This window comes from Dromiciops gliroides, chromosome 1, assembly GCF_019393635.1.
Source record: "Dromiciops gliroides isolate mDroGli1 chromosome 1, mDroGli1.pri, whole genome shotgun sequence".
Classification (NCBI taxonomy): Eukaryota; Metazoa; Chordata; class Mammalia; order Microbiotheria; family Microbiotheriidae; genus Dromiciops; species Dromiciops gliroides.
The window spans coordinates 52,893,987-53,038,165 of record NC_057861.1 but is presented as its reverse complement, the minus strand read 5'-3'; the positions used below and the strand labels follow the sequence as shown (position 1 = coordinate 53,038,165).

The window sequence follows — 144,179 nt, the reverse complement described above, 5'->3', positions numbered from 1 at the left end:
TCTGTGCCTTCTCCCCACAGGTGAGCGGCCTTTTCCCTGCACGTGGTTAGGCTGCGTTAAGAAGTTTGCGCGTTCTGATGAGCTGGCTCGGCACTACCGGACACACACCGGCGAGAAGCGTTTCTCCTGCCCCATCTGCACCAAGCGATTCATGCGGAGCGACCACCTGACCAAGCATGCCCGCCGTCATCCTACCTTCCACCCCAGCATGATCAAGCGCCAGGGGGCCCGCAGTGTCTCCCCCAGCGACTCGCTGGCTTCTGCCCCCTGCAGCCTGGCAGGCAGCCCCAGCCCCAGTCCAGCACCCAGCCCTGCTGCCTTCCTCTAGGGGGAAGGGCCTAGGAAGCTGTTGCCGCTGCCCCTCCTTCTTCCACCATCTCCCCTCACCCCACCTTGGGCCTCCCTGAAGAGCCATCTCCCCCTGGACCTTCTGCCTCTCCTGCAGCTGGCTGCCTCACCAGATGGAGGGGGCCCTTCCTGTCCCTCTTTCAGGGCACAGGCTGGGACACCAAGGACTTTCCTTCCCCCAGGGCCACATGATTTTATATTTTTAACCATCGTGCTGTTGGGAGGGTGGGAGGGTGGGTGTATTGGACCACTGGGGGCTGGGGACAGAGAATAGCACCAGCATTTGCCTGGGAGGGGGGGAAGCTGGGGCCGCTCCCAGCAACCACCCCCTCCAGGGTCTCTGCCATCCGTCTGGGCCACCTTTGCCCCAGGGATTCCCTGAGGGGTGAGGTCATGTGGCTGGTTGGGTGAAGGGGAACAGCAAAGCTAGGACCCCGTTCGTCAGCTGGTTTTTCTGCATCCTTAAAAGAAGGATTTTTCTCCTCCCTTCCCTTTGGAGGGAAAGGGCTCTGGGATTGAAGTTTTAGGGTCAGAATACTTGGGCCTCTGTGGATATTCTTGTTTTTTTTCCTTTTGAAACCTGTGGAGGCTTCACGGACTCTTCCCCAAGGCGAGCCCCCAAGCAGAGCACACATCCCAGGTTGGGGGGGGCAGAGGGGCACCCCCTCCATGCCCGGGCCTTGAAGGCAGCTGGCAACATTGGAGACAGAAAATAATGCTTTCTATTTCTGTACATAGTGATGATAATGATGATTATTGATAATATTTTTTTTTATATTGATTAAATGTGGAATCCAGGTTTGATGAGAGGCGGGCACACAAGGCCATTTCTTGACTCTCCCTGCCCTTCCTCCAGTGCCTCTCTGCTGCCAGGGTGTCTTGGCTGGCTCAGCGTGGAGGCCCGAGGTCTGGGCAGGAGGTGTGGACTGGCTTAGCCCAGAAGGTTGAAGTCTGTGAGTGTGTGTATGTAACATTGCATAGAGCACAGAACCTTTGTGTGGTCCAGCCTTCCAGGCTCAACCCTCCGCCCCCAAGAAGTCTTGTCAGTGATGGAGCCTCTTGGGACAAGTCTAGCCAGGAATGTGGCCCGCAGGCTCAGAGCGGAGCTTGGAGAGCCATGATGTCATAGTGTCTTCCCAAGCTGGGAAATGGGAGAGTTTGGACTACCAGACCTCAGGGTTTTGCTGAGGTGGAGGGCTTTTCCCAAGCCTTGCCGTGCCTAGGAAGAGGTCATTTGGACCGAGGATCTGGGAACCTGACCCACTTTGGGTCACCTCTCTTATCTGTCTGTTGGGGATAGAACAGTGGCTCAGGGTTGAATTTGGGGGTGTGCAGGGAGGCCATTGCTGCTTGTGGAGCCATCCTCACCCCACCTCCTTGTCCTTGGAGGAGAGCCCTTGCCAGCTTCTGGCTTTACCCTACTGGCATGGATTCAGTGCCGGGAAGGGGTCTCGATGCCCTCCTTTGACATCTCGGGGAGCTAAGGCTCAGAGGGGTAGAGTGATTTGGTCAAACAGCTAGTCATTTGAATGGCCTGGGATGGTTGTCCCTGCCCATACTCCCCAGAGCTAGCTCAGTGCAGGCCCCTTGGTGTGAGCTAGCTCAGCAATGATGCAGAGAACACCCACCAGGCCTGTAGGGGATGAAGCTGGTAAAATGACTTGGGGAGGGGCTGGGCTTCTGGGCAGCATCTGTTGCCAGACCCTTCCTCGACCTCCTTAGCCTGGGGCTGGCTGGGGTAGGTCAAATCCCCAAGGGAAGCCATTGGAGATGTTCAGGGAAATGGGGGTTTGGGAGGGGGGGAGGGCAGCCCCCCACCCCCAGGCAATCTCAGGTGTCTGTAGGTTTTGTTTAACAGTGGGGCTGCAGCAGCTCTCTCCTCTTCCCCCAAAAGGGGGTCGATGGGTTTATTTCTGAAGCTGTCTGCATCTCTTGGGGAGGGGGGGGGGCGGGTTCTATGGAGAGGATGTTGACTCGGGCTAAGACTTTGGCTTCTTCCAAAGAACTAACCATTCAAAGTCAGGCCTGGGTTGGAGGGCTCTTATTAAATGGGAAGCCATGCCCTTTGCCAAAGGCACTTCCCCGGGCTTGGCTGAGGGAGACACAGCTGGGTTTTTTCTTCCTTTTTCTACCTGTCTCAGGCAGTGTGCTGGTAGGGCAGGAGCCTAAGGCTGCCCTTGTCTTCAGTCTTTCCAGGGACCTCCCTGTTCTTGGTGGGCATGGGGGAGGGGTTAACCTTGATGGGGCGGGGATCGTGCCCTGACTTCCACCCTGCCCCTTCAACATGGCTCCTCTAGCCTTCCTTCCTTCCTACTCAGTCTTGCGACAGCCAATCATGTCTGGAAGCTGCACCTTTGCTTCAAAGCCAGTTCTCTCTCTCTCTCTCTCTCTCTCTCTCTCTCTCTCTCTCTCTCTCTCTCTCTCTCTCTCTCTCTCTCTCTCTCTCCCTCCCTCCCCCTCTCTCTCTCCCTCTCTCTCTTCCTCTCTCTCTCCCCCCCCCTCCCCCTCTCTCCCTCTTTCTCTCTCTCCCCTCTCCTCCTCGCCTTCTCCCCTTCCCTCCCTCTCCTCCTATCTTGCCCAGGTCACTCCTTTCCCTTCCCCAAATAGTAAATTCCCCTCCCACCTCTTTAGGGGTAGGCTGGGGGATCTCCTTGTTAGCTATGTTAAGGTTTTATGGTATTGTCCAATAAAAATCCCTGCAATGGTGGAGAAAGATGACTGGGTCCGGGAGCATCTTACTAATTTCCTAGGATCAGATCTAGAACTGAAAGTCACCGTCTTCAACCAGGCCCCTGAGAATCCTAGGATTTTAGAGCTAGAACCCTTAGGGACCCTTGGAAAAAAGTATTGAGTTCAGCCTCTCATCTTGCAGAGGAAGAAGGCGCAGAGAGGTTGGGTGACTTGCCTGAGATCACAAAGTTCCTAAGTGTCAGAGGTGGATTCAAATCTGAGCCTCTACACTCCAAATCCAGTGTTCTTTCCACTAGGTAGAACTGCCTACAATGAAAGAATGCTCCCAATACAAGTGGACTCTAGAGACTACTGAGCCCCAGTGCCTTCATTTTATAGATTGGGGGAGGGACTGAGGCCCGGAGAGGTGAAGGGACTTGACTTACCCAAGGTAACACAGTCTCCTGACTCAAGGCAGGTCTTCTCCCACCCCAGTAGCCCCCCCTTTTCCTGTGCCCCCCATCCTTCTTAGCTGCTCTAGGATACCCCCGGATCACCCCTTGCCTTTCCTCTTCTCTTCCACCCAGTTCTCCACCGTCTGCTTCCAAGCTGCTTGGCTTTGTGGCCTTCTTTCAGACAGTGTGGCTGCTGGGGTCGATGAAAAGGCCTTGATCTCATGGAGAGTTTAGTTGCTACAGGTTGAGGCAGGACAACACTGACTTTTTCAATATTCCAGAAGAGCCTGGGGGTTTTGGACAGAATAGATTATTTTGTAAATGTGGACTTTTTTTTGCCCCCCTTCCTCTGCTCCCCCCCAAGTCCTTGGGCCGGCTGGTGCCCTGCTGTCTTCAGGGGGAGGGGAAGGAGTGGGGGGAAGGGGTGTGTGTGTGTGTGTGTGTGTGTGTGTGTGTGTGTGTGTGTGTGTGCGTGCTTTATAACTGTGGTTCTGTGAGGTAACTTATTGTTTTCTGTCCCCCTACCCACCCACCCACTTTCTCTGGGGATTTGACATAAGCTTTGGGAAGAGCAGACTGTGCTGGGCCTTCAGATCCAGAGATTCGTGAGCACCCTGGGGCGTCGAAGGAGGGCTTGAAGGCAGGGGCAGGACCTTGCCTGGGAGTGGGAAAGGGTTTATTTAGCCTTTCCAGGTGACCCACCTTGAGGGTGGGACACTGGGGTTGTCGAAAGACAGGAGATTCCACACTTCCTTCCCCACTCTGGCCCCCCATCTTCTCCCTGCCTTCCCTAGTGAACCTCTGTCTTCCACAAGGTGGGGGTTGGAGAGTGAGTGTGTGTGTGTGTATGTATATATGTCCTTTCATTCCCCCCCCTCCCCCCCACAACTCAAGCCATGGTCAGGGATGAGGTGGAGTGTCTGACATCCTTTAATATTGTAAACCCCCCCCCTTCCCATAGGGTAAGGTCTCTGCTGTTCCCCTGCCTTGCCACTCCTAGGTGAGCATTTCAAACCCTGCCTCCCTCATATGATGACCACAGATAACTGAAAGCCCCTAGTACTCAGAGAGGTCAGGAGACAGAGGTCAGGGGGCAGAAGCTGGATTCTAAGCCAGTTCTTCCAACTTAAGGTTTTAATGTCTTTTCTACTCTATACCATGCTGCCTGCCCACTGAGGGCAAAGAGAGGATATTGGTGAATGCTCTCTCCTTCTCCTACCGCTCTCCTACTCCCCATTAGTCAGTACCTATGTGGTTTCAGCTCAGCCAGAATTCTTTCCTGAAGTTGGCTAAACTCTCATGGGAGATTGAGGGGGGGGTGAGGAGTGGCCCCTTTGGGTGTGAACTGAATTCTTTTTCAGTCACTGGGAATTTACTAGTTTCTGGGTGATCATAGGCCTATAGATTGAGAATTGGTAGTGTTCTTAGAAATCATTGTCTAACCTCATTTTTCAGAAACTGAGGTCAAATGACTTGCCTGGGGTCACAACTAGTAAGTGTCTGAGGAAGGATTCGAACCCAGGTGTTCTGACTCTCAAGTCCAGCATTGTCTATACCACTACTAGTCAAAGTCTTGGTTGTGGGATAAATGAGGATGTTGGGGGGGGGGGGCGATATTTTTCAGTGTCCCTGAATTTCAGCTTGGTTGGAATAAGTGTGGCCTGTGGGCTATAAAGTGAGGGGTAAAATCCCCGCCCCCAGTCCAGCCTGACCTAGATATTCCACAAACCCTCTGTCCTCCTGTACTTTTAGAATAGCCTTAGGGGGTGAATTCCAAGACTCAGGATAAGATTCAAGAGCAGGCCTTCGGTTAGAATCTGGAACGGGCTGGTAGGTGGGGGTGGGGGTGGGGAGGATCAAGGGGATGAGGGGAGAAGCCTGGTTTGGGGCTGTGGTCTGGAAAGAGGAACTAACTGAAAAGAAAGTTGGAGGGAGGCCACGGATGCCTGAGCAATGGCTGGTTGGGGTGTGGGGGGGTGCTACCCAGCACTGAAACCAGGCTGGCCCTCAGAATGATAGCTTGTCCTTGGAAACGGACCTTCGAGAGTCCTAGTTTGGGGAGGAGAAAGCTAAGGCTCAGGGTCCCAGACTGGGACCTAGGACTGAATGAGTCTTGGCTCCCCAAATCCAGCTGCAGTGGGCCCAGTCTGGTGACAGGGATATCTAGGAAGTGGGGCCAAAGCCTGCCTTGCCCCGGCAAAAGGCCTTTTTTTCAGCAAGAATCACTCGGGAACAGGATTTTCTTTTTCCTTTGCAACTGTGGGTGGGTGTGCTTGTGTGGGTGTCTCTTGAGTGTGTGTAAATTGCTCATCCTTCAGGGCCTCCCTGTTGGAGGAGGGGGGGGGGTGGGGGGTGGGAGGGACAGACTGAAGGGGGGGTGGGAGGGGAGCATGGTATCATTGATGTATTTAAATAAAATTTTTTTAAAATCCCATATCTGACTGGCCTGGTGTTTGTGAGTGAGGCTCTGAGAGGCCCTGTATCAGCCTACCTTATCTCTTCTTGCTGTTATCCACACATCAAAATGTCAGCTGGAAGGGACCTTACTTAACCTTTGGTTTCCTTTGAAATACTATGCATTTTATGCATCTGCAAACATGATTCTGAAAAGGGGCTCCTGACATAAAAGAGATGAGAAGCCCCCCAGTTTAGTCCAAGCCTCTCATTTCCCAGAGAGATGAAAAGATTTGGCTGGGGTCCCACGGCTGATAGTGGCAGGGAATCTAGAATCTGTGGCCCAGAGAGCCTCCAGCTTGAAGGGAGGTCAGTAAGTCCCAAGGTTTCATACACTAATTGCTTCCTGTGCTTAGTGGGGTGGGAAGAGATGGACAAGGCTTCTGCTCTCTGGGAGCCAGCTCCCCACTCTGGTTATGAGGGGATAGGAGGCAAGGGTTTCTCCCCTGTTGCTACCTCCCGGTGAAGGAGTGTGAAGAAGGCCAATGGAGGGTGCTCAGTGTCCAGGGGAGGGGGTGATCTCTCCCTCATCTGTGACATGAAGCCATTAGGTGAGATAGCTGTAGGGTCTCTTACCAGCTCAGAAGCATGGCATGGGGTACGTTTTTCCCAACAGAGGTAGCCATCAAGCTGTCTGATTGGTGGGGGTCAGGGGAAACCTCGTTCTGAGTAGATGGCGCCTCCTGCATATATTTACCAAGTCAGTAGCATTGGCCCTGGGGGGGCAGGTAGGGGTGGCCAATGTAGACTTGGATTGTTGGAGCTGAATGGAACTTTCTTCCAGTTGAACGTTCATTTTTTAGAGATGGGGGAGTGGAGTCTCAGGGAGCAGAGGGACTTAGCCAAGATCCCACCACCACCCTCACATAACCTGCCTCCCTTGGCCCCTGGTCCTTTGTTATCTGTCATGCTTCCTCCTGTTCAGGCAGTGCCAGGGGCTGTGTGAGGTGGGCCAGCTGTGGCCAGCTGGGAAGGGAAGGGGGAGGGTGGCCGCCTGTAGGAAGCTGTTCTCCGCTGGCTTCCTCTAAGTGTCACCCACGCCTCTATTCAGAGCCTCTCCCCAGCTCCCCTCCCATCTGGGGCTTCCCTCCATGTTGCCTGGCAACGCCTGGGGCTGCTCACTCCCGCCCAGCTTGCTCCCCTCCAGCTGTTTCTCCCAGAAGGGAGGGGGCAGGGCCATGGCTCTTGGTTGGAATCTTGGACCCTCGACCTGGCCTCTCCTCCCCCATCTGGGGAATGGGCCGAGCTGGACTATGTCTCACTTTTAACCACAGTCCAATACATGCCTTCTCCCCGCAGTGGGTGCCCCAGTCCTGGCCCCTGGAAATAAGCCCACACTATTTGTAGGTGGGAGAAGCACAGTAGTGTCACAAACAGAAAGCCCTGGATTGGGAAGTCAGAGAACTTGGGATGAGGCACTCCATTTCCTCTTTTCCCTGTGAATCTCACTTTCCCCATCCATAAAGTGATTGGGTTGAACTAAGTAAGAGCTGTGGCATTAGGCACCTCACAAAGCCCTCCCTGCATGCTCAATCTCTCCAGCCCCCTGCGAGAAGAAACCCCAGGGCATCTAGGCCAACCCTATCTAAACAGAATCCCTTCCAAGGCATATCATCATGCCATCTTTAGATGACTGATTCTTAGGAAGTCTTTCCTGATCTTGAGCTGAATCTGACTCCCACCACCTCCCACTCCTGGACCTAATTTTGCCCCCAGAACCAATCAGTCAGTCATCAGTAATACCAACCATGTGCTAGCCACTGGGCCAAACAGGAACAAGTGTACTTCCGGGGCCGAAATCCTCCCCCCACCCCCCCACCCCCGCTTAAGATACCTTTAATGTGTCTCTCTTGGGGACCCAAAGGGCTGTTGGAAGAAGAGAGAAGGAAGAAGGCAAGAAAGTCATGGGAGGCAAGAAAAGAAGCACAGTTGGTGGTCCTCAATAAGTGGTCCGATTTGGCTGGAACAGGGCTCTCCCCCTCTTTAGATTGCCTTCTGTGTTATTTGCCTAGGTAAATGTCATATCCCCTCATGAAGAATATAAGCTCTCTGAGGGCAAGGACCCTTTGGTCTTGCTTTTGTTTCATTTTGCTTTGATTTTTTTATCCCTGGTGCCTGGCATCTAACAGGGGCTTAAGAAATATTTGTCGAATTAAATTTAATGAGACTTGAGATGATCTCAAATAAGATGATATATGTTAAGTGCTCTGCATATCTTAAAGTATCACATAAATGTTAGCCATTACTTAAGTGGGCCAAAGAAAGATCAGACAGAATGTTCTAGGAATATGTGAGGAGAAAGAGAACAGTTGGGAGGTAGGGGGCAGGGGGCAGGGAGAAACTCGGGGAAGGCTATTCAGAGCAGGTGTCACCTGGAAGGAAGAAGAGGAATCCCAAAGACGGAGATGAAGAAAGACTACATTCCAGGCAGAGGGGAACCATATTTTATTTTGTTGGGTTTTGTGTGTGTGTGTGTGTGTGTGTGTGTGTGTGTGTGTAAGGGACATGAGGGTTAAGTGACTTGCCCAGGGTCACACAGCTAGTTAGTGTCAAGTGTTTGAGGTCAGATTTGAACTCAGGTCTTCCTGAATCCAGGGCTGGTGCTTTATCCACAGCGCCTCCTAGCTGCACCAAGGGAACCATATTTTAGGAAAATTATTTTTATTATCAGCTCAATAAGACATCTCAACAAACAGCAACCATTAAAGCAGACAAACAGAATAAAAGATGCAATCCCCACTAAAGTAAATAAATTCTAAACTATAAATTATCCCCCCAACAATGAACAACTGTGTAATTTAAAATTCTAAATGTGGGTTCTAATGCATCCCCCCCCAAGTTTTGGGGGGAAACTGACTAAAATCACTAATAAACGAGTTTAGAATTTTTAAGGGTTTATTTAAAGATAATTTTAAAAAAGGTAAAGACTGAGAAGAGATTTCTTATAACCTGGCAATCCTAGCCTTCCTAATCTCCCACTTCTGAAGTTCCCTGCCACCATGCTGATGTCTCCCAGCCAAAGATGAAGCCCAGTCCCACCAGCATCTGCTTCCTCCTTCGTGTCCTCCTCCCAGAAATGGGAGGCTCCTCAATTTGATTGGCTGGTAACCTTGATAGACAGTACCCATAAGCAAACATCACTTCCTGACGCCAAGGACCTTGACCACATGGCTTGCCCTCAGAGGCCTTCTCCTTGTGGCGGAGCTTTTCTAAAGTAAGTCTCCAGCAGATGGCATCATTCCAGCTGTTACACAAGCATCTATTTTCTCTCTCCCTTCTACCTACTCACCCCAATGGAAAAAGGAAAAAGAAAGCCACAACCCTTGTGACAAATATGCATAGTCGAATGAAACAAATTCCCTCATTGGCCATATTCAAATGTATTCTTAGAGTAACTAGGTGGTGCAATGAATAGAGCACCTACCCTGGATTCAGGAGGACCTAAGTGAAAATCTGCACTTGACACTTGCTAGCTATGTGACCCTGGGTAAGTCAATTAACTCATTGTCCCCCCCCCAAAATAAATAAAATGAAAAAATAAAACAAATGTATTATCTTATTCTGCACCCTGAATCTCAAGAGGTGAACAGCATGTTTCATGGTCAGGGCTCTGGAATGGTGGTTGGTCAATGCATTAATCAGAAAGCTTAAGGCTTTCAGAAATTGTTTTTTTACAATGTTGTTGCAATTATAGACATTGTTCTTCAGGTTCTTCTCACTTTCACTCTGTATCAGTTCATACAAAACTTCTCCAGTTTCTCTGAAACCATTCCTTTTGTTATATTGCACAATAGTATTCTATCACATTCAGCAAATGAGACATTTTGACTTGAAACAAATAATCCTGCTTCAGATACTAGTTTTGTGACCCTTGGTAAGTCACTTAATCTTCCTGCCTCAGTTTCCTTATCTGCAAATATGGAGGTGTGAACTGGATGTTCTCTAAAGTCCCTTCTAGTTCCAGATATATGAACCAGTGATCTCACCTCTATCTCTCAAAATCCTTAGTTTTCTTTTTAAATACTTATTGGGGGGGCAGCTAGGTGGCGCAGTGGATAAAGCACTGGTCCTGGATTCAGGAGTACCTGAGTTCAAATCCGGCCTCAGACACTTGATGCTTACAAGCTGTGTGACCCTGGGCAAGTCACTTAACCCCCATTGCCCTGCAAAAAAAAAAAAAACAAACAACAACAACTTATTTAACGGGGCAGCTAGATGGCGCAGTGGTTAAAGTACTGGCCCTGGATTTAGGAGTACCTGAGTTCAAATCCGACCTCAGACACTTGGCACTTACTAGTTATGTGACCCTGGGCAAGTCACTTAACCCCCATTGCCTGCAAAAAAAAGAAAAAAGAAAGAAAGAATTAAAAAAAAAAAACTTATTGAAGCTATCGAAGGCTGTTAGTTTCTGATAAGTCCTACCAAGCAGGAAAGGCTTGGAACAACATGTTGTGTGTCTGTCATCCAAGGACTAATGAAGCTAAGAATAGAGAAGGGGTCATCAGCAAACAGGTCACCTAACAGGGGATGGATTCTGGGGGGAAGGTAATAGCTACCCAGGGTTAAGGGGTATTTATTTTTTAAATACTTTTTGTTGTTCAGTCATTTCAGTCCTGCCCAAATCTTTCTGGCCCCATTTGGGTTTTTCTTTTTTGTTTTGTTTTGGGTTTTTGCAGGGCAATGAGGGTCAAGTGACTTGCCCAGGATCACACAGCTAGTATGTGTCAAGTGTCTGAGGCTGGATTTGAACTCAGGTCCCCCTAAATCCAAGGCCAGTGCTTTATCCACTGCACCACCTAGCTGCCCATTTGGGTTTTTCTTGGCAAGGATACTAGAGAGGTTTGCCATTTCCTTCTCAGGCTAATTTTACAGAGGAGGAAACTGAGGTAAGCAGGGTGAAGTAACTTGCACAGAGTCACACAGCCAGTAAGTGTCTAAGGCCAGTTTCCTGCCTCTGGACCTGGTATTCTGTCCACTGCAGCACCTGGCTGCCCTTAAATTCCTTAGTTTACTTGTTTTTATCATTTTATTTGTAGTGCCCAGCACATAGTAGGTACATAATGAATGCTTGTTGAGTGATGGGTTGCTGAATCAGTGAGAGGACTTCCTTAATACCAAATAAAAATAAGACGTCTAAACCAAGACAAAACCAAACCAAACCAAACCCAACAACCAAATGGTAACAGTAACTATTTGGTCTAGATCCCTTGTGTTCTCTTTTTGTTCTTGTTTCAAAGTTTTATTACTGTTGTTTGATATCATTGTTGGCAAAGCATGTGCCATTTTAAAAAATCTGCATTAATTTATTTGACTTCTCACGTCTCCCTTCAGACTGGAGAAGAGATCTCAGAGATCCTGTGGTTTAGTACCCTCATGTTACAGAGGGGGAAACTGATGCCCAGAGAGGGAGGGGGTATTGCCCAAGGCCAAACAGTGAGTGGCAACGCCAGAGATTCAAAAGCAGAGGCTCCTACTTCTCCATTGGAGGAGCTGTGTGAAAGCATCCAAGGGAATAAAATGGAGATGGGGGATGAGCGTCTGTGCCAAGCAGGAACAGGCTGAAGACAAGGATCTGGGACTTGTTTTGTCTGTCCCCAGAGGGGAAAACTGGAAGTTATTGAAAGGAGAAATTGGGGCAGCTAGGTGGCACAGTGGATAAAGCACTGGCCCTGGATTCAGGAGGACCTGAGTTCAAATCTGGATTCAGACACTTGATACTTACTAGCTGTGTGACCCTGGGCAAGTCACTTAACCCTCATTGCCCCCCCCACCCCAAAAGGACTAATTTAGTCTTGATGTCTGGAAAAACTTCCTAACAATTAGAACTATCAAGAAATGGGATAATCACAACAACCAAAAAAGAAGGGAAGGGAAGGAATGAGATAAACTCCCACCCCCACCCCAGCCCATGCAAGTCTTCAAGTGGAGACTGGATGACCACTAGCCTGACTTGTTGTAATGGAGCAGTGGAGAGAGGACATGGGGTCACAGTGAATAGAACATGGGACCTAGAATCATGGAGACCTGAGTTCAAATGCAGCCATAGACAATTACTACTAGTTTTGTGACCCTGGGCAAGTCACTTGTACTCTGTCTGCCTCGGTTTCCCCAATGGTAAAATGGGGATAATAATAGCATCTACCTCCCAGGGTTGTTCTGAGGATCAAATGAGATAATATTGGGAAAGTGCTTTGTAAACCTCAAAGCACTGTATAAACACGAGCTGTTATTTATCGGGGGTTTTGTTCAAGTATGACTTAGAGTCTAGCCTTAGAGCTCCTTTGGAGTTCTTAAATTCTATGATTCAGGTGTAGCAGATAAAGCACTGGACTCGAAATCAGGAAAAAAGCTAGATTCAAATCTTCAGACTTTTACTCACAATGTAACCCTGGACAAGGCAGTTTCCTCATCTGTAAAATGGGGGTGATAAAGGGTATCTCAAAAATCTTAGTAGTTTTAATAGCTTAAAGGTACCCTAAGACTTTTGGGACACCCCATAATAATAACTCCTTGCAGGGTTGTTATAAGGATCAAATAGCATAAGGGAAGCCTTATTGTTTTAAAACAATCACTCAGGGGCAGCTAGGTGGCGCAGTGGATAAAGCACCAGCCCTGAATTCAGAAGGACTTGAGTTCAAATCCAACTTCAGGCACTTGACACCTACTAGCTGTGTGACCCTGGGCAAGTCACTTAACCCTCATTGCACCACAAAAAGAAAAGCATCACTCAACAAGCATTTTAAATGCACAGGTTGGTTTAAAGCAAACCTTAATACTATAGAAATGTCAACTTTTATTCATTGGTTGGGGGCGGGGGGTGTTGTTTGTTTGTTTTGACAGCTCCTTGGTGTTCCATTTTTCTGCTGACATGCTGCTCCCATGCTTTACCCTAGCATCACAGGTTTAGAGCCGGGAGGAACCTTGGAAGTCATCTGACCCCAAACCTTTTTATGGAAGAGAAAACCCAAGTCCAGAGGATGATTTGCCCATGGTCGCACAGGTGATAAATAACACAGGTAGGGTTGATGTTGTTGTTTTGTTGTTGTTATTGTCAGCCTAGGTCCTCTAACTCCAAACCTGAGCGTCCAAGCACTACATAACATTGCCTTCCTTCAATTCACATCGGTGACTGATACTGGGCTGCTGAAGGCTGTGTCACTTTCGGACAAGCCTTACCAAGTTGGAAAAGCTTGGAGCAAGTGATTGGGTATCTTTCATCCAAGGACTAATCAAGCTAAGGTTAGAGAAGAGGCAACCAGGTTGCCAAATGGAATGGATTTAGGGGTGTGGAGGAGAGGTAAAGTCTGCTAGGCTTTTTAACTTTGGTCTAAATTTGGTATTTATTTTTCTGTCTACATGTTTTTTCCCCCAAATAGAATTGTTTGCCCTTTGTTCTTTTTTGTTTGTTTGTTTGTTTTGCAGGGCAATGAGGGTTAAGTGACTTGCCCATGGTCACACAGCTAGTGTCAAGTGTCTGAGGTTGGATTTGAACTCAGGTCCCCCTGAATCCAGGGCCAGTGCTTTATCCACTGTGCCACCTAGCTGCCCCTTGCCCTTCATTCTTGAACAAGGCCAATGACACCATGAGGTTGATGTCTTGGGTTGCCAGTCAATAGATTTAAATGAAGCAAAGCTGGGCAAAGTCATCAGCCTCACTCCTCTCCTTCAGAGTCATCAGACTCCAGTGGCAGGACAAAAGTCAAGATGACTCTGTGATGGTCCAAGGTATAGTAGGTGACCTTAGCCTTTCTCAATTAAGGTCTTTACTAGGTCTCAGTTTGTCTGAGACAATACCTCATTCAGTGACTAAGGGCTGTGAGCTCCTTCAAGGTGAGAACACAGGTTGCAGCTAATTGCAGCTAGGTGGTGCAGTGTATGGAGTGCCGGGCCTGGAGTTCAAATGTGACCTTAGATACTAGCTGTGTTACTCAGGGCAAGTCACTTAACCCTGTTTGCCTCAGTTTCCTCATTTGTAAAGTTGGAGAAGGAAACAGCAAACCACTCTAGAATCTTTGCCAAGAAAACCCTATATGGGGTCACAGAGACTCAGACACGACTGAAAATGACTCAAGAACAATCCTTAGCACAGTAGCATGTCATGTCCTCTTTTCTCAAAATTTCCTAGAAAACTTTGTCTACTCTCCTATAGTATTAGAGCTGGAACTTACCCCAGAGGGCTTCTAGTCTGGCCAGCACATATCTGAACAAACATTCCCTCTACAATGTATCTGACAAATTTCCTTTTAATCCACCAATCGCACTACCAGGCCTATATCCTCAAGAGATCAAAGAAAGGGGGAGAAAGACCCATATGTACAAAAAGATTTGTAACTGTTCTTTTTTGTGATGGCAATAAACTGGAAATTAAAAAGAATGGCTGGGGGCAGCTAGGTGGTGCAGTGGATAGAGCACCAGCCCTGGAGTCAGGAGTACCTGAGTTCGAATCCGGCCTCAGACACTTAACACACACTTACTAGCTGTGTGACCCTGGGCAAGTCACTTAACCCCAATTGCCTCACTAAAAATGAAAAAAAAAAAACGCTAAAAAAAAAAAAAAGAATGGCTGAACAAATTATGGCATATAAATGTAATAGAATATCATGGTGCTGTAAGAAATAATGAAAGGTGGGCTGCTAGATGGCACAGTGGATAAAGCACCAGCCCTGGATTCAGGAGGACCTGGGTTCAAATCAATCCAGCCTCAGACACTCGACACTAGCTGTGTGAACCTGGGTAAATCGCTTAGCCCTCATTGCCCCAACACCCCCCCCCCAAAAAAAGAAAAGAAATAATAAAAGGCAGACTACCTAAAAATTATTTTATAGAGCTAGAAAAAATAATTACAAAATTGATCTGGAAGAACAAAAGGTCAAGAATATCAAGAGAACTAATGGAAAAAAATGGACAGGTGGGCTAGCCGTACCAAATCTGGAGCTATACTATAAAGCATTTTATTTTATTTTATTTGTTGTTGTTATTGTTGTTGTTTTTGCAGGCAATGGGGGTTAAGTGACTTGCCCAGGGTCACACAGCTAGTAAGTGTCAAATGTCTGAGGCCAGATTTGAACTCAGATACTCCTGAATCCAGGGCTGGTGCTTTAACCACTGCGCCATTTAGCTGCCCCTATAAAGCATTTTAAATGCACGTGGTGGTTTAAAGCAAACCTTAAGACTAGAAATGTCAACTTTTATTCATTGGTTGGGGGTAACAGTCATCAAAACTATTTGGTAGGGGGCAGCTAGGTGGCGCAGTGGATAAAGCGCTGGCCCTGGATTCAGGAGTACCTGAATTCAAATCTGGCCTCAGATACTTGACACTTACTAGCTGTGTGACCCTGGGCAAGTCACTTAACCCCCATTGCCCCGCACAAAAAAACAAAAAACTATTTGGTATCGGCTAAGAAATAGAGTGGTGGATCAATGGAATAGGTCCTAGGAGACATAGTAGTAAATGATTATAGTAATCTACTGTTTGATAAACCCAAAGATTCCAGTTTCTGAGATAAGAACTCACTATTTAACAAAAAACTTCTGGGAAAACTAGAAGATGGTATGGCAGAAACTAGGTGTAAACCAACATCTTACACTGTATACCAAAATAAGGTCAAAATGAGTAAATGATTTAGACATAAAGGGTGATACCATAGGTAAATTAAGAGACAAAGGAATAGTTTACCTCTCAGATCTATGGAGAAGAGAAGAATTTATAGCCAAACAAGAGATAGAGAATATTATGAAGTGCAGAATCGATTATTTTCATTATATTAAATTAAGAAGGTTCTGTGCAAACAGAAGCAATGCAACCAAAATTAGAAGGAAAGCAAAAAGCTGGGAAACAAATTTTGTTGTTGTTGTTTTTGTGGGGCAATGAGGGTTAAGTGACTTGCCCAGGGTCACACAGCTAGTAAGTGTCAAGTGTCTGTGGCCGGATTTGAACTCAGGTACTCCTGAATCCAGGGCTGGTGCTTTATCCACTGCGCCATCTAGCTGCCCCCTGGGAAACAATTTTTATAGCCAGTGTTTCTGATAAAGGTCTCATTTCTGAAATATATAGGGAACTAAATCAAATTTATAAGAATGCAAGTCATTCCCCAATTGAGAAATGGTCAAAGGATATGAACAGGCAGTTTTCAGATAAGGAAATCAAAGCTATCTATTGTTGCCTTATGAAAAAATGCTCTAAATCACTGTTGATTAGAGAAATGCAAATTAAAACAACTCTGAAGTATCACCTCACCCCTATCAGATTGGTTAATATGATAAAAAAGGAAATTAATAAATGTTGGAGAAGCTGTGGGAAAATTGGGACACTAATGCATTGTTAGTGGAGCTGTGAACTGATCCAACTATTCTGGAACTATGCCACTACTAGGTCTGTATCCCAAAGAGATAATTAAAAAAAAGGAAAAGGACCCACACGTACAAAAATATTTACAGCAGCTGTCTTTGTGGTGGCAAAGAATTGGAAATTGAGGGTATATCCATTAATTGGGGAATGACTGAACAAGTTGTGATATAAGAATGTAATGGAATACTATTGTGCTATAACAAATGACGAGCAGACAGATTTCAGAAAGACCTGGAAAGACTTAAGTGAACTGATGGTGAGTGATGCAAGCAGAACCAGGAGAACATTGTACACAGTAACAGCAACATTGTGCAATGATCAACTGTGATAGACTTGGCTCTTCTCAGCAGTGCAATGATTCAAGACAATTCCAAAGAACTCATGATGGAAAATGCTCTCCACATCCAGAAAAAAAGAACTGTGGAATCTGAATGCAGATTGAACCATAGTGTTTCTACTTTTTGTTGATTTTTTTCCCAAGGTTTTTCCCTTTTGTTTTGATTCTTCTTTCACAACATGACTAACAGAAATATGTTTAATGTGATTGTACATATATAACCCATATCGGATTGCTTTCTGTCTTGGGGAGGGGGGGAAGGGAGGAAGGAAGAAAAATTTGGAACTAGAAATATTATAAAAACAAATGTAGAAAACCATCCTTACATGTAACTGGAAAATAATAAAATACTTTTGAGACTGAAAAATAAATTAAAAAGAAATAATGAAAGGGAGGGCAGCTAGGTGGTGCAGTGGATAAAGCAGGACCTGAGTTCAAATCTGGCCTCAGACACTTGACACTTACTAGCTGTGTGACTCTGCATAACTCACTCTTAACCCCAATTGCCTCAAAAAAAAAAAAAAAGAAAGAAAGAAAGAGAAAAAGAAAAGAAAAAGAAAAAAAAGAAATAAGGAATAATGAAGGGGACAATTTCAGAGAAACCTAGGAAGGTTTGTATGAACTGATATAGAGTGAAATAAATGGAATGAGAACAATTTATTCAATAATATCAACATTGTGAAGACAAAACTTGGAAAGACTTAAGAACTCTGATGAACACAATAATCAGCCACAATATCAGAGAACCAGTGATGAAGCATGATACCCACCTCCTGAGAGAAATATGATGGGTTGGTTCACAGTGCAAAATGAGAGAAAGTGAGAATTTGCTTTGCTTAGCTATTAATATTTATTACACAGGTTTTGTTTTTCCCTGTTTTTTCCACCAACGAGAGAAAAGATAGAAGGGAGAGAAAATAAATTTTTATTCATAAAAAATAATTAAAATAATATTTGATACTGGATGTTAGAGGGGATGTGGGAAAACTGGGACACTAATACAGTGTTGGTGGAGTTGTGAACTGATCCAACCATTTTGGAGGAACTATGCCCAAAGGACTATAAAACTATGCATACCCTTTGATCCAGCAATACCACTGCAAAGTTTATATCCCAAAGACATCCCCAAAAAGAAAAAGAAAAAAAAGACCTATTTGTAACAAAAAATATTTAGGGGCAACTAGGTGGCGTAGTGGATAAAGCACTGGCCCTGGATTCAGGAGGACCTGAGTTCAAATTCGGCCTCAGATACTTGATACTTACTAGCTGTGTGACCCTGGGCAAGTTACTTAACCCTCATTGCCCAGCAAAAGCAAAAAACAAACAAACCATATTGTACTTGTTTGTAAGCTGCTTCTATTTCTGCCCATGCCCCTCCCTTGCTCAAGATTCTTCAGTGATTCCCCATTGCCTTTGGGATAAAATGCAATCTCCTTTGGCTTTTGCCTTTTTTGGTACCCTGGGTACTTAGCAAAGGGCCTGGCACATTTTGTTGCTGTTCAATGATGTTCTTAAACCCCCATGGACCTCAGTAAAGATACTGGAATGGCCATTTCCTTCTCCAGTGCATTAAGACAAACAAAGGTTAAGTGACTTGCCCAGGGTCACACAGCTAGTAAGTGTCTGAGGCTGGATTTGAACTTAGTTCTTAAACTCTATCTACTGAGCCATCTAACTGCCTCCTCAGCAAACAGTGCCTGGCACATAGTAGGCACTTAATAAATACTTGTTGACTTGACTTGACAATCTGGTCCCAGTTTATCTTTCCAGACTGATTACACATTATTCTTCCCCACATACATTTCTGTCAAACTCACCTACTTGCTGTCCCCCTACACAAAATCCAAGGGCAGCTAGGTGGCGCCATAGTGCATAGAACGCTGGGCCTGGAGTCAGGTAGGCTCATCTTCCTGAGTTCAAATCCAGCCTCAGATACTTACCAGTTGTGTGACTCTGAGCAAGTCACTTCACCCTGGTTGCCTCAGTTTCCTCATCTGTAAAATGAGACGGAGAAGGAAATGGCAAACCCCTACAGTATCTCTTTCAAGAAAACTCCAAATGGGGTCAGGAAGAGTCAGACTTGACTAAAACAAGAGCAACAACTCAAGGAGCTTACCTTCAGGGAAACATAGGGCAACACCTAGATATATACAAATTAAGTTAATGGTATGCTGGGAGATGTTTAACAGCAGCCTGTCTGAAGAAAAGCATGACATTCTTTAAAACTTCATTTGCATTATTAACATAGTCTCTGTCACTTTCTTAAGTCTAAACAAGCAACAAAACAATAAAATCAAGCCCTGGGTTGTGGTTTGCTGACTATAAATGCTCACTCGGAAAATTTAACAGTCAGCACACCCCTGAATTAAGTACAAGTTAGGAAAGGGCACTAGCAACTCTTGGAAGCCCCATAGCTTCCTTCAAGGCTCAGCTCAAGTGCCATCATCCTCAAGAGGCCTTTCCCAATCCTCCATCTTTTTTTGGGGGAGGGGGCAGGGCAAAGAAGGTTAAGTGACTTGTCAAGGTCACACAGCTGGTAAGTGTCAAATGTCTGAGGCAGAATTTGAATTCAGGTCCTTCTGAATCCAGGGCCAGTGCTTTATCCACTACACCACCTAGCTGCTCCCCAATCTTCCATTTTGAACGCTGTCCCTCCCCTATCACTGTGTATTTATTTGCTAATCTGTGAAGACAGGATACTAGGTCTAGAGCTGGAAGGGATCTGAGGGACCATCTAGCCTAACTCCTCAGATGATAAAACCGAGGACCTGGGGTGCTGTCATTTGTCCTTTGTCTTGGAAGAGGACCAATGACGTCAAGGGGTGATGGCTTGACTTCTGGGTGAATTGGATTTCAGGAAGGCAGAGCTAGGAAGTTATCAGCCTCACTCTCTCTTCCAGAGCCACTGGAGTCCAGTGGCGAGACCAAAGTCAGGACAACTGGCGATGGCCGGGCATACGGTGGATGGCCCTGGCATCTTCCATGTTTGACCATGCTCTAAGCGCTCCAGCCCTGGTTTTAGCAATCATTGCACAGTATGTAACATCTCACTCTATCTATCCGTGCATGTAAAATGATATAAATAAGGGTTTCATATAATTACATGCACATTCTGTATGGTATGAAATCATATGAGTTTTTTTTTTCTTTAAGAAAGAAGGACAGGGGCAGCTAGGTGGTGCAGTGGATAGAGACTGGCCCTGGATTCAGGAGGACCTGAGTTCAAATCTGACCTCAGTCACTTGACAAGTTCTAGCTGTGTGACCCTGGGCTAGTCACTTAACCCTCATTGTCCCACAAAAAAGAAAGAAAGAAAGAAAGAAAGAAAGAAAGAAAGAAAGAAAGAAAGAAAGAAAGAAAGAAAGAAAGAAAAGAAAAGAATAGAAAGGACAAACAACCACTTTTGTGTATTAGTAGCTGCTCCCCCTGGGGACCCAACTAGCCAGTTCCAGTTGGGCAATACTCCTTTCCTCCTTCCTCTTCCTCCTCCTTCTCCTCTTCTTTTTTCTCTTCCCCTTGCCCTCTCCTCTTTTCTTACCCTTCTGTCTGAGTGAAAAGTCATATCTTTACATGTGGTTTTGATTGCTTATACTTCACAAAATATCTTGGGGCTTGGGGACTAGATTTTTCTTCTCTATTTATTCTAGTATTTTTTTAACTGGGACAATTAACTTTTTTGTCTCATGTAGTTTCATTCCTGATTTCTTTCTTTCTTTTTTTTTTTTGGTAAGGCAATGGGGGTCAAGTGACTTGCCCAGGGTCACATAGCTAGTAAGTGTCAAGTGTCTGAGGCTGGATTTGAACTCAGGTCCTCCTGAATCCAGGGCTGGTGCTTTATCCACTGCACCACCTAACTACCCCCATTCCTGATTTCTTGAAATACAGCTTTGGTAAACCAGACTTTGGTAAAGGCCATTGGGATTCAAATGGAGCTACTTCATTCAAATCATTCTGTCTCTTACTGATTGGCCCAGTAAGATTGGTTCTAGCCCAAGTCTCACTTGCTCAGTGTTTGGGTTTTGGTGGCTCTGAGTGAGTGTAAATATTAATTGTTTCTGTTCTGGCCAGAAACTCTGAGGGTCTTCCCCTCCCTGATTGATTCTATTGGGAAGTCAAATTGGGACATTTTTTGCCTCAATCCTTACCCACCCTTTAATGATTCAATGGGTGTTGCCTCAGACAAATTGAGACCTGGGAAAAAGGTCTCCCACTGCATCCTGGACCATCACCAATTGTCCTGACTTATGTCTTGCCACTGGACTCCAATGATTCTGGAGGAGAGAGTGAGGCTGATGACTTTGCACATCCCTGCCTTACTTAAATCCAATTCACTTGCAAGTCAAGACATCACCCTCCGGGGGCAGCTAGGTGGCGCAGTGGATAAAGCACCAGCCCTGGAGTCGGGAGGACCTGAGTTCAAATCCGACCTCAGACACTTAACACTTACTAGCTGTGTGACCCTGGGCAAGTCACTTAACCCCAATTGCCTCACAAAAATAAATAAATAAAATAAAACAAAAATAAATGCTAGTTAGTGTTATAGTTAATCATTATTAATAATCCTTCTTCATAGTTATACATGAAGTATAGCAGTCCCCTCCCCCCAAATTAAACATTCATGGGTTGTCAGTTCTGAAGAAAATATCACTGGACTAGGGGGTATCTAAGTGTCAAGTGCTCAAGTGTGCATCGTGGAATTTGAACCCAGATCCTCTGACTCCAGATAGAGCCGGGGATCTTTCCCACAGGCTGTTTCTCCCTAGTAGAATGTCAACTCTTTGAAGCCAGGGACTCTCAGTTTTGCATTTGTGCCCCCAGCTCCTAATACTAGGCTTGGCGTGTTGCCGGCTTGCTGACTGAGCACAGCTCAGAACACTGGGCTCTGTACACATCAGGCCCTTACAATGTTTATTGAATAAATTGGAAGGCATTGACGAGGCGCATCTTGGGGCTACAAGACACACTTAGCCCCTTCATTTTTCCTTTCCTTCCAATGGCCAAGCCACAGAAAAGGTGACAGTGGCGACACCTTGTGGCCCTCTCTGGAAAATGCTCATGTTCTCTGTGTCTGGTTTGGGGGACAGGCTGCTAGGGTGGGAGGATCAGGATCCTGGCTTTAGAGCTGGTGGTAATGGCGACACTTTGTGGCCCTCTCTGGAATATGCTCATGTTCTCTGTGTCTGGTTTGAGGGACAGGCTGCAAGGGTGGGAGGATCACAGAGTCCTGGATTTAGAGCTGGTGGTAGTGGCGACACCTTGTGGCCCTCTGTGGAATATGTTCATTCTCTCTGTGTCTGGTTTAGGGGACAGGCTGCAAGGATGGGAGGATCACAGAGTCCTGGATTTAGAGCTGGTGGTAGTGGCGACACCTTGTGGCCTTTCCTGGAATATGCCCATATTGTCTGACCATTGGGTCATGGGTTTAGAATTGGCAGGGGGCCTTGGAAGTCTTCTAGTACATTCCCTTCATTTTACAAATGAGAAAATCAAGGCCCAGTGAGGTTAAGTGACTTGCTCAAAGTTGCACAAGAAATAAGAGACAAACTCAAGCATTAAACCTAGGTCCTCTGACTCCAAATGCAGTACTATTTATGCTAAACCAAGGTGCCTCTTAATAACTCCTGAAACATTAAGATGAACTAGCCAACATCACCTTATACACATAAGCTAGGTGGTGCAGTGGATAGAGTACTGACCCTGGGTTCATATCTTACCTCAGACACTTATTTAATTGTGTGACCCTGGTAAAGTCACTTAACCCCCACTGCCTCCCCCTCCTCCCAAAAGAAATTATTTTGTCCACAGCATTCCTCCACTTGAAGATGAGGAAACTGAGGCTCAGAGAGATTAAATGACTTATTTATGGTCACATAGCTAGTAAGTGCCAGAAGTAGTATTTAAACCTCAGGAATTCCCAATTTATGATTTGACTGATCATCTAATGCTAAAAAGAAAGGTCTCTTAACATTTTTTGTGATAGCAAAAAGCTGGAGTGTTGTTGTTTCTGTCCCTATGTCTCCAATACTTACCACAGCACCTGGCACATCGTATTCATTTAACAAATATATGTTTGTTGAATTAAATTGAATGGATGCATTACCATGGGAATGGCTGAATGAACTGTCTGTTTTTGTTTTTGTTTTTGTTTTTGCAGGCAATGGGGGTTAAGTGACTTGCCCAGGGTCACACAGCTAGTAAGTGTCAAGTGTCTGAAGCCAGATTTGAACTCAGGTCCTCCTGAATCCAGGGCTGGTGCTTTAACCACTGCGCCATCTAGCTGCCCCTGAATGAACTGTCTGTAGAGGTAATGGAACATCACTGCCTTGTAAGGAGCCCCGAGTGAAGAATTCAATGCCTGGGAAGATGTGAGGCCAGCCAAGCTCCCAGCGGGCTGTTATGGTAGTCCAGAAGTGAAGCAAGGAGGGTTTGTCTGCACCAGAGGTGTGGTGGTGTCACAAAAGGTGAAACTGATAGGCTCTGGCAACAGCCTGAGTATGGTGGCCAAGAGACATTGAGGAGTCAGGGATGACTCCTAGGTTGGGAGCCTGAGGAGCCGAGAGGTTGATGTTGCCCTCGACAGTAATAATGGAGCTAGGAAGAGGGGAGGGGTTCGTGGGAAAAGATAATGAGTTTAGTTTTGAGATGTCTACTGAATGTCTAGCTCATTTAGATTTGGATTTGGTTTGGAGGCAAGCAAAGCAAAGAGCAGTCAGATGAGCACTCCCATCAGTCCTCTATAAAAGTACCTGCCTGGGGGCAGCATAGTGGATAAAGCACTGGCCCTGGATTCAAGAGTACCTGAGTTCAAATCCGGCCTCAGACACTTGATTCTTACTAGCTGTGTGACCCTGGGCAAGTCACTTAACCCCCATAGCCCCGCCCAAAAAAATGTAAAAAAAAAAAAGTACTTACCTGTCTTCTGCTCGAGGAGATAGCTATCTCAGAGCCCTGCTCTGTGCCATTGCCTTTTCCCCATGAGGAAAAAGTCCAAGGATTTCTCTCTTGGTTTCCCTTCCCCAGCCCCTAAATAAATTATTATCTTATTCTATTGGGTTTGTGTGCAAGAGGGTATAATTCTTTAAAGAGGAATTCCTAAGGACCCCTATTCCAAATCTCCACCTATTCTCCCCACAACAAGTAGTGTTGGACTCAAGAAAACCTGGGTTCAAAGCCTGCCTAAAATACTTACTGACTGTACAACCCTGGGTGAGTTAGTCACTTAATGTCTCTGTACCTTACCTCAGGGCATCTAGGTGACACAGTGGATAGACTACCAGGCCTGGGATCAGGAAGACCTGAATTCAAATCCAGCCTTAGACACTTCCTAGTTGTGTGACCCTGGGGAAGTCACTTAACCTTGTTTTCCTCAGTTTCTTCATCTGTAAAATGAGCTGGAGAAGGAAATGGCAAAGTACTCTAGTACCTCGGCCAAGAAAACCCCAAATGGGGTCATGAAGAGTCAGACATGACTAGCTCCATTTATCATCCATAAAATGAGAGGGTTAGACTCAGTGGCCTTCAAGGTCCCTTCTAGCTAGAACTCTATAATCCTATGAAATTGGGGGCCAGTTTGCATCATCACTGATCAACTGAGCTAAGTCCTAAGGTAGGAATCTAATAAATAGTTACTAAATTGAACTGAATTGAGCAGGGATCTCCAGCACAGAGAAAGGTGAAGGAATTCTTCTGAACCAATCCTTACTCTAGGCACCGCAAGATCTGGGCTAGCTTATTGGCTTTGCAAGAGGGTTGCTGTGTGACATTGGGTAAATGCCTTGCCCTCTCTGGGCCTTCGTTCGCTCATCTTTTAAAATAAGGTCATTGGATTGGATTGCCTGTAAGGTTCCTTCTAGCTCGGAGTTTCTAATGGAAGAGTGTGGGGTGGGGGTGGGGGGAGGCGGGACTTTACAATCCCCATTTTACAGAGAAGGCTATGGAGGACCAGCTAGCACTAGAACCCAGATGTCTTGGCTCCCAGCCCATAGCTCTTTCCTCGCAATCTCCAGGTCCCAAAATTCACGCTCCTCTTTTATTACGAAGCACAGTCTCCCCCTAACTTCACCCTGTGGGGCCTGGCGGCCTTAAATCTGGGGACTGCGATTGCGGCCCGGCCCCTGAAGTCTCTGAATTTCCCGGGCTCTATTATCACCATAAAGCAGAGGGAGGTGTCCGGAAAGATATTCAAATATATGCTAATTAATGCAAATAGAGCGAGCGGGATCTTGGGGAGAGGGCTCGAGGTGGGTTCAGCGGTAGAAGCCCCGCCCCGCCCCGCCTCGCCCCGCCCCCAGGAGCTCCGGATGCCTGATTTTCTGCTCAGGCGCGCTTCGGGGCAGCCCCGCTGCGTCCTGCGTCCTCTAGGGGTCCTTCGCAGAGGGCGGGGACTGGGGGGGCGGGCCTCGCGCGGCAAGATGGTAGCCGCGGCTGAGGAGGCTGAGGCGGCAGCACGGCCTGCGGGGCTCCGGAACCCCAAGAGGGAGCTGTAAGAGGGGCCGGCGGCGCCAGGCCCCGGCCCGGGCTGTGAGGACGGCGGTGGCGGTTGCGGCGGGGCCCCGGGACGATGCTGCGCTCCACCGGCTTTTTCCGGGCCATCGACTGTCCCTACTGGGCCGGGGCCGGCGCGGGGGCGTCCTGCTGCCGGAGGCCCTACTGCCACTTCCGGCACCGCGGCTCTGAGCGCGGCCCGGCCCGGGGTGAGGCGTCCGCAGCAGCCGCTAACGGCCCCGGTCCTGGCTGCGGGGGCGCGGCCCGGAGTGCGGGAGGTAAGGTCTGGCCTTGGCCCCGGTCCGGTCCGACCTCGGGTCAACCTCCTCCCTCTGCTTTCTCCCCCCCTCCCCTTTCTCTCCCTGTGTCATAGACCCTCCCCTTCCCCCGTTCTCCGTGTTGTCTCCCCTTCTCCATCTCTGTGACAGGTTCTCCCCTCCTTTTCTATCCCACCCTTGAGTCAAGTCCCCTCCCTCTTTGCCCTCCTTCCATCCCTGTGACAGCTCCTCATTCCTGTGTCGGGTCCCTCCATGTGACATTCCTCCCACCCCTGGATCAGGCTCTTTCTCCTCCCGCCCTCCTTGTGACAATCCCCCTCCCCCAGTCAGGCCCCTTCCCTCTTTCCCCTCCCTCCATTCTTGTGACACCCCCCCCTCCATCTCTGTGTCATCTCTCCCCTTCTTCCCTGTGTCAGGCCCCTCCCCTTCTCTCTCTCCGGTAATCCATATTTCAGGCCTCTTCCATCCATGTACTAGATTCCTTTTTCTATTTCCTGGTAGCTCTTTATCTCTTATCTATCTTTTTGCGGGGTTTCTTTCCCGCCCCTCTCCTCTGCTTCTTTACAGTCAGGTCTCTTTCTTCACTACCATCACTGGGAGAAGGCCCTATGTCTTTAACATATTTATTTGCAATTATTTATTGTTCTTCCTCCTCCAGTGCTAGGGGGATGCTAGGCTTAGGGAAGGAGACCACTCACAGCTTGAAGAAAGACAATGAACATCTGTTACTTAATTAATCCAGCACTTCCACTAAAGTAAAGATAGACTGCAGAGAAGGGGAGAAGCAGCAGACCTGAAGTAATTAGGGGAAGTTTCATGGAGAATTTGAACCAGGCCTTGGGGTGGATTTGTTTTGCTAGAGAGCAAGTTGCTTGAGGGGGTTTTCTTTTTTTGCGGGGCAGTGAGGGTTAAGTGACTTGTCCAGGGTCACAGTAAGTGTCAAGTGTTTGAGGTTGGATTTGAACTCAGGTCCTCCTGAATCCAAGGCCAGTGCTTTATCCACTTCGCCACTTAGCTGCCCTATTGAGGGGGTTTTCTTGAGGAGGTAAAGTGAAGACCTCCCAGAATGGGAAAGAACATAAACAAAAGCCCTAGACATGGTAGGATCATAGGGACCAGAAGTCACTTATACCATAAAACTTATTTACAGATGGGGAAACTGAAGTATGGAGAGGTTATATTACTTGGTCAAGGTCACACAAATAAATAAATGACAGAGGCAAGATTTGAACCCAGGTCCTTTGACTAAATCCAGCACGTATCACAAGGGACAAAAATGTCTTAAGGGACCATTTCATCATCTCCTGAGTGACACAATCACCTTCCTCGAACCCCAGTCAATAACAGCTGCATCCAATCATTCAAGGCCCTCATTTGCAAAAGACCTTTTCCCATTTTAGCCTCTTTTCTTTCTACTTCATGAATCCTCACATCTACAGAAAAGAAATACCTTCTGGCCTATATTGAAAAGCTAATCCAACTTCACTTTTGTTTTTAAAGAATACCTATTTCCCTTTGCTCCCTGTCACTGCCTTCCGTGACAGTTTTTAGTTCTCTGATGAGTTAGCTCTTACTACTTTGGTACCAGTTCCTTGTAATTCTTGTAATTCTTGGTGTTCCCCTTCACCACAACAAAGGACTGCCTTTCTTTGTTTCTAGTCGTCCAAGGGAATGAGTGTTACCTCTCCACCAGAGGGCCTTCTGGCTTGTATGTGGCAAGGCCAACTACTCCCCTCCATTTATCCCCAGCCTTTTCATCAGCTCCCTAATTTCCTATGCTTCTAGAAGTAAATAGTCTCCATTCATGATTGTGACTTTTTTTTTTTTACAGTAGCTCTGGAGTGAGTTGGAGATGGAAATGGAAAATGATCTCTCTTTATACATGACTTTATTAATTCTGTAACTTGTACAGTAGTACTTAAAAGCTAGCTCATTTACCTAAGTCAGTTTTGGGAAATATGGGGTTTTTTATACAGAGGGAGAATAGGATTTAACTCTTTAGCTCCAGAGGACAGAAGTAGGAGCAACGGATGGAAATTAATAAGGAGATTTTAGCTCAACATAAGGAAACCCAACATAAGGAAATGAGTTATTGGGTAGTAAATTTCTCCTTTCCCAGGTCTTTGAGCTTTAGCTGGATAATCACTTATTGAAGATTATGTAGAAAGGATTCATATTTTAGGTAGGAGTTGGAGGAGTTACACTCAAATCCCTTTAAGTGCTACAGATAAATCCTAGAAGCCTGAAATTTAACCTATGCAGAACCCACTGATAGAGAATATTTTGTTTAGGTGCCACTGTATGGTTTGCCATATGAATGTTTAACCCCCTGGCATATGGTCAGTTAATCCTGTTGACAAAGATAACTTGGTATTAGAGCAACTGGAAATAGGTGTATTTGTACCAGTTAACTCGAGTTACTTCATAAAATTTTTCTCAAAGTTTAATGAGAAAATGCTGATATTCTGTGGGATAGCTTCCTGGAATAGTCAGGACTTCTGATTTCTCAGTGTTTCTTCCTTGGTGTCCTTAGGAATAGACATAGGGGTGACTAGCCCCAGGGCCAGTTGAGCAAAAGCAGTGATAATTTAGTGTGCAGTCCATATTTAAATGTCATCCCTTGTCATGCAAGCTACAAGCCAGAATCAGACATTCCTCCTGTGCTTGCTGTTTTTCTTGTCTTTGTGCAAGTTGTCAGGCCAGTGATTCATTCGGTCAAGTTCTTGGCCTCCTGGTTGTCCATTTGTGATTCTGTGGTGTTACAGGCTTTTAGGATTTCCATTCACTCTTTTTTTTTTTTTAAAGTGAGGCAATTGGGGTTAAGTGACTTGCCTAGGGTCACACAGCTAGTAAATGTTAAGTGTCTGAGGCTGGATTTGAACTTAGGTCCTCCTGAATCCAGGGCCGGTGCTCTATCCACTGCGCCACCTAGCTGCCCCCATCCACTCTTAATTATGAACAGCTAAAGCCCTATCCCTGAACTACAAGGTAGGTTTTACATGAAGATCTCTGAATCACAGGAATATTACCAATACCAGTCACTTGGGTAGTAACATTCCGAGAAGTCAAGATGTTCTGTTGAAAGCAGTGTTTCCATGGTTTTTTTTGCATCTCTTTTCCCCTGTGTGAAGATTTGGTATGTACATTTAAAGGTTCGGCCATGTATATGCAACCTTTAAGACAGCACTGATTGAGATTAAGTAGTGCTTTGTTCTTTTATGTTATAGTTCTTTGAATATGTGTCTTCCCTTTCCAAAGCTACGGCTCCCTAAAGGCAGAAAACAAGTCTTAAATATTTATCCCTGCCCTGCCTTTCTCTCTCCTATCTCCCTCCCCTCCCCCGAAAACAAACTAGTTACTTAATAAATGTTCATTTAAATCAGTTGTCATTTTAAAAAGTATCTGGGGTGTAGAACTGATAGATCCTGATTTCTGAAAGGCTTTGAGGGTAAGAGCACAACTACTGCTATTTTTTTACCAAGTCAGAGGCTTAGGATATGGCCCAGTAATAGATGGTGTATCTATTGCCTACCTGTAGGGAAGCTCATCACCAGAATGGGACCCAGCTACCCTAGGGCGGAGGGGAGGAGAGTTCATGGTGGACCAGGTGCCTTTGATAGTCTATGCCATGTGGCTAGAATGGGTGCCTGGTGCTCTAAAGATTCACACACTTTCCTCACCACAGCCTGGTGAAGGAGGGACTACAAATAGTGTTCTCATTTTGTAGAAGGAAAATGAGACTCAGGTAAATTGACCTGTTCAGGGTCACAAGTCAGATATGCTAACCACCTCGTAAGCGTCCACAGGCAGTATGTATCATTGCATGGGGTCTTTGACATAAAATCTGACAGTAGATGTGGGTAAATGAGTCAACAGGCATTTATTAAGAGTTCCAAGCACTGTGCTCGCTTTGGGATTACTAAGACAAATGTGAAGCAGCCCCTGCTCTTGAGGAATTTACAATCTAGCCACAGGATCCATGTGCACATGGAGTTATATATACAAAGTAGTTTTTTGGAGAAAAATACTGGGTAGAATCAGTAAAGCTTTTATGTGAAAAGGTGGTACTTGAGTGAGCTAAGCCTTGAAAGAAGCTAGGGATTCTCAGATGAGGAGGGAGTACCTTCCAGGCATGAGGGACAGCCTGGGTAAAGGCATGGAGGTGGGAGGCAAGGCTGTGTGTAAAGAATGGCAAGAAGGCCAGTTTAACTGGTTCAGGGTGTGGAAAGGGGAGTAACTTAGAATGAAGCTGAAAAAGTAGCCTGGAGCTGGAAAAGGTTTTTAATGCCCAGTAGAGAGCAGTTTGTATTTGATTGCAGAATCCATAGGGAACCAGTGGAATTTGCAGAGGGGAATGACACGAATCTGCGCTTTAGGAAAATCACTGGTAGCTGTGGAGAGGGTGGCATGGAGTGAGGAAAGACTTGAGGCAGGAAGACTAATTAGGAGGCTACCTGGGCTCGTGGCTGTGAGAGAGGAAAGAGGCTGAAGTGGACAGATGATAGAATTCGACTAGCTATATTACAAAGGTAACTCAGTCTTCCTTGGTGAAATGTGGCTCACAGTGAATGAGCTCTGCCTTGCTAGATGCACGACAGCAATATGTGGGTTCAGTTATAAACAAATACCTCCTGTTTTCTCCTGGCCTTCTGGCTGCATGATGAGGATCACTGTGGGGCAGCATCATCCATGTGGTAGAAAGACCAGTCCCTTTGGAGTCAGAAAACCTGGGTTTGAATTTTGATTTTGCTCCTACTGCTGGTCTTCGTGTCCTTGGACAGCTTACAACCTCAGGCATCAGTTTCCTCATCTTTAAATGACCTTTAGGATTCCTTCTAGCTCTAAATTATAATCATGTTACTTCTCTTGGCCTCTGTTTCCCCCTCTTTAAAATGACAGTATTGAACGACAGAAACTCAAAAGACCTCTAACTCCTTCTGAGGGTCTGAAAGAAGCACTGCCACTTCTAACATGTTAACATTTTATCCTTTATTGTTCCACAGTTTGAGAGAGCCTACTGTTATAAAGTCTGAAGCTTCATGTTCTTGTTTTCTTGGAAATTAGAGAGCTAATTTCAAAGCAGAGGTTTCTAATTTCAAAGATGAAGAATTCTGGGACATTTGGCCCGTATTTGACATTATAAATCCTGAAAAATACATCATTTTGTGGGCTGTTGGACAGATTGTTTGTGTATGGATAAACCACTTTTGTTGTAAATTAGAATGATCTTAGAAGACAGATGTTTTGATGTAAATTTAAAAATTGAGCCTATGAAGAAGGGAATGAATGTCTTAGTCATAGATATGTTTATGTACTTCATGCAAGGCCCTTTACTCAGTGCTGTGAGGGTTCTGAAGAAATTCCACATGTCTTGGGTTTGCTACTGTAATGATTGGAATGACGCCACCTACTGGAGACTTGCTGTGGGAAAGCTCCACCATGAGGAGCCATTTTCCTCATGGTGGAGCTTTCCCACAGCAAGTCTCCAGTAGGTGGCGTCATTCCAATCATTACACTCTCAAGGATCTCACCGTTTAGTTGGGGAGACAGGAGAGATTTCAGTTTAACAAAAGGAAGAACTTAATAATTAGCCCTGTGCAGTAGTGGAGTGCCTCTATACAACTAGATGTGTTCATGTGAGGCTCTGTGGCTATTTGAGGACTGATTGTTGAGGGTCATGCTTCAGGTAAGGATTTGGCTAGACTCCTTCCTGGGTCTCAGGTACTTCTGTTTAAAAAAAAAATGGGGACTAGACTAAATGATTTTTAAGGTTTAGCTCTGACATTCTGTGGAATTCATTGACTTCTTTTTGGCATCACTACCCTGGAATCCTTCTGTCCAGGAAAGTGAAGGAGGGTGAGTATCCAACCAGTGGAAAATAGCTTTTTTTCTCTTAAGATACTTTTCAGAATTGCTCTGAGACTGGGGGCAGGGTATGGGGAACAGAACCTCCGAGGTTCTACATTTAGCAGAAAATAGCTGGCTGCCTGTCAGTGATGTGACTCGTTTAAGAACACATTGCTTTACTGAATTTGTGGCATATAGTTAGGGGGTTTTCACTGGGGGTAGTATGATTTCTTCTCAAAATTGTGTTAGGGTTTTTTCAGAGACCAACAAAAACAGTTTACTGAGATTTAATACTTTCTAATTGAAGATGAATTGTGAGTCTTCTCAAAGTGATTAGACTAGTATCAGTAAAGGGTTAAAAACCAAAAAAAACCCCAAAGCCCAAAGGAAACATGCCAACGACTGGAACTTAGGACATTTGAAGATTTTAGAAATGGGTGACTTTATACTTTGAGTAATGGTTTAAGTTGGGAATCTTTATCTGATTTCTGATGCTACCTGTATTCCATTTCCCAGTGTGCTGGGGGTGGGGGTGGGGTCAGGAAGTCAGGAAGAGCCAAGAGACTAGGACCAGGCTGTGGTTGCTTCTAGTAGTAGCAGGAAGTGATTGAGGGGACTCTCTAGGAAACAGAGGAGCCTTAACCATAGCTTGTAAACATACCTCCCCCAAATCTGCATAGCCAAGTTAATCCTTTGTAGAAACTGACATATTATTTGTCCTTCTCTAGCACATGCAGGATGCCCTTGGCTGCTTCAACCATGCCATTCGGAAAGGCTTGGGAATTCTTACACTGAAGATCAGTAAAATAAAAAAATCAATTTCACATGTAATGCTGCTGAGAGATGACCTTCAGGTGAACGGTTCTTCACTCTCTGATGTGTCTTCTGGTCACCACAGATTTGTTTGCTAATAGGAGTTGAAATTCTCAAGAGCTGATTCTCTAAGAGGCCCTGACTCTGCATCAGTATGTACAACCATCATTCACCTTACAACTCACAGAAACAATATCTCATTTAATTTCAGTGTCACACATTTTGAATTTGCTTTTCCAGAAAGTCAAGAAATACATATATTTCAGTTGAATTGGCTATTAAAATGTCCTTCAGTTAGAGGCAGAGAACACTGGACTAGAAATCGGGAAATGTGGCTTCTAGTCCTGGCTTTGCCATATAATAGCTGTATGTCAGGGGACAAGTAGCTTTTCCTACTCTGGGCTTCACTTCTTAATCTGTCAGCTCTAATATCTAAGATATGTTCCAGCTCTAATAGTCTATGGTTCTAGGTAGCCTTTTGCCTTGGATGGTTTTATTTTAGGCCATTATGGAGTTAATAAGCTGGACTTAGATATTTGAAATAATGAGAGTTCTACATGTGGAAGGGCTAGCCTGGTTTAAAACCCCCCACTTAATTTGGAGTCAGATGATCTGTGTTTGAATCACAGTTATTACGTGCTACCTGTATAATCTAGAGGAAGTTATTTCTCTTTAGGCTTCAGTTTCCACATCTCTAAAATGAGGGGGTTGGACTAGATGAATTCTTAGGTCCCTCCTAGTTATGAGACTATAACCATAGATGCAGTCTAATCCAATCATTACTCAGAATGTGAATAATTTTACAAAGCCTCCCTCACAGGTGGCTCTCTAGCTTCCGAGTTAGCACCTCTCAACCACTCCACTGCTGGACAGCTCTGAGAGTTAGACATTTCCTAAATTGAACTGAAATCTGGCTTCCTGTAATTGCCCCCTGTGGTTTTAGTTATTCCTTCGGGAGCCAGGCAAAAGAAAATATAATTAATCCCTTTTCCATGTGATAATGCTTTAGATTTTTGAACTGACTAGCAAACATGTTCCTGTTAGTTCTTCTCTGATAGAGATTGTTTATATCTTCATACTGCTTCACATATTTCAGAATGCTTTTCTGTACATCAAATTATTTGAAAATCATTACATACTTGAAACTAAAAACTGCTGGGTTAGCATATATTTCATTCAGTAAACCCATATTGAGCAATACCTGTGTGCTAGGGAAGGCCCTAACCCATAGAATGTCAGAGCTGGAAGGGACCTTAGAGATTACTCTAAATCGCCTTATATTTTGGAAAACTAATGTTCAGTGAGGGGATCTTGTCCCAGGTCATATGATGATGAGTGGCCAAGCTGGAACTGTGCCTAGGCCTCCAGACTCCCAGTCAAGTGTCCTTTCCTTTTACACTGCACTGCCTTCTGATGCTATTCTAGGGAGGAGAGATTGTGTGAAGTCATAGTTGATCCATTGTTTTATCTGCTTGCTCTTACTTCTGGCAAGTGACATTTTATCGTAACTTATCAACATTTTGGACCTAAAAACGAGTTCCTTAAGAAGCCTGATTTGCTTGGTCCCAAGTACTCTCTTTGTATAAGTATTTCCTTTTTCCATAGATAGGAAGCATTTATAATCATAGACTCACAGAGCTGGAGGGCCCTTAGAAGTCATCTAGTCCAACCCCTTGCCTGATGGATGAGTCCCCTCTACAGCATCTCTCTGCTCTGCTTACGGCCATCCACTTTCTGCTTGAACACTTCCACCAGTGAAAGGCTTTTGTCACAGCACCCAGCACATGATGTTAAGTAATAAAAATCAATGATTTCGATCTTGGCTTCTGGGCTTTTTTTTAGGGGAGTGGGGAAGCATTAACAAATCAGAACCATGCATCTGAACATGATGCTGCCTGTTCTTTTTAAACTATTGGCTGACTAGGTTCAAGGCAGGACCACCTACAGTCCTGAGGAGGGGTAGAAAAGGGGATGCCAAAGTTGGCTGCAAAAAGATCTGACCCTGAGCTTGGCTGAGTGATCCTGGAAAAGTGCTTCCCTTCTCTAAGCCTCAGTGTCTTCTGTAAAAAAGGGGATAACCCAGATGACTGTGTGGTGCATTGAATTTGGAGTCAGGAGAGAGCTAGGTTGGAATCTCATACTGATCTGATACATGACCCTGAGGAAGCCATTCACCTCACCTTTCTGAGTCTCAGTTCCTTCATCTGTATAAATCACTGCTGGCATTGAGCAGTAGCTGTCTCAAAGGGTTGTAAGGAAAGCACTTTGCAAACTTTGAAGTGTCTTCTAAATGCCTGTTTTTAGGAAGAAGGATGTGAACTCTGAGAGCAGCACAGAACACTGGACTTGCCTTAGGTGTTCAAGTTTCTGTCCCATTTTGGTACTGGGGGGAAGGGTAGAGGGGCAACTCATTTTTATCTTTTGAGCCTTGTCCTTTTCGGTAATATGGAGCTAGTAGTATTTGCCAGTGTGCATCCCAGGGAAGGAAGAAAAGAGCTTTAAAAGTGGTTAAGTCTCTCTCTGATTCAAATCATAGGTTCTGGAGAACTTTGTGTACCTGTGAAAAAGACCCTTTTCCCTGTTATTTCTATGGAAAAGCTGCTTCTCTTAGTATTTTATAAATGTGAAGTCATAACCATGTAGGCATTGGCCCCTAGAAAGAGAAAAGGGCACCCTTGTTACCAAGAGGTTTACTGCTTACTCAAATAAGTGGAAAAAGTAGAAGAAAGTAGGGTTAATACCATAAGATTTTTTTGTTTTTTTGTTTTTTTGTTTTTTGCGGGGCAATGGGGGTTAAGTGACTTGCCCAGGGTCACACAGCTAGTAAGTGTCAAGTGTCTGAGGCCGGATTTGAACTCAGGTACTCCTGAATCCAGGGCCAGTGCTTTATCCACTGCGCCACCTAGCTGCTCCCCCTACCATAAGATTTGACAGTGATTTATAGTTTCTAAAGCCTTTTTTTTAACCTAAGATGATTGGATCAGGTGACTTAAAGAGATGATAGAAATTTCTAATTCAGCACCCTGATTTTATACAGGGATAACTCCAGTCTTAAAGTCTTCTTACCTCCAGAGGTCAAGTCACTTGCCAGTAGTCACATGGCTAATAAGTGGCAGAGCGAGCCAAATCTAGTGTTCTTTTCACTTTCCCATAGTGCCTCATGAACTCTCATTTGAGCCTCTTCACACCCCTGAAAGGGTCAGCCCAAGGCCCTTGTGATAACATCGAGCATTTTATATAGTGCTTTAGATTTAGAGGTAGGTGCTATTGTTATCCCCATTTTACAGTTGAAACTGAGGCAGACAAGTTAAGTGACTTACCCAGAGTCATAGCTAGAAAGTGAAGTCAGATCTGAACTTAAGTCTTCCTCACTCCAGGCCCAGAGCTCTAGGTATTGCACAACCATAACTGCCTCTATATGATCATAGTACCTGGTGCTTTCTGTTTAAAAGAAAAACTAAAGTGTTTTTCTCTTTTCCACCTTTTATCAGAAAGGATAGGAATAGGAGGTAAGAACTGGGCAGGTGACCTAAGAAATGGATTTTCATATTTGAAACTGAAAATGCATTTAAATCCCCAAACCTTGAATTTTCTTGAGCTTTTGGAGCCTTTGAACACTGTTGAACTTGTGTAGTTGGAGTGTAAGCTCTGTGGGGGCCTGGGGGGAAGGAAAGGGGGTGGGTGGGTCCATGTTTGATGTCTCTTTGGATCTTTCTAAGTAGTCCCAATAGGGTCTTGCACAGATTGGGGAACTAAATGTAGGTATTTGTCTATTATATCATCAGACTAAGGTCTATGAAGGCAGAGACTTATCTAAACTTGTTTTATCTTCCCCCATTATAGTGCTAGTTGATTAGTTGAAATACCTCTGTGGAACTAGCAGAGCAGGGATGATTATCTCCAGTTTTTAGATGTTGAAACAGGCCCAGTAGGAAATTGACTTACTTAAGGTCACACAATAAGTGGTGGTGACAATACTGGTAGATCACAGCTTTTCTCACTACATCTTTAGTTATCTTCTCACTGAACCACACATTATGGGTAGTATCCTTGACTAGGAGCCTGTGGACAATAGTTCTAGCCCCACTAAGTCCATGTGTTTTTGAATACAGCCTTCCTGGCCCTCAGTTTCCTTATCTGTAAGATGGGCCTAATAATAGCTATTTCTATTGTAAAGGATGTTAAGGCGATGAAATACCCTGATGGTGGTAATTTTATAAATGGAATACATTGTCACATGGCATTGTTGTGCTCAACAGGGACAGCCACTTAATAGGTACTTATTAAATATTTGTTAAATCTGTAAATTAGTATTTAAAGATGCTGGAGTTTTTTTTTTTTTTTAAACTCTAGGGGGTAACAATTTAAATAAAACTACAGAGTGTTAGAACTAGAACATTGACTGTCAGGCTAGAAGGGTCATTTGACAAATAAGGATATTGCCCAGAGAGGGAGAGGAGGCCCAAAGTCACTTGGCTATTTGTTGGCAGGTTTAGGACTAAGAGGCTAAGTCTTTTAACTCTCACAACACCAGTCACTTGTGTACTATAAACCACACTTCCTACTCTGTGACCAGTTCCTTATTACTAACAACACATCTTTAATAATACCTAAAAACTGGTAAACATTATTAAGCGTGACACATGCACTTTGCTGCATATGACACAGATGAAATCCTGGACATTAACAACACTGGCCCAAGGGGCACATCTGAAAATAGGCTGATGGATCCTAAAAACAAGGCTTTGGCCTGCCAACTTCCTCTTGCCTCCTTTTGTTTGTAAGTAGTTTTATTATTTCGAGTGACTAACTTGTGGAGTACTAGCTTGCATTCTGTGACTGTTTTAGGATATAGATTATTTCGCTTTATCAGAGAGCTGAACTAGGACCATTGGGTAGAAGTTACAGGAAACAGATTTCAGCTAATTATAAGGAAAACCTTAACAATTCACATCAACAATGTAATGAGCTATCACTGGAGACCTTTAAACAAGGGTCAGATGAGCATTTCTCAGAAATATTGTAGAATGGATTCCCAAGTTGGAGTTGCTGCCCTCCAAAGTACCTTCTTGCTCTAGGTTGCTTTGCTTTGTACCAAGAAGATGGTAAGCATCTTCAAGATTGGGACTGATTTTCATCTTTGTATCCCCCTATTAACAGTGCCCTTATAGATTCATGTTTGCTGAGTGGAATTCATACTACATTTTAAATTAAATGGACTTTTGTGAGCTGACCTGACAGCCTAACTGCCATTTACAAAACTTTATTCTATGAGAAAAAGTGTTCCATTATAAGATTACTGATTTATACTATTGAGACATAGCCTGTTGCTAAGCTAAGGACTGCCTGTAATAATGATGGATTTGCAGTGATGGCCAGTTTCCCTGGTGGCCAAAGTCTGAGGTCAGAGTTCATTACTTGGGACTGATTTTTGGGAAACAAAGAAGCATGCTTACCTCAAGATGCCATCTTAGTCTTACTTTCAAGCCAGCTGGCCCAGGTACAAGTATTGTTTGGCAATAATTCATCTGTTAAAGATTGAGAAAGGTAAAGGTTGATTTTTTTCTTTGTGTTGGCTGGACGGGACCTTAGTTGCCATCTAGTCTCCTCTCATTTTACAGACAATGCAGTTGAGTCCCATAGCTGAGTCCCATGTGACTTACTTAAGGTCATATAGTGGTAAACACAGGTTTTTCGATTCCTTGCCTTTTGACTCCTTTCCATTGTATTCATTTAAAGCATCATGAATACTATTGAGTTTTCTAGGTCCCTTCTGTCTAGGAAATTCTGATTCTATCACAGTACAAAATCATATTAACCAGTTATTGGTTTTGATATCTCTTATTGAACGATAGTGGAAAGAGCTCTGGGCTTGAGTAAAGGAGACCTGGCTTTTAATTTTGGGTTTGCCACTTTCTAGTGGTGTGACCCTGGGCAAATCAAATTCACCTCTCTTAGCCAGAATTTACACGTTTGTAAACTAGATAACTGTGAAGAAAGCATTTTGTAAACCTTAAAACACCATAGAACTAAATGTGCCATTATCTAGAGGTGGCTGCTTCCGGGTAATAGAATAAATTAAGCACCTACTATGCTTAAGGCACCAGGGAAAACCACAAACAAAACAGTTCTTGCCCTCAATGATACAAATGAATATAGAGCATTTTAATGTTTACAGCATTTTATATATACTGTCTGACTTATTTATGGTCATAAAGCTGCTAAGTGTTGGAGGCAGGATTAGAACCTCCAGAGTATATGTCTAGCATTCTTTTCACTGTGCCCCATTGCCTCTCCTAAAGGAGCTTCCATTCTGTTGGGGAAAATATGGCATGTACAAGGTAGCAAGCAAAAGGAGGGAGGGTCACAGAGGAATCAGCTTCAGAGTGGAGCTTTCAGCTACCGGCAAGGTGAAATTCAAGGTCAAGGAGTGCATCCAGACATGTGGGATGGTTTGTGTGGATGCACAAAGGTGTCCAGAGAACAGTTAAACAGGTAGCCTGAATTGGCAGGATCGTAAAGGCAATATGAAATCAAGCTGAAAAAATGGTTTGGAGTCAGATTTGGGAGAGCCTTAGATTTCAAGCTGAGGATTTTGCATTGTGCCATAAAAGTAATGGGAATCACTGCAAAGAAGTGACATATATGGTCAGAACTGTGCTTTACAAAGATGATTTTCAGTGTTGTGAAGATTAGTCTGGAGAGGGAAGAAAATAGATAAAACAGGAGGCTATTACGTTGGGTCCAGATGAAAGCAAATGAGAGTCTAAACTAGGTGATAGTTGTGAATGGAGAGGAAAGGACAGATTTGAGAGATGGAGATGAATCTACAGGACATAGCCATTGCTGGGATGTTGGGGAAGAGGGAAGAGCCAAAATGACATTAAGCTTATAAATTTGGGTGACTGGGAATGTAGTGGTAGCCTAAGCAGAAACAGGAGAGAAGGGCAGGTTTAAGGAAATCATTATTTCTATTTCAAAATGTTGAGTTTGACGTTATGGGACATTTTTGCCCCGTAGACAATTGTATATGTGGTGATGGGATTCATGAGAGAATAGAGATAGATATAGTTTGGGGAGTCATCTGCTTAGGGGTGATGATTGAACAACAAAAAACTGTAGGAAATCATTAAAACATACTGATTGAGTCTACTACAAATTTGTCTATTCTCAATGGGGCCTTTCCTGAGCAAGGCAATTCTTTTACAGATCCCTGAGTCACTATCCTACTTTCCACAGTGGCTTTTCCAAACATTTTTTCATGCTCAGACTTTGAATGGTTCCCCCTCCCCCTTCTCTCTCAGCTGAGATCCTTGACTCATATTTCACTGAAAAAATTGAGGCCATTCATTGAGAGCTCCCTTGTCTTTGTATTTCATTTTTACATCATTTGGATCTGCCACTGCCTCCTTCTTTGCCTGTCTTCCATGACAGGCTGATACTTTTACATGCACATCCTATTTTCCCCAGCAGATTTCCCCCTTTATCTTTCTCCTCCCCCCTTTCCCCCATCTTCAGTCTCTCCTTGTCTTGTGGCTGCTCACCTGCTACCTACAAACATGCCTTCCCCAATCCTCAAGAAACTCTCATTTGATCCAGCCATCCCCATTAACTATCTTTCCATATCTTTTCTCCCTCTTTTGGCTAAACTCATGGAGAAGACTGACTATAATTGGTGCCTTCACTTCTCTTACTCTCTTAACTTTCAGCAGTCTGTCTTTTGACTTCCATCATTCCACTGAAACTGCTCTCTACAAAGATACCAGTCATCTGTTAATTGCCAATCCTAGGTAAACAGGAAAAAAAATTGAGTGATGTTAAAAGGTTAAACTGCTTATATTTTTCTATGGAAAGATGATACATCTAACTCATAAGAAATTTCTCAGTATTAGGATAGACGATAGAAATAAATTTAGACAGAGGGCACAGGTGGGAATTGATTATGAAGGGATGATATCTGTAAAGCATTTATTATCTTTTTTTTGCGTGTGTGTGGGATGGTTGGAGTTGGGTGACATGCCTGGGGACGAGCAGTGGGTGAGTGTCTAGTGACTGGGGCCAATTTGGGCTCTGGTCCTCCTGGGTCCAGGGTGAGTGCTTTGTCTACTGTGTCACCTAGCTGCCCCATGATGACATCTTTAGGATAAAATTGAGGGGTGAGAGTACTGCACTGGGGGAGGGGGAAGGGGAGAGGTAGAATGGGGTAAAATCCCACATGAAAGGAACAGGAAAGGGTTTGTGTAGTAAGGGGAGAGATGGGGGAGGATGGGGCAGTGAATGAACCTCACATCAGAACTGGCTCAAAGACCTTAACATACACATCCAATTGGGTGGAGTAATCTATCTTTTTTTTTTTTTAGGGAGGCAATTGGGGTTAAGTGACTTGCCCAGGGTCACACAGCTAGTAAGTGTTAAGTGTCTGAGGCCAGATTTGAACTCAGGTACTCCTGACTCCAGGGCCGGTGCTCTATCCACTGGGCCACCTAGCTGCCCCGGAGTAATCTATCTTAAACCAGAAGGAAAGTAGGAGGGGTAGGGGATAAGGAAGGAGGGGTGAAAGAAGGGAGGGCAGAGTGGGGGAGGGGGCAGTCAGAAGCAAATCCCTTTTGAGGAGGGATAGGATGAAAGAAGATGAGGAAGGGAATAGGATGGAGGAAAACAGGTGTTTTTGCTTTCTTTTTTTTTTTTTTGGTGAGGCAGTTGGGGCTAAGTGACTTGCCCAGGGTCACACAGCTAGTAAGTGTTAAGTGTCTGAGGCCAGATTTGAACTCAGGTACTCCTGAATCTAGGGCTGGTGCTCTATCCACTGCGCCAACTAGCTGTCCCAAAACCAGTTAACAATAGCAACTGTGAAAAAGAGAAAAGGAAAAAAAATTGTATAAAAAACATTTATGGCAACTCTTTGTGGTGGCTAAGAATGGGAGATCAAGGGAATGTCCATCAGTTGGGGAATGACTGAAAAAGTTGTGATATGTGATTGTGGTAGAATATTTTTGTGCTGTGGGAAATGGCGAGCAGGATGTTTTTGGAAAAACCTGGAAAGATGTATATGAACTGATGTATAGTGAAGTGAGCAGAAGCAGGAGGACATTGTGCACAGTGACAGCATTAGTGTTCTGTGAGCAATACAGTGATCCAGGATAATCCCAAAGGATTAATGATAAAGCATACTATCCACCTCCAGAGAAAGATGAACACAGACTGAAGCATGTTACTTTGCATTTCCTTTTTTTTTTAACTTGTCTTTTTATATAAAATGACTAATATGGTAATGTTTTACATAATTGAACCTATATCTGATTGCTCACCACCGCTGGGAGGGGGGCGGGAATGAGAGAGGGATAGAATTTGGAACTCAAAAGTTTAAATAAATAAATAAACAAATGTTGGGAGAGCGGAAAAAAATTGTCAATCCTAATGGCCTTTTCTCAATTCTTATCCCTCTAGAGCACTCTGTAGCCTTTCATGTTGATCAGCCTTTTTTCCTTGATATTCTCTTCCCTCTAAGTTTTCATGACCCTGCTCTTCCCTGGTTCTCCTCCTACCAGTCTGCGCTCCTCAATTTCCTTTTGCCAGATCTTCATCCAGGCCACAGTTATTAACTGTGGGTTTCCCCCAGCTTTCCATTTACTGTTGTACATGTCACCTGAGAGAAGGCTGCATGGGTCTGGCCCAGTCTTCTATCTGCCCCAGAACAACTTTCCCCTAAACTAAGATTCTTAAGATTTCCTGCTGTATCTTCTGATTTCCAGCTTCAGACCTTCAGTCTCTTGCTGTGCTTGATCTTTGAGGTAAAAGGAAAGGCAGCAAGCCGGGAGTGGGACTTCCTTCTCTTGCTGTGCAGGTTCAACTTCTATCTCCTGGACTGTTAGGAAATGGTCCAGATCTCCAGCCTTCAGAGAAAAGAGTAGTGAAATTGGGCCTCCCATCTGGCCATTTCACTCTGTGCTTCCATCTCAGGCTTCATTTTCTCCAACTTGATCTCCAACCTCCTCTGGGAAAAGGAGTGGTGCCTTCCACCCAGTGCTGAATAGTCTCACATTTGGTCATACCCTATATATCCCAGTGATTCTGAACCCTTGTAGGTCATTATCCAGACTCCCATTTCCCCACCATTTGATTCTTTATTCCTAAACTTCTCCACCCTTCTTTTCCCCCAACCCACAGGTCCCAGCCAAAACCCACCCTCTCCTTCCACTGTGCCCTCTGGAATTCTTGTTCCATAGGCATCAAACTTTATTTCATCTAAATCGTTTCCTTTCTCACTCCTTTCATCTTCTGGCTGCTACTGACACCTGGCTCCACCCAGTGACACAGACTCCCTGGCCACCCTTTCTGGTACTGGCTGTACGTTCCCTCATTCCCTTCAGTTTATTGAGATCAGAGAGTTGGAATACTCTTTTCCTCATTCTACTCTTCCACTCTCTGTCACCCATACACAAAGATGGTCATTCCCTTGATCATGTTATTGGCCCTGAAGGTATCACCTCTGTGTTTAAGAATTCCAGCCTAACTGTAATTTTGACTTTCTACCTCTCCAATCCCCTGACATTTCAATTCTTTCCCAGGCCATCTCCCCTACATTTTCACTCTTCCTTCATTTTGATCCCTTGGTGAACCAATTCAGCTCTATACTGTCCTTTTCTCTTGAGTCCCAGACCATTTTATTGAATGCATCCTGCCAAGTCTCAGTCTTGATTTGCTCCCATCAGCCTTGAATCACTCCTGTTATCCTATCTTTGCTCCTATACATGTATTACTGAACAAAGATGGAGAAAATGACACAACCATCCTGCCTGGGAGTACTATAAATTTATGTTACACAACCTCAAATGAGCCATCATTGCTGCTAGACAATCCTACTATACCTCCTTCATCAACTACCTATCCCATTCTCCAGAGTATCTCTTCCAAACATTTTCATCCCTCTTCAAGCCTCTCATGGCTCCCCATCTTCTCATCTGAGAACCTTGACTCATATTTTACAGAAAAAATTGAGGCCATCGAACTCCCTCTTCTCTCTTCCTCATCTCTCACTCAGATGCTTTCTGCCATTCTCTCCTCCACGCCTGTCTCACATATGGTGGCCTTACTCCTTACTAAGGTTAATAACCCTTCTACCTGCTGAAGGGATCCCATTATAGACTGTCTCCTCCATCAGACTGCCCCACTACCATTCTTACTTTATTCCTTTTTCAATCTCTTCATGTCTACTGTCCCTACCACCTACAAACATGTTCACGTCATGTCTCCTCTTCACACCTCCCCTCCCTCCCCCGCCCCCCAGGAATCCTCACTTGGTTCTTTAATTCATAACTGTCTTCTGTAAATTCCTTGAAAAGGCTTTCTCCAATAGGTGCCTCTGCTTTCTCTCCTCTCACTCTTCTTGCCTCCTTGTAATTGGGTTTCCAACCTCATAATTTCACCAAAACTGCTCTCCAAAGTTACTAAGTTGCCAAATCCATTGGCCTTTTCTCAGTTCTCATCCCCCTTGACCTCTCTATAGCCTTTGACATTGTTGATGACCCTCTCCTTGATATTCTTTTCTCTAGGTTTTCAGGACACCAATTTCTCCTGGTTCTCCTATAAGAATACTCCTTCTTAGTCTCCTTCGTGGAATCTTTATCCATATCTTGCCCCCTATAAGTGTCCTACAAGGTTCTGTCATGGGCTCTCTTCTTTAAACTATTTCACTTGGTGATCTCTTCAGTTCCCATAGATTTAATTACCAGTTCTATGCTGATGATTCTCAAATCTATGTATCCTGCCCTAACCTCTCTGTTGACTGTCCAGGCTCACATCTTCAACTACCTTTTAGACATCTCAAATTGGGTGTTCAGTAGAAATCTTAAAACTCTCCCCATTCTAATCATTCAGCCACCAAAGTGATTTTCCTAAAGTGCAGATCCGATTGTGTCACCCTCCCTGCTCAGTAAAACTCTAGTGACTCTGTTGCCTTCAGGATCAAGTACAGAATTGTCCAGTGTTCAAAGTTCTTCATAACCTACCTCCCTCGTACCTTTCCAGTCTTCTTACATCTTATGCTCATGCAGGTACTCTTTGATTTAGTGACACTGGCCTCATTATTCTATCAATAATAATTCCATGCCTCAGCTCTGGGCATTCTCTCTGGCTTCTATGCCTGAAACACTCCCTTCTCCACTCCAACTACTGACCTCCCTGGATTTCTTTAAGTCTTAACTAAAATCCCACCTTGTACAGGAAGCCTTTCCCAACCCCTCTTAATTCTAGTGCCTTTTCTCTTATTTATTTCCTATTTCTTCTGTATATAGCGTGTTTGTATATATTTGTTTGCTTGTCTCCTCCACTAAATTGTGAGTTCCTTGTGGGCAATATCGACAGTACTGTCACATAGTAGGAATTTAATAAATGTTTTTTAACTGCCTGCTCACCATTCAAGTTCTTTTTCTGTCTCCACTGTTTTTCTTGGTGATCTCATTGGCTTCTATGGATTCAGTTTTCCCTATGCTGATGATTCTCAGATTTACTTACCCAGCCCTGATCTCTATTCTCAAATTTCCAGCTCCCTATTGGAAATCTTGAGTTTCATGTACTTTTATTATTTTTTTTGGTGGGGCAATGAGGGTTAAGTGACTTGCCCAGGGTCACATAGCTAGTGTCAAGTGTCTAAGTCTGGATTTGAACTCAGGTCCTCCTGAATTCTGGGCCAGTGCTTTATCCACTGCACCACCTAGCTGCCCCCGAGTTTCATGTACTTTAGACCAAAGTTTCTTAAACTGTGGATTGAGACCCCATATGCAGTGGTGTAACTGAATGTGGAGGTGGTGAAAAGTTTGGCAACAGTAAAAGGTTATGTATACCTATTTTAAATCCGTAATAGATATTATATATCTATTTGTGTAAAAATTTCTCAGGCAAAAAGGGGTCGAGAGTGGAAAAAGTTTAAGAAGCCCTGTTCTAAGACACCTTAAGCTCAATGTGCCCAAAATGGAGCTCATCTCTTTCCTCCACCCCCAAGTCTCCCCCTTCCTGATTTTCCTTTTACTGTCAAAAGGACTGCCGCTTCCTGATTTGCAAAGTGACTTTCTCATAAAAACCCTGAGAGGTCAGAGAATCACAGATGTAGATCTTCAAGGGACCCCAGAGGCCAGATGGAAGGAAGTCCAAGACCCTCATTTTGAGGAAATTTGAGTCCCAGAGAAACTGTGACTCGTCCAAGGTAAAGGATACAATGTAGAAAGAACTGATTTAGGAATTTCAGGCTTGCCAAGTGCTTTCTGTTCATTGTCTCTAATGATCGAATGGATTGATTCTTGGTTACTTACTGCCTGAAAGGTCTTGGGCAGGTCACTTATTTTCTTGGACCTTAGTTTTAAAATGAGAAAGTTGGACTAGAGGACCTCTAGGACCCATCTGGATCTTTCCCCATCTTTTTTTTACAAATAAAGAAAAAGACGCAGAAGGGGAAGTGACTTGCCAGAGCTGCTATTAAGCCTGGCTGCAGATTCAAGGTGCTCTGACTCCAAAAATAGTGTGCTCTTTTTTCCTTCACCCTACCCTTGCTCTTGTTCTGTCCAGAGAATTAGTCCAATTAAACTTGTTTTCCTAAAGTACTACATGGTGAAAATCCCCAGATGAATCTCTTTACTTACCCCAGTAGCTTGTCCTCCCCACTACAGTAATTCTCAGATCGTTAGGAGAGAATCTCTTCGGTTTCTATTTTTTAGAAGCTTAAAGCACTTCCCTATCTCCATTCGCGCAAAACTCCCTAGTGTAGCAGGTGTGCATGTGAAGGCCACTCCTTCCTAAAGGGAACAAAGCTGTATGCTATGCAAAGCATTTCTTTTTCTGAAGGGTCTTCTTTCCTAACTCTGCCCTGCCCTAGCTAGGAGCCAGCCTACTGGCTGATACTTGCTCTCCAGGTACTGAATGTGTTGAAAGAGTTAATGACATGGGTGGAGGGGTGCCTGTGACTGACTCTGTAGCCTCTTCTTCCTTGTAATTATCTTAACTGCTCAGGAACTGTTGAATGAATACTGGAGACCCATAAGCCAGCTGCTCCTAGGCTATGTGTGTGCCTTTGTGTGGTGTGTGGTTCTCTGGGTGAGGCAGGACCCAAGTTACTAAACTGGAAGCCATCTATGAACAAATACCTCCATCACTTGTTGACCGAAGAAGTGTCAGGTAATTCTTTAAATAACAATTCAGGTCTTTGCTTTCAAACTGTAGGAGCCCCTGCGCTCTTGGTGAATTGGCAGTTTTGTTTTAATATCCTTTGGCTTTATTCTTTGAGGCTCCAAGTCTTCCGCCCCCCCCCCCCCCCTTTTCCAGAGACCCAGCCCTAGACGCCATCCCGGTTGTGGGGCTGGTCTTTAGAAGCTTTGAGAGCTGTAAGACTTTGCTAATTACTACCTCCTTCCACATCAGCTTCGGCTGGGAGTTGTGTTGTTTTTTCAATGTAGTTATTGCTTAACTATGCTAAGTGAGCTCTATTTCCAGCTCCTGAACTTGTTTATTGCCTTAGATACATCATAGGGTTTTAGAATGGAAGGGACCTTGGAGATCACCTGTAATAATTCCCTTGCAAGAGCTGGAGTGACTTGCCCCAGAGGGTAGTTCCTGCAGTCGTTGGCAGAGCTGGGTCTCAAATCCATGTCTTCAGATGAAATCTCTCCTGGGGCTTCCTTCCTTAGAGGCACCCCAGTGTATTTTAAACAACACTGAACTTGGCATTGGAAGATCTGGCATGGGCTCTGAATGCTGGCAGCAACTCTTGCTACCTGTGACCAGATAGGTCACTTAATAGCTCCAAGCTTCGTTTACAATGAGTTTTTTTAAAATGAGGATGATCATTTCTGCAACTTTACCCTTTCTGGTCTAAAAACCTTTTTTGAGTTAGAAAAATGCCATGTGAATATTTGCCTTCTCTCTGCAAAATTGCCTGGGATTCCTGTTACTTGAGGCCAATTTCCTGCATTTTAGGCAAAATTTCCAGTTGTAGTAGATGCTGATTAGGTGAGGATGACTTAACTCTTCTGGGGTATTTGTGTTTCAAAAGGGCCCTTAGGTACTGGTGGGCTTAAACTCACCTGGCTATTTGCAATTCAAAAGAGATGTACTTGAACTTATTTTAGTTTTTCTGTATCCTTTTTGAGGCCAACTCAGTTGCAGATAATTTCTGTGACCATATTTTATGAACTAAGAGTTGGGATAAAAGATCTTTTGGAACCCAAAACTAAAACTAAAAATGTTTATTACATTAAAAAAATATATCTTTAAAGGTCTTTTTTTTTTTTTAGATGGAATTGCTCAGGAAAATACTTAACTGGATTCCAGAGGACTTTTAAATTATAAATAGCAATAATAGTTCATTTATATAGAGTTCTTAAGATTTGCAAAATGCTTTCTTTTGAAAAGAAAACCAGTGACTCTTAGAGTTTTTCTGTTTGCTTAAGATTCCCCTAACCTTAAGAAGCTCTGGGTTTCATAAAGCACAGAACTGGATTGAGACTTGGTTTCTCTAGTTTGTGTGACCAGAAATAGACAAGTCACAACTCTTCTCTGTGCCTCATTTCCCCATCTGTAAAGTAAGGGTTTGGGTTGCATGATCTCTTAAGATTTCTCTTGGCTCTGATACTCTTCATGTTCTTTTTTTTTTTAAAATTCAGTTTTTATTTTAAATTCCAAATTCTCTTCCTCCCTCTACTTCTTCCCCAATCCCCATTGAGAAGGCAAAAAATATAATACCCATTATACCTATACAGTCATGCAAAACATTTGTTAGCCATTTTCTTTGTATTTTTTTGTTTTTTTTTGCCGGGCATTGAGGGTTAAGTGACTTGCCCAGGGTCACACAGCTAGTAAGTGTCAAGTGTCTGAGGCCTGCTTTGATCTCAGGTCCACCTGAATCCACTGTGCCACCTAGCTGCCTTTTCTATGTGTTTTTTGTTTGTTTGATTGGTTTTTGGAGACAGTTGGTGTCAAGTGACTTGCCCAGGATCACACAGCTAGTAAGTGTCTGAGAGTGGATTTGAACAGATCCTCCTGGCTCTAGGGTTGGTGCTCTATCCACTTAGCCACCTAATTGCCCTCATTTTATATATTCTAAGGTGTTTCCCAGCTCTGATATTCTGTGATAATTCTTTGAGCCAATTCTAAGTTGCTTCTACACTCAACTAGATAACTGGGAGGACCAGACTGAAGAAAAAATGTTATCCTTTCTTTTTCTACAATGGGAAACTGCACTTCTGTCCCTCTTCTTTTGATAGATGAATAATAGCCAGGGGCTGGTGGTGGGTGGTGGGATGAGAGTCTTTGGTTAGTCTGTGCTGAAGAACTGAAACTTTCTTGATGTTATTAAAAGTACTCTGCTTCTGAATGAAATATACTTTCAGAAAACTCAGAGCTGTGGGCTGAGAAAGATCTAGATGAGCCAGTTTCATTTAGATGGTTTTTTTTTATTGAGTACTAATTTCTTTTTAAACAGAATCTGAAATCTTGATACCTGGTTTAAAGAACTTTGGCTTGGGATATACTCAAGTTATCAATTATTTTCTAAGCATCTGCTGTCTTTCTTTAGCCGATCACCCACTTTATCTTTCCCCCAGTCACTAATCTTCTATTACTCCTTGTCTTCTGGCTGCTCACCTGCTAACTAGAGATATGCCCATGTCTCCCTCTATCCTCAGGAAACCCTCACTTGATTCAGCCATCTCCATTAGCTATCTTCTTATATTTTTTCTCCTTTTTCTTGGCTAAACTCATGGAGAAGACTGTATGTACTTGGTGCCTCCACTTCCTATCTTCTTACTCTCTTAACTCTCAGCAGTCTGTCTTCTATCTGCATCATTCCACTGAAACAGCACTCTCCAAGGATTTCAGTGACCTCATAATAGCCAATTCTGATGGCTTTTTCTCAGTTCTCAGGTCCTTTTAGAGCAACCTGTATGATCATTCTCTGACCATGTTACTTTTCCCTTCCACCCTCAATTCTGTAAATTCCAGTGACTCCCTATTAACTCCAAGACCAAATCTAAAATCCTTTGTTTTTAAAGTCCTTCATAGTCTTACTCTCCCAGTGCTGTTACCCCTTAATCCCCCTCCTTGTACTTTGCTATCTACTAGCTTCCTTGCTGTTCCTCTAACAAGACACTCCATCTTCTAATTCCAGACATTTTCTCTGGCTGCCCTCCCATGCTGGAATTCTCTCTCCCTCTTCATTTCTGTCTTATGGCTATCCTGACTTCCTTCAAGTCTCAGCTAAGGTCTCACCTTCTGCAAGAAGCCCATTCTGATACTCCTTAATTCTGGTGCCTTCCCTCTGTTGATTACCTCCAATTTATCTTGTATGTTTCTTGTTTGGACCTAGTTGTTTGTATGTTGTCTTCCCCATTAGACTGAGCTCTTGGAGAGCAGCAGTAGTTTTTTGCATTTCTTTGGATCCACAGCTCTTCACACCTTGCTGGTACATAATAGGTGCTTATTAAATATTTTTTAATTTAAAAATATTATTATTATTTTAATAAAAACTTTTTTTTGTTTATTTTGCGTTGTTGTTATTTTGCAGAGCAATGGGGGTTAAGTGACTTGCCCGAGGTCACACAGCTAGTGAGTGTCAAGTGTCTGAGGATGGATTTGAACTCAGATCCTCCTGAATCCAGGGCCGGTGCTTTATTCACTGCGCCACCTAGCTGTCCCCTTATTAAATGTTTTTTCACCGACCTGTCTGGGTTAAGAGTTAGTAGGCCTTCTGGGGCAGCTAGGTGGCATAGTGGATAGAGCACCAGCCCTGGATTCAGGAGGACCTGAGTTCAAACCCTGCCTGAGAAACTTAACACTTATTAGCTGTGTGACCCTGGGCAAGTCACTTAAACCCAATTGCCTCACACCAAAAAAAACCCCCAAAACAAAAAACAAAGAGTTAGTAGGCCTTGACTGTAATCAGGAAACCTGGGTTCAAATCCAGGCTACAGAGCTGGTAAAGGCGCTTCTCCTGTGCATATTTCTTCATCTGTAAAAAAGACAATGACCTTACTTGCCCATCTCACCAGGCTGCTTTAAAGAAAGGGCTATAGAAACATGAATTGCTAACATCCTGGAAAGATAAGGGATGCCAAATCATTCCCCAGAATGCCCTTAGGGAGCTTAGAGGTTTCACTCTGATTCAGGTATGAGGTGGCACTATTCTTTTTTTTTTTTTTTTTTTTTTTGGTGAGGCAGTTGGGGTTAAGCGACTTGCCCAGGGTCACACAGCTAGTAAGTGTCAAGTGTCTGAGGTTGGATTTGAACTCAGGTCCTCCTGACTCCAGGGCCGGTGCTCTATCCACTGCGCCACCTAGCTGCCTGGGCACTATTCTTTAATAAAAATTCCTCTGGAAAATGGGGAGGGTCTTGTGGAGGTGAGAAGAGGAAAAGAGTTGTACAAAACAATTAAAAATAAAGGAAGGCTATAACGACAGTATTACTTTTGTGTCCACTAGATAGCAAATTTTGAGGGGAAAGATGGTCCAGTCAGAGAATTTAGAGCTGGAATGAGCTCCCATTTCTATAGTATTCTCTGTTAAGATGAGAAAACTGAGTCTTTGAGACTCAGTTTACATGCCGACTCTCACTACCCTGTGGGCGTGGACATTTTGTCTCTTTGGACCTTAGTTTCCTCTTCTGTGAAATGCTCCAATGTTCCGTTCAGCCTGAAATTTATTGTTCTGTGATTATAAGTGTCAGAGCCAGGATTTGAACCTGGACTGACTGACTCCATCCAAATTTATCACTTTTACCACTGTTACCACACCTTGTCCTGGGACCTTATTTTACAGATGAGGAAACTGACCAAGAGTTGTTAACTTTTTCTCCTCCACTTTCACCTTCTCCCTCAACCTGGTCTTTTGTTGTTGATTTATTTTTCCCTATAAGGATTTACTATGAAACTTAGAGAATGATGGGTTGAAATGTGTGAAACGGTGTGGGAGGAATGAATTCATTGAGCTGCAGAGTTCTGGGTTTCCCTGAGGAAGTGCAACTTGGCCTGGACTTTGAAGAATTTGGATAAAGTGAAACTTTTTGAGAAGGAAAGAGTGATGAGCATTCTGTTCACCAGGAATGAGATGGACGATGAGGAAGGCTAGGGCTGGAATGTTTGGTGGGTATTAGGGAACAGGGACAGATTTGAATGTTTTTGGAAAGATGGTAAGATGAACCAGATTGTGGAAGGCTTTGAAATTATGTAAGCCAGTCATGTGATGCTTTAGTACCTAATGTTTAGAAGTGGAAACAACCTTAAAGTTTATTGATTCTAACCCATTCATGTTACAAATGGGGTAATCAAGTTTGAGAAGAGAGAGCAAATAAATAGTCCCAGATCTTAATAGCAAGTTAGTGGCAGAAGGCAGAGATTCCTTTTCCAGTTGCAGGGTCACTAAATGGGCAATAGAATAAAATGTTAGCACTAGACTAGGGGTTGTTAACCTTTTTTGTGTCCTAGACCCCTTTGGTAGTGAGAAAATCACATTGAAATAGTCGCCTTCTTTAATTGATTCTATTCTGTATCACCACCAATGTTTTGCATATTGCCAGAGTCACATTTCTTTGTGTCTGAGTTAAGTTCAGAAGTTTAGCTTTCTTCTCTAAATTAAGTTTAGAAGTTCAGTTTTCCTAGTAATTATTGCTCTATTCTTGTGTCAAGGAAATCTGTTCTTGAAGAGTGCAAGTGGATGGCAGAGAGTCTGGTCTGTTATCTCTGCAACATTGGCTGTCCTTCAAGAAAATCTGGTGTGTTATCCCTGCGACACTAACTAACCATGCAGGTGGACACAACTGATGAGCTTTCCATAGTGACAAGGTGGAAGGAGGGGTTGTTGCTAGCCCACATTTCTGATTTCTAGCCAATCATATTGTTCCCTATGCCTGTGATGCTTCAGACTTTGTAACCAATAATATTGTTTTCTCCATTTGTGATGCTGCCTTCTAGTTTTTGGGTGCCCCTTTTGTTTGTAAAAATTATCTGCCCTCAGGGGCAGCTAGGTGGCACAGTGGATAAAGAACTGGCCCTGGATTCAGGAGTACCTGAGTTCAAATGTGACCTTAGACACTTAACACTTACTAGCTTTGTGACCCTGGGCAAGTCACTTAACCCCAATTGCCTCACTAAAAAAAAACCAAAACAAAACAAAATTATCTGCCCTCATTTTTTTTTTGTTTGCTAAGAAGCTGAGAGAGCCCTTTTATTAGTAACTGTTAGTTTTACCAATAAATTAAATGTGCTCAGAGCTTTGTGCCTCAGTTTACCTTGATTTGGATCATAACAGGAATCTAGTGAAGCCTATAAACACCTGCCCCTTTGCAGAATAATGTTTTGGTTTTTTTTTGCAACAAACATTTATTTTATTTTTTCCAGATACATGTAAGGGTAGTTTTCAACATTCATTTTTATAAGATTTAGAGTTCCAAATTTTTCTCCCTCCCTCCTTTTTCTCTCCCTCCCTCCTTTTTCTCTCCCTTCCACAAGACAGCAATCAATCTGATATAGGTTATATATGTACAATCCACACACAAGTGCTCTTTTCATCAGTTCTTTCTATGGCAGTGGATAGTATGCTTCATCATTAGTCCCTTGGGATTGCCTTGGATCATTGTATTGCTGAGAGTAGTTAAGTCATTCACAATTGCTCATAGAACAATACTGCTGTCACTGTGTACAATGTCCTTCCAATTCTGCTCACTTCACTATACATCAGTTCATATGAGTTTTTCTGGGATCATCCTGTTTGTCATTTCCTATAGCACAATACCATTCCACTAAAATCATATACCACAGCTTCTTCAGTCATTCCCTTGATTCCCAATTCTTAGCCCCCACAAAGAGTTGCTATAAATATTTTTTTGTACAATTTTTCCCCCTTTTCTCTTTTTCATGATTACTATTGTTAACTGTTTCCCTCCATCCTATTCCCTTCCCCATGATATTGACTCTATTATCTATCTTCTTTCACCCTATCCCTCTTCAAAAAGGATTTGCTTCTGTCTGTCCCCTCCCCCAATCTGCTCTCCCTTCTTTTGCCCCTCTCTCTTTATCCCCGTCCCCTTCTATTTTCCTGCAGGGTCAGATAGATTACTCCACCCAATTGAGTGTATATATTATTCCCTCTTCCCAATTCTGATGAGTGTTAGGCTCATTTACTGCCCAGATTAAATAGATGACTCCACTCAATTGGGTGTGTATTAATCCCTCCTTGAGCCAAGTGATGAGATTAAGGTCTTTGAGCCTATTCTGATGAGTGTAAAGTTCATTTACTGACCTGCTCCTTCCCCATCTCTTCCCCCACTCCATAAGCCCTTTCCTGTTTCTTTCACATGGGATTTCACCCCATGCTACCTCTGCCCTTCCCCTTCCCCTAGTGCATTCCCCTCACCCCTCAATTTTACCCTAATGATGTCATCATGGGGCAGCTAGCTGACACAGTGGACAAAGCATCTACCCTGGACCTAGGTGGACCCCAGCCAAAACCCAGCCGCAGACACAAGACAGTCACCCACTGCTTGACCCCAGGTATATCCCCCAACTCCAATTTTTTATGGTTCTCTAGGGTCTTGTATTTCAAAGTCAGATTTTCCATTCAGTTCATGTCTTTTCATCATGAATACCTGTAAGTCCTCTTTTTCATTGAAGTCCCATTTTTTTCCTCTGAAAGATTATACACAGTTTTGCTGGGTAGGTTATTCTTGGTTTTAATCCCAATTCCTTTGCCCTCTGGAATATCATATTCCATGCCCTCTGGTTCTTTAATGTAGAAGCTGCTAGATCTTGTGCTATCCTGACTGGGGCTCCACAGTACTTGAATTCTTTCTTTTTGGCAGCTTGCAATATTTTCTCCTTGACCTGGGAGCTCTGGAATTTCTTGGAAGCTTTAGATATAGGGGCCCTGATGTTGCTCTCTTCCTCTGAGGGTGCACCTTGATCTTCCTTACCTTTCTCTGTCTGCTCATCTTGCCTTTCTTTTACTTGACTTTTAGCTCCTTAAAGTGGGGCACTGTTTCCAGGCTGCACTATCCCAAGCTTCAGGAGGTCCCAGGTGGTATGATTTAAGGAGGATCAGGTTCTTCACTCACCTGGCCTGTTCCCTGGTCTATAGATGACCCCAGACCAACTTGCTAATCAGCCAGCTTTGTGTGTTGTGGTTGTCACCTCTGACTAGCCTGTGTCCCTCCTCCACCTGGGCCACTGCTACTCAAGCCTATCTCCTGGTTCCCAGCAGGGGTGAAAAACCCAAGTTCCATCTCAGCACCAGCAGAGACCCCTGTAGTTTCCCCCCTGCCAAGGACCCAGCCCTCTCACCAGACTGTGAGCTTAGTTCCAGATGACACTGGCATTGTAGCTGATTCAGAGGCTCTGAGGGATCTCTTTCTCTGGGGTGGCCTTCCTGGGGCTGGATCTGTGTCAGTGTGACTGTGGGGTTGGGCTCCACTCCTGTATCAGCACAGCAGCTCCCTCCTGCTGACCTTCCAAGCCGTCCTTCCAGAATAATATTTTTAAGTTCATAAAATAATGCATGGGATTGAAGAAGAAACTGGTTAGACCGAAATAGTTATTAAATGTTTTTTTTTTATTCACAGACTCCAACAACTAAAGAACCCTGTAACTAGAAGAATATACTAATGTCCTCTTAAACTACTAATAATAAATAACTCAAATTTAAGGTTTAGGAAATGCTTTCCTCTCAGTAATTCTATAAGTTAGCGCAAATGCAGTTATTCCCATTTTACAGATGAGCAAACTGAGGATCAGGTTGGTGAAGGACTTGCCAGGTTAATCTTGCAGTAAGTACTCAAATTGGGACAATATTTTTCTTTCCATTATTATTTATTATTATTTTTATTTTTAAAAAAATTATTTTATTTTATTTTTTAGTGAGGCAATTGGGGTTAAGTGACTTGCCCAGGGTCACACAGCTAGTAAGTGTTAAGTGTCTGAGGCCACATTTGAACTCAGGTACTCCTGAATCCAGGGCTGGTGCTCTATCCACTGCATCACCTAGCTGCCCCCTTTCCATTATTAATATAGATGGTCCAGTTGATTGAAAGAAATGAGGGATAGGGATTTGGAAAGAGCCTCAGACTCCACTTCACTTTTGCTTGTTTCTCAATCCCTTGAAATTTCTGGCTTCTGACCCTATCACTTTATTGCAGTTGCTCTCACCAAGGTGATGGAATCATTTAACTTATGAAGTCAATGACATTTTCTCAGTCCTGATCTTATTTGACTTCCCGGAAGCTTGTAACATTGTTAATCACCTGCTCCTGCTGAGTACTTCTCTCTTCCTTTGGCTTCTGGGACACCGGTTCTCTTCCTTCTCAGTAAATTTCCTGTGCAATGACATTACCCATCTCTTACCTTTTCTCTTATGTGTAACCTTTGTCCTAAGGTATTAAAAACCTTGAAATATATGAATCATAAATTAACAAGTATTTCTTGATTCTAGTTTTTTGGGGAGAAGAGAGTAAAGTTTAAAAAGGAAGAGTAAAGCTGAATTTTGAACTTGTATTTCAAAGGGTGCAGAACTGGAAATCAGGAAACCTGGGTTCTAGGCCTTGTTATGCCATTGTGTGACCTTGGACAAATTACTGTCTCACTTTGAGCCTTGGTTTCCTTTCTAAAATAAGGGCGGTGGACTAGATGATCTCTAAGGCTCTTTTCAGGTCTAACATTCCATGGTGTTTTCATAAGGCCATCAGATAAATTTTCTTTTTATTTCTTTTATTATTTTTTTGAAATAATGAACATTTTTATTTATAGTTTTTAGTTCCAAATTTTATCCCTCCTCTACTCCCTCTCTTCCCCCCTCCCTGATGGGAGAAGTAATCATATATAGGTTATACATGTACAGTTATATAAAACATTACCATATTAGTCATTTCGTAGAAGAAAACTTGAATAAAGAAAACCAATGAAAGAAAGTGAAAAGTAGCATGCTTCAGTCTGTGTTTAGTCAATATCAGTTCTTTCTTTGGAGGTAGATAGTTTGCTTCATCATTAGTCCTTTGGGATTGTTGTGGATCATCCTATTGCTGAAAATAGTTAAGTCATTCACAGTTCTTCATCAAGCAGTATTGCTGTCTCTGTGCAAAATGTTCTCTTGGTTCTGCTCACTTCACTATACATCAGTTCATACAAGTCTTTTCAGGCCTTTCTGATATCATCCTGCTTTCCATTTCTTTCTTTCATTTTTCTTTTCTTTTCTTTCTTTCTTTTTTTTTTTTTGCTGGGCAAATAAAGGTTAAGTGACTTGCTCAGGTCACACAGCCAGTAGGTGTCAAGTGTCTGAGACCAGATTAGAACTCAGGTCCTCCTGAATCCAGAGCTGGTGCTTTATCCACTGCACCACCTGGCTGCCTGCCCCCTGCTTTTCATTCCTTATAGAACAATAATATTCCATCACAATTGCATACCACAGTTTATTTAGCCATTTCCTAATTGTAAATTCCCTTTGTAAATTTTCTTTTTAGTTGCTTAAAACTTTAGTTATGTAGGCTAACTGGTACATGTCTAGAAGATGGTGAGGAGATTCAATTCTGATGGACAAAGAAAGACTGAAAGAATCAGGAAAGTTGATTGTGGAGAAGATGTTTATGGGGGTCAGAGTAACTGTCTTCAAATAACTTAAGGGCTGTTAGTAGGAAGAGGGAGCACATTTGTTCTTTATGGTCCCAGAGACTATATGGGGTGGTATAGTAGAAAGACCACTGTTCATTTTTTTTTTTTTGGTGGGGCAAACTTCTGGGAAGTCAAATAAGATGAGGACTGAGAAAATGTCATTGACTTTAGGAGTTAAATGATTCAGTCACCTTGTTGAGAGCAACTGCAATCAAGTGATAGGGTCAGAAGCCAGAAGGGATTGAGAAATGAGCAAAAGTGAAGCTTTTTTTTTTTTCTTCTTTTTATGTGGGGCAGTGAGGGTTAAGTGACTTGCCCAGTGTCACACACCTAGCAAGTGTCAAGTGTCTGAGGCTGCATTTGAACTCTGGTCTTCCTGAATCCAGGGCTGGTGCTTTATCCACTTTGCCACCTAGCTGTCCCTATTCAGTTGTTCAGTAATGTCTGACTCTTCATGAGCTTGTGCACCATATCATGCCAATACTGCCTATGGGCTTTTTTTGACAAGGATACTGCAGTGGTTAGCCATTTCCTTTTCCAGTGGCAAATGGATGGTAAATGACTTGGCCAGGGTCACACAGCTAGTAAGTATCTGGGGCCCAGATTTAGACTCAGGTCTTCCTGACTCCAGGCCCAATGCTGTATCAGATACATTGAGCCATCTAGCTTCCTCAAGATTTAAGAATACTCTTTTACTTCTGACACTTATTAGTGAGGCAACCTTGGGCAAATTGTTTAACCTCTTTGAGCCCCAGTTTCTTTACCTGTAAAATGGAGATAGTAATCCCTGTAGAACTTGTTTTATAGGGTTGTCTTGAGGCTCAAAGGAGATAACTTAGGTATATATAACTCTTTCCAATCCTTAATGCTCACTATAAATGTCATTTTTGTTCTTCTTGTTGTTATTATCTGCTTCCTTAGAATGTTCCCTCATTGTTCCTATTTAATAATAATGAAGTTCTTTTTAAAAAAAAATTATTTTATTTTATTTTATTTTTTTGTGGGGCAATGAGGGTTAAGTGACTTGCCCAGGGCCACACAGCTAGTAGATGTCAAGTGTCTGAGGCAGGATTTGAACTTAGGTCTTCCCGAATCCAGGACCAGTGCTTTATCCACTGTGCCACCTAGCTTCCCCCTAATGAAGTTCTAAGGATACAGATTTTTATTCTAAGAAGCTAGAGGGACTCACTTCAATTCAGCATACACTTATTAATTGTACAACACTTAGCACAGAATGTTTGGGACATAAGTGCCATATAAATGTTAGTAATTATTATTACTATCATCACAAGGCACTGTGGTGGGTAGTAGGGATAGGAAGACAATGAAACGGCCCCTTCTCTTTAATTTTTATTGGGAAGATATAATGTTCATAGACAAGTATATCCAAAGTAACTTTTAGGAGGATGAGAGAACACTGATAACTGCTGGAATCAGGAAGAGTTAGAGGTTATAACGATTGGAATGATGCCACCTGCTAGAGACTTATGGTAGAAAAGCTCCGCCATGAGGTGAAGGTCTCTGAGGGCAAGACCATGTTTCTTTTCTTTGGCCTCAGGAAGTGATGTTTGCTTGTGGGAGGAAGAAGGGGGAGCCTGGTGCTCTGACTCACTCTCTTTCCTGTGGACTCTGGTGGCGAGCGGAGCTAGGAATGCTCTCTCCCTTTAATAGATAGAGGAATCTAGGCTTTTCTCTCTCTCTTTACCAAATTCTTATTCTCCTTAATAAATGCTTAAAAGTCTAACTCTTGCTAAAGCTTATAATTTATTGGTGACCACTCATTAGATATTTTAGACAGACTAGCTAGAATTTTAGCCCTTTACAAGGTTCTGTAAAGAGGTATCCTCACATCTAAGAACTTATGAGGTAGCAGTCAGGATTAAGAGTTGATGCATATAGATGGCACAGTGGATAGAGCACTGGCCTTGGAGTCAGGAGTACCTGAGTTCAAATCCGGCCTCAGACACTTAACACTTACTAGCTGTGTGACCCTGGGCAAGTCACTTAACCCCAATTGCCTCACTTAAAAAAAAAATAAATAAGAGTTGATGCATAGGGGGCAGCTAGGTGGCGTAGTGGATAAAACACGGGCCCTGGATTCAGGAGGACCTGAGTTCAAATCCAGCCTCAGACCCTTGACACTCACTAACTGTGTGACCCTGGGCAAGTCACTTAACCCTCATTGCCCCATTAAAAAAAAAAAAGAGTTGATGCATACCCCATAAATGAAGGTATTCAAGCAGGTAAACTGAGATAACAAAGTTCTGAGCATGTTTCAATTTATTGGTAACAAAAAAGGTGTCTTTAGCTCCTCAGCAAGCCAAAAGACCCTGAGGTGGGGTTTATAAAACTTCCTATAGTTTAGGGAAAGTGGATAAAAAGAGAACAGCACATAGATAGGATGTAGACTTTTCATCTGGTTTCTATTGGTGGAAGGAAAGAGATTTTCTTCCTTGTTGCTAGGGAAAGCTGATTGGTTGTGTCCACCTGTATCCTTGCAAGGACAGTTAATGGTACAGAGATAACAGATCTTCTTGACATATAGAACAGTGATTACAAGAAGACTAAACTTCTGAACTTAATGGACTTTTGAACTTAACTCAGACACAAAGAAACATGACTTAACCAGTTTTTTCTTTTGTTTTTTTTGTTTTTTTTGCAGGGCAGTGAGGGTTAAGTGACTTGTCCAGGGTCACACAGCTAGTAAATGTCAAGTGTCTGAGGCTGCATTTGAACGCAGGTCCTCCTGAATCTAGGGCTTGTGCTTTATCTACTGTACCATCTAGCTGCCCAGTGATTTAAGCAGTTATATAAAATGTCAGTGGTTAGTATAGGGTACCACAATAAGAGTATAATCAATTACAAAGTAGAATCCATTTGATTTTGTCAGTTCCCTACTTTGATCTATGGGAGACATGTCTCCCATGGATCACTTATCTTTAAGCTAATTCTGTGAGATTGGGTTTTTTTTGGGGGGGTGATTTTTAATATAGTAAATATCAGCAGTGTGTATTACCATAAGCTTTTCTGGGGCTAGTCTAGAACAGGCTTTAACACAGCAATTAAGGCAAAACCTGAAAAGAATACTAAGACAGGGCAGTAAGAGCCCATTTACCAAGAATGGCCAGCAGGCCATTTCCCTACAGCCCGTGAACCAGGAAGAGTTCCACCATGGGTTATCTGGGGGAAGTAGATGTGTTTCTGCTATAATGCATTGAGTCTTATATAGGTTTGTCACACTTGCTCCTGACTGGTTAATGTAAGAACAACAAGACTGACTATTCATAACACAAGCTCTTTCCCGAATTTCAGTAAGAATATTTAAAAACCATGAGATTTTTAGAGGCACTTAAGCTATACAACCTACCTCAATTTACAGGGAGAAGTTGGAATCACTTGTGGCCTAAGCCAGCTTCTCAGTTTCAAGTGAGAGATGCAAACTACTTGGAGACCTCACTGAGGACAAATTTGAGAGAGATTTGTATGTCACTAGGGTAACCAAGAAAACTCAGCAAACATAAACATGAAAGAAAAAGCCAAAGTAATATAGTAATGATCATCAATATTCACTAACATTAAATCTCTTTGCATACTAATAACCCACTCCCAATGTCTACTTACTCAGCACATTTCATCTTGGATCCCAGATCTCCCTCGAAACATCTTCTCTTGGACATTCTGGAATAGGCTTTGTTCTCAGGGTAGCTCTGAGGGGGCTTCTTTTAAATAGATTTGCTTCTCTTGTTCAGTTATTTGCAGAGAATCCTAGGTAATTTTGTTAAAATCTGCCAGTAACAAGATCCAGAACAATATAGTACAACCTCCTAAATTTGCTTTTCCAATAACTAGTTCATGTGGTGAAAACCAGTTCAAGCCTTATGGTTCTGATCTTATTGACAATAGAAATATAAGAAGAACATCAAACTAAGAACCTATAATTCAAAGAATTTCACTTTTTATATACTATTTGCTCTCTTTACTTAAACCCTGTTTTCAATATGGAAACTTATCAACAGGCTAAAGGAAGAATTTAAAAAAGAATTTATGAACTCCTTACTTGTAAAATGGGCCCTTCTGTCTTTTTAAAAAAATTAAATTAAATTAATTTTTTAATTTTTTTTACTATTCCATCTCTTTCCAAATTATCAAATAGATACTTCAAATAGGAAAGTAATTTCACTCTTTTTACAATTATTAATGCAATTTACCTGTAGAATCCTTAATCTGATTTTTAAAATGGATTATCCCATTAAAAACATTTGGAAGCCAAATATGTACATTTATATATTTTCTAGTTCTTAGAGAAAACAGTCTGATCCTGTTGTTTTCTCAAAGTTTACTACTCCATTTAAATAGAAAACTTTTACATCTTTGTCTTATTAGAAAATTTTTCCATCTTTGTCTTAATTTCCCCCTTAGGAGAATGTTATCTCCATATCATAACTTCTAGCAAGGGGGTGGCAAACCTAAGAACTCATTTATTTAGTTTCTTAGTATATGAAATTACAGACCAATTTAGATTGAAAACAGATCTTTCATGCTTACATCTTATTATAGTAGTTCAGAGGTGTTGGTAGTATTGCAGCAACAACATGATATTTTTTAAAATTACAACTAAGGTTTTTCTGAGCTACGATCATCTTAATGCCAAATAGTAACATTTTTTTCCCTCCAAGGTAAGACTCCTGACAGCCTGAAGAGTGATGGTTAGAGAGATTTGCTAAGAAAGGAAGAAGCAGGGACATAGTTGTAACAGCATTAACACTGTCCTTCCAGGCCTAAGCCTTAGGGCGTAGAATTTATAATTGTATAAAACATTTTTATTTCTCTTTGATTTTAGGTAAGTGCCATAGTTATTATTTGGAACAACCAGCCATACAGCAAAGTTCAACTTTATTCACAGGGTATCATAGCCAGGCTCAAGATTAATCAGGAAACTGTCCAAAAGAGAAATAAACATAATGGGGAAACTGAGCCAAGAGGATCCTACCTTCAGGCTACGCCAAGGTTGCCTCCTCAGTTTTTCCCAGAAATAGACATCCACCTGTAGTATTTATTGGATCTCATTGCCTTTGAGCAGCTTGTGTTGTTTCCCTTAAATGGTGGATTTTTGACAATGATCATTCAGACATACCAGAATTCAGAACTCATAACATTATCACATTATAGTTCCCAAGAGATTACTATGTCAAGTAGCAAGTTTCACTAATCATATCTTAGGGCCATCCAGTTATATTATTTCTCTCATATTGTTGCAATAGCAGATAACAATAAAAAGTTTACCAGGCCTTTAACAAGAATCATTCAACATCCCTTCTTCTTAAAACTCAAGCTAGTGTAAAAATCAGTCATTAGAAATTGAGAAAATGATCACATCCTGGAATTCTACGTAGATAGTGAATTTATGATAGGTGACTCAAAAAATCCCCACAAAAACACTAACAGACTAACAGATATCCATCTCTTAAGGTATTGTTTATTAACCTCTTATGGTAAAAATAAATCTTTAAGAGTGGAGTCTGTTAAGACTAATTTCGTTCAAGATATAGCTTCAATATATAATATTACAGGTATAACCTCATAATTTTCATAATCACAAATCATCACATATATCACTTCTGTAACTATAAACAAACTTGTATGTTTTTTCCCCTCCAACCCTCTCATATAAATAGTATTTGTAGTGGAAGAGGGTATCCTATTTTTTCAGTAAACCAATTTATTATTTTAGAATTTTACAACATTTAGAAAATTCTTTCATAGGTCTGATGAAATTTTATGATCTTACCCAAGCAGATGATCCCAAGAACTTGGCAAGTTTACAAATAAGGAGATTTTACAAGATCTTCTTTTTCTCTCCCCCCACTTCCCACAAAGTAATGACTATTTTTCCATATATATGCGTGTGTGTGTATACATATATATGTGTATATATATACACACACATATATAATCAAATATGTCATGTTTCACCATTATAAAAATAGCTTCTAATAATAATTTTACAGCATCCATATCAAAAGGAGCTAAATTTTCCAGTGATACAATTGCATCGTTCTTTTAATATTATTTCTTTTACAGTGGTTTCCCAAAATTCACAATATAAGAAAATTTAGAAACACAATAATAACAAACAATTATATATTTAAAACATGAAACAAAACTTGACAGTTGAATGACATCAGTTCAGTTAAGTGCCTTGCCAAATTATCTTACATAGAAAGTCATTCATTTAATCTTCTTTAGCATTTTATACTAACCACATTTAAAAAACCATATAGTTACCCAGTATGGAATAATCATATTGAATTAAAGAAATAATAATAGCAATTAACACTTACATAGTGCTTACCACATACCAGGCACAGTGTTAAATATTTCACAATCATATCATTATTCCCCTTACAGAGCAGGGAACTGAGGTAAACAGAGGTAAGATAACTTATTTATAGTCACAAAGCTAACAAATTTCTCAAACTGGATTTTGACTAAGGTTTTTCTGAGCCATGATCATCTTAATGCCAAATAGTAAATTTTTTTCTTCAAGGGAGACTTGGCTTAGGCTGAAGATCAAAAGATCAAAAGATCAAAAGACATGCATTAGTAGTGCCCCTTTAGGGAAGTCAGTTATTGCCAAATAGTTAAAGGAAATGCAAACAGAACACTAAGACAAAGTTGCAACTTCCCTAACTTGGATGGATTTGAGATCAAGGAGGAGTCCAACCTCTGGGGCAGCCTCTCACCAAGAAATCCCTTGGTGAAAATACCACCAGAGCTTTCAGGGATTTCGACAGAGATCACCCACAGGGCTGGCATTCTCTCTCAACACTTGCCTGGCTTGCCAATTATAACAATTGAAATGAAGGTAAACTGAGACAACAAAGTTCTGAGCACATTCAGTTTATTGGTAAGGCTAGCACTTAACAATAAAAAGAGTCTTTAGTTCCTCAGAAGCCAGAAGACCCTGAGGTGGGGTTTATGACTTCTTATAGTTTAGGGAAAATGGATAAAAATAGAACAGCACATAGGCAGAGGATGTAAGATTGTCATCTGATTTCTTTGGTTGGAAGGGAAGAGATTTTCTTCCTTGTTGCTAGGGAAAGCTGATTGGTTGTGTCCACCTGTATCCTTGCAAGGATAACTGGAGGTACAGAAATAACAGGTCTCCTTAACATAAAGATAGAACAGTGATTTACAAAAAGACTGAACTTAAGGACTTTTTAACTTAACTCAGAGACACAGAAACATGACTTAAGCAGTTATATAAAATGTCAGTAGTTAGTACGGAATAGGATCAATTGCAAAATGGAATCAATTTGATTTTCTCATGGGTCGGTTAATTTATTGTCAGGGACGCCAGAGTTCAATGCTCTTTCCTTCCTTCTGTTGTGGCTGCTGTTGAGGCTATAATCGCACTGCAGCCATGGCTATCTGCTACCCCATGGCCGTGGGTCTCAACAAGGGCCACAAAGTTACCAAGAATGTTTTGAAACCTTGACACTGCTGCCACCGTGGGTACCTGACCAAACAAACCAAGTTTGAGAGAGATATGATCCAGGAGGTGTGTGGGTTTGCCCCTTATAAGAGTGGGCCATGGAATTGTTAAAGGTCTCCAAGGATAAGTGAGCCCTAAAGTTCATCCAAAAAAAGGGTGGAAACTCATATCCAAACTAAGATGGAGAGAGAGGAGCTCAGCAACGTCCTGGCTGCCATGAGGAAGGCTGCTGCCAAGAAGGACCAAACTGGACCCTGCCTGCCTTTCCCCAATTACCCAATAGAGATTTGACAAACAGAAAAAAAAAAATTATTGTCAGGGACACTGCAGAAGTGATTCTTGCATTAGGTAGGAGGTTGGATTCTGTTAATAATAATAAAAGCTTTCCTTTATAAAACACTTTAAAATTTATAAAAGTCCTTTCCTCACACTCTGTGAGTCAGGTAATGCAAGTATTATGTGAATTCTATTTTGCAGATAAGAAAACTGAGACTCAGATAACTTGCCTAAGCTTCCATAGATCTTATATAGTGCCCAGCCCATAGAATATCAAATTGGAAAGGACTTGAAAAAAGCTGGTTTACTACTTCCCTAAAACAGGAATCTCTTTTTAAAACTCTTCAACGTGTGTTTGTTGTTGTTGTTGTTGTTATTGTTATTGTTGTTGTTGTTTGGTTTGTTTGGTTTTTACCTCCCAACTATCTTTTGCTATTTTTGTGGCCTTCCAAGAAGAACTTCAGTGATTAACTCAGTACTTACTATTGCATTCTGTTCTACCAAATTCTGCCTGGATTGCAGATCCTTCAAAAATCTGGCCCCACTCTACCTATCCAAACTAATTTCCCCTTGCTCTCCAAAACACATCTTCCAACTCTGGGCCAACCAGAATCTCAGACATGGAGGGAAGCTGGGAGGACAATATACCTGACAAGTAGTAATCTAGCCTTTGTTTCAGTCAGTCAGTATCATTCCTTTAGGAAGGAGTACATTCCAAGCAGGATGGGCAACCAGAGCAAAGACACAGGGACAGGAGATGGAATCTCATATGTGAAGAACAGTAACTGGTCCAGTTTGGTTGGACCCTCATGTTTGAAGGGGAGCAATCTATACTAAGCTTGGTGTGGTTGGTTATGAAGGACTTTAAATGTTAAACAGAATATGAATTTATATTTAGTTAGTAGGGAACTACTGGAGTTTATTGAGCTAGGGAGTGACATGGTCAGACTTGTGCCTTAGAGAGGGATCTTCCTTTGGCAGCTGTGCAGATGGATGGGTTGGTGTGGATAGAGACTTGAGCCAAGGAAAAAAATGAACATGTTGTTGCAATAGTCCAGGCAAGAGAGTATGAAGAACTTTACTGGTGTGGTGGGTCGTTGAATGGCATGAGGAGATAGATTTGAGAAATGTGGAGGTGGAATCGACAAGATTTCGAAACTGATTGGATAATTAGAGTGAAGGCAGAATGAGGATTTGAGGATGATTCTAGGTGACTAGAAGGATGATGGAACCCTTGAAGTAACTCTGGAAGGGACTTCAGAAGTGAGGCATTATGTACATAAGAAACTGAGGCTGAGGGAGGTTAAGTGATAGAAGGTAGAAGACAAGACGTCTTTATCCCATAGGTAGGAGTTGAATCCAGGTCTTGTGATTGCAGAGTTAGTACACTTTCTGTTATACCATGATAATGAATTCTGTTTTGGAAACATTTTATTTGAAATCCCTTTGGGCAATTGGTGATGTGAGACTGGCTCTTGAGAGTATCCAGGTTGGATATATGAGATCTGGGAGTACATAGGTGGCAATTGAGCCCATGGAACTTGAGGAGAGATAGCTGAGGTAGGGGTGATTTGGACATGTTTGTAGGCAACAGGGAAGGAGCCAAATATGGAGAAATTGAAGATTGAGGGGGGTGGTGATTGGGGGCAACTTTCCAGAAAAGGCAGGAGGGAATGGAATCAAGGGTACATTTATTAGGGCTGGCCTTGTTGGGTAAAAGGGCCAACCTTTTTTTTTTTCCCCACAGAGACTGGAGTATGAGAAGGGAATGGGGGATGATAACAAGGGGTTTTGAGGTATAGACTAGAGGACAAGATGTCATTGAAATCCTCTGCTGAGAATCTGGGGTCAGGGGCTGATGTGAGAGGCTTGAGGAGAGAAAGAGGTGTTCAGAACCACCACAACCACAGTGGGGAGTGGGATAGAGAATCATTAATACAAAGATTGTTTTGCTGTAGGGAGGCCATTGCTGATAATAGATAACATCTATCAGGTAAGATAATAATAGCTAACATTTACATTAGCACGTCAAAATTTTCAATGTACTTTGCAAATGTCTCATTTAATCCTCACAGCAACCTTGGGAGATAGGTTCTATTATCATCCTCATTTTATGTGGCACAGTAGATAAAGCGCTGGCCCTGGATTCAGGAGGACCTGAGTTCAAATTTGGCCTCAGACACTTGACATTTACAAGCTGCGTGACCCTGGACAAGTTACTTAACTCTCATTGCTCTGCAAAAAAAATTTTTTTAATTAAATAAATTTTTAAAAAGATAAATAAAAAGAGGTAGAGGGAGGTGAAGTTACTTGCTCAGGTAGGTTCTAGCTTGCAAGTGTCTGAGGCTGACTTTGAATTCAGGTCTTCCAGACTCCAGGTCCAGTGTTCTATCTACTACTCTAGCCACTATATAAATACGAATTATTTATAACATAAATATAGAAACCTAGCCAGCACAACTGAGTGACTTTATTCAGCAGTTATAAAATAGTACATGAGTAGGAGTAGAGGAGGCTCTTGGTATGAGTAATCCTGAGTTAAGAGTTTGGCAAGGTTAGGACAAAGGCGGAGGGATTGAAGAATTGGTAACCCTAAGGGTCAGTGTTGGGAAATGAGGAAAAGTGAGAGGAAACCTTTCCTTCAGTGAGAGGAAACCCATTATTTCTTTAGCTGGTCTATTACATTATTGAATAGCTCTAATTGTCAGGAGATTTTCCCTTATTTGAAACTTGAATTTTTCCCCCCCGGTTTCTTCCTCTTTTCCATAGTTGTGCTGTATGGAATCAGACAGGATAAACTTAACTCTTATTCCATGGGACAGCCCTTCAAATGCTTGAAGATAGTTAATATGTTCCCCTAAGTCTTCTCCAAGCTAATCATTTTGAATTCTTTTAAATTCTCTACATCAAGGGTCAACAAACTTAGGTTGTTCCCCTACCTCCTTTTTGTACATTGAGCTAAGAATGGTTTTATGTTTTTAAACAGTTTTATTGTATTTAAAATTTTGTTGTTTTTTTGTTTGTTTTTTTGTGGGGCAATGAGGGTTAAGTGACTTGCCCTGGGTCACACAGCTAGTAAGTGTCAAGTGTCTGAGGTCAGATTTGAACTCAGGTCCTCCTGAATCCAGGGCCAGTGCTTTATCCACTGCGCCACCTAGCTGCCCCCGTATTTAAAATTTAAAAAAAAAATTCTTATCCTGGCTGGATAAAAACAAATGTTGAGCATTTCTAAGTTTGCTGACTAATCCTATGTGCTACACTTTAATGTCCACCATCCTAATTTAGGCCAACATTACCTTTCTCCTGGACTATTTCAATAGTTTCCTAATTATCTCCTTTCATCCAGTCTCTTTCCTCTCAAAATTGTCCTGTGTATATACAGCTGCTGATTTACATGCCTTAAAAAAAAGTTTTACTGATATCTTTTACATAATCTATATTTCACAATATATTCTTCCCTCCCAGAGAGCCAACCCTTATTATAGAGTATGAAGAAAAGAAGAAAGAAGTCCCACAAAACTAAACAGCATATTAGAAAAGCAACAGTCTATACAGTGTCCCATTCTTTAGTCTTCATCCCCTCCCTTCTTTAGCAAAGTGGGGAGTCATTTCATATCTCTTTTTGGGGATCAAAGCTTGGTCATTATAATTTCACAGTATTTAGTTTTGATTCTTTTATTCTTTCTATTATCATGGTCATCATCCATACCACAGTGTCACTGGTATTGTTTTCTTGGTTCTGTTTACTTAACTTTTCATCAGTTCATACAGCTTCATTTCTATGCTTTGTATTAATCAGATTCATTGTTTCTTTCTTTCTTTCTTTTTTTTTAGTGAGGCAATTGGGGTTAAGTGACTTGCCCAGGGTCACACAGCTAGTAAGTGTTAAGTGTCTGAGGTCGGATTTGAACTCAGGTACTCCTGACTCCAGGGCCGGTGCTCTATCCACTGCGCCATCTAGCTGCCCCCATTGTTTCTTATAACACTGTAGTGTTACCTTCATGTACCACAGTTTATTTAGGAGTTCTTTTTCTTTTTTTTTTTGTTTTTTGTTTTTGGGTGAGGCAATTGGGGTTAAGTGACTTGCCCAAGGTCACACAGCTAGTAAGTGTCAAGTGTCTGAGGCCAGATTTGAACTCAGGTCCTCCTGACTCCAGGGCCGGTGCTCTATCCACTGTGCCACCTAGCTGCCCCAGGAGTTCTTTAATTAATGAGCATCTACTTTTTCTCCAGTTCTTTGCAACTACAAAAAAGTACTGCTTTAAATATTTTGGTGAGTGTGATGCCTTTCTTTTTGTTATTGACTTCTTTGGGTGTCTATTTTATAGCAGAGGAATCTTTGGGTCAGTGAGTATAGACATTTAGTCATTTTCTTTCCATAAGTTCAAATTGCTTTCCAGAATGGTTGCACTGATTCACAGCTTCACCAAACAACATGGTTTAGTGTGCCTGCTTTTCCACAACTTCTCCAATACTGACTAGTCCCATCTCTGATCATCTTTTTCAAATGAATAACTGTCAGTCACAGTTCTTCATCAAACAATATTGCTGACTCTGTGTACAATGTTCTCTTGGTTCTGCTCTCTTCACTATACATCAGTTCATACAAGTCTTTCCAGGCTTTTCTGAAATCATCCTGCTTGTCATTTCTTATACCACAATACCAGTACCATCATATACCACAGCTTGTTTAGCCATTCCCCAATTGATGGGCATTCCTTTGATTTCCAATTCTTAGCCACCACAAAAAAAGTTGCTATAAATATTTTTGTACAAATAGGTCTTTTTCTCTTTTGGGGGATTCCTTTGAGTTATATATAAACTTAGCAGTGGTGTTGCTGGGTCAAAGGGTATGCACAGTTCTATAGCCCTTTGGGCATAGTCCCAAATTGCGCTCTGGAATGTTTGGTTCTTTTCACAACTCTATAAGGTGTAGTTTTTTTGTTTTGTTTTGTTTTTGCAGGGCAGTGATGGTTAAGTGACTTACCCAGGGTCACACAGCTACTAAGTGTCAAGTGTCTGAGGCCAAATTTGAACTCAGGTCCTCCTGAATCCAGGGCCGGTGCTTTATCCACTCTGCCACCTAGCTTTCCAAGGTGTAGTTTTAAAACTAATTTCTTTCATACTGATTTCTAGTTTTCCCTACAATTCTTGCTCTAAAAGCAAGTCTAACTTTGTTACTCTCCTGCTCAAGAAACTTTAGTAACTCCTTATTTCCTCTAGGGGCAAATATAGATTCTTCCATTTGGTATAAAAATGCCATTTGACATTTAAAGCCTTTATGTTCCTAATACTTCTTGACCTCTCTGCAGTATTTGACACTTTTGATCAGCTTCTCCTGTCTAGTCTCTCTTCTCTAGGTTTTCATGATACTGTTTTCTCCTGGTTCTCTTTCTAATAATAGTAATAATAATAGCATACCATAACTGTGGGTGTGCCCCAAGGCTCTATCCTGGGCCCTGTTCTCTTTTCCCTCATTTCATCAGCTTCCAGGGAGTCAATTATCTCTATGTTGATGTTTCTCAAATCTATTATCCAGCTCTAACTTCTGAGTCGACTTCCAACGCACAGCCTATTGGGCATGTTGTCCAAAACTGAACTCATTATCTTTCTCTCCAAACCCTTCTTCTTCAGAACTTCCCTATTACTGTTGAGGATACCACCATCCTTCGTGGTGCACAGGCTTGCAGCCTAGGTGTCATCCTCATCTCCTCATTCTTTCTCACCACCCATATCTGATCTGTTGCCAAGAACTGTCAGTTTTGCTTTCAGAACATCTCTGGTACATTCTTTTCTCTTACCTTGCCAACACTTTGATCTAGGCCCTCATCACCCCACACCTGAACTCCTGGAACAGCCTGCTGGTTGTTCTGCCTAGGACAAGTCTCTCCCACTCTAGTCCATTGTCCACACAGTTGCCAAGTGATCTTTCTTTCTGACCATGTAACTCTCCTACTCAATAAACTCTAGTGGAGCCCTATCACCTTTAGTATAAAATAAAATCCTTTCTTTGACATTCAGAGCCTTTTATAACTTGCCCCACCTCCCACCTTTCCAGTCTTGTAATAACTTATTCCTCTTTCCACTCCCAGCAACATACTCTGAGATCCAGTGACACTGACCTTACTGTTCCTTGTAAAAGATGTTCTATTTCCCAACTCTGGGTATTTTCTCTGACTGTTCCCCATGCCCGGAATGCTTTCCCTCCTCATCTCTGTCTCCTGCCTTCAATTCCCAGCTAAAATCCCACCTTCTATAGGAAGCCTTTCTCAATCCCCCTTAATGCAAGTGTCTTCCCTCTACTGGGTATTTCCAATTTATCCTGCTTTTTCTTTTTTGTCCATAGTTGTTTGCATGTTGTTTCCCCATTAGACTGTAAGCTCCTTGGGAGCAGGGACTGTCTCCTTTCTTTGTATCCCCAATGCTTAGTATGGTGCCTGGAACACTGGTAAATGCTTATTGACTTTTGGCTATGATTCTGGACTGATTATACATTATTCTCACCCATATACTCTGGGCTCTAGTTAAATGATCATACTTGCCATTTCCCATTCATTATAGTCCATCTCTGCCTTTATACAGGCTGCACCCCAAGTATTGAATTCTCTCCTTTTCTACTTTGACTTCTTGGACCTCCCTAGCTCCCTTCCAGGCTCAACTCAAGTGCCATCTTGTACCTTCTCCCCCATGTTGTTATTTCTCTTTCCCTACCCCCAGATTACTTTGTGTTTATTTTTATTTTCTTAACTGTGTACATATTTTCCCCTGGTAGACTATAAGCTTCTTGAGGGCAGAGATTCTTCTTTGTTTCCTCAGTGCTTAGCACAGTGCCCAGTATGTCTTAAAATTTTTTTTTGATATTAAGAATTGAATATAGTAGTATAGTTGTGGCCTCTCTGGGGAGAGTATATTAGGTCTCTCACCTCCTTTATTCTGGACACTAAGCTTCTATAGTCAGATTATGAGAGTTGTTTAGGTTGCTATAACATTTTATTGATTCATTGAACTTAGAGTCCACTAAAACCAGCAGTTCTTCTTTTTCAGATGAACTGCTGTCTAACTATGTCTCCCTCATCTTGTATTTGTGAAGTTGACTTTTTGAACCCAAATGCAAGAATTTACATTTATCCCTATTTATTTCCATCTTCAAAGAATCTCAGAGTTGGAATCTCCTCCCAACTGTTCACCACTTCACCAGAACACTTAAAGAAGGAAATAAAACTCTCACAACAAACTTGTATAGTTCAGCAAAATAAATGACCATATTGCCATGTTCAAAAAATGCACTCATTCTGGATTTTAAGTACATCACCTCTCCGGTACAAGGTGGGTGGAATGCTTCATCTTCTGTTCTCTGGACTTGTTGGTTTGTCATTGCATTAATCAGAAAGCTATTTAGTCCAATATGTACTTGAAAAAAAAACAATAATCCCTTTCAGTACCCAACAAGTGGTTATTGAGGCCTTGCTTGAAGACTTCCAGGAAGGGAATTGTTCATGGTATAACAATCTCTTGTCTACATCTTGACAGTCATTTCCTCTCATTTTATGCTCTGCTTTTATCCTTCTCCTCTCACCCTTCCCTACTCCACCTCCCCCCACATATTCAATTCATGGAGAAGCACCCCTGAAGAGCAGTGGATTTAGAGAAGTGAATCTAGCCTCAAATTCCACTTGTGCTAGTGGGTGACCTTAGACAAATAATTCAGTGGCTCTGGTCTTCAGGCACCTTATCTTAAAATGAGAGAGTCAGAATAATTGATCTCTAATGTCTATTCTTGTCTTGCTAGATTTGTCCCAACATTCTAGGCTATCAGAACTTCTTTGGATTCTGATTTTGTTATCTGTGTGTTAGCTATTCATTCCTCCTAGCTTTGTATCTATCTATGCCCAGTAGCATAGAGTCAAGCACAGACTTATTAGAGACTTTTCCCAAATTGACATTGAACTATTAATGATTAGTCTTTGGATCTGGCTTTTCAGATAGTTATGATTCTACCTATGGTCTAGCCCATCATCTCTCCATCTTTTTTACAAGAAGACCATGAGGTACTTTGTCAGATGTTTTGCTAAAATGTAGGTCAACTCTATCTTCAGAGTATTCCCTTGAACCAGTCTAGTAATACTGTCAAAAAACCAAATTAGGTTAGTCTGGCATGATGGGTTCTTGATGAATCAATCTACACTGGTTGGTCCTTTGTGGTCATTGCTACTTTTTCTAGATGTTTACAAATCGTCCTTTTAATAACAGTATCTGAAATTTTGCCAGTAATTGAAGTCAAGCTTAATGGCTTCTAGTTTGCATTTCCCTTTCACTTACTTTTTTGAAAATTGGGACATTATTTGTTCTTCTCCATTCTTAAGATACTTCCCCAGTTTTCCATGATCTTGCAGAATCCCTGACAGTGGCTCAATAATCATATCTACCAGATCTTTTCACATCTTGTAATGTAATCAATGTGGCCTTGGTATCTTGGACTTAGCAGCAATGGCCAGGTGCTCTCTCAGTGCCTTAATTTTCATGTGAACTTATTAGCAGTTCTTGTTCTGTCCTTTCTAGCCCAATATCCTTTTCCTTTGCAGAGAAAATGTAAAAAACAAGAGTTCAACAGCTCTGCCTTCTCTTGTCATTGCTTCAGTTATCCTAAGCAGTAATTCTATGCCTTCTTTGATCCTCTACTTTTTCTCAGTTTAGCTGAAAATACAGAGACAAACACAGCCTATGATCTAGAGAAACTAAAAAGTACTTAATGTGAAATATTAGGCATCCTATTTTAGTAGCAGTAAAACTTAAGAGAGTCAGCTTTGTGTAATGAATGGATGGAGAGCCAGCCTCGCAGGCATATTCAAAACTTCCTTTGATACACTCTGGGCTTTAGTGGAGGATTGCATGAAAATCACAGAGAACATCCTGTGCTTTCTTAATTTGCTTTATCTTGAATGAGATGAAAAAGCGTTCAAACACAGACCAAAAACCAGTGGATGGAAATTGTTCATTATCTGTTGAAATTATTGCCCCTTTACCATTTTGCTATTTCTTTTCTCTTTTCCACTGTGAACTCAGCCTCACAGAGGAGCAAGCTTCCTGTTTTCTTTTTTCCCCTCTAGAATGCTTTCAATACAAATTCTAGAATCAGAACACAAGTCTTGACCAAGGGGCTCCTAGTCCAGTCTGTCTGTCTCTATGCCTTCTTCTTGTACTGACTGACAGTAGCAAAAAATTCTTTGTGTTCTACGCAGTTAAGTGGATTAAAGTAGGCAGGGAAGATGTGCTCAGCTCTCTGCACTGAGAAAACTTTGATTTGGATCCCAGTTATGATTTGAATCTCTGTGGGGGCACTTCAGTTATTAGATAGCATCAGAGAAGGCAATGTTCCACTAAAGTGAAGATTTCAGATAACCAAAGCTTACCTCTTCTAAGGACTGACCTGCCCACTTCAGTGCCTTCTCATATGGAAGACATAAATGTGACGTAACTTTGGCAGCTTCGTGGAGTCATGGAAAGAGCACTGGATTTGAGTCATGGGGCCTAGGTGCATATCTTAATTGTGCCACCTCTCTTGGCCTCCTCCAAAATGGTGGGGTTGCACTAGCTGGACCTGAGGGCCTGTCTTGTTCAGAATCTGTGAACCTTTGAGTCTTTTCTTAGAAATACTGAGTTATCCTTTTGAACATCATGTTAATGTGTTCAGCTTTAATACTATCCTCTTAATAGCATCTGAAACATGCATGGGGGTTATTTATCTCTGCATTCAAAGACTGTTAAGGTGCTTGTATTCAGGAGTTCTACTTATTGTCATCTGTTATTTCTTTTTAGTGTATCAGCTTCTAGCACTGTATCATAACTTCCCTACTCCTACCCCCCCTTTGAAATGAACTACTGATTTTCTGTGGACTGAGAGAGCAGATAACCAAGCATGTTTGAATTGTGTAGAAAACAATTTACTGGGCCCCAAGTGAGGGCATGTCTATTAGTAAGCTTTGTGGATTTTATGAAATCCATTTTTGTTCCTCAGAGGCCTTTGTTGCTTCTTTCTGGATCTTTGAACTTTTTAATCAGAGGTTGCTGGTAAAGTGACTACTGGATACAGGAAATGTTACTCTTTTGAACACATTTGGTAAAATCTAAATGTCATTTGCTTAATTGATCTACAGTCTATTAGATTGGGATTTTTAAAAAAGTGTACATTTTAGTTTATTGGTAATATTTTATTTTCATCTTGGTACACATCAATAAAATCATTCAAATACACAGGGCAAAAAAAATCCTGTAAAAAAATCATAAACTACAAATTATTTACAATTTCTTAAATGCGTATGTTAACCTGAACAAAAAGAGTAGCAAACCCTCCTGTTTATTTTCCCTTCTGATTTTCTTCTTTGTACTTTTATTTTGATATTTTAATTTTAGTTATAGCATATATGTTCTTATTTTTATTTCCTCACTGTTATTTTATGTAAGTCTTTTCCATATTTATTCATATTCTTTATATTTGCCATTTCTTATGGTGCATTATATTGATATGTTATAATTTAATCTCTTTATTTTCTATTGCAAGTAAAGCTGCTGTGAATACCTTTATACATTTAGGTCTTCTATTCCTTAAAAATTATTTTGAATTATTTTAAATTATTTTCTCTCCTCACTGCCCCCCCCCATTAAAAAACAAAGAAACAAACACCAAAACAACCACCAAAAAATAAAACTCTAATAACAGGCTTGGCATAATATAGAAAAGTAAATTTCCATATTGCCAAATCGAAAAATACATGTATCTTTCTGAAATTTAAGTCCATTACCTCTTTGGCAGGAGGTGACTGGCATGCTTCATCTTTAGTCCTTTGGACTGGTAGTTGATCATTGCTTTAGTCAAAATTCTAAAGTCTTTCAAACTTGGTTTTTCTGTCATGTTGTTGTCATGCAAATTGTTCTAGTTCTGTTCACTTTGAATCAGTTCTAAATTTTCTCTTAAAACTATTCATGCCATTATTTCTTATGGTTTTCTTTTAATAGTTCTCATAATTTTAATAGCAATGGAATAAAAAATGTACAATTTTTATAGTCTGTAAAGAGATGGGTATTTATTATTTTCCCCCCTTCCCCTTTCATTTCAGAGCTTGGCTATGACCCATATAACCCTGACCTTCCGAAGCCTTCAGTTGGGATTGAACATGGCTCCCTGGGGGATGTCACAGAACCCAGCTCTGGCATCTTGGAGCTGGAGTTAGTCAACCAGGCCATTGAGGCTGTCCGGAATGAAGTGGAACGAGAGGAAAAGAAATACAAGGAGCTGCTAGAGACAACCAAGGAGTATGGCACCACAGAGACCTCACTTGTTTCACAAAGCCCCACTGGAACTGGGGTGCCCAACCCAGACTCTTTTGCCACATCCTTAGAATATAATCCAGGTAGCTACAATATATTAAATAATAACACAGACTATAACCCTACCCCCTTGGCTGCTGCTAATAAATGTAACAAGTATACTTTGGATTCTTTGGAGAAATCCAAGGCTAAAGGTAACTCTCTGGAATATGTTCCAAAGTCTGTGATCCAGCCCAAAAAATATAGCCGTGCTGCTCCCAACAGCAAATATGTGATTGACAATTCTAAGCCATCCACAGATTTGGAATATGACCCCCTTTCAAATTACTCAGCCAGACTTTTAAATAAGGGCAGTCCAAAGGACCAGAGAGGGGTCAAAAGAAGAAGGGACTCAAACCAAGATGAGTCATATACGCCTTCTCTCAAGAAGCATTGCGATGTTTTTAGCAATTATGAAACAGATGCCAGATTTTCTGACTCAGAAGATGAGGACCCTACCTCAGAGAACCAACCGAGCCCTGCCAGCCCCACAAAAGCCAGAACCAGTTCAGAGAGTCAGTCCAGCAGTGGGTCTTCGCCTGCCAAGGGAAAGCCTCTGGAACCTGAGGAAAGTAGTTTGAGGGAGACAAAGGAGATTGCTGTGCAATATGACATGGGGGATATCCAGCGGCGGCAGAGTCCCATTGGAAAACCCCCACCAGAGAAAAGTGGAAAAGGAAGCAAACACTCTTCAGAAGGGAGAGAGAAAGTGGCAGGAGGGGACTTAAAGTGTAAAGGCAGCCTGAAGGATCACAGAGTCCAGAAGAAAAAACCACATGACCAAAAGAGCTCGGGCCATCTGGAGGTGGAGAGTCAGAAAGAAAAAAGCAAATCATCTGAGAAAGACAAAGGGAAGAATAAGGACAAAGCAAAAGGGAAATTAGGGGAGAAAAATCATAGAGAGAAGAAACTCACTAAGGTCAAAAGTGATGGGCACATAAATAAGATGGAGAAATCCAAGTCAGAAAAGCAAGAGGTGGCCAGGAAAGAGAAGTTAGTGGCCAGCTCAGGGAAAAAAAAGAATGATGGCCTTAGTAAGAGACCTAGCACAGGGAAGCTGGGTAACCATAAGAAGGAGTCCAAGCTGAAGCTGGCAGATCCTCCCAATGGGAAAAACATGTCTAGTAGCAATAAGCTAAAAGACAAGAAAGGAAGCAAAACCTTCTCCTCAGGTAGGCTAAAAGACAAGAAGTCCCTTTCTCTAGATGAACGCAGTTCCCAGGGGTCCCCAAAGCCTAAGAAGAGGACATTGAGCCATATTGACCTCTTTGGAGATGAAAGTGGGGATGAAGGGGAAGGGACATCCCCAGTTCTTCCTGCCACCCTTCCAAGTCTAAGCTCAGACTCAGACTCAGATGATGGAAGCTGTAGCCCCCTGAATGAGAGTAAAGAACCAAAGCGTCTCCGGGGTGCCCAGATTGCTACCTCTTCCTCCTCATCTTCTGAGGCCTCTGATGACATTGACTATTCTGTCCTGGAGAAGGAATTGGATTATGATTCAGACCCTATGGAAGAATGTCTTCGAATTTTTAATGAGTCCACAGATGTGAAGACTGAAGACAAAGGGAGGCTCAACAAACAGGTAGCAATCATTTTGCTTTTAGCTCTAGGAACTGCAGTTTACATTCAGTGATTTGTTGCCTTGACAGCTTGTGGAAGCAAATGTTTGAAATCAGAAAGTAGGCTATCTAGATGTACCAGAGTCATTACTTTGCTCTTTGAGGTCATAGAAAATCCTCTCATCTTCCAACTGGGGAAAACTGAGGCCCTGAGAGGGGAAGGTACTTGCCAGAGGCCACAAAAAGAGTCAGTAGCATTTAGGATTATTGGTTCAAGGCTCCTGATTGCGATTCCACTGCTCTTTCCACTATGACTCACTGAAAAGTCTGATGGGAGGAGTATTTTTTGTGGGGAGAATGTCCTGCCTCCTGACCCAGCTATCCTTTTGGTCATTATCCTTGTCTTCATTCTCACTCTCAGTTCCTCCCAGTGAAGCCAAGTAGAAGGGAGCCTGCTGTATTGTCCACTCATTTACATGGTACATGGTGGAGAGAGCCTGGACCTTGGAGTAAGGAGACTGATATTCAGAGCCTGACTTCCACATTAGCTGTGCAAATCACTTAACCTTTTTGAGCCTCTGTTTTCTCTTTTGTAGAAGAGGATAACAATCTTCACTACCAATGTCTCAGAGAATGAGAAAATGCTTTTATCAACTTTTCAAACATTCTAGAAATTTAAGTTGCTGTTATTATAAGAAACATTTACTAATTTCCTCCCATGTGAAAAGTGTTCTATTGGTGTATTTAGGAAGAGACTACAGAGGTTAAGAAGACATAGTCCCTACCCTCCAGGAATATTATTCTATATGGAGAAATAATATGCAAGAAACTGGTCACTTCTAAGGGAAATGCAGTTAAGTATCAGAGTAGAATACATGTGGGCTTTTGGAGTGCAAGAATGAGTGAGACCAGTGGGACCTCCAAAGATCAGGGAATGCTGGCAGGAGCTAAGAGGCTTGAGCTTGGTCCTTGAAGGTAATGGGGATTGGGGGAGAGAAGAGGGGAAAGGTAGTCAAATTGGGGAAGGCAGTGGGGAGAGGAGAGGCCAACAGCAGGATCAGAGTTCTTAGACGAGGAAATTGAGCAGTCAATAAGCATATATTAAAAAACTGTACTGAGCTAGATCAGCCAGCATGGGGTGTACAAAAAAGTTTAGGACATGGTCCCTTCCCTCGGGAAGTGAACTGTGGAGAAAGAAGACATAGATTTTAAGAGGCTCACTAGTATTAGGCAGCTTCTGAGAGATTCTAAAATGTCATTTGTTCTTCAAGTATTCTAAACCCTAAACCTTTAGAAGTCACAGCAGCAAGTGGGAGAAATAATTCTTAGTTAATTTCAACAAACTTTTAACAGACTAGTAGAGTGTAATTCTGGCTCATTTACTGGTTGTGTACTCAGGGGCAAATCATTTCAACCTTTCTGTGTTTTGTTTCCTTATCTAGGGATAAACTAGGGATACTTAAACCTTCCTCAACCACCTTGCTGGATAATGTGAGGAAGGGACTTTGTAAACCATAAATCTATGAGATACAGATCTATTTTATGTGTGTGTATATATGTATAAACCTTAAATACGTATAAATATAAATGTTACTTTATTAGGCACTCTGGTAGACCATAGGGGCCGGGACCACGGTAATTTTAACTTGAAGGTAGATGAAATCAAGCTAAGGGCCAGGGGCTCCCTTTCTCTGGTGCCAGATTATCCTTATGGGACACACATAATTCCCACTGATTTAGTTTCAGTCTCTGAGCTAGCCTTTCATTGGCTGGGATGATGTGCTCTTAGAGGAAGTGATTGCTTTCTCTGGGTTCTTGATGTTTTTAGAGCTGGGGACAGGGGAGGGATGGAGTAGAGTAATTGTCATGGAGGTGGGGAGCTTTAGTTCCTAAAATGGGGAAGAGGCAGACAAAATATCTCTCTAAGGACACCTCTAGGGCCAGGAAGTCTTCTGATCAGTTGTTTACCTCCCCTACCATATGTAGGCTGAGAGCTCTGGAAGCAGCCACTGCCACTGCTGATTCAATGGCTCCCAAGACCTGCTCCTGGTTTTCCGGCTAGGCCTACACTGGAATTTGCTCCACTCTCACCCGACTGTGACAGACCTTTTCTGCCAAACTTCTAAGTTGTCTTTGGCTGGAAAATTATTTCACCCTGTCTTTTTGTGGGTTCTGCTGCTCCAAGAATTGTCTTAGAGCGTTATTTAAGGTATTTGGAGAGGTTTTAGGGAGAGCGCAGGTGAGCCACTGCCTTTCCTCTGCCATCTTAGTTCTGCCCTTTATTTCAGGGAGAAATGATGTTCCCAGCATCATTCACCTAGTAAGTATGAGAGCTAGTTTTGAAACCAGGCCTTTTGATTGGCAGGTTCTGGGCTTTTTTTTTTTCCCCCCTTTTTTTCCCTCAACTCTGTAGGTACCATGGTATAGTGGAAAGAGGAACAAACTTAGAAATCAGGAAAGACTTATGTTTGAATGCTTAATACTTAAGAGCTAGTTGCCTAAGCTCTCTGGGCCTATTTCCTCATTTACCAAATGTGAATAAAACTTTCACTATCCATTTCACAAGACAGGTGTGGAGAAAGTCATAGATGTAGATCCCCCAAACCTCTGCCCTCCCTAGATCTCCTCAGGGAGCCCGCTGACTTCTTTTTTTTTCCTTTTTTTGCCCCTGACTTCTCTATTTCATTATCACCCTTGATCATTTTAACTTAATTTCTCCAGTTTAGTGACAGTAGTGTGGAACAAGTCCCATAACTCCAGGGACAGCCCCACTGTAGGGTGTTGCAGGCCAGAGGTACACAGGTGTCCCTAGCTTTGTGTTGTAGATGCCTACAACAACTGGGTCTATCATATTTATGTCTCTGGGGAATTCTGTTGTAATTTCTGGAAATGACGTTAGCGCTGAGAGGGAATGAGAGTCATGTTGCAGAAGTTAATGAGTTTTTAAAAAACATGCTTTTTTTTTTGCTTGTTTTTTTGGAGTGGGGGGAGGCATTGAGGGTTAAGTGATTTGCCCAGGGTCACACAGCTACTAAGTGTCAAATGTCTCAGGCCAGATTTGAACTCAGGTCCTCCTGAATCCAGGGCCAGTGCTTTATCCACTGCGCCACCTAGCTGACCCCAAAACATATGCTTTTAAAAGAAAAAAGTATCATGGTTTTTGACCAACAAGAAAACTTAATATCACACATCCTTCTCATTCTTATTGACTTCCCTTAATTTAATCACATTAGGAAATTTAGGGAGCTGTGTCCTTCACAATTAAATAAAGCACGAGGCATCTTATTGCCAAAGGCCTCTAAGTGGATTTGAAAAGTTGGGAACGACAGTGTATATATATTTTCCCTCCATTGGCAAAATCTGACATTCTGTGTAATGTTCCACACCTGTGGATCTCTCTCACTGCCTCCACCTCTGAAGAGTAGTAGTAGGAGGCAGTTTCTTGGAGGTTCCTTTTCTTCTCTGTGCCACATTTTTCCAATTTCCTGACACATTTTAAGTTCTAAGCTCCCCCCCACCCCAAACTCTGATATCCTTTGTTCTAAGGGCCCTCTCATCTCTGACATCCTGGGTCCTGGGAGTCTTCCCAGATCTGACATCCTAGATTCTGAGATCTCTTCCACTTCTGACATCCTGGTTACATCCTGTGTTCTAAGATCCCTGCCAGCTCTGACATTGGTAGAATAGTGGATAATAGTGCTGGATTTGTTCAAATGTGGCTTAGACTTGGGGGCAGCTAGGTGGCAAAATGGATAGTGTGCAGGCCCTGGAGTCAGGAGGACCTGAGTTCAAATCTCACTTTAGACACTTACTAGCTATTACCCTGGGCAAGTCACTTAACTCCAATTGCCTTCAACATCTGGGGCCTGATATGTATCTTGCCACTGGACTCAGATGGTACTGGAAGAGAGAGTGAGGTTGGTGACCCTGCACAGCCCTCACTTAAATCCACTTCATTGCAAGTCATGATATGTCATGGTCCTCTTTGAGAATAGACAAACGTGTGTGTGTGTGTGTGTGTATATATATATATATATATATAAATAATATTATAGTTCTATGTAATATATAATATAACATACAGAAGTATATTATAATATATAATACATTAGATAATACTATATTATAATATAAGGTATTATATAATACCATATAATAGAAAGACCCTCTCAATTGACATACCAAGTTTTTTCTTTTAACGTAGCTTAATTTTTTAATTAACAAAAACATATTATTTCATATCTCCTTCCCTATTAAAAAAACAAATTAAACAAAAATCTTGTAACAAATATATTTAGTTAGGAAAATCAATTCCTGCATTGGCTATGTCTAAAAAATGTCTTATTCTGTATCTTGTCAGGAGGAATGGGAATAGCATATTTCATTGATTCTCTGGAATCATGCTTAGTTATTGTGTTGATCTGTTAAAATTTTTAAGTTAAATTTTATTTTTATATCAAGGATAATTTATCATATTATTAACAACTACACAATCACCTCCAACTTTTTTATTTATTTACCTTTCATTACTTTCTTTGTCTTGCTCTACCATTTCTTTTTCCTTGAGTTCTTCTAGCAAGTTCTTTTTTTTTTTTTTTTGGTAATAATAAATTTATTTAGAGTATTCCCCAAGTTACATGTAAAAACCAAATTTTTACATCGATTTAAAAAACCTTTATGTTCCAAATTCTCTTCCTCCCTCCCTCTTCAGCTCTCCCCAAGAACTCAAGCAGTTCAGTATAAGTTATACACGTACAGTCATGCAGAATATCTCTACATTAGTCAGGTTGTGAAAGAAAACAGACAAAATAACTTTAGAAAGAGGAACTAATAAAAAAAATTATACTTCAGTCTGTATTCAGATACTATCAGTTCTTTCTCCGTGGATGGGATCGCATTTTTCATATGTCTTTCTGATAGCATCCTGCTCATCATTTCTTTCATAGTTACTATTGCTAACTGTATTACCCTCCATCCTATTCCCTCCCCAGTCTGCCTTCCTTTCCTTCTCATCTCCCCTCTTATCCCCTTCCCTTCCCACTTTTCCACAGGGCAAGATGTATTACTATACCCACTTGAGTGTATATGTTATTCCTTCTTTGAGCCAGTTCTGATGAGAGTAAGGCTCACTTACTCCCCCACTCCTTCTCCATCTTCTCCTCCACTCCATATGCTTTTTCTTGCTTCTTTTATGTGAGCTACTTTACTTCATTCCACTCCTCCCCTTCCCTATCTCCCAGTGCATTCCTTTCACTCCTTAATTTTATTTTAAAGATGTCATCATCTTTAGGTGACACAGTGGACAAAGCACCAACCCTGGACCCAGGAGGTCCTGTCAAATTTTCTATTCAGTTCAGGTCTTTTCATCACAAATACCTGAAAGTCATCTTTTTCACTGAAGTCCCATTTTTTTCCCTGAAAGATTGTAATCAGTTTTGCTGGGTAGGTGATTCTTGGTTGTAATCATAGTTCCTTTGGCTTCCAGAATATCAAATTCTATGCCCTTTGATGCTTTAATGTAGAAGCTGCTAGATCCTCTGCTATCCTGACTGTGGCTCCACAGTACTTGAATTGTTTCTTTCTGGCTTCTTGCAATATTTTCTCCTTGACCTGGGAACTCTGGAATTTGGCCATAATATTCCTGGAAGTTTTCATTTTGGGATCTGTTTCAGGAGATGATTGGTAGATTCTCTCAATTTCTATTTTACCTTCTGGTTCTAGAATTTCAGGGCAATTTTCCCTGACAGTCTCTTGGAAGATGATGTCTAACCTCTTGTTTTGATCATGGTTTTCAGGTAGTGCAATAATTTTCAAATTATCTCTCCTGGATCTATTTTCTAGGTCAGCTGCTTTTTTTAAAAAATAAATTTATTTATTTATTTTTTTTGGTGAGGCAATTGGGGTTAAGTGACTTGCCCAGGGTCACACAGCTAGTAAATGTCAAGTGTCTGAGGCCATATTTGAACTCAGGTCCTCCTGACTCCAGGGCCAGTGCTCTATCTACTGTGCCACCTAGCTGCCCCAATCCATCAGCTGCTTTTTCCAAGGAGATATTTCACATTGCCCTTTATTTTTTCATTCATTTGGATTTGCTTTATTGTGTCTTGCTTTCTAATAAAGTCATTAGCTTCTATTTGCTCAGTCCTAATTTTTAAGCAATGATTTTCTTCTGAGAGCTTTTCTATTTGGCTAATTTGGCTTTTCAAGCTGTTGATTTTTTTTCATGACCCTTCCGCATTACTCTAATTTCTCTTTTCATTTTTTTTCTCTACCTCTCTTACTTTATCTTCAAAGTCCTTTTTGAGAACTACTCTGGCCTGAGACCAATTCATATTTTTCTTGGAAGCTTTGGATGTTGGAGCTTTGACTTTGTTATCTTCTTCTGAGGGTGTATTTTGATCCACCTTTTCACCAAAGAAACTTTCTATGGTCCTCATCTTTTTCTGTCTGCTCATTATCCTTGCCTATTTCTTGACTTTCAACATTCTTTTTTTTTGGGGGGGGGGTGAGGCAATTGGGGTTAAGTGACTTGCCCAGAGTCACACAGCTAGTAAGTGTTAAGTGTCTGAGGCCAGATTTGAACTTAGGTTCTCCTGACTCCAGGGCCGGTGCTCTATCCACTATGCCATCTAGCTGCCCCTTAACTCATTCTTAAAGTGGGGTACTGTTTCCAGGATGCACTGTTCCAACCTTCAGGGGGTCCCAGGTGGTACAATTTAAGGAGATGTTTGTTCTCAGCTCACCTGGCCTGTGCTCTGGTCTGTAAGTAACCACAGGCCTGCTTGTTCTTTAACTGGGAAATAGAAATAGGAATAGAAATTTGATTAACTGTGGTTGCAAGTTTCATGTGCACAGGCACCTTCCCCACTGGGCCACTGCCACTCAGGTCTGCTTCCTGGTTCTGATCATGGGCAACACAACAGCTCTCCACCTCAGCTCTAGCAGAGATCCCCTGCTGTCTCCCCTTGGCCAACTGCTGGACCCCTTCACTGGTCTGTGAGCTGATTTCCAGAAGTAGCAGCTGATGCTGATGATTCCTAGGCTCCTGAGGCACAGCCTGTCTGGGTCCAGCTGTACTCTCTTCTCACACTGGTATAACAAACCTTCACCGCCACCCTTTTAAGCCATCTTTGGCTAAAAAATGATCTCACTCTGTTCTTTTGTGGGTTCTGCTGCTCCAGGAATTGTCTTATGGCATTATTTGGAGGTATCCTGTGGTGAGCTATGGGAAGTTACTGTCTTTCCTCCGCCATCTTGGCTCTGCCCCAGCAAGTTCTTATTTTCCAATAATTTTCTTCCTTCAGATTGAAATTTCAATTTGGATTGATGTCTTTATCTTTTCTGTATATTCTCTCAAATTCTCTCTGGCTTCCCCTCCCCACCAAATCCCTTTAGATCACTTTTGCAGTTTCTTTCATATGTAGCTTATTTCTTCTTCTTCCACAACTCCCTCCCAAAGAAGCTGACTGTTGGGAAAGGAAAGGGAGGGAAGAGAATAAGCATCTATTTATTTGTTTGTTCATTCATTCCTATCTATTTATTGTCGAGTATGTGAAACATTACCGTATTAGTCATTTTGTACAAGAAAACTTGAATAAAAGAAAAAAATGAAACAGATTGAAAAATAGCACAATTCAGTCTGTGTTCCATCAATATGAGTTCTTGTCTTTGGAGACAAGTATGTTTCATCAATAGTGTCAGCTTTGTGCCAGATTCCCTACTAGGTGCTTTACAAATATGATCTCATTTAATCCTCACAACAGCTTTGTGGTAGGCACTATTGTGACCCCATTTTGCAGTTGAGGAAACAGAGGCAGGCAGGGGTGAACTGACTTGGCAAGACTCACATAGGTAGTATCTGAAGCCATATTTGAGCTCAGGTCTTCCTGTTTCCACTGTGCCCCCAGCTCTCTATATAGTACTAAAAAGTAGGATCCTTAGTCCTTAATTGTTTTTGCTAACAGTTTCTGTGGGTAACTCCCCTGGAGAACTCTGGTCTGGTTAGCATCTTCTATTTAGAGCCTTCTGTTTGTTTAGCTCCTTTCATACTTTAGCACCTTTTTTCTTGTAACACCTCACCTGGTTAATACCTTGAAAAATAGCTGACTTTTTCTTCTTTCACAACTTCTTTCCCTTCTGATTAACTTCTTTGGTTATGTATGTATGTATTGTGTGTATGTATGCCTATATGCATGTGTGCATGTATATATACGTACATATATGTTCATCTAATCTGGTCAATTGTTCAATCAAAAAAGGATTTATTAAGTGCTGGCTGGGTGCTCAGGGCTGTACTAAGGGCTCAAGATACTGAGCAAAAACACTGTTCCTGACCTAAGGAGCTCACTTTCTAATGGAGGAAGACAATATGTAAATAATGATATACATTTGGGGTTACCTCCCTTCTGTTTTGTATTGCCCTTGTTTGTAAATAATGATGTTCATACCCAGGGTAAATGAGATTACCTTTCCTTTTCTCCGTGTATATGTATATGTACATACATATACACATAGATACACCTTATTTATAGCTAGTTATTTACATGTTGTCTCCCCCATTATAATGTATTTTCCTTGAGGGGCAGAGGCAGTGGGTTTTTTTGCTCTTCTTTATATTCTGTTCTGTTCTTGGCACTGATAAATCAATTAATAAATGTTTGTGTTGACTGATTGTTAGAAAAGCTCTAGTAACTCAGTGGGGAGACCAGCAAAGGCTCCCAGTGAAAAGTGAGATTTGAGTTGAGTTTTAAAGAAAGTGTGGTGACGGTGGGGGGACAGGGACGGAGAAAGCAGGTGGTATCTTTTGGGAGCAATACCAAGTAAGCCAATGTTGTTCAAGTCTTCCTGCCTCTCAGTTCTAGTCTTCCTTCTCTTCCTTTTTTACTTTTCTCCTTGCCTCCTCTCAAATTTTCCCTATGTCAGACATGTCCTTTTCTCTTCTCCCTCTGTATTATTTCATCCTGGGCCCTCTTTGTTGTGGGCGGAACTTGTGACTTGGGGGGGGGGCCTAACTCACCCAAAGAATCGGAGGCTCCTGCAGATCTTGTCAAATAGAGATTTATCAGAAGAGAGGGAGTCGTGATGGAGACGGTCTCACTGAGTAGGAAGAGAGTTCACCTTTTATACAGTGTCAGACGCAGAATGCTATACGCCAAGAGTATTGAGAGTGCAAAAACTACCAAGGAGGGGGCATTGGGAGTTGTGGGGGTGGGTTCAAGTGATGCACACATCTTGGCGATATGCAGGTATGGAACTCGAGTATCATCTATGTTCCTTGCAGACCTTGATATGCCTATTGGTATTTACATTATAGATAGAAAATGCCTTGAAATACCCCGGGGTAGGCATGACCCCTGGTCTATGTGTCCTGGCAACATCACATTCCTGAGGTGGGAAACGGATTGGTTTTCATTTCTGGAATCTTTGGTTTCAGTGTCTAAAGCTTAAGGTCTCTGAGGTTCTTAGGGTTTAGTGTCCCACCACACTCTTCTTTTCTCCCACAGAATTATTTACACCTTAGAGATCTCATCAACATCTGTGGATTCATTTATCTCTACGCAAATGATTCTCAGATCTGTTTTTCCAGTCTTATCCGTTCTCTAGGGCAGCTAGGAGGTACAGTAGATAGTGCCAGGGCTGGAGTCAGGAAGACTCATCTTCCTAAGTTCAAATTTGGCCTCAGACACTTACTAGCTGTGTAACCCTGGGCAAGTCACCTGACCCTGTTTGCCTCAGTTTCCCATCTGTAAAGTGAGCCAGAGAAGGAAATGGCAAATCCCTCCAGTATCTTTGCCAAGAAAACCCCAAATTGGATTGAGAAGAATTGGATATGACTGAACAACAAATCCTTTCTCTGGTCCTTTAATTTCATATCTTCAACTGCATATTAGACATCTTGATCTGATTGACATCTAAAACTCTACAGATCCAAAAAGGAATTCATTATCTTTCCCCTCAAACCCCTACCACCTTCCTTCCCTATTACTTTTTTTTTTCCTTCCCTGTCACTTTTGAGGCCACCATCTTCCATCCCCTCACACTCAAAGCCTAGGAGTCAGTCTTGGCTCCTCACTATTCTCTCACCCTCCATATTCTCTCTTCGACCTAGACTAGTCGATTTTACTGTTATAACTTCTCTTGAATGTGCCCCCTTCTGTCCTCTGACAGTGCAGTCACCTGATGAAGCCCTAATCATCTTCACCTGGATTAGTACAAAAGCCTGCTACTGGGCCTTCCTACCTCAAGTCTCTTCCCCACTCCAGTCTATTCTCTATTCAACCACCAAAGTGAAAGTTCAAACATGTTACTCTCTCCTACTCTATAAACATTAGTGGCTCCCTATTGCCTCCAGAATCATATATGAAAACCTCTGTTTGATCTGACCCCTTCCTCACTTTCTAGTCTTATTACCCCTTGTTTCCCTCAATGTAGTCTGTGATCCTCCAGGCTGCTCCTGGGAGAAGATCCTCCATTTGACTCTACACATTTTCACAGGCAGTCCTCATGCCTGGAACTCCTTTCTTCTTCTCTGCCTCCTGGCTTTCCTGAAGGCTCAGCTAAAGTCTTTGGTAAGAATCCTTTCTCAGTTCTCCTTAATCTTGGTGCTTTCCCTTTGAAGTGATCTTCACTTTATCATGTATGTGGCTTGATTGTACATAATGGTTTGCATATTGTCTCCTGCTCTAGAAAGTGAAGTCCTTGGGGGCAGGGACCATCTTTTTGTTTGTGTTTGTGTTTTCCTTTCTTAGATCCTCAGTGCTTAGCTGAGTGCCTGGCACACAACAGGCACTTAATGCTTGTTGCAGTCACTAGAGCCCTCTGTTGATCTCTGATCTGTGAGTGCTTTCTCTTTAGTTTGAGTCCAACCAATCATATTCTATTTTCTTCTTGGACAGAGCTGGGAACAGTGGGTGCAGGTGGGAGAGAGGTAGATTCTGGGGCAATTTAAGGAGGAAAGAACGTTGTCTAATACTAGTTAAGAACTGTCTAACTCGGGCAATAGTTGTGTCTTTGGTCACAGAATCACAGCCATCAGAACTGGAAAGCACTTCCGAGGCCACCTTGAGTTCTGCTTCTCCTGAGTCTACCTCTCAACAATTGTCCCATCTAGCCTTTGCCTTTAAACTGTCTTAAAGTGACACAGAACTCACCCTATTTTAATAGTTTTTTTTTGTTTTGTTTTGTTTTTGCGAGGCAATGGGGGTTAAGTGACTTGCCCAGGGTCACACAGCTAGTAAGTGTCAAGTGTCTGAGACCGGACTTGAACTCAGGTACTCCTGAATCCAGGGCCAGCACTGCGCCACCTAGCTGCCCCAACTCACCACATTTTACGGCATGTTAGTTGACTGCCCTCTATACACGGCCCTGTTCCTTAGCCGTGGCTCCCCTATATTTGTTATCTACCTATTAGAATATAAAGTCCTTGAGGTCAGGGACTGTCTCCTTTTCTATTTGTATCCCCAGTTTTAGCCTGGCACACAATTTAGTGTTTTTATTTTCTGCTTATTAAATGTTTTTTCATTTAAAAAATGTGCCCTAGAGCATTTTTTTGAGAGGAATTTGGAAAGAAAGAGAAGGAAAAAAGATATGCAAAAGCATTGGGTAGTAAACAGATTGGTATTTCTCCATTAGTTTCATTTTACGATCCCACAAAAGAAAAGGGTGATAATGTACCTCATAAGAGAGTAAAAACACTGGGCTGGGTTTCAGGAGGCCTAAGTTCTAATTGCAGTTCTGCAATGACTTCCCTCTCTGAGGGTCTTGGTTTTCTCTGCTCCAATAGAAAAATGAGTGATTTCTTTCTTTCTTTTTTTCTTTTTTTTTCTTTCCTTCCTTCCTTCCTTTCTATCATAAAAGTATTTTATTATTTTCCAGTTACATATAAAGATAGTTTTCTACATTTGTTTTCATAAGATTTAGAGTTCCAAATTTTTCTCCCACCCTCCCTTCCCTCTCTCCTCCCCAAGACTGAAGACAATCTGATATAGATTATATATGTATAAGAGTGAACTCTTTTTAAGAACCATTCCATTTCTGACTTTCTGTGTTCTGAGGGCCTTCCTAGCTCCATCCTTCTGTTTTCTAAAGTTACTTCCAGAGCTACCAGTCTGTGTTCTGTATTATATGGCTCTTTCTAGCTCTGATGTTTGTTCTAAGATCTTTTCCAGTCCAATCCTGTGATATTAAGATTGAGTCTCATAGGAAACTTGACTCTTTTTGTGTTCCAGCCATCCAAGGAAGAGAAGATTGAGGGAAAGTCAGAGGACAGCTTGACTACACTGTTTCCAGGCCAAAAGAGAAGGATTTCCCATCTCTCCAAGCAAGGAAATGTAAGGCTCCTTTGCCCCAAATTAGGCATGTCCACACTGGGGGTCAGGGTAAGGAAGGGGAGGTAAGTGCACAGCAATGTAGGGATATGAAAAGATGCCCTTTAGAAAGTTCACTTTCTGTAAACAGCTTGACAGTCAGTTTTCCAGGGAGAAGGCAGAATAAAGCTATGATTGGACATGTCAGTTAAATTATTTGTTCTCTTTGTTCATTTATAAAGTGGGGTATAGTAATACTTGTGCTGCTTATGCCTCAGAATCTAAAAAGGTTAAAGGCTTCTCAATTCAACCTGTGTCTATATGGAGAAGGGGGCTTAGACATCTAGTTTGGCTCCTTTTTACAGATTAATCAGCAAGCATGGATTAAATGTATACTATGTGTAAGGCACTGGGTTAAGCACTGAATGAAAGGAAACTGAAGTTCTGAGAGGTCCCAGGTCTTGCTAAAGGTCATATAAGGTGTCAAGTCGCAGAGTTGGGATTTAGAACCAGGCCTTTTGGCTTTAAATCCAGGGTTTTTTCCTCTCTGTTCCTGAGCCATTATTATTACTTCATTGAGGAGGAGAATATATTTCAAGATACTATACCATTATATGTATATATACATACTATACCATTCTCTTTTCTCCTTTCCTGCCCATCTCTTGTTTTCCTTTGGTCAAAGCTCATCACTCCCAAATTCAATCAATCAATCACTTAATCACTCAAACAAGGAGTTGTTTGCTAAGTGTTACTAACAGTTCCTGCCCTCAAGGATTTACAAGCATGAATGACAACATGAAGCAATAGAAAGAATTTTGTGTGTGGACTCAGGAAAATCTCCACTCTGGGCCTTTACCAGCTGTTTAAACTGGGGTAAATCACTTCTCCTTGCTTCAGTTTCCTCACCTGTGGGAATAAGAAAAGAGGGCTGGATTTGGAGTTAGGGGATTTGCATTCAGATCCTGAATCTGTTACTGTCCTGATCTTTAGCGAATCACTTTCCATTTCTGGGCCTCAGTTTCCTCTTCTGTAAAAGGGAAAAGTTGGTCCAGTTGGACTCCAACATCCCTTCTAGCTCTGCAGCCTAAGGGTAAATATCACCTACCTATGGATTTTTAGTAGGATCTCATGAAGATAATATATTTAAAGGTTCTGCCTTTAATCGAATGGCAATAATAGGCCCAGCCCAAGCCTTAGTGGCCATTGTTTAGTTTTTAACGGCTTAGAATGTGTAAATAGCTATTGTTTTTTGTCTTGCTCTAAAGCTCTGAGGGTCTTCTCTTCCCCAATATCTTTGGGATGGTAAATTGGGCCATTTTGGGGTCTCAATTCTTATTTAGCCATTAGACTTTGAAAGGTTGTGGCCTCGTATTGATAGAGACCTGGGGAGTCCTTTAATTTAGAAAGGCCAAGGCCACCCAGTGAATCATTGGCCATTACAGTTGCCTTGACCTTTGTCTTGCAACTAATGACTCTGAAGTTCTGGCTCATTCAAATCCAATTCATGAACAAGTCTTGACATTTGCACTTGTGTTGTCTTTGGTCCTCTTCTAGAATGAAGGAGATACAACTCAGGGTAAATATCACCTCCCTCAGGATTTGTGTAGGATCTAATGGAGATAATATATTTAAAGGGTTCTTCAAGCCTAAAGTATTATTACTAGTTGTAAAGTTGTTATTGTTGTTTGTCCTTTGTCCTCAAAGAAGACTATGACATGGGCTTGATGTCTGCCTTTGCACTGAATTGTATTTAAGTGAGGGAAGGTAGGTTTATTAAGGTGTAAGTCTGGACTTCCTTTTAATTGATGAGCTCTCAGACCCCTATTTTAAAAGTGAGATTCTGCTTCTTGGGCCTAGCCTATAAATTAAGCTACCTTGTAGTTGGAGTTTATTTTCTCCTGGGACTTTTGACTGTTGCTTGGCATTTTTTCTCTATTCTAACTGTTTTTCATTTGCCTAAGGCAAATCTATTTTTTTTTTTTACACTTGGGTAAAGAAGGAAAAGGCTAAAGTAACTTGGGATGAACTGCTTTCTTTTTTCCTTACAAACTTGAACCTTTCTCCAGCTTTATTTTGTTTGGTAGGGCCTGGGAATAGGGTTCTTCCTTTACCTCCCCCATCCTTTTAGCTGCCCTTATGTGAGTCACCTGGTTTCTGAATTGTTATGAATTCCCTGTCATGGGTTCAGTACAACTGGGCAAGAGACTATCAAACTTTGGGACAATGGGATTCTCCACCAAATATTGTCTGATCCAACAGGCTGAAGTCCCAAGCAAGCCCGTTATTCGGCCTTATCGCCCACCCACAGCTCAGGAGGCCTGCTACCGCCGCACCCAGCTTGCCCAGAGACAGGCCTCAGACATTCTGGCAGCAAGAGTGGCAGCCCAGAAGCATTCTGCGTCTCTGCCTGAGGAGAAGAGGAGAATTGCCCATGTACCCAATCCCCACATGGCCACAGCACTGGCTGCAGCAGCCAATTCAAGTAAGTCACTACCGAGTCGTGTTTATTTTTGTTTCCCTGGCTTGTGGGAAGGTACTTTGGAAAGCAGTACTAATATTGTTTAGGACCCTGGATTAGTCTTGTTTCTAGTGCCAACTCTGTCCCTAATTCCCTGTAATTCAGTGCCTACTGAATGCCAGGGACTGTGCTGAGTGCCGGGGGTTCAGAGAAAGTCAAGAGATAGTCTTTGATAGTCTTTGCTCACATTCTGATGGGAGAGACAATGTGGAAACAACTTTGTATAAACAAGCAATATATGGCTTAAATCAGAGATAATCAATAGAAGGCACTAGTATTAAGGGGGATCAGGAACTGCTTCTTGTAGAAGGTGAGATTTTAGCCGGGACTTGAAGGATGCCTGGAAAGTCAGGAGGTAGAAATGAGGAAGGAGAACATTCAAGATGGGGGACATGCCACAGGGAAAATGCCAAGATCAAAGAAATGAGGGTCTTGTTTGAGGAACAGTCAGGAGGCCACAGCCATTGAATCCTAGGACAAGTATGAAGTGTCACATTTAAGGAGTATTTTTTTGGGGCGGGGGCAGGTTATAAAAAGCTTTTTTTTTCCTTTTCTCCATCTACATTTTTTAACCAGGATTTAAAAAAATATATATTTTTTTATTTCCAAATATTTTCCCTCTCTTCACCCCCTCCCCTATCCATTGAGAAGGCAAGAAATATGAAATCATGCAAAACATATTGCCACATAAGCCATGTTGGGGGGAAGAGTAAGAAAAACGAAGTGAAAAAAAGAATAGGATAAAGTATTATCCCTTGAATAAGACATCTTACTGCAGCAGAATCTTCAAGGTAGTTCTCATATTTATCTTTGTTTTCCATTCCTTTTTCATTGTTGAAATGGGTGATAAGTGATTGATTATTTGCTGCAGAATATCCTTTCTTTAACTAGAATGCCCATTACTAAAATAATGTTGTGGTGCTAACTGTGTAAATCTGTTGGAGGAAAGAAAAAAATATAGATATTTAAAGGAAAGTTGAAACTCAGATTGTTTATTTAAAACTCTGAAGTTCTTTTTAAATGATAAATACCAAAACTAGAACTCTTGATGGGTCTGAAGTTGGAACATTTGATTGCATATTTGATTCAGAAATCCTGAATCAATTTATATGCTGAGTTGCTTGCTAAGCAGTGGGTGTCCAGTATCCTGAGCATATTTGAAGTCCTGGGAAAGTTGGAAGGGAAATTGGTGTCCTCTGGAATAGACATTATGGGAAATACCAGTAGGGGGCATTTTCTTAATGGTTCTTTGGCAGGAATAAATTGAGATTTCTACTTGATATACTGTGAGAAGAGATACAACTCAGCTTATTTTTGTAGATTGCTTAGGGAACTGTTAGTGGGCATGGCTAATAGTGCATTTAAAGAATCATTGTCTAAAAGCTGTCACATAGAAAATACTTAGTTCTTAAGTATTGCTTTTGTGCAGGGGCACTTAAACTTTTCTTGTCATGGACCCCTAGAGGGACCCCTTCTCAAAATGTTCTTAAATGCATAAATTAAAATATATATATTTGCAAAGGAAACCAATTATATTGAAATAGTTATGAATATATTTTTAAAATCATGTTCACATCCAAAAAGAAATAAAAAGCAAAAAGTTAAAGGACCTATATGTACAAAAATATTTATGGCAGCTCTTTTCTGGTGGCAAAGAATTTGAAATTGAGGGGATGCCCATCAATTGGGGAATGGCTGGACAAATTGTGGTATGTGATTATGATGGAATACTATTGTGCTATAAGAAATGATGAACAGGATGCTCTCAGAAAAACATGGAAAGACTTAAATGAGCTGATGCAAAGTGAAATGTACTGTGTACAGAGTAATAGCAGTATTGTAAGATATTCAGCTGTGAATTCTTGGCTATTCTCAGCAATACAATAATCCAACACCAACTCTGAAGGAGTTATGATGAAAAATGTGATCTTTCTCCAGAGAAAGAACTGAATACAGATTGAAGTGTACGGTTTTTTTTAGTTTATTTTTCTTGAGGTTTTTTTGGTCTGTTTTCTTTCACAACCTACTAATATGGAAATGTTTTGCATGACTATACACATGTATAACTTATATTGAATCGCTTGCCTTTTTTTTTTTTGGTGAGGTAATTGGGGTTAAGTGACTTGCCCAGGGTCACACAGCTAGTAAGTGTCTGAGGCCAGATTTGAACTCAGGTCCTCCTGAATCCAGGGCTGGGCTCTATCCACTGTGCCACCTAGCTGCCCCTGCTTGCCTTCTTCTTCTTCTTTTTTTTTTAAAAGTGAGGCAATTGGGGCCCCATTTCTACTTGATTTTGACCCTGATGCCTTAGAGTGTAGGACTCTAAATGTCCCAGCTGGAAGGGCTCTAAGGGACCATTTGTCTGTTCCTCATTAGGCCCTAGGGACGCGCCCCAGCTGATGTCAAGTTGTGTGACTTATTTGTAGACCCTTGACTTTTTTTGGTTTTGTTTTGTTTTTTTTTAGTGAGGCAATTGGGGTTAAGTGACTTGCCCAGGGTCACACAGCTAGTAAGTGTTAAGTGTCCGAGGCCGGATTTGAACTCAGGTACTCCTGACTCCAGGGCCGGTGCTCTATCCAGTGCGCCACCTAGCTGCCCCTCCTGCTTGCCTTCTTAAAGGGAGGGGTGGGGAGTAAGGAAGAGAATTTGGAATAAAAAGTTTTAAAAATGGATGTTAAAACTGTTTTTACATGTAATTGGGAGAAATAAATTTCTAAAAATAAAAAAAAAATTAAATCATGTTCACAGACTCAACTAAAGAAGCACTGCTTTTAGGAGGATAGTGACTTTTTAAAATACCTATTTTAATGCTTTTAAAGTCTTCAAAAACTATTTGGCTGTATAACCTTGAAAAATAGTAACAATATAGTAATGGCAACATGTAAACAAACTACAGTGGAGGAACAATACTAAATTAATAAAATGTTTATATTCTCTTAGAAAAAAAGAAAGTTAAAAAATATGTTTTGATCTCAGGTTACATCAATTCTCTCTAGAGATGGACAGAATTCCTCATCATGTGTCCTTTGGAATTGTCTTGAATCATTGTATTGATCAGAGTAACTAAGTCTTTCATAGTTGCTGTTTATTGATGTTAGTGTGTACAATGTTTTGCTCACTTCACTTTTTATCAGTTCATATGAGTCTTCCCAGGTTTTTCTCAAGCCATCGTTTCTTTCTTTTTCTTTTTCTTTTTTTGCAGGGCAATGAGGGTTAAGTGACTTGCCCAGGGTCACACAGCTAGTAAGTGTCAAATGGCTGAGCCTGGATTTGAACTCAGCTATTCCTGAATCCAGGGCCAGTGCTTTATCCACTGTGCCACCTAGCTGCCCCCTGAAGCCATCATTTCTTACAGCACTGTAGTATTCTGCCATAATTGTATACCACAACTTGTTCAGTCATTCCTCAATTGATGGGCATCACTTCAACTTCCAATTCTTTGTCACCATTAAAAGAACTGCTATAAATATTTGTATACATATAGGTCCTTTTTCTTATCTCTTTGGGATTGTGAGAATTGGAATGGCATCCCTGCTGGAGAGATATTGCAGGGAGGCTCCGCCATGAGGAGAAAGCATGTGATAAAGATGCCATGTGATTTTAGTGTCTGGAAGTTACATCTATAGAACCGCCTGTTAGGTGTGTCAGTCAGGGTTACCAGCCAATTAGCTTGGAGCTGTGTGTGTGGATGATCCTGTTTCTTGTTTTGCAGGAGGCTTCAGGAAGAAGCCCCTGAGGAGGGGTCTCTTTTGGGTTGGTGACTTCAGTTTGGCTGGAGGAGAGATGCTGGCTCTTTTAGATAGATAGATGAAGGCGTCTTGGCTTCTTTCTCTCTGATCTCTAGCTTCTTATGCTTTTTAATAAATACTTAAAACTCTAAACTCTTGCTAAAGCTTCTAATTTAAAGCAACCACTCATTAGATTTTAGACATCATAGCTGGAATTTTTAGCCCCTTACAGTATACAGACATAATAGTGGTATTGCTGAGCCAAAGGGGTGTAGGGGTCTTCAGGGAAGACTAGTACCTCTGCTGTGAGGACTGCTGAGTCCTTTTCAGGACTACTCATCGACCTTTGCTGTCCACCTGCCATTTAACTCTCACCTCTGATTCTCAGAAGCTGTAACATGACCAATAGCTACACTCCAGTAAATAATTTTGGCAGATGGTCTAAACGAAAAACAAGAACTCCATAGTGCTTACTATTGGGATTGTTCTTCCATTTCTAAGAAGGCATCATTTAACTCCTTCAAAAATAAAGAATAAGCAAAGGTTAGAGAGATGCAGGATTTTTGGCTCAGTAAGAAGGCAGATGAAATCCAGTTTTATACTGATAGTAACAATCCAAAGTGTTTTTATGATGCCCTGAAGGCTATTTATGGGCCAAAAATTTATGGTGCTTGTCAGTTACTTAGTGATGATAGAGCCACACTGATTAGTGATAAAGACATGATCTTCCAAAGATGGGATGGACACTTTCCTCAACCAAAGCTGAAGCCTTTGACCTTATACTTTAAATTGAAGTCATTCCCTCTCTAGTTAAAATTCCAACTGAAGAAGAGGTTTTGAATGCCATTAGGCTCCTCTTGTGTGGTAAAAATGCCTGGTGCTGATTATTCTAGCTGAGATTTACAAGGCATGGGGTCCATTGCTCATATCAGAGCTTACTGAAATCTTTTGGGTTATATGGCAAGAGGAGGTTAATTGCCCAGGAGTTCAAGGATGGAAGTAGGTCTCTCTTTCATTACTGGCAATATTCTTGTTCAAGTTGTTATGATTAGTTTGTTAGTTGATTGTCTAGGGTTCTACAGGTATACCATCATATCCTCTGCAGAGAGTTAATAGTTTTGTTTCCTTGTTGCCTATTTTTATTCCTTTATTTGCTTTTTCTTATCTCATTGCTATTGCTAGAATTTCTAATATAATACTACATAATAATGTTAATTAAGGGACATCCTTCATCCTTGATCTTGTTGGAAAGGCTACTAGTTTATCTCCATTACAAATAATGCTTGTTCTTAGTTTTAGATAGCTACTATTTATCATTTGAATGAAAGTTCCATTTATACCTATGCCTCTTAGTGTTTTTAATAGGAATGGGTGTTGTATTTTGTCAAAGGCTTTTTTTGCATCTAATGGTATAAATCATGATTTTAAAAAACTTTTTTTAGTATTTAATTTTTTTTCCAATTACAGGTAAAGATTCATTTTTGTAAGATTTTGAGTTCTGAATTTTTCTCCCACCCTCCTTTCCTTCCCTCCTTCCCAAGACAGAAAGCAGTCTGATATAGGTTATACGTTACATTCATGTTAAACATATTTCCATATTAGTCATATTGTGAGAAAAGAATCAGAACAAAAGGAAAAAAACATAAGAAAGAAAAAACAACAACTAGAAAAACAACATAAGTAAAAATAGTATGCTTCGCATTCAGATTCCATAATTCTTTTTCTGGATGTGGAGAACCATTTTCCATCATGAGTCTTTTGGCATTGTCTTGGATCATTGTATTGCTGAGAAGAGCTAAGCCTGTTGCAGTTGATCATCACACAGTGTTGTTGATACTGTGTACAATGTTCTCTTGGTCATTTCACTCAGCATCAATTCATGTCAGTCTTTCCAGGTTTTTCTGAAATCTGCCTGCTCATCAATTCTTACAGCACAGTAGTATTCCATTACATTCATATACCACAATTTGTTTAGCCATTTGCCAGTTGATGGTCATCCCTTTAATTTCTAGTTCTTTGCCACCACAAAAAGAATAGCTATAAATATTTTTGTACATATGAGTCCTTTTCCCTTTTTTTATGATCTCTTTGGGATATAGACCTAGTAGTGGTATTGCTGGGTCAAAGTGTATGCAATCATATGATTTTTGTTGTTTTTGTTATTGATACAGTTGGTTATCCTTATAGTTTTCCCAGTATTGAACCAGCCCTGTATTCCTGGCATAACTCCAACTCAGTCATAGGATATAATCTTTGTGACAAATTGCTGTAATTTCCTTGCTAGTTTTTTATTTTAAATTTTTGCATCAAAGATGGTAGAGAAAATCCAGGAAGTTGCCTGAGCTGTCTCTAGTTTCCTTTGGAAACGATGTTAAATAAAGCCTATAAACAGATTCTAGAGCAACAGAACCCACAAAAAGATGGAGTGAAACACTTTTCCAGCCCAAGATAACTTAGAAGGATATCAGGGAAGATCTTGGGTAAAAGGGGAGTGCAACCCAAAGCAGGCAGTGTCTGGCAAGTCTGGGGGAGGCTCTTAGCCACCGGGCAGATCAGCAAGAAGGCCTGGCAGTCTTGGCTTAGCAGACCACCTGTGAAGCCTCCAGTTCTAGCTCAGCAGGCAAACTGCCAGACCCCGAACCTTAGGTACAACAGATGTGATTAGGCTGGGCTACTCTAGCTCAGTAAAGAAGCTGCCAACCCTGGAGGCCATGATGCAGAAAACCAGTGACCAGGCCCCTGGCCCCCAGTTCAGGAAGCCTTGGACAGTGACCCCTATTCCCCAAAATCAGAGAGCAGCTTTGAAAGTGTAAGGGGCTAAAATTCTAGCTATTCTGTCTAAAATATCTAATGAGTAGTCGCCAAAAAATTAGAAGCTTTAGCAAGAGTTTAGGTTTTTTGTTTTTTTTTTTGGTGGGGCAATGAGGGTTAAGTGATTTGCCCAGGGTCACACAGCTAGTAAGTGTCAATTGTCTGAGGCCGGCTTTGAACTCAGGTCCTCCTGAATCCAGGGCCAGTGCTTTATCCACTGTACCACCCAGCTGTCCCCAAGAGTTTAGACTTTTAAGCATTTATTAAGGAGAATAAGAATTTGGTGAAGAGAGAGAGAAAGAGGCCTAGATTCATCTGTCTATCAAAAGGAGAGTGTATTTTAGCTCCACTCTCCACGAGAGTCCAGACGAAAGAGAGAGAGCCACACCTCCTTCATCCCACAAGCCTCCTGTGAAACTGGCAACATCCCATCCACATGCACATGCATCTCCAAGCTAATTGGCTGGTAGCCTTGATAGACAAGCACCCACGAACAAATGTTACTTCCTGATGCCAAGGACCTGACTACATGGCTTGCCCTTAGACACCTTCTGGCAGAGCTTTCCTACAGTAGCTCTCCAATCATTCCAAATCATTACAAAAGTCATGAAGTAGGCTAGAAAATGAGCAAAAACCAAAAAAGAGCCCTGAACACAAAAAACTACTATGGTGACAGGGAAGATCAATACACAAACTTAGAAGAGGACAACTATGTCAAAATACCTACATGTGAAGGAGCCTCAGAGAGGACTATGAATTGCCCAAAAAGTCTTTTTGGAAGAGCTCAGAAAGTATTTTAAAAATTAAATAGGAGAGGTAGAAGAAAACTTTGGAAAAGAAATGAGAATTATGCAAGCGAATCATGAAAGAGTCTACAGCTTGGGAAAAGAAAGCACAAAAATTGACTGAAGAAAACGACTCTTTAAAAAATAGAACTGGCCAAATGGAAAAAAAAATCCACTGAAGAAAACTTCTTAAAAAGTAGAATTGACCAAATGGAAAAGGAGGTATAAAAGCTAACTGAAGAAAATACCTTAAAAGTTAGAATTGAGGGGCAGCTGGGTGGCGCAGTGGATAGAGCACTGGCCCTGGAGTCAGGAGGACCTGAGTTCAAATCTGGCCTCAGATACTTGACACTTACTAGCTTGTGTGACCCTGGGCAAGTCACTTAACCCCAATTGCCTCACCAAAAAAAAAAAAAAAGAAAGAAATTATCAAGGAAAACTGCCCTGATATCCTAGAACTGGAGGGTAAAATTCACATCTTGAAAGAGATCTGAAAATGAAAACTCCAAGGAATATTGTAGCCAAATCCCAGAACTATCAGATGAAGGAGAAAGTACTGCAAGGAGCCAGAAAGAAACAATTCAGATATCAAAGAGCCATAGTCAGGATTACATATGACTTAGCAGCTTCTACATGAAAAGATTGGAGGGCTTGGAATATGATATTCCAGAAGGCAAAGGAGCTTAGATTACAACCAATAATCAACTACCTTGCAAAAATTGAACATATTCTTTAAAGGTAAAAAAAAAAAAGACATTCAATGAGATAGGGCACTTTCAAACTTTCCTGATGAAAAGAACATAGCTGAATAGAAAATTCAATTTTCAAATATAAGAGTCAAGAGAAGCATAAAAAGGCAAACAGGAAAGAAAAAAACAGGTTATTCAATAAGGTTAAGCTGTTTACATCCCTGCTTGGGAAGATGATACTTATAATTTTTTTGGGGGGGGGCGGGGAAATGGGGGTTAAGTGACTTGCCCAGGGTCACACAGTACTCTTGAATCCAGGGCCAGTGCTTTATTCACTGCTCCACCTAGCTGCCCCCGATACTTATAACTCTTAAGAACTTTATCTCTATTAGGATAAGAATATATATAGATAGAGGGTGTGGATATAAATTGACTTTGATGTAATGATATAAAAAATTATGGGGTGAAAAAAGGGATTGTACTGGGACAAGGGGAAAGGGGGAGGCAGCATGGAGTAAATTACATCATATGAAGAGATACAAAAGACCTATTACAATAGATGAAAAGGGGGGAGGGTGAACATTGTTTGAACTTTACTCTCATTGGAATTGGCTCAAAGAAGGAATAACACACACTCAACTGGGTAAAGAAATCTGTCTTACCCTGTTAGGAAGTAGGAGGGGAAGGGGAAAAGAAAAGGTGGTGTAACGATTGGAATGACGCCACCTGCTGGAGACTTACTGTAGCAAAGCTCTGCCATGAGGAGAAGGCATCTGAGGGCAAGACATCTTGTTCTTTGGCGTCAGGAAGTGATGTTTGCTTGTGGGAGGAAAAGGGGGTGAGGCTGGCGCTCTCGCTCTTTTTCCTCAGGACTGGGTGGAGAAGGGAGCTAGAAATGCGCTCTCCCTTTAATAGATAAATGAATCTAGGCCTTTCTCTTTCTCTTCACCAAATTCTTATTCTCCTAAATAAATGCTTAAAAGTCTAACTCCTGCTAAAGCTTATAATTTATTGGCGACCACTCATTAGATATTTTAGACAGACTAGCTAGAATTTTAGTGCCTTACAGTGGGGGGCTGATAGAATGAAGGGCAGATTGAGGAAGGTGGTGGTCAGAAGCAAAACACAGTAAAGAGGGACAAGGCGAAAGGAAAGAGAGAGAAAAATATAAACAGGGAAAATATATAGCTTCCATAAAACAGAAGCAGATAGCAGAATGGATTAAAAACCAAAATCCTTCAATATATTGTTTACAAGAAACACATTAGAGGTGGAGAGACACACACAAAGTAAAGGTAAAAGGCTGGAGCAGAATGTATTATGCTTCAGCTAAAGTAAAAAGCAGGGATAGCAATCATGATCTCAGAAAAAAAAAAAGCAAAAATAGATCTAATTAAAAGAGACAAGGAGGGAAAACACATCTTCTAAAAGATACCACACAGTGAAGTAATATCAGTAGTAAATGTATGCATCAAATGGTATAGCATCCAAATTTCTAGAGAAGTTAAATACAGGAGGAAATAGGCAGTAAAACTACACTAGTGGGGGACCTCAAACCCTGCCCCCCAACTAGATAAGTCTATGCACAAAATAAAGAAGAAAGAAGTTAAGGAGTTGAATAGAATTTTAGAAAAGCTAGATATGATAGACCTCTGGAGAAAATTGAATGGGGATAGAAAGGAATATACCTTTTTCTTAGTTGTACATGGCACCTACACAAAAGTTGACCATGTATTTGGGCATAAAAACCTTACAGTCAAATGCAGAAAGACAGAAATATTGAATGCCTCCTTTTCAGATCATGATGCAATAAAAATTACATGTGATAAAGGGCCATGGAAAGATAGATTAAAAATTAATTGGAAACTAAAATAATTTAATCCTAAAAAATGAGTGGGTCAAACAACAAATTGTAGAGACAGTAATTTCATCAAAAAGAATGATAATGAGACAAACATATACCTACAATTTTTGGGTGTAGCCAAAGCAGTACTTAGGAGCAATTTTATATCTTTAAATGCTTACATCAATAAAATTGATAAAAGAACAGATCAATGAATTGGGCATGTAACTAAAAAAGCTAGAAAAAGAACAAATTAAAAATCCCCAATTAAATACCAAATTAGAAATTCTGAAAATCAAAGGATTAATAAAATTGAAAGAAAACTAATGAATAAATAAAACTAAGCTGGTTTGATAAAGAAAAAATAATAAAATAAACTTTTGGTTAATTTGATTTTTTTAGAAAAGAAAAATCAAATTATTAGTATCAACAATGAAAAGGAAATTAGAGCAATAATTAGGAGCTATTTTGATCAACTGTATGCTAATAAATCTGACAATCTAAGTGAAATGGATGAATATTTACAAAAATATAAGTTGCTCAGGTTAAGAGAAGAGGGAAAAATATTTAAATAACCTTATTTTAGAAAAAGAAATGGAGTAAATCATCAATGAACTCCCTAAGAAAAAAATCTCCAGGGCCAGATGGATTTACAAGTAAATTCTTTTATTTATTTATTTTTTTTGGTGAGGCAATTGGGGTTAAGTGACTTGCCTAGGGTCACACAGCTAGTAAGGGTTAAGTGTCTGAGGCTGGATTTGAACTCAGGTCCTCCAGACTCCAGGGCCGGTGCTCTATCCACTGTGCCACCTAGCTGCCCCTACAAGTAAATTCTACCAAACATTTGAAGAACAACTAATTCCAATACTATGTAAACTATTTGGAAAAATAGACGAAGTAGTCCTGCCAAATTCCTTTTATGACACAAATATAGTGCAGACACCTAAACCAGGAAGAGCCAAAACAGATAAAGAAAATTATAGATCAATTTCTCTAATGAATATTGATGCAAAATTTTAAAATAAAATATTAGTAAAGAGATTACAGAAATTTATCACTAGGACAATACACTATGACATGGTGGGATTTATAGCAGGTATTTAGGGATGGTTCAATATTAGGAAACTATCAGCATAATTGACCATATCCATAACAAAATGAACAGAAGTCATATGATTATCTCACTTGTTGCAGAAGCTTTTGACAAAATACAGTACCCATTCCCATTAAAAACACTAAAAAGTATAGGAATAAATAAATCTTTCTTTAAAATGATTACTAGTATCTATCTAAAACCATAAACTAGAAGCTATCCCAGTAAGATCAGGGGTGAAACAAGGATACCCATTATCACCACTGTTATTCAATATTGTACAAGAAATGTTAGCTTTAGCTAACATTAAGGAGAAGAAAAAGAAATTGAAGGAATTAGAATAGGCAATGAGGAAACACTATCATTCTTTGCTGATGTGATGATATACTTGGAGAATCAATTAAAAAACTACTTGAAATAATTAATAACTTTAGCAAAGTTGCAGGATATAAGATAAACCCACATAAGTCATCAGTATTCCTATATATTAACTACAAAGCCCAGTAGAGAAATTCCATTTAAAAATAATTGTATAAAATAACAATATAAAATATTTGGGAGTCTACCTGCCAAAACAAAACCAGGAACTATATGAACACAGTTACAAAATATTTTGCACACAAAGTCAGATCTAAACAACTGGAAAAATACTAATTTCTCATGAGTAGGCTGGGCTAATATGATAAAAATGACTGTTCTACCTAAATCAATTTACTTATCTAGTGTCATACCAATCAGACTACTAAAAATTATTTTATAGAGCTAGAAAAAAAAAGTTCACTTGGAAGAATAAAAGGTCAAGATTATCAAAGGAGTTAATGAAAAAAATGCAAAGGAAAGTGGCCAGCTGTACCAGATCTGAAACTATTTTATAAAACAGTAATAATCAAAGCTATTTGGCATTGACTAAGAAATGGATCAGTGGAATAGATTAGATACACCAGACACAGCAGTAAGTGATTATAATAATCTCCTGTTTGATGAACCCAAAGACCCCAGCTTCTGGGATAATAGAACTCACTATTTGACAAAAATTGCCAGGCAAATTGGAAAATAGTATGGCGGAAGTTAGGCATAGACCAGCATCTTACACCATATACCAAAAATAAGGTAAAAATGGGTACCTGACTTAGACATAAAGGATGATGCCATAGGCAAATTAGGAGAGGAAGGAATAGTTTACTGTTCAGTCTATGAGATAGGAAGAGTTTCACCAAAGATGAGATAGAAAACATTATGAAATGAAAAATGGATAATTTTGATTATATTAAATTACAAAGTTTTTGCACAAACATAACCAGTGCAAACATAACCAAGATTAGAAGGAAAGCAGAAAGCTGGAAAACAATTTTTATAGCCAGTGTTTCTGATGAAGGTCTCATTTCTCAAATATATAGACAGCTGAATCAAATTTATAAGAATACAAGTCATTCCTCATTTGAGAAATAGTAAAAGGTTATATGAACAAGCAATTTTTAAGATGAAGAAATTAAAGCTATTTATAGTCATATGAGAAATGAAAGAAAGTGAAAAACAGCATGCTTCAGTCTGTATTCAGACAATTCTTTTTTTTTTACTGAGGCAATTGGGGTTAAGTGACTTGCCCAGGGTCACACAGCTAGTATGTGTTAAGTGTCTGAGGCTGGATTTGAACTCACGTACTCCTGACTTCAGGGCCAGTGCGCTATCTACTGCGCCACCTAGCTGCCCCTATTCAGACAATTCTTTACCTATTTTAAAAAATAGCTTATATGGTATTGGAATTAATTATTCGCTAGAATTCACTTGTAAATCCATATAAACCTGAGATTTTTTTCCCTAAGGGAGCTTATTTATGGCTTCTTCAGTTTCATTTTCTAAGATAGAGTTATTTAAATGTTTTATCCCCTCGTCTGTTATTCTGGGTGATTTACATTTTTATAAATACTCATCTATTTTGTTTAGATTGTCAGTTTTATTTATGTATAAGTGGGAAAAATGCTCTTAATAATTGCTTTAATTTCATCTTCACTGGTTTTAGATTCACCCTTTTTATTTTTGATACTGATAATTTGGTTTTCTTCTTTTTTGAAAAATTAAATTTACTAATGATTTGATTTTTCCAGGATTTCTATTTGGTATTTAATTGGGAATTTAAATTTTTTCTTCAAGTTTTTTTTTTTAATTTACATACGCAACTCATTGTTCTTATCTTTTTCTCTTTTATTGATGGAAGCATTTAGAGATATAAATTTTCCCCTAAGTACTGCTTTGGCTAGGTCTCACAATTGGTATGTTGTTTTCTATTTTTTCATTCTTCTGATTTTGCTTGACTGATTCTTGATGTTTCATAGAGTCATTAGCTTCAGTGAAATTATTGTTTTTGTGATTTGTTCTTCAGCCCTCTTGTTCTTTAGGATTATTTAATTTCCAATTAATTTTTAATGTGTACTTCAAAGGCCCTTTATTGAATGTAATTTTTTTTTTTTTGCGAAGCAATGGGGGTTAAGTGACTTGCCCAGGGTCACACAGCTAGTAAGTGTTAAGTGTCTGAGGCCAGATTTGAACTCAGGTCCTCCTGAATCTAGGGCTGGTGCTTTATCCACTGTACCACCTAGCTGCCCCTTGAATGTAATTTTTAATTGCATTATGGTCTGAAAAGGGTATATTTCATATTTCTGTTGTTCTGCATCACTTTGTCAGGTTTTTAAGCTTTGATATATGATCAGTTTTTGCATCAGTATTCATTAAGGAAATTGGTGCCTTGTGTAGCTGAGAAAACATACTCCTTTCTATTCTCATTTAATATTCCCCAGAGAGCTATCATATCTAATTTTTCTAAAATTCTCTTGTTTACCTTGTCCACCCCCTTTTCTCTTAGACCCTTCCTTTTCTACTTCTGTTGGTTACAATGAATTTTTGTGGCCAATTGTGTATGTGTGTATGTGTGTGTGTGTATGTGTATATATATATCTTTCCTCTTTGAGTTTGTAATTTTTTGTTTTGTTTTGGTGAAGCAGTTGGGATTAAGTGACTTACCCAGGGTCACACAGCTAGTGTTAAGTGTCTGAGGCTGGATTTGAACTCAGGCCCTCCTGACTCCAGGGCCGGTGCTCTATCCACTGCACCACCTAGCTGCCCCTATCTTTCCTCTTTGAACCAGTTCAAATGAAAGCCTTTGGTTTTGGCAATTAATCAATTATTGGTACCTTTGGAGAGAGCAATTTTGGTGGAATGATGAGGTCGGAAGCTGGATTGTAGAGAGTTAAGAAGAAAGTCATTCATTTACATACCTACTATGCTAGCTGTGCTAAGCAAATACATAGTCCCTGCCCTCAAGGAGCTCACAGTCTATTTGGGGAGACAGCATGCAAACAGTTGTACAAAATTGTTTATATAGGATAAATTGGAGATTATCAGCAGAGGAAAGGAAATACAATTAAGAAAGGAAAAGAGGGGCAGCTAGGTGGTGAAGCACCAGCCCTGGGGTCAGGAGGACCTGAGTTCAAATCCTGCCTCAGACACTTGATACTTACTAGCTGTGTGACCATGAGCAAGTAACTTAACCCCAATTGCCTCACCAAAAAAAAAAAAAGAAAGAAAGAAAGAAAGAAAGAAAGGAAAAGAAGTGGAGACTGATTACAGAAGGTCTCAGGAATATTAGCTGCAAAAAAAGAAATATGGAATGATAGTGGGATTGGAAGAATCAATTGAAGGATTTTTGAGGATGGGAGAGACCTGGGCATATTTGTAGAGAATAGAGAAGCAGCCACTAGACAGGGAGAGACTGATAGAGAGGGGCTGATAAAAGGGACAGTCTATTAAAGAAAACAAGATGGATTGGTGAGGATAATACCAATCCTAATCTCTCACACACAGTTGTTGATGAGAATCAAGCAAAATGCTAAGTGAAAGACCTTTGAAGAAGACAGTATATGGCTCAGTAGAAAGAGGCCTGGATTTGAAGCCCAAGGACTTGGATGTGAGTTCTTGCTATCCTACTCATGGCCCGAATGACCTTGATCAATAAACTCCACAAGTACCTAAAGGAGGTACTTTGGTTATATGATCTCTAAGGTCCCTTCCAGCTTTAAGACTGCCCCGTTGGAGCATTCTCCAAGCCCCTTCAGTATATCTATATAACAGAAGAATAATTTAGGTGTTATTCCTTTGGGTGTGACCAGGAATTATGTGTGCAGAGGTAGTGTGATGGAAAGATTGCTGCTGTATTTGGCCTTAGAAGACCTGGGCCACATTCAGGCTCTGATAAGCATTAACTTTGTGACTCCAGGCAAATTGCTTAAACTTCATGAACTTCTTTCCCCTCCCCTCTAGAGTAGAGATAATATTTCTTCTCCCTGACTCAGGATTGTTGTGGGGAAGCTCTCTCTCTCTCTTTTTTTTTTTTTGCAGGGCAATGGGGGTTAAGTGACTCGCCCAGGGTCACACAGCTAGTAAGTGTCAAGTGTCTGAGGCCGGATTTGAACTCAAGTACTCCTGAATCCAGGGACAGGGCTTTATCCACTGAGCCACCTAGCTGCCCGGAAGCTCTCATTAAATCTTTTTTTTTTTTAAAATAAAGTATTTTATTTATTTATTTTTTCCCGTTACGTGTAAAGATAGTTCTCAACTTTTCTTTATACAAGCTTTCCAATTTCAGATTTTTCTCCCTCCCTCCCCCCTCCCCAGACAGCAGGTAATCTGATATAGGTTTTACATATATATAAAATAACATTAAACATATTTCTGCATTAGTCATGTTATAAGAGAAAAATCAGAGCAATGAGGAAAAACCTCAAAATAGAAATACAACAGCACCAAAAACAAAAGAAATAGTATGGTTCATTCAGCATCTATACTCCACAGTTGTTTTTTTTCCCCCTGGATTTGGAGATCCTCCTCCATCATGAGTTTCCTGGAAACCCTTCTGTACCATTGCATTGGTGAGAAAAATATAGTCCATTACAGTAGATCAACACACAATGTTGATGATACTGTGTACAGTGTTCTTCTGGTTCTGCTCATCTCACTCATCATCAGCCCACACAAGACCCTCCAGGTTTCTCTGAACTCCTCCTGCTCATCATTTCTTACAGCACAATAGTATTCCATTGTATTCATATACCACAACTTGTCCAGCCATTCCCCAGTTGATGGGCATCCCCTCAACTTCCAATTTCTTGCCACAACATAAAGAGCAGCTATAAATATCTTTGTACATGTGGGTCCTGCTCCCCTTTCTATGATCTCTTTGGGAAAAAGACCCAAAAGTGGTATTGCTGGGTCAAAGGGTATGCACAACTTCACATCCCTTTGGGCATAATTCCAAATTGCTCTCCAGAATGATTGGAGCTCTCGTTAAATCTTAAAGGGCTAGGGGCAGCTAGGTGGCGATAAAGCACAGGCCCTGGATTCAGGAGTACCTGAGTTCAAATCCGGCCTCAGGCACTTGACACTTACTAGCTGTGTGACCCTGGGCAAGGCACTTAACCCCAGTTGCCTCACCAAAACACAAAACAAAAACAAAAATCTTAAAGGGTTTACAGAAATGAGAGTCTTAATAGAAGTGATTACTACTGTGGACAAAGGAGTACCCCATCCCCAGATTACTGCAGCAAGAAATGAAATTATAATCTCTGACTTTTTTTAGTGCTCTTTAATAATAGTTCTTGCTATTTTTTCACAGCTTTGTAGACAGTCTCATTTTACAGTCAGGAAACCAGGATTCAAAAGTGAAGTGGATTATGTCAGGTGACTATAGGTAGTAGAACATGGACTTGACTGCTGTCATTGTTCTTTGATCTTTCAGTGGTGCCTGATAGTAGCTCAGCAGTATCCCTGCCAGTTCTGTCAGCAGTTTGGATAGAGTCTTATCTGGTCCAGGTGACAACCTGGTCAAGGGCAGCTAGGTGCTTTCTTAACTCTTACCTTATTTCTGTTCCATACCAACTCATTGTTAGCCATTTTTTTTCTGCCCTTTCTAGTCTAAAGAGAATTTTTCTTGGCAGAGAAAACAAGCAAAATAAAAGCTCAAAACTTCTGCCTTCTCAGGGTTACTGTTCTCCCTTTTGCCCCATATCCATCTTATACCTATTGGAGGCTTTCCAGGGCTGAAACTCTGTGAATTGCAAATGGAATTTTCCTGTTTATAGCATTAAGAAATAGGATTTTTGGGGGGTCTTTTTTTTCCACTTAATAGTATTTTATTTTTTCCCAGTTACATGTAAAGATAGTTTTCAACATTCATTTTTTTAAGATTTTGAGTTCCACATTTTTCTCCCTCCTTCCCTTCCCTCCCCCCTCCCCAAGACAGCAAGCAATCTGATCTATGTTTTATAGTACAATCATGTTAAACATATAGGAATAGAACTTTAGACACAAGTCCTCAAAATGACCTGTCCCCCAAATTATTGTGCTCTAGATTCATTTTGGAAAGTGGATGGAATGTGAAGCTCTATAGAGCAATTGGTAGGAGGGCCAGGTAGGAAGAAAGAGTTGAAAAATGTGCTTTGAATGAGATCCATGGCTAGGATGGATACACAGACTCACCCAGAGACTTATTGGGCCAGTTCTTTGTTATACCCAACTATCTAAACCAGAGGCAATGGATAGAGCTATAACAAGTGCTGGAGGTTATAGAGGGGCAGATTTCAGCTCAGTGTAAGGAAGGGCTTCTTAGAGACTAACTAGAAGTAGATTGGAGGTATTCCGCAAGGGTTGTTTGGTCATTTTCCTGTCAGGGTCTTTGGGGAGGGGAGTAGCGCTGCATGGAAGGCTCATCAAGTCCCTTCCAACTAGAGTTAACATCTCTCATCCCCTATGTTGGAGGCATCCCCTATGTGAGGTGGTTAGAAGGCAGGGGCAGAGAGAATTTGTGCTTGGGGGAGTAGAAAATTGAACATTTAGAGGAAGTATGCAGGACATTGATTTCAATATATAAATGACTGGGTCTTAGTAAAATAGAATTAAATAGGCCATTTAAAAGCAGCTGTGTTCTTCTCTGTTCTTAAGGTTTTCCTTTTTTAAATGCACACATCCCAGTGCATTTTCTTTTTCTTTTTTCTTTTCTTTTTTTTTTTTGCAGGGCAGTGGGGGTTAAGTGACTTGTCCAGGGTCACACAGCTAGTAAGTGTCAAGTATCTGAGGCTGGATTTGAACTCAGGTACTCCTGAATCCAGGGCAGGTGCTTTATCCACTGTGCCACCTAGCTGCCCTGCCCCCCCCCCCCCAATGCATTTTCTTATAGACATTTGTGTGGCCTTGTGCTTCCTGGTCTGTCTCCTGCCCTTGCTCTCTCTTTTGTCCTTCTTTCCCTTCACTCAACTTTGGGATCCATGGGAGACCAGTTTTCAGTGAACCTGCAAGTCTGTCTCTTGATGGGGAAAAGGATCCCCTAAGTGATGTATGTGAAAGAGGAAAAACTACCTTCCTGTTGGAGATGGGCAGAAATGGGGGCCTAGAAGGCATCAGGAAACTCAGCATTCCCTATTAGTAAGGACTTTCCTGTCTGTTATCCATTTTTATCTTCTGCTGTAGGAATGTTTTTCTCCCCCTCAAAGAGTCTGTGCCATGTATTTATTTCTCAAGGTTGATGGGATGGATTTTGTGAGCATGCCATGTGTTTTCTTTTTTTTTTTCTTTCCTTTTTTTTTTTTTTTGCAGGTCAGTGAGGGTTAAGTGACTTGCCCAGGGTCACACAGCTAGTAAGTGTCAAGTGTCTGAAGCTGTATTTGAACTCAGGTCCTCCTGAATCCAGGGCCTGTGCTTTATTCACTGCGCCACCTAGCTGCCCCTATGTGTTTTCTTTTAGGCTAAAAAGCCTGGATTTTTGTAAGGATTTGAGATCTTTTCCAACACCCCTCATTTTATTGGTGGGTAAAACTAAGGCCCAGACAGAGAAAGAGACTTGCCCAAAGTGACAGAGACAGCGTTGGAACCCAAGTCTACTGGCCTCTTAAGTTCAGGGTTCTGTTTAGACTGCCCTGTTCTGCCTTCTCCCCTGTAGCATGGTGCTGCTTGTACTGAGTACAAACCTGCCTCTGTTACTACCTCTTTAACTTTGAACAAGTCATTTCCTCTTTGTGTCTTGAGCCTCAGTTTCTTGATTTGTAAAATGAAGTTGTCCTAGAAAGTCTCAAATGTCCCTTCCACCTTAATTCTATGTGATAGATTGGAAAAGCTGTTTTTAATGGAGTTTCTTGTTAGCTCCTTGATAATGCCTCAGTTATTGGGTGGCTAGGTGTGGTGGGGGTAGCAAGCAGCTACAGAGACAGATAAGACAAAGTCCTTGCCTTCTAGGAGTTTTAGAGTTCATGGGGGTGGGGAACAAAAGACAAATGAAAAGAGCATCTCCTGCCTTATATTCTTAGATACTAAATGAGGGAAACAGTGAATGCCATAGGTCTTGAAAGAAGGGAGACAGATCTGATTGCTTACCACCTCAGGGAGGGGGGAGGAGGGAGGAGGGAGGGAAGGAAGGATAAAATTTGGAACTCAAAACTTTTTTTTTTTTGGCAGGACAGTGAGGGTTATGTGACTTGCCCAGGGTCACACAGCTAGTGTCAAGTGTCTGAGGCCGGATTTGAACTCAGTACCTCCTGACTACAGGGCTGGCTTTAATCCACTGAGCCACCTAGCTGCCCCAAACTAAAAACTTTAAATAAAAAATGTTTATCATTATTTAAAACATTTTTATTTATAGTTTTGGGTTCCAATTTTTATCTCTTCTTCCCTCCCTCCCCTCTTCCCTTTCCCCTCCCCAAGTCAGCAGGCAATCAGATATAGGTTATACATGTATGATTATGTAAAACATTACCATTACCATATTAGTCAAAAAATGTTTATTATTTAAAAAAAAAAAGAGATGATTATAGGCTAGTGAGTTAGAGTAAGTTGGGCCCTGAAGAATGGAGAGTTAGATGAGATTGAGAGGGTTTTCCAGGAAGGAGTACAGAGATACAGAGGCGAGAATGCTTGGTTTGGGGCCAGTGAAGCCCACCATTTTGTCCAGGGATGAGGTCTGTGTGGGGGAATGGTGGAACATGTAGTTCAGAATGGTGGTTGGGGCTGGAATGCTGGGTTTGTGTGGTTCAGGCTTTGTGTGGGAGGCTGACTGCAACAGCAGCAGGAACGAGAAGTAACAGAATGAAAGGGGCGTGGGAAGAGGAATCTTGTTAGATTCAATAGAAGAGAATCCTGGTGGCAGGGGGATGGAGAGGCCTTAAGGGGAAGCTTCACCTTTCCAGGCTTTTCCCCTTCTAATCCCCCCTGATTCCTGGTCAGACTGATTTTCCCTTTAGTACAGATCTTATTCTTTCAAGCTGATCACATGGTCTCATGATTATTTTCCTGTTACAACAATAACAATAAAACATAAATATGTGTTGTTCTGGTGAGATTGAGATTGCTAACCATTTGGTATATTTTCCCACCTTTGAAAATAAACCCGCACAAAGTAGTCCCTTGTCTAGACTGCAAGGGACTATTTTATTTGTGACCTCATCAAAGGGAGTGGAAGAACATAGAGCTGGGAGCAAGTAGTCTTGTCACAATGACCAGGAGAGCAATGGCATAAGCCCTGGGTCCTTTGCTAAGGAATCAAGGCCTTTTCTAACTCAGATCTAAATGCTTCAAACTGAAGGACCTGACCATGTGGCAGAGGCTATCAGAAACCTATACCTTTCATTGGACCTACAAATTGGTGACATTGCCTGATCTGACCACTGAGTATTGACTTTTTCTCTCCATGGCCTTGCCACAGAACAGATCTTAATGTCGTCATTCCAAAATCCTAGTTCAAAATCCAGACCTTTCCCTCTGTGCACCCAGATGCACATTTTGGTAACATTAAATGACCGGAATTACTTGGTTCTCCGGAGCTCGGTGATGGGAATTTTGTCTTCCTACAATCATGTGCCCTGTACCCTGTCAGCCCCCACAGGTGCCAAGAAAAGTAATTCTTTGAACACCGTTCAAGTCGCAAATGGCTCTGAGCCAAACATCTCCTTGAAGTCCCGAACAATGTCTGGGATGGCTTCTAAAACGAGCACGACATCCGTGCAGAAGAGGATAGCACATATGCCCTCCCTACAGGTAATGCATGTTTTCCCACATTCAGTCCAATAAATATTTATTAAGTGCCTTTTGGGTGCTGGCCATAAAGCCTGCCTTCAAGAGGCTGAGGGGAATGATAAAAAAGTAAAGACTTAGTAGATCAGAATAATCATTCCAGGGGAGTGGGGGTGGGGAGGCTTCTTTGCAGGAGGTGCTATTTCATCTGAGGCTTGAGGGGGCCTAAGATTCTAGGGTGGAGATGAAGCACCTCCCCCAAGTGCAGCTCATAGACTTCACCTTTCCAGTACTGCTTTGAACCAACAAGTTTGGAACAAATAGATCCCATTGGGGAGGAGCTTTGGGATGTGCTAAAAATTTCACCAAAACATAATTTCAAAAAATAAAGTAAGAACTTTTCTGTTCTGTCCTCTGGTCTTGTATTTGCCGTTCCCATCAAAACGATCAAGTACTTTTTTTTTTAAATCTCTCTAGCCTTGTAATAATCTTGTCCCTAGCTTGTGAGCAACAGGTACCCAAAGATTTTGAACTGCAGATGGGCCCCCCACTTAGTCTTTACTTTGACTCCAGGAGTTCTTGGAACACTAAAGCATTAAGAGAGAAGTCAGCAGATTGTTTGGGGGAAACTAGGAAGGCTTGGAAATTGTAACTTAGTGTGTTTGTTTGGCCGTTCCTAAAGACTTAGACAAAGATGAGAATGTCTTCTGGGAAAAACAAAAGACAGACTCCCCTTGTGTCTATCCTAATGTGGTCAGTTTCCCTTCTTTACAGCTAGCTTTTTTGGAGAAGTAGAAGATTAGGACTTTCTGCTGATCCCTGGGGCTGTGGAAGCTGGATAGGAGTGGGCCTTTTATGGGGCTCCCAAAGGTTCTCTCACATACTTTGTCCTTGTCTGACCCCTTGCCTTAGTAGAGTACTTTGAACTGCCCTTTTTAGAAGTAAATCCTCTGCTCCACCTCTAACCATCTCTGACTTCCTTAGGGACTAGCAACGGCTCCTCCTCTGTTGCCTTTGTTGCATGTTCCCGTGTGACTTCTGTCATATTTTGCCTGGTGATAATGGTTATTTGTGCTCGTGATTTATCCTCCCTACTAAGCTTTCCCTTCTTCTGCCTTTTTGCTACCTGTCTTCTCCCCTTGCTCTTCCCCCCTTTTCTTCCTTATTCACTTTTTCCCTTTCCCTTTTCTTCCCTTCCCCTCTTCCTTCTTTCTCCTTTTCCCCATTTTCCCCTTCTTTCTTCCCTTATCTCCTATTTTTCCTCTCCTTGCCCCAAATCTCTTCTTCCTTCTCCCTATTTCAGGGAAGGAAAAGAAACCCTTCAGATGATATTATTCCTGGCCTTGAGGAGCTCACAGTCTAGTAGGAACTAAAGATACAAACACAGATAAATGATGCACATGACACTATGTACATAGCTAGAGGCCTCCAACTAAGTGCTCTAAGTTTTGAGGGGGAACATTGTTAGAAGAGCAGGAAGAGTCTTTAAAGAACAGATTAGAAAGTCATGAAACCGTTGATCTGACAGGAAATCTTAGAGATGTTGAATTGAAAAATTCTGCTGCTAATAGTCAGGAAGCATTATTCAGCTTCTGCTCTGTGCCAGGCACTGTGGTAAGTGCTGGGGATATAAAGAGAAGCAAGAACAATCCTTATTCCCAAGCAGTTCAGTGTAAGGAGGGACACAGCATTCAAGACATTCTGTACAGACCAGCTATGTGCAGGGTAAATAGGAGATCATTCCCTGAAGGAAGGCAGAGAGTGGAGGGGGAGAACTCCCTAAGCTTCCTTTTGTCTTTGCAGTCATTCCAGCTAAGCATCCAAGCATACCATCATAAATAGAGCCAGCAATAGCATCTCCCTTTCAGGGATGTTGAGGATGACCAAAAGGCTGTGAGCTTGAGGGGGAAGGTTGTTACTGACAGGGCAAGAAGTGACACTTGAGTGGTGCTTCCAGTGGCAGATTAGAATTCAGTAGTGGGGGAAGGAGGAGGCTGGTGGGACACATTTCAGGCCTCCGGCACAGTGTGCACAAAAGGCATGGAAGAAGAGCTCAGGCTGCATCCTGGAGACTCTTCTTTACACAGAGTTCTAAATCATTCATTTTTTTGTGTGTGTGTGGGACAATGAGGGTTAAGTGACTTGCCCAGGGTCACATAGCTAGTAAGTGTCAAGTGTCTGAGGGCAGATTTGAACTCAGGTCCTCCTGAATCCAGGGCTGGTACTTTATCCACTGTGCGACCTAGCTTCCCCCTACACAGAATTCTTTAATTAATAAATGAAATTGGATTAGCTCTTTAACATCCTCAAACAAATTAGTAACAAGAATCATAAATTCATGGATGATAGATAGTCCACTTTCCTGTTTCCCTAGAAGTAAAGGCAGTTATTGGTTAAAAAATAAGTTTCAGCCCTGAAAATGGCAATGAAGCCGTTAGTTGCTCCCTGCCCCCATCTGTTTAACAAAAAATAAGCCCAACCTCTTCAAACTCTCTAACACACCCCTGGAGTTCTGGTAACATAGTAACAGCTTGAGAACCCTCCCCTCATCTCATGTTCCCTGGCCTGACATGGGCTGAGAAGAGGCAAGCATGGACTCTTGGAGGCTGGACTAGTGGAGCCAAACTCTGGGCCACTTCCTGTGAAGCTGGGAAGGCTTCAGGCCCAGCACTGATCTCTCGGCCTGTCTTCTCAGCAAGACTCCTCCCTAGGAGGACGTGATACAGCTTCCCGAGGTGTCTGAGGACGCTGTGTTGTGTGTCACTGGAGGGACAGCCTGGGCTGACAGAATCAGAACAGCGGACAGCAGAGGTTTTGGAACTGGAAATGAGTCACATCACGGTGTCAGAGTTCAACCAGGTCTTAAAAAGGAAGTCATGAAACTGGTGACAGGGAATCTTAGAGATGTCATTTGTTGAATTAGAAAATTCTGCTGCTGATAGTCAGTAAGCATTTATTAAGTGCCTACTATGTACCAGGCACTGTGCTAAGCGCTGGGGATACAAAGAGAGGAAAAAGACAGTCTCTGTCCCCTGGGAGCTCACCATCTGATGGGGGAAACAACATGCAACTGTGTACAAACAAGCTGGATGAGCAGGAGATGACTGAGGGAAGGCACTGGAATGAAGAGCTGGGGAGGCTTCCTGTAGAATACTTACTGATCTTTCTTTTGTTTTTCTAGAGTGTAAGCTTAAATAGACCAGTCATTCCAACTGAGTTTGGGGCCAAGGTTCCTACCAACATCCGCCAACGTTATCTTAATCTTTTTATTGATGAGTGCCTGAAGTTTTGTCCATCACCCCAAGAAGCTTATGACAAGGTCTGTATCCATATTATTTTGCTATGCTGTGAAGTTGGGGGGCTGACAGTGGTCTGACTTGCTACAACCTGTGTGTCTTGGCTAAGTGTTTGACACCCCCCACCCCCTTCTCTGTTCTCTACAGAGTGGATTACGAGCCACCTGTTGATCTTGAAGCTTTGCTTGGTGGATCTCCACACTGGCTTCTGCTGCTCTGCACCTCATCTTGTGTTTATCTCCCTCTGTCATTGGCCAGGTTTCCCAGGAGGGAGGTGATAGAGGAAAGATCCCAGTCTATTTGTCCTGTACTTTGAGTTAGTCAAATAAAGATTTGTAGAGGTGGAAGGACCCTTAGTGCTCATCATGATGATCTATAGGAGGGGAGTATCAAGTGCTCAGATCAGAAGACTTGCATGAGAGTCTTCTGGCCTTGGCTCTGTATTAGCAGTTGGATCTTGGCCTGATCATTTCCTGCTGAGCCTCACGAAGTCCCTCTAAGTAAGGGGGTTTCACTAAATGACCCCTGCATTTCCTTCTAGCTCTAATATCCTATGATCTGATCAGTCCTGAATCAGTCAAAGATGAGCAGAGAGGAAGGACCAGGTCAGTTTGTTGTAGAGAAGAATTAGGCTCTTGGTTCAGTATCTGACCCTGCAGAAGAATATTAATGAAATGAGTCTGCACACATTCATGCTTCTTTGAGGCAGTCTGATGCAGGGGACAGAGATCGGACTGGAGTTAGGGGGACCTGGGTTTAGATCTTGTCCTTTCATGTCTGCAAAACGGAGATAACAGCAATACCTCCCTCCCAGGATGGTTGGTAAAGATCAAATGACATAATGTAGGTAAAGAGCCTGGTAAACCTTAAGGTCCTCTGTAAATTTTGGTTATTATAATTGTGAATATTTTTATTATTGCTGACCATCTCACATTACATCTGAGGAAACTGAGCACAAGTTAAGATAATTGCCCAAGGGCACCTGACAAGTTTAGGCTCTTGTTGATGTACTTAAAAGGGATGCCTGCAGCAGTTGTAGGCAGCCATTTGAAGACTTCTGATCTGCTGCTGCTGCCCCTCATTCTGCAGGATAAGAAACATGTCTGCTGAGCAGCCGTCACATGCCCAAGGTCACATAGATAGCTGCTGTTGGCATCAGCTCCTCTTTTACTCCCTAATCCCAGTGTTCTCAAGGTTTCATGTCCTTGTCTCCTCTTCCTTGCCTGAGCTTCCATGGCTTGCTCTCATTCAGATTTTAGGGAAATTAGGGGTTTCTGCTGCTTCTTCACTCTGTAGGACCCCCATTCCAGAAAACCCACAGATCTGTAGAACTGAGAGGCATGCCATAGGAGAAGAATGATCTGCTCAGAAATACATTTCTTTCTTTCTTTCTTTCTTTTTTAATGAGGCAGTTGGGGTTAAGTGACTTGCCCAGTGTCACACAGCTAGTATGTGTAAAGAGTCTGAGGTCAGATTTGAACTCAGTTCCTCCTGAATCCAGGGCCCGTGCTCTATCCACTGCGCCACCTAGCTGCCCCCAATTATGCATTTCTGCCCTTAACCTCCCAGGCTCTATCCACTCCAGGAAGTGAGGAAACTTCCATCCCACAAATAACATTCTCATGTGAAAATACCAATCCTAATTTAGTCCTTGATGTTAAACTTATTCAGTCCAATTGCATTGTGTTCTTTGTCTTAGCTTCAACCTTTCCCCTGCATCCCTCTACCTAACCCTAGAAAGCTGAGATTAAATCTCAGCAACACATGTTTTCTTCCCAGGCTTTATCTGAGGAGAAGGTGGCCTATGAACGGAGTTCAAGCAAGAATATCTACCTGAATGTGGCTGTCAATACTCTAAAGAAGCTAAGGAGTTTAGGACCTGGTTCTGTACAATGCGTAAACAGTAAGTATGGCTGTAGTAGCAAATCCTTTCCTTTTCTGATTTTTAAATCTAATTGATGCTGTTCCCTAGAGGGCCATAGTTCTAACCACAGTAGCTATCTGGAAGCCATCTGAAAATTCTGAAAGAAAGCATAGTAGGTCTTTGAGCAGCTTCCATGCTCCAAGTCTTACGCTTTTCCCAGGAATACCCATTAGGTTCTCTCTGAGCTCATTGAAGCTTTCTTTGAACACGGTTCTAACAGACAAAGGTCTCTGTTGTTTAAACCCACAGCATAGAAGAAAGGTCATGGAAGGTCATTGCTAGAAAAAGCAGCAAGAAGTGACTGGAATGACAGAAAAAAATAACTAGCAAAAACAGGCTTAGGTAGGCCTTTCCTTGGGGAGTCAAGCATCCTCAGGCTCAGAATCATGGGAATTAGAAGGAACTGTGGAGACCAGCCAGTCTACCCTCTTTTTCTTTTTCTTTTTTTTTTGGGGGGGGGGGCTGGGCAATTGGGGTTAAGTGACTTGCCCAGGGTCACACAGCCAGTAAGTGTTAAGTGTCTGAGGCCGGATTTGAACTCAGGTCCTCCTGAATCCAGGGCCGGTGCTCCATCCACTGTGCCACCTAGCTGCCCCTACCCTCTTTTTCTAGAGGAGGAAATAGTAGCTTGGAGAGATGGTGGCTTTTCCTGGGCATGCAGGGCAAGGTTTAGAATCCAAACCCAGTGCTTTTCCCTGACACTTCTTTCAGTATTGTGGCAGACAGCCTCCCAGGCTTCACTGTGACTGTATTCCAGGAGGTACAGTAGTAGGTGTTCATGGGATGATCAGTTGGAATCCTCAAGAAAAAGATTGTTTTTTCCAACATTACTTATTATGAAAAGCAAGGAAATGGATAATCTGTTTCAGAAAGATTTCTATCCAAAATGATTATAAAAATTATCATAACAGTTTTGGCATTTAGAGGAGGCAAACCAGTTATGGATGCCTGGGATGCCAACACTATGCTAAACAGATGAGATTTTAGCCCTAGGTGAGCTGAGTGGGTGGGAAAGAGGTCAGGACTTTGGGGGAGATGCGACAGCTGCTTTGCCATGTTAGTCACTCTAGGGCTTAGCACTAAAAGGACTAGGGCCCTCAAGTGTCATTGTACTTTGAAATAAAAGTTTTCATTCTCTTATACTTTTGTTCTTTGCTTTTGACACTGCATCAATTAAGGCAGCTTGCTCTTTTGAGGTAGTCTTATAAATTTGGTCCTGCCTGTGCCTTGTTGAGGTGGGTAGAATGGTGGAGGGAGAGCTGCATTTGGAATTAGAGGGCCTGGCTTTGAATCCTGGCTCTGCTACTTATTCAGCACTGGGTTGCAGTGGAACTTCTGTTGGCTTCCCTAGGGAAGACCAGCTGGGAAATAGTACAGTAAGACTGTATTTGATAAATAACTAAGTGATAGGGAAACAGCAGTGGTGATGAGGAGCAAGATAACAGCTGACATTTCTCATTACCTCACTATTTGTTTAACTATTTACAAATCACTTTATATTCTTTATCTCATTTAGGGCAACAACCTTGTAAGGGAGGTAGTACATACATTCCCAGATCAGAGAGAAGATATCACTTAAGCCTTGGTAACCCATCCAGTCAGTGTCGGGAGTTGGCATCTGGATTCTTCTGACTGCAAATCCAGTTCTCTTTCCATCATGTCACAACTGCCTCTCAGTCATAGAACAAATTAGTAGATCATGGGCTAATTATAGGGTAAAGATAGTAAATGCTGGGAGAGGGTGATGGTAGAAGAAGAAGAGAAATGGGCTGCCTGGGGCCTGATGTATCAACGTCTTTCACCAAGATAATGAAATTTATGATGTTCTTGGAACATCCAGTTACATAGATTCATAATGTTACAGATGGGAGGTCCTTTGGAATACATTCAGAGCTGAGAAGGATCTTATCACGTAGAATGTCGTAGCTGGGAGGGCCCTCAGTGTCAGGAATGAGAGGGCACTTGTATACATAGAATTTAATCCATCCTGCTTATTTTATAGCTAGAGAGACTTGGGCCCAGAGATGGGAAGGAACGGTGCCAAGGTCACCCATCTTGGGCCTGCGGAATTACCTTTCAGTATTCATTCTACTATTATGTGGCTCCCTAGCTAATTGGGGATGAGACTCTCTGAAACCTGAACGTGGAAGCAACAGGTCCAAATGACATCTGTGCCAAAGAAATGTGCCTCCTTTCCCTCTCATCCAGTAATTGTGGCCTTTCCACTAAACATCAGTCCTTTGTGGGAAGGGAGGGGGGAGCCATGATGGAAATATAAACCAAGTAGTTTCTTCTTTGACAACATTGTATTGGCTACTTTAGGGAGTGGATACAGAGAGGAAAAGACCAGGTTACTTTAGTGGCCTTCATCTTATCTGAAATGGAAATAGGCTCCATTCCCAAAGCGTGATGCTTTCTCCTTCATTCCCTCTTATTCCTTTTCAAAGCTCCTGTTTTTAAAAGGTAAAGGGCCACTAATGGAGGAACTTTTGAATGTCTTCAAAGCGCTAGAGTGGCCTTTAAGGCATATTTCTGTTTCACACATTAAGCCTCCAAGAAGAAAAAAGGGAAGAGGGTTAAGACATTTCATTATTGGCTCTCAAGAGGGTACATTAAGCAATCAATTTGTGCTGTTCTCCTAATTTTCTTGATCTCATCTTCCTTACCCCCCTCCATCTCCATTATCTTTGCAACCATTACTCAGAAAGAACTTGGGAAGGTTAGCTTTAGAATGGCTGCCAGTTAATGATTGCTACAGAGTACCTGTAAACCATTAGATAATGTGTTAAATCTGTTCCCCAGTGAGGGCCTCCACAGTCCTTACTTTCTAGTCCTTCCCTTCAGTTTGAAAGCCTGGCCTGCAGGGATCTTTCAAGGGTGAAGAGAATGAAGTGGGCTCTAAAGAGGCACCACCTGGAACCTCTGGCTAATGGAACTTAGGACTGCCACAGAGCCCCAGAAGGGCTTGGTCTGACTCTGACTCTAGGCACACACCTTTGCTGTTCTGGCTCTTGGTGGGGCTAAAGGGTTTACTTGTGCGGGGAGCTCAGTTCTCCTATCAGCCCTCCTTAATTTCCCTTTTTTGGACTCCCAAGTGAGAGCACTAAAAATCAGTAGAGCTGGCTGACAGAGGGAAAAGGTGGATCGAAAGAGCCCTTTCTTTTCGAATAAAAAAAACTGAGACCTAAAGAAGGTATCATGGTGGGTTGGGGTGGAACTGTGTCTAAGACCCTGGTCTTCTCATATCCAGTCCAGATCTTCCACAGTCCACACAGGTGAGAATGAATGACAAGGGATTGTTCTAGAGCAGGGGTCAGCAACAGCCCATTAGGAGCTCTTCTGGGGGAAGAAGCAGCAAAGAATTGGGGGCAGGGGAAGAGAGTTAGGGAGGGAAGAGAAAAAAAGGAGGGAAGGGTCTGCATTTCTCCAAGTAGTGGAGAACAACCATCAGGGATTAGCCGATTCCCCTTCCTTCCCCACTCCTTCCACTTAATTCAATAAGAGTTTGGAGCTGTTACCATGTGCCAGGCACTAGGGTGGAGGGAGCCATAAAAATGAGAGAATTTCTACCTACCAGGTCTTTAGTCTAATTAGGTGAAACAAGCTCTCTCTACACACACACACACACACACACACACACACACACACTCTCTCTCTCTCTCTCTCTCTCTCTCTCTCTCTCTCTCTCTCTCACTCTCTCTACTGTGAGTTGGAGTCATTGGAAACCTTCACAGAGACAATAGGCCCATATTGTTTTAGATATTGTGGCAGAGACACATTTGACAACCTCCCTGCTACCAAGGAGCTTACCATGTAATTAGGGAGTTGCAGTCATTGTACATGAAAAGATAAAATTTGGCACTTTGGTTGCTCTGTTAAGTACACAGTGACAGAGAACTTTTAGGGGGAAGACCTAGCTGTGGGCTTTGCTCAGGAATGGCTTCCCAGAGGAGGTGGGGTGAGCTAGACCTCAAACTTCAGGGAACATGTGGAGAGAAGGTGGGAACAGGATGGGAACAGATGTTCCAGGAGTGACGGGGACCCAGATGTGCCAAAGCTCACCATTTTCTTTTCTTGGTCCTTCCTTCCCATTTGGGTTTAGTCCTGCCCGCTGGGCGTGACTCCCCCAATGGTGAGAGTAATAGATCCGGTTGTTCCTCCTGCCCCCCTGCAGAGAACAGCAATCGGAAGGTGGTATCTCACGAAGCTGTGCTGGGGGGGAAGCTGGCCACAAAAACAAGCTTTACACTGAATCGATCGGGTAACCTCAGAGCAGAAGATTTGACAGGTGAGAACCTTGTTTCTGCATGTTCATGCCTTTAAAATGTCTAGGCTTGTGTATGGCAGAGAGGAAAGGGTAGGAGGGTGAGAATGGATGACTGCCCTTAGCTTTCCACTTAGAAATTTTGCCATTCATGCTAGAATTTTAGACTATCAGTGGTAGAAGGGACCTTAGGACCTAGAATGTCAGCTGGAAGGGACTTGGGATCATCTAGTCCAACTGCCTTATTATACATTATTATACTTGAAACTAACGTCCAAGTAAAACAATGGCAAAGAGGCAACTAGAACATTTTCCTCTTTATTTCTAATCCTGGGATTTTTTCCTTGCTACATCCTTTGCTACCTCTCTTCATTTGTAACAGGCTAGATCTGCCAAAGAGACTTCTTGGTGTAGGAACCCAGGGAAGACAGACTCTTACTTTGGTGTGCAAATCAGAGAAGGGCTCGGAGGCCCTCCTCCTTGCCTAGCCTCCCACCTTCGCCCCCCTCCCCCCCTACCTCCCATTCTGTGATCCTATTGTGATGTTATCCCAGGCCCTCTCCCCTGTCTGCAGTGGTTCCAAAAGAGATTGAAAATAAGTGGCTCAGGCATTGTCTCTCTAACCATCCCTTTCTTTTCAAGACTCATCTCTGGCTGGTGTTTATGAACCCCCATCATAGATGTTATATACCCATTTGGCTCAGGTGGCCTTTCACTGATGTGGGTCACAAAGTACCTCCCCCTCCCTGGTTGCCATCTTGGAGAGATGTTTTCATTGGTCATGAGCTGGTGGGTAGAGACCAGGTGGAAAAGCCAGAGATGGTTTAGTGCACCCCATCCCTGTTACAGGAGAGACAGCACTAAGCTTCATCTCTAGTGAGGCAGTTCTCAAACTTCTCAGGACCCCTTACATCTTTTTTTTTTTTTTGGCCGGGTAATGAGGGTTAAGTGACTTGCCCAGGGTCACACAGCTAGTAAGTGTCAAGTGTCTGAGGCTGGCTTTGAACTCAGGTCCTCCTGAATCCAGGGCTAGTGCTTCATCCACTGCACCACCTAGCTACCCCCAACCCCATACATTCTTAAAAATTACTGAGGAGCCCCCAAGGAGCTTTTGTTTGTGACTCTATTCACTGATATTTACCATGTTAGGAATTAAAATGTCTTAGGAGACCCCCTGAAAGGAGCTCAGTGCCCCCTGACCATATTTTGAAAAGCACTACTCTGGTGGATTGGTGGAAAAAACTTATGTCAGGAACACTTTCAAGCAATGAGTGTTATTGTGACCTTCATTGGCCCTAGGAGCTGCCTTGTACCGAAGATTGAAGGACTACATTCTAACAGAGGACCAACTGAAAGAGAATGGCTACCCTCTGCCCCACCCTGAAAAACCTGGCCGAGCCGTGGTCTTCACCACCGAAGAGAAGAAAACCACAGACTGTAAGTTGTTCCCTTTATACCAGCTCCCATTTCTAGTGCTCTAAGGCAGATCAAATGCTCTCCTCCACAGCCCTGTGATGTGGGTATAACACAAATATTGTTCTCCCCATTTAATAGATGAGGCTCCTGATTGACCAAGATCAAATTAGTAAGGGTCAGATCTAAGACTTGAACACAAGTCACCTAACTCCCAGGCCCAGTTTTCTCTTGACTATACCATTCTGCCTGTCTTGTCACCTTTAGTCCCTGTCTTATTGGTTTCATCCAGTGTTTAGTTGAGATCTGGGCCTCTGAGCTTATAGATCTGTCTTCAGGTGCATTGTGGGTATATAATGGAATTCAGCAAAATGCAGCATCCTCCACTACCTCACAGCTCACAACGAGGCAAGGCTTTTTGTACTTTCCAATCACATTAGTAATGATTAATACAACCCATATAACTTTGGCTAATCCACATTCCCAGTGGGCAGGCTGGATTTAAATTCCCCCTCTTCTTGGTGTTCTTTACTGAAAAGAGATGCTGATTATCCCGTCCTAGCTGAGCACTGTGTCCAAGGTCACTGAGAGAGGGGAGGCTTGCAGGAGAAGGCAAAACCCCACTTGCAGTGTTGCCTTGAGCCCTTTGTGCAGGGTTATATTGCACCTACGATGCCAGATGTCCAGCAGCAGTGGTGCAGTGGAGCTAGGTGGATCGATACCCAGCAGGCAGCTGTTGCCTCATTGACTTTCCATGTAGAAGAGCTGGCTCTCTCTTTCTCCCACTTGGCAGTGCAACCCTGGTAGGTAGCTTTATTTCCATACCCCCTTTTAACTCTCCTCCAAAGGAAGCAGACACTTTGGTGCTGTCGCCTTAGTGATGGATTCCCTGCCTGTGGCTTAGGAAGGTTTAGCTAATGTGTATCTGCTCCAGACCTTTAGAGGCAAGGAAGGTCCCTGGGTGCTGTGTGGTTGAGGGGAGACTTTCTGGGCGGAGTCTTAAATTGGACTTTGCAAGGAGAGTTGGGTTTGGCTTGACAAAGGGGAGCAGGGCAGACATTCTAGGTGGGCAAAGCAGTGGATGAAAAGGTGGAGAGGAGTAGATGACAAGGAGACAAGTCCACCTGGAGCCATTTGGGCCATCATGGGTAAGAGTGGGAGGAAAACTTGAGTAAGAGGGGAGCTGGTTCATGGAGGACCTTGACTACTTTAATCCCTGTGCTAAAACTTAAGGAAACCTGAGATATTAGGAGATGGACAGTCACTGGGTATCATCCTCCATAGCTCCAGGGCCCCCACCATAAACACACAAGTTGATCGTTCCAGTTGACCAGATGCCATAACCCCAGTGCCCTAGATCCAGTGTAGTTATTTTGTAAATACTTCTCCTTGGCCAAGTAGGTGCCATCTTCATCGAGGCTGTCTCCTCTTAATAGGTTTGGCCATGGGAATGCAAGTTGTCTTTAGTGCCGAGTCATTGGTGGTTTGCTTGTAGAGCAGCACAGGGGTAGAGACACAAGGGATAAGAGTAAGAAAAGGCAATTTCCACTAAGAACTGAGCCTTTTCTCTCCCAGCTAATCGAGCTGCCGCTTCTGTCTGTCAGCCCCATTTCCCTTGCCGCACCATTGCCCTGGAGCCCTTTGGAGGCCAAAACTCTACCAGAAGCCCTATTGCTTTTGTCACGCGGATTACTTCCAATACATCAATAACTTCCTAAGTGAACCAGAATGTGCTGGGAAGAGTTTGAAGCACTCTTTGATTACATTGAAATCACTAACTCTATGAAAATACCGATGTTCTTCAGACTTTGTTGCCAGAGTGTCATCTCCTTTCTTCATGTTAACATTGTGTAGCATGGAATGTGGAAGTAGTGTTCCATTAGTTGCAAGGATGAGGGAAATCACTGGTATTTGGCTATAGATGGGAGCCCGCTTTTTTTCCCTGGCTGACTTTTCCTCTCTGCTCCCAGAAGCACCATGTTCCCTCCTACCTTTGGGCTTTTGCTCCTCCTGTGCTCTGCTGAAATGGTCTTCTCTGTTCTTCTCTGCCTTTGGAAGCCTTTTTCTTCCTCCCCCATGAAACCTTCTCTGAGTACTCCAGCCTTTGGTTCATGTTTCTGAATCAGAGGTTTAGACTAGATTTACAGAGCCTAGAAAGGGGTGGTTTAGAAAAATGGCCCTCCCATCCTATTCCTGGCATCAGGCTGTAGAAGTAATACTTCCTGTAGGACCCTGCTTCAATTGGACTTTAAAGTCCTCACTCCTCAGTGGCCTTGTTTCTTTAGGTCCCTTTCTAATTATTGCAGCTGTTTAATCCTTCTGAGACTTACAGCCCCCTGTGTGATCTGTGTAAAGGGTCTTCATTTGGATAATTGAGTGGTGAGTTTAGGGATCCTATAAATTTGATAAATGCGGTACTCTTAGGTGACAGCTCTCTTACTCTATTACAAGCTCACTGTAGGAAAGGGTCTGAAGTGCTTTCAGGCTCGCACTGGCTGCTGGTGCCTGCCTGGGATTTGCACCCTTAGCATGGAACAAGTAGGCCCAGCCTGGTGCCACTTTCACTGTAATGACTGGGGGTAAACTGTTCAGACAAGATAAGCTGTTATAATACTGGAGAGAAGCAACAGGTTGGGGAGGGGTTGTGGAGCAAGGTCAGTTTTCTTAGAGATGCTGAGCCAACTTTGGGAGTGCAGTGTAACCACTACATACTCATCCCTTCAAGTGCTTCTCTAGGTCTTGGGGCACATGTTGGAAATCTGGTCACCCCCAACATCGCACCACTCCTTGCCCTTTCCAGTGTCAGAGGAGTACAGAGTTTGACATGAGTACACCTTTCTTTGACTATTCCTTGTCTCTTTCCCTCTTAGTCGTTATTTGCACTCCTCATTAAATAAATCTCTGTTGTGGCTTCATCTTACTCCCTCTATAACTTCATTCTTTTTTCTTTGTGTCCTTTGTTGTCCCCCAGCCCCTGTCCCTAGAAATTTCCTTAGCCCTTTAGGAAAAGAACTCTCGGGACTCCACTTGGGCCTCCATGGGCCTCTCCTCCTTCTGCCATGATGGGGAAGTGGTAGGATTGGTAAGAGGACTCGGCCAGGCGGGCCCTCTTTCTTCTCTGCCCCATCTGGTCTCTCCTCTCTTTGCAGCATCCTGCCGAATTTGCTGTCGCTGTGGCACTGAGTACCTAGTCTCGCCCACCGGCAATTGTATCCGGAAGGAGGAGTGCTGCCATCACTGGGGGAGGCTTCGTCGACAGAGAGGTTTGTGCCTTACTCTGGTTCTGATGGTGGCTTGGTTAAGGAGTAGGTCAGAGGGTAGAAAGCATGACCACACGTGGGAGATTTGCCTTCTTCATGATGGGACATGCCTGCCTGTCCTCAAGAGAAAAACAGCCTTCCCTGCACAGAGGAGCTTAGAACTGGTCTGCCTTTTACAGGTGACATGGGTATGGAGCTGCAGTTTCATAGAGCATCCACAAGGTGGAGCCACATCACCCCAAACCGCAGAGAAACCTAGGTTTCCAGAGATGGCAAAAGCCTTTAAAAGTGCTGTCACACACACGGGCTGCAACGCTCCCAAGTTTGGCCTGAACCAGATTAAAGTGTCAATGGGAAATATTTAACAAGATAAATAAAAACACAGTAGAACATAGGTAACATACCATTTTAAAGCCAAGTCAATATGTGGCCCACAGGCATCTTTATATACTGTTTAGGGACCCCTGTTTCTATTTTAATTTAACACCACTAATCTAGTAAACCCCTTCATTTTATGGAGGAGAAAACAGAGGCCCAGAGAGGGTCTTTCCTGAGAAACAGAATTGCAACTGGTCTGTGATGTTGCTGAGTAGGGGGTACTCCTTGAAACTGGAGCCTCTCCCTAGAGGAGCCATTTGCTTCTAAAAGCCAAGGGCTTGGTCTGTGTGCTGGTGCTGGTGCCCTTAGGAGGTACTTAGAGCAAGGCAAGATGCCCCCAAAGAACCTACTTTTGTCAGTGACAAGTGTGCTCATCCTTTTGGTAGAGGTTAGCCAAAATAGTACTCTTGACCCAACTATCATTGTGCAGCTTTTGCCAGGCCTCTTAAATATAATAGAAACCCTATTGAACTAGAAGTCGTGGGGCCTAACATGAAGTGCAACTTTGGATAAATCCCTTCTCCTTTCTGAGCTTCAGTATCTTTGCCAAGAAAACAAAGAGGTTGGGCTACTTCTAGGGTCCCTATATATGTGATCCTCCTAGGGTAGACTTGTCTTCTGCTGGATTTAAGAATGGCAACAACAGACTATGAGGAACTGTCTTCAAGCCATGCTCCTCATCTTCTGAAGCTCAACTTGATTCATAGTGTGTAACGGTGGTGATGATCACCCGACAGATGAAAGCATTAATCTGCAAAGACGTCACCATTGGCTTTGGTTCTCTTCCTTGTAATTAAATCGGTCCCTACTAATTGGCTCTAAACTCTGGCAGCCATCAATTTAGTGAGGTTCCCTTGACCTACAGTGCCTTGCTATGAGCCAAGGGGGCATCCCCTTATAGCATAGAAGTGGGTATGGCTAGCAACCTTCTCTGCTGAAGCTGCTTGCCATGGAGTAGGGCTCCAGAGAGCCACAATATTTGAGGCCTGGATTGTCACCTTCCTTCTTGTCATACCTGCCCCTGAATGCCACCTACTGCTCCCCTTGGGATGGCTTTCCTGAGAAGACCTTCCTGCCTGACCATGTTTTCTTGCTTTCTTTCCTCTTGACTGTTTTAGTGGCTGGTGGATGGGAGACCCAGTATAGTTGCTGTTCAGGAGCTGTTGGTTCTGTTGGGTGTCAGGTTGCTAAGGTAAGTGCTAGTGGGCAGCTAGATGGTGCAGATCACCGGCCCTGGAGTCAAGAGGACCTGAATTCAAATTTGGCCTTAGATACTTGACCACTTATTAGCTGTGTGACCTTGGGCAAATCACTTAACCCTGATTACCTCACACACAAAAAAAGAAAAGAAAAAAAGGTAAGTGCTAAACAGGGCTGGGTCTCCTGGGTTTAGGGTTTTTCCCTTCCATCAGGCATTACTAGCCCTGATTGTCTAGAAGATCATAGATCCTAGGATTTTAGAGCTGAGGGGAAGCTCATCAAATGTCAGAGGTGGGAGGGATCTTGAGCCTGGAGAAGAGCCCAGGCTTGGAAGTGGGGGCAGAATTGCTCAGATACTTGGGGGGGCTCCTAGTTGAAAGAGGACTTGTTCTGCTTGGCCTCAGAAGGCAGCCCTGGGAGCTGGGGGAAGTTACACACCAAGATTTCAGTTAGATCTGAGAAAAAAACTTCAGCATCACAAGAGCTGTACCAAAGTGGAAGGAGCTGCCTTGGTGGGTGGTGGGTTTTCTTTCCTTTGAAAATTGTTGGGGGGAATTCTGTTCAGGTACTTGTAGGCAAGATGATGTCAGTGGTCCCTCCAGCTCCAAGACACTGTTGTTCTGTGCCTGTCATTACAGAGAAACATTTTACAAAGAAGGCAAGCCAGTGAGCTGACTTTGATTCCTGGGAAAACCCAGAATGTTGAGTTTAGAATAATAACACTATGAGTGTCTCAATGATAGTGTCTTCCTTGAGGGGTTGGGAACCTAATGAATTAGACTTTTTTATCTTAGCTTGGTAGGTACAAAAAATCTTTATTGGAAGCCAGAAGACCTGGACTCTAGACCTGGTTGTGTTACTAGCTAGTTGCATGACAATACTCAAGTCGTTCACTAGTGCTGTGCCTTAGTTTCCCTACTTTAAAAATAGGAAAAAAAAATCAGTGTGCTATGAGACTAGTCTGAGATATGAGAGTATTTGGATAAGGTAATAAATGTCCTTGGAACTCATATGCCAGGACCTCTTGGAAGAGTCCTGGGAAGGAAGATATACCTCTGAATCCTTATAGAATCCTGTCTTCCATTTAGGAAGAGCCTGGGAGAAGCCAAAGTCTGTTATAAATGAGGACATCAGTTGAGAAATTCCAGTGTCAATCTTTATTGAAATCCTCTTAGACCCTTTTAGGGGGAGAGTAGAGATAGCCACTGGGACTTTGGGCATTTCAACCTCCTTAACAGTAGACTATTTCCTCACCTCCAAAAATGTGATTTCTTTGGAGTCATCATGTCTTAAAAAGGAACATAAGATGGGGCAGCTAGGCGGCACAGTGGATAAAGCACTGGCCCTGGATTCAGGAGGACCTGAGTTCAAATCTGGCCTCAGACACTTGACACTAGCTGTGTGACCCTGGGCAAGTCACTTAACCCTCATTGCCTTGCTCCCCCCCCCAAAAAAAAATAAAAGGAACACAAGATGTTAGAGCTGCAAGATCATTTAGAAGAGATCTGTCTGATCCTCTCATTCTCTCATGAGGGTGTATAGAAAACTGCTTGCCTAAGGTCATGCAGGGATAGCAGCAGAGCCTCTGTTGGATGCCCTGTTGTCCCCCTGCATCTATCCCAGTGGTAATGGGAGAAGTCTGTTAGGCTTTTCCCACATGTTTGCAGCAGAGGGTGGAGAGGAGCCAGGCCAGCTCTCCCCTCCAGAGCCTGTTGATTAAGAGCAGTAGCAGAACCCTGTTCTGGTGTAGCTTTCCAGGACCACTCCTTCCATGGTCCCTACAAGAGCCCAGATCTAGGTGGTAGGAGACTATCATGGCTGGAAAGGGATTGGGGACAGCTGGGAAGAAGCTGATGTGTAGTGACTTGAGCTACCCTGGTCCCAGCATTGTTTCCTGCTCTGAGAGTCATTTATCCTTCAGTGCCTATTGATTTTTCATTTTGTGGTTTTGGTGGGTCTAAGTCCTCATAAGACCCATTTACCCAGAGGCCCAGGACCAGAGAGCACTTACCACAGAGAGCTAGAATCGCCACACTCCAGGGGCCTTTAGAGAACATCTGATTTCTAACCGAGGAAATAGGCCCAAAGAGCAAAGGGGGCTTGCGAAGGTCACAGGTGAGAGGGTAGGAGGGGCAGGTTTCTAGTCTGTGGCTCTCCCTATAAATTACGGACCCCTAGGAAAGGTTTAGAAACAGCCTCTTGACGGAGCTCTTCGGTACGAAATGAACAGAGGGGGGCGCTTCACTCACCCCATGTGGAGGAATTTTATTTCCCCTTTCCTCTTAAGACTCAAGCACCCTCGGGACAGAATTCGAGGCTTTTGGCTTCCTGTCACTTGTTTTTGTGTGGTTTCTCAATTGTCAGAACAGATTATGGGTTTCCTCCTCGTTTTGTGCTAGCTCATATGCCGGCTGGGACACTGAAAGGATAATTATTGTTTAACTCAGTGCCCTACCTGCTCTGGGAGCCAGACCTTTTTACTGCATAAGATTCCAGTGATCCATGTGTGGTACCCACCCTCTGCTTTTATCAATTGACAAGGTCAGTGTAGTTTTTGCAACATATCTCACAGTGGTGATCTAGCTTAGAACCAGGGAGAATAGCTACCATGAAGCCAGGGTGTGGCAGGTTGGGGGCAGAGAGCTGTTGGGTGGTGGTGTTGTGGTTGGCCAGGTGGCCCTTGTGTTGGGGTCCAGATTATTGGTGGACCCTGGCACTTTGTGGGTTACTTTGCTGGTGGACAAATGAAATGCACAGGGTTTGCTTCAAAGAAATCAAAGCAATACAACTGAATCAGGGTTTTGGAGGTCTCTTCATGCAAACTTCCCATCTTAAAAGAGGAAAAAATAGGGTCTAAGAAAAGGAAGGACTTCCTTAAGTGAGCAGCAGAGTGGAGATGAAGGCCCAGGCCACCTGACTCTAAATGCTTTACATGGCAAACCCTTCCAGGGAGGTAGCTGTGGGAAGGAGGCACAAGAGTAACACCTGCGTGCTGCACTGAGGAGAGCAGAGCAGAGCAGAGCAGTCAGGGGCCTGGCGCCCAGCTCTGCCAAGCACTCCTGTGATCAAGCTGGAAACCGTCTTCACTTTCAGGGCCTTCACTTCCTGTTTGTCTCTAGGTCCCTCTTAGCACCAGCGATCTGGATTGGGGGGTGGCTCATATGTTGTTATATGCAATGCTGAGTACTGACAGATGATGAGAGGATGAACACTAACAAGGGATGAACTGCATGCTCTAGATGAGACAGAAACAGAATGGATTCAAGGAGGCCAGGGAATTCCAAGAGGACGTGAGGCCTGAGTTCTGCCTTGAAGGATGGGTGGGATGTGGAGAGATGCAGTGATTCTCCAAAAAAAAAAATTGTCTTGTCTTCTTTGGTATGAAGAATCAAGACACAACAGGGAGAGCCAAGAGATGTGCACATGTGATTGCAAACATAAGTTCAAGTAATTGGTGGCACACCCTTTTATAGGTGAAAGGGTGGAGTTGGGGGAAGGACAGTGTAAACAGAAGCCAGAACAGACTTTAGACGGACATTTCTGTGCTCTGAACAAGGTGTGAAGATGTCCTCCCACTGGGCATTACTAAGTACCAGAGGCCATCCTGCTGTGGAGACTGTAAAAGTGGTCTCTCACCTTCATGTGGACCATCATGGAGGGGTAATCCCTGCCTGCAGAGCCCTGTCCTGGTGTAGCTTTCAGGGTCACTCCTTCCATGGTCCCTGGATGACCTTGGATCTAGGTGGTAGAAGAATCCATCATGGCTGGAATTGGGGATAGGGCACAGCTGGGGAGGCGCAAACGGATTGTAATGACTTGAGTTCACCTGGACAACAGCGTTGTTTGCAGGCTCTGAGAATAGGCCCTCCATTTGTCCTTCAGTGCATATAGATTTTTCATTTCATGGTTTTGGTGGGTTCAGTCCTCATAAGACCCATGTGCCACCACTTTGCTTCCCACTGCATTTCCCCGTGGTCATTCTCTAGGCTGGGTGGAGAGACAACCTATTCCATTTTAGGATAATTCTAATTGTTAATTTTCAAGGCTCCCTCTCCATCTCCCTGATTCCTTCAGGGAATCTTTCAGTTGGGATGACCTCCAGCCCCCTTCCCTGTCCTGGTCATGTTCTCCTGGATATTCCCAGTTGGTCAGTTTCCTATCTAAAATGTATTTCAGACAGAATATTCCAGATGGGGGCTGACCAGGGTGTAGGAGAGCAAAATTATTGTCTCCTGGACAATATCACAAAATAGACCTGGGTCCTACAGATGGGAATTTTTGGTATTAAAAGTATTCATAGTGGGGCATCTAGGTGGGCACAGTGGATAGAGCACCGGGCCCTGGAGTCAGGAGGACCTGAGTTCAAATGTGGCCTCAGACACTTAACACTTACTAGCTGTGTGACCCTGGGCAAGTCACTTGGCCCCAATTGCCTCATTTAAAAAAAAAAAAAGTATTCATAGTTCTAAAAAAAAAAATCACCCATTTAACTATGTCCTGTGCTGCATACTTGGCAGCTGTCTAATTTGCCTATTTCTAGTTCCAGCCTCTGCATGATGATTTGTGGCCCTAGGGGAAAATATTAGCTGTTGTGCTCCCTTGAATATGCCCAATTTAGTCTGATCTTGGAAGCAGAGTGGATCCCAGTCTGTACTAGGATGGGAGATTTCCTGGGATACCCATTGCTGTGGGCTTTGACCTGAATTCAAATCCAGCTCTTACTCACTTATCCACTTATCACTATGTGACTCTGAACAAGTCACTTAACCCCTCTGGGCATTTCTTCCTGTGTAAAGTGAAGGGCTTTGACTAGAGAGGTCTCAGAACCCCATTCCCAGCTCTACTATGATTTTGTGATTCACATGACTGAAACTTTTGGGGGAGGGGATAAATAAGAAGGCTTTACAGAAGATGCCTTTCCCCCCACCTCATTCAAGCAGTTCTACCACGTCCACAGACAGCATTGTTTTTGGTTGTGGAATAAGAGTTAGTCATGCAGATCATATCGTTGTTGATCACCAACAAGCATTCACTTGTTTGGTCATCCTTTAGAAAGTATTATGGGTAAAAAAGTTATTGAGCCATGCCCAGCGTGGGCTTCTCGTGTTACCCACATTTTTGGGGCCAGCCCCAGGCAGGCATCCAAGGATCAGGCTTCTGCATCTGCTTGAAGAGCCAGCCAGGCTGTAGAGCCGCTTCACTTCCTGAAGACTGGGTCTTTACTGAACTAAAATGATGGTTTTCAGGTGGTGCAGTGGCATGTAAGTCATTCAGTCCACACGCACTTATGAGGGACCTGTTATCTTCCAGGAGGCCCGGAGTAGGACAAAAGTAAATTAGAGGCCCTGTACTGACTGAGCTTGCCGTCTAGCATCTGTATAGGGATTGTTCCACTGGTGGTGGGAACAACTGGTGAGTAAACTTCCTCCACTAAGCGAATCTGGAAGAGCCGCCCCAGGCCCTTACTCTGAAGAGGGCTATGTCTAATGTGGGACTCTGAGCCATGCTGCCCCCCTCCACATAAGTTCACACAGAATCAATACAGAGGTATTAGGGAGTGGGGCAGGGGTGGGGGGTGTGAGGAAGGGCTTTATGTGGAAGATGAGGCATCCAATTAGATAGAGGTGAGGGGGTGGAGCAGAAATATTCCAGGCATGAGGAAAGGGGGGGGGTGTTATTACGTGTGTGTGTGTGTGTGTGTGTAGTTACAAGTTCACATAGACATATGGTATACCAGGCACTGAGCTAGGTTCTCACTGAGTATTATAATCCATTGTACAAGTATCAATGAGGGGGCAGCTAGGTGGTGCAGTGGATAGAGCACCGGCCCTGGATTCAGGAGGACCTGAGTTCAAATCCGGCCTCAGACACTTAACAATTACTAGCTGTGTGACCCTGGGCAAGTCACTTAACCCCAATTGGCCCCCCCCCACACACACACACACAGAGCCAACACAGGTAATGTCACTCTGTGGTTTTCTGGGTCAGTATGTAGTCCTTATGTAGTTGGGGGGCCCCATTTCTACTTGATTTTGACCCTGATGCCTTAGAGTGTAGGACTCTAAATGTCCAGCTGGAAGGGCTCTAAGGGACCATTTGTCTGTTCCTCATTAGGCCCTAGGGAACGCGCCCCAGCTGATGTCAAGTTGTGTGACTTATTTGTAGACCCTTGACTTTTTTTGTTTTGTTTTTTTTTTTAGTAAGGCAATTGGGGTTAAGTGACTTGCCCAAGGTCACACAGCTAGTTAAGTGTCTGAGGCCGGATTTGAACTCAGGTACTCCTGACTCCAGGGCCGGTGCTCTATCCACTGCGCCACCTAGCTGCCCCAACCCTTGACTTTGAACAGCCTTTTCCAGAAGAAAGGTCTGTATGGCCGGGATCATGTTCTTTTTTCATCTTTGTGTCTCTGTCTCCCTTATAGCAACCATGTTCAAGATGGCCGCAAAGACAACCTTGAAGGGTTCGTGAATACCTTGAAAAGCTTCCCTCTACAGATGGCTATCCAGGAAGATACGCCCTTGACTGTGAGATGGTAAGGCCTTGGGTGTGTGGCTGGCGTTGCCCTACCCCAGTAGCTGTCAGCACTGTGCTCTGCCCAGGTTTCCTTGGTGAAGCCCGTGTCACCTGGCGTATCCTTCACACAGAGCTCCGTGGTTTCTGGCCCTCTGTAGGCTTCAGCCAGCCCTGGGATAATAGGAGGAGTGGCGACTGCCTGGGGGTAGGTGGGGGGGGGGGTCAGCTTTCTTTCTGCTAAGTTGCCATGAAGCCCCTGAATGTTTCAGGATAAAGAAAAGCCAAGGAGCAGTGAGCAGTAGTTAATTTAAAACTAAAATGATTTGGGGTGATACTATGCAGCGCCAAAATTTATTACTACTGACTTCAGAACTTTTGGAGTTGTTCATTTCAGACCTTTCTGTTCTTCTTATCCTTCCTCTCCTTTCTCTCTTGCCTCTTCTTTCCTCTTTTTTCCTATAGACATCTCACCCTCTGTATTTCTTTCCTTACTGTCTCTGGCCACCCCCACATTCTAGTTTTCCTTAACTTTGGCATTAAAGTTGATTGTTTCTATTAAACAAAGTTATGTTTCTTCATCTCCAGTGACAGTGATCAGAATTCAAAATATCAATATTTTCCCTCAGGTTTACTGGCTTCTTTTGAAGGATAGGGTTTGATTTTAGGTCTGAAATTCCCTCTACTTCTGAGGTCAAAGCCCTTTGATTTGTTGCCTTTACGTTGTGTGTAACCCTCACTTTATTCCAATTTTGGGTCATAATGTCTTTCCATAGAAAATAGTTTCTCTCACCCCTGCTTTAAACTTTGGCTGACATAATCCATCAATGAGAAACTGTGCCCATTTTTGCTTTATCTTAAAATACGAGTGGTTCAGGGCAGCTAGGTGGCGTAGTGGATAAAGCGCTGGCCCTGGATTCAGGAGGACCGAGTTCAAATCTGGCCTCAGACACTTGACACTTACTAGCTGTGTGACCTTGGGCAAGTCACTTAACCCTCATTGCCCACAAAAACAAAACAAACAAACAAAAACGAGTGTTCAGGATGTGTTCTGGGAAGCCCCTATAATGATTCCCTTTCCTTGGATTAAGGAAAAGGCTTTCTTGGGATTGGGGTAATTTTGGAGCAAAGGGGAGGGAGAGGCCTTGCTCTGTCTCTAAGCTTTTGCACTGAAGAGGGTCTCATTATAAAGTCTGGTGAGAGCCTGGATCATAGGAAGTTGTTTATACACCTGTATGAAATGAGTCATCACATCTGAACCCTTCTTTCTTTGTGTGTTTTGCTTCCTTTTTAGTGTTACACCAAACAAGGGCTGGAGCTAACAAGAATAACTGTGATCAACTCTGATCTCAAAGTTGTCTATGACACTTTCGTGAAACCAGACAACAAAGTGGTGGATTATAACACCAGGTAAGGGAGGACTTCTGCTTGCTGGGGCCCCTCTGGGTGAGCCCAGCAGCTCTTTTCAGCGGGGCTCTGTGCACGGACAGGCTTGGGCTCTTCTCGCTTGATTGAGTTTTTGCCCTTCGGAATTCTCTGCCAGCTTCCCTGATGGGGAGCTATGGGTCTCTTTGAGGGCTGTACAAGCCTTTTCCTTGCTGGGGTGAAGGGCGTAGCTGTGTCCGGTGGCGTTCTCTGTGCAGGTGAAGTCGGTCTTGATGCCCTCTAGGAGCCTCTTCCTGCTCTGGTTCATGGAAGTTTGCTGAGATCCATTCCTTTCAAGGACTGATGACCTCTGTGCTTGCTTCTGTTTCTTCCTGTAGGTTTTCTGGGGTGACAGAAGAAGATCTGCAGAACGCGTGTATAACCCTTCGGGATGTCCAGGCAGTATTGTTGAACATGTTCAGTTCAGACACCATCTTGATAGGACACAGCTTAGAAAGTGACTTATTTGCTCTCAAGGTAGGAGTCTGCCCCTCACTTCCTCTCCCCACCCTACCCTATGCACCCCACCCACAGCAACTGCTTGGATTGATTTATAAAGGGAAAGACCAGTGACTGAGCCCCAGCTACTGTCTTTATTCATGTGGAGGCTCTTTGGAGAGAGGATTAGGTATTCCTCCTTTGAGAGGAGGAGGACATTTCACCTGGAGAGCAGAAGAACAACAGGACTCAGGGCATGATCACTGCCTTCAACAGCAGCTGCAAGGCCATAGGTAGAGGGAATAGACTTGTTCTGTGTAGCTGCACAGACTGGAGCCAGGGCCCAGCGAAAGGGCAGACTTATTAGGTGGCTAACTTCAGCTCAGTAACAAGTGCCTAAGGAGCAGTACTGTTGGATCCCCAGGGCATGGCTTGGGCTACCCGGGGAGGTGGTCGGGTCCTCCCCTCAGGGACGGATGCTCACCTGACAAGGACACTTGCCTGAGACAGGTCAGCCCCCAGGATTCTCTGGGAATGAAGCTAGAGACCAGGCCAGGAGAACCCCAGGGAAGCTGAGGCTCCCTTTCACTCTAGGCTCCCCAGGGATTGGTCCTGCTGGAACTCTACCCGTTTGCAAAGTTACCATAGCCAGACTGCAAAACCTGCAAGGAGATTGATCTCCATCTCCTCTAGTCAGGAGCGGAAGCCCTGGCCTGTTGTTAAGGAATTCAGCCCTTTGTCTTTTCCCCTGCCTCAGAACCAAGCTTTGGGTCCAGGTGGACCTCTGGGGGGTGTGTGTGAGTCTGGAAAGGTAGGCTGGGACCAGGTTGCAAACAGAATTCCTCTTTAATCCTGGAGGTAATAGAGAACCATGGGAGTTTGTTGAGCAGAGGGATGACATAGAGTGGAGCTCTAGGAAAATCCCTCTGGCAGCTGTGTGGCAGATGGATGGGAGAGGGGAAGGGACTTGAGGCCAGGAGCTCTGTTAGGCTATTACGGTCATCCAGGCCAGAAGTCATGAGGCCCAGGCCTGAGGTGATGTCTGTGAATAAGAGAAGGGGAACAGGTGAGAGGCGTGGTTGGGACAAGGAGGTTGGCAACTGGGCCGGGCCAGTCTAGGGGGCCCTAGGTGACTGGAAGGAGGAGGGAACCCTGAACCACAAAGGGAAGTTTAGAAGAGGAGTGGGGCTTAGAGGGGAAAAAAGAATTTTGATCTGGACATACTGGATCCTGAGCATGCCGATCACAGGTGATGGCACTCCTGGGCTCAGGAGGGAGACCAGATTGGGTGGTGAGCCATCCTAAAGAGAGGAGGCAGCTGACTATGAAGGGAGGCCAGGCACACACTGCTAAGCCACATTTGCAAAAGCGTTTTTGAAAACCTGTAAGGAGGTCAGCTAACTCTGACTTCAGACTCAGGTCTGAGCCGCGGTTCTTCTGTAAAAGGAGGGTAATGGTCCTCCTCGTGATTTGTTGTGAGGACAGCTCTGCAGAGTTGCCAAGGGATTGATGTCACCCCTGCACACCCATGGCATAGTAGGAAAAAAGCTCCAGATTTGGAGACAGAAGTGCCGTATTCACAGCCTGGTCCTGCTGCTTCTTCCCAATGTACCTTTGTTACTTAATGTTCCTGGGCTTCAGTTTGCTTATTGCTACATTGTCGGGGTTGGACTAGATCATCTCTAAGGCCCCTTCCTGTTTCATGTCCGTTAGCCTCCTCATAGGACCTCTCAGGTATTGTGAGGAGCCCCTAAAGCACTTTAGAAATGGGATTTTGGCCCTTTCCTCTTTTCCACCTGTCCCCCCACTAGTTTGTCCTCTGTTCCCATTGGAGTGATTGCAGTGCTTCCCTCCTCCCCCAGCCGTGGCTTCATGGTTACCTGTGTCAAATCTTCAGACTGTTAGCTCAAAGCTCCAGTCAGCCACCTGGGTAGAGTGATGCACTGGGGGTTAAGACATGCAAGTCTCACCTGGTATAAACAAACAGAAAAAGGCAAACTAATGCTTTGCCTTCTAAAGACCCTGACTTCAGGAAGCTAACAGTCTGTCCCTAGTTAGCTCTGTAGTTGGCACCTGGTCCAGTTTATCTTGGTTTAATGCCTCCCACCCTTGAGGAAAAGGAACAGTGGAATGCTTGTGTGTGCGGTGGTTGTGATGTGTTTTTTTTCAAAGTTCTTTCAGCTCTTACTAAAGAGCTCACCCCCTGCTGCTGTTGGAGGTTCTGTGTGAAGTGTGGGCATCATTAAGGAGGGCGGGTTTCTGAGGAGAGGCAGTAGTTGACAAAGAACAGGCCTCTCTGGGTAGCTGGGGCCTGTGTCCTTGGGCTCCTCAAGTTGGCTCCTTCAGGAACTGGTTTGGTGGGAGCTTTTGCCTGGTGTGTTATTTCAGAAGGGCTTGTGGGAGATGCCTCATTGGTACGGGCTGACTCAGGTGAATGGGACTAAATCTCTAGATAGGGAATAGAGCCTGAGACCCAGCTTGGCTCTAAACCATAGTGGAAGCCCGCACACGATCACTTAGGAACTTCCTTTATCCTCCCTCTTTCCTTTAGCTGATTCATACTACAGTAGTGGACACATCGGTGGTCTTCCCTCACCGCCTCGGGCTCCCCTACAAGAGGGCACTGCGGACGCTGATGGCCGACTACCTCAAGCGTATTATCCAGGACAATGGTGAGGCGTCCCCCTGTGCCATCCTTGCCTGCCTGCAGAACCAGCAGAGCAGCATGGTCCCTTCATGGGAGGGCTCCTCCTCTGAAGTCAGAGGACTAGGGCTCAGCTCTTGATTCTAGGACATGTGTGATGTGGAGCAAAGCATTTAGCCTTCCTGGGGAGGACTTAGTTTCCCCATCTGTAAAATCAGACCCTTTCTTCCACTTCTAAGTCACACTCCTTTTGGTGAATAGCTGAGAGCTAGTTTGGGGGACATGAGGTCCTGGGGCTGTCATGAGCACTGCTGAGGATGGGATCTGGGCTAGACCCTGGCCAGGTTTCTTCTCGCCCTGGGCTTCATTTGGGATCAGACTGGGTGATCTCCTTGTGCATCCCGGCCCTGAAAACCCATCTTCCCTCTCCCCACAGTGGAAGGCCATGATTCAAGTGAAGATGCCAGCTCTTGCATGGAACTGATGATCTGGAAGATCAAAGAAGACGCAAAAGTCAAACGATGACTCCTCTCTCCGTCCCCCCTTTCCCTTCCTCCCTAACCCTCTCTATCTCAGTCCCCTCCATCACCACCTCAGCCCCCTCACTTCCTCCAAAGCAGTGCAATAAATCCTCAGAGTTAACACTGTTCACCTTGCAAACAAGAGCCTCCCCGGCCCCTCCCCAGCCCCACTCCTCCCCTCCCTGCCCCCGCTCCTCCCTTAGCCCCCGCCCAGCAGCATGCATTACCCTGGCGTGGCTGTGCACTCTGGGGCACTCATGGAATCTAGAGACTTGTGCCAGCTCAGCCCAAGGGGCCGGGCTCCCTGGCCCCTGCACCTCTTGTCTCCATCAGACGAGCATTTCTGATTCTTGCCTTTCCGGTCCCACAAGGTCATGTTGAGCTGCACACCCAGAACTAGGTCCTAATTCTCTGCCCCAGAGGCAGTTTGATCAGGTCTGCAAAGTACTGTTTCTTTTTACATGACGTTAAGGGTGGGTGGGCTGGGTGGGCAGGGGAGGGTGTGTATAGTTACTGGGGTTATTTAGGAGGGGGGAATAGGGCTATTATTTTTTATTATTATTTTTATCATTTTTAATTTAAACCTGAAGAATTGCACAGCATCTGTCTGCCTGCCTGCCGCTGCAAGGATCTGGTGCTGCGCCACCCTTGGGGCTGGTGGATGGTTGGAAGAGAATCTGACAGGGCCCTGTCCAGCTCCTGAGGGAAAGAGCGGGATACCAGCAGGATGACGTTTCCTAGAGGGCACAGGTCATATTCCCTTGAAGCCAACATCGAGTGAGGCAGCTCTCCATGATGCTACCCCCTAGCCACTGTCCTTGGGGGAAAGGAGCCACTGGTGTCTTAAACACGGCCATCCTCTCATGGGACAGGCTGCGCTGCTGGAATCCCAAGGAAGGCCTAAGCCCCTGGCTAGTCTGGAACTTCTGAGCATGCCACATCCCACCTTCCCCAGGAACCCCAATTCCCTGGCATATGCATAGGGACCTCAGCCTTGTTCTGGGTTTTGTACCTTGCCCCCTTCCCCTGGTTTGTTCCTCTTGGAGAGAAAGCGTCACCTCCCATGGAGGGGGATTGAACAGCATGTCTTTTGGCGCATTCTGGTACTTTGGCCCCTACCCTGAGGCCTTTCCCCTTCTGTGTCTTCATGGAGATGAACCAGCTGTGATCTAGGCATTCCCACCCTGAGCTCTGGGAGTCCCAGCAGTCCTAGACGCGGCTTCGGTCTACTCAGCCGATGATGGAGGCCTATGGTAGCATCCTTGGCCCCTTCCCTGAACATCAGCGTCTGGTGTGGCGCTGGAATCAGTGACATGACAACATCAGCCTATTCTTTTGTAACTTTTTTCTTATTTCCACTGAATTTGTGGGGTTTGTTTTTATTAAGGGAATTTCAGCAAGGCTGCATAGGTACTGTTCTCCACTGCCTAGTTTTCTTCCCCTTCCCTCTCAGCTGGAACAAAATAAATGTTTGTATAGATTTCAGCTTTTGTACAGATGTTATTGGTGACTGAATGAGCAGGTTAGAATCATGTGGAGTCAATTTTCGAATGGCTCCTAAGGCCAGGGACCCTTCGTTTGCCATGGGAGAAGGTTCTGGAGTTCAGCCTTGTGCTCCCCTTCCAGCACTGAGATAAGAAGAGCCCTCTTTTGCCTTAATGATAACCAGGTTCCTCGGCCTGGCTTAGACATGGGAACAGTGCAGGGAACTGGGGCTTTTATGTGTGCGTGCGTGTGTGTATTTTTTAAAGGGGAAAAAACCAAACAGGACCCACATGCTCCAGGAGCTGGGCAATGGCCCATCTCTCAATGGGACACAATTTGGTGGGGGAGTGGGGGACCAGATGAGGCCCTGTGGGCACTGGCTAGCCTGGGGGGCGCAATTCAGTCTCTCTCCTTAGGGACCTGCCTGTCAAGGCCTGTGGTCCAGTGTCATCATTGTTCTTGACAAAAGCCACTATATTCTGGACCCAAGTTGTCCATGAACTTCCTTCCAGGAGCATGGAGTATATGATTCTAGACTAGGTTTTTATTGATCCTTTATCCAATTGCTTCCTCTCCCCAGGAGGAGAGATGATGCAGGTATCCTTCTGTACCATATGTGAAAATAAGACTGTTTGCCCTCTAAGCAAAACACTGTCAATCTGTTCCAGTTTTCCCATTGACTTGAATTATCTGGAGGGATATGGGTTCCTAGGTTGGCTGTTTAATGTGCTGGGAATTACTGTATGGGTAAAAGGATGGCAGCTCTTCATTTTAGGAAGGTGATATCTCAAATTTATTTCATTTCCTCCTCCTTTGGCCCCTACCATGCCACATCCTCTGCCCCAAATCTGTTTTTCCCCAGTGACTATTCTGTATCTTTTTAAAAATAAGTGTGGGGTAGTAGCTGCCAACCCCCTGCTGTGAGCACATGCCCTGGTGGCCTTTTGAGGGGGTGGGCTTGGCTTGAAAATGTCATGACTTTGAATCTTTGGGTTATATCCAATGAGATATGCTGCCTCCTTTGTGAATTCCAGCCTGGTGGAATTTTATATGTTGGGTCTGTCCCCCTATATTTCTTTTCTTTTCTTTTCTTTTTTGCAGGGCAGTGAGGGTTAAGTGACTTGCCCAAGGTCACACAGCTAGACCATGTCAAGTGTCTGAGGTCATATTTGAACTCAGGTCTTCCTGAATCCAGGGCCGGTGCTTTATCCACTGTGCCACCTAGCTGCCCCCGTCCCCCTATATTTCTAAGCCTCTCCAGTAGCCAGGACCACTGTAAGGGGCCACACTGTTCAAGAAGAATAAGGGAAGGAGGGGTTTTTTTGTTGTTTTTTTTAAATGTAGCTTCCTGCATTCTCTTGTTTCAGGGGCCTTTGATTTCTTCTTAAGTATGAATGTTGCCTCCACACTTCAGTGGATATAGATGGTCTTCCTTGTTGACCATGGCCAAAAAACCCACCATTATCTGGTGGTCAACCTTTTAGCCTCCCTTTGTAGGAAACAAGGCAGGGTTGGAGGAAGAAAGGTCAACAACAAAACCTTTGTAATATATGGGGAACTATTGAATCTCATTTTCCACAACTTTTGGGAAACCAAATTGATAGCTGGAGCTCTTGGACCCTCAGGGGAGTGCTGACCTGGGAAGGGCACCAGCTTCCCTCTGGCTCTCCTCTTTCCTAAGAGGCTTAAGTAGACTTTCCTCGATTCAGGTCAGCCCAGGTCTCCAACCCGTCCCTTGGAGGTGCCTCGGTGTTGTCCATGGTAGTCTGTCAGAGGCCTCCAGGGCACACAGTAAAGAGCCATATCTCCCTGCTTTAAGGATTGGTTTGACTGGCATGGATCTGCAAAAAAGCCACTTGGGTCCATTCAAGTGGGGAAAGGGAAGAAATGAGTGGTTTGTGCCCTCCTCCCCCAGGTTCAGTGCCTTCTGGAGGAGTGTTGAGTTGGTCATTGGCTTAAGCCTGTGACTCCTGGGGGGACATGAGGGAGGAGTATGCCTCCTTTCCCATAAATCCTGCCCCGCCCCCCACCCCCTCCCCCCCAGGAGAAATCATTAGCTGACCCTGTGGAGGAGGCAGCCCTCAGCTATTTCAGCTGGGAGAGCAGGGCCAGCCAGCTGAGACATGCTGGACAGTGAGCCCCCTACTCCCTGCCTGCCTTCTTTAGAGGCAAAAGCAGCTGTATATAAAGGGAGTGGGGTATTAGCAGATGATGCTCGGCTCCTGCATTTCAGCCAGTGGCC

General features: G+C 42.8%; 2 protein-coding genes across 2 annotated transcripts in view; both read left to right on the top strand.

Moving 5' to 3' along the window:
* The window catches only part of KLF16 (Kruppel like factor 16), a 21,645-nt gene extending 18,836 nt beyond the window's left edge, over positions 1–2,809 (top strand). The window contains exon 2 of the mRNA XM_043966596.1: positions 21–2,809. Coding sequence (XP_043822531.1) covers positions 21–328 — 308 coding nt within the window. The 3' untranslated portion in view covers positions 329–2,809. The remainder of the gene's footprint in view (positions 1–20) is intronic.
* A 22,196-nt stretch (positions 2,810–25,005) lies between these two features.
* On the top strand, positions 25,006–140,923 carry REXO1 (RNA exonuclease 1 homolog). Its single transcript, XM_044004192.1, is given in 17 exon segments — positions 25,006–25,374; positions 75,548–77,379; positions 89,584–89,685; positions 91,924–92,146; positions 113,042–113,202; positions 116,360–116,497; positions 118,254–118,377; positions 122,573–122,686; positions 123,962–124,099; positions 127,225–127,338; positions 128,832–128,905; positions 135,337–135,385; positions 135,388–135,446; positions 136,719–136,834; positions 137,188–137,326; positions 139,839–139,959; positions 140,368–140,923. Coding segments are annotated over 17 exon segments (3,795 nt in total). The 5' UTR covers positions 25,006–25,172; the 3' UTR covers positions 140,457–140,923.
* Positions 140,924–144,179: the final 3,256 nt, after the last annotated feature.